This window comes from Podarcis liolepis (genome assembly GCF_965112155.1).
Source record: "Podarcis liolepis genome assembly, chromosome: 8".
Classification (NCBI taxonomy): Eukaryota; Metazoa; Chordata; class Lepidosauria; order Squamata; family Lacertidae; genus Podarcis; species Podarcis liolepis.
This window is the reverse complement of record NC_139560.1, coordinates 7418317-7560403: the sequence shown is the minus strand read 5'-3', so window position 1 is coordinate 7560403 and position 142087 is coordinate 7418317. Positions and strand designations below refer to the sequence as shown.

Here is a 142087-nt window from a genome sequence, read left to right as displayed (position 1 = left end):
GCCACAGGATGTTGGCAAACTGCTTAAGAACAGATGAAGAGTAATGGGTGGAGCCCTAAACATCTGGCGGAGAGCTTGGTGATACATCCATTTTATCCTCCTTGGGGCTGTAGTCAATTCTGTCAATCTTCTGACTACCTCCTCATTCCATCACAAGATATTGTGCTTCTTGCTGCCTCCAACTCACCATTTTCTTAGACTGCTGATCAACAGTTGCTCACAGGTATGTGAATGTCTCAAGTTGACACAGTTCATTTGCAAAATTGGATGAGGAACCAAAGGCAAAAGTGAACATGCATTGCTGGCAGAAAAGTCCAGGCTGAATCCCTGGAGAAGAGAATACTGGGCTGGAGAAACCAATAATCTGCCCCACAACTCCTCTACAGCAGGGATACAACATTACTTTTTAAAAAAAAGAATCTGAGTGTCAGGCTCATCAGCAAATCTCTCTCTCTCTCTCTCATAGCTCTCATTTTGCTGCTTGAATTCAATTTAACTTGTGTTTTATTTTTCTGTTACAATTCTTCTTTTTTTCCATAAACAGCTTACTACTGGTGACACTTGTCCTTCTTAAGTTAGTAAATGCTATGTGAGAGACAAAAAAAGGGGGGTCAAGGAGGGTCAATAGGAGAGGAGTGAAAAATGTCTCTATTTTCATCTGAGGAATTTTAGAGGGCATGTTTGTTTGTTTGTTTGTTTGTTTGTCATAAATTTCCACGATAGCATTACTCTTTTATTATTGATTCAGTCTCTCGGTTTAATATGATTGAGTTTTATAACGCAAACTGACTTCACATTTCTTTATTTTCTCCAGGTAGGAAGAGCAATGCAAGGCGTAGCTCAAAAGCAGAGATCCAGCAAGATGAGCAATGATGGCCTGGGATCCTGGTCCACTTTGAATGCTTCATTGGAAGATATTGCAGCAGAAAATGGAACTGACCTCCTAACCCCCCAGGATGGTTTTGATTATGAATTATCACCATATCACATAGCAAAAATTCTTATCTACATCTTCATTTTACTTATTAGCATTTTTTAAAAATATTTTTATTGCAGTTTTTCCAGATACAGATACTAAGTCAGATATACAAAGAAATAACAGAAAAGAAAAAAGAAAGAGAAAAAAAGAATCATCCTTCCAAAACATTTTTTCATAACCAACCAGACTTCCCCACGTCTCCCTCACCATGCGTTCTTTACAATAAAAATATCAGCAAATTATAACCTTGTTTCGTGCATTCTTTTGTTCTTTCAGAATAATTATATTTTAAGTTTAAAATACTTATTATCAATTTACTCTAAAAACAAATATAGTATTATTTTAAACATTAGTCCTTTCATTAATATAACTTAATTTCCCATACCATCAAATCTTATTGCTGGAGCTAAATTTTCCAAATCATGCGAATTCTTAACATTCATATAACTTATAAAATTTTTGTAAGTAATCCTTAATTTTTTTCCAATCCTCCTCCGTTGTTTCTTCTCCCAAATCTCGGATTCTGCCAGTCATTTCGGCCAGTTCCATATAGTCCATCAATTGCGTCTGCCACTCTTCCAGTGTGGGTAAATCTTGTGTCTTCCAGTATTTTGCGATGAGAATTCTTGCTGCTGTAGTTGCGTACATAAAAAAAGTTCTATCCTTCTTTGACACCTTCTGGCCGACAATGCCCAGGAGGAAGGCCTCTGGTTTCTTAGGGAAGGTGTACTTGAACACCTTTTTTAACTCGTTATAGATCATTTCCCAGAAGGCCTTCACTTTTGGACAGGTCCACCAGAGGTGAAAGAATGTCCCTTCAGCCTCCTTACATTTCCAACATTTATTATCAGACAGATGATATATCTTAGCAAGCTTGACTGGGGTCATGTACCACCTGTATATAATTTTCATAATATTTTCTTTCAAGGCATTACATGCCGTAAATTTCATACCAGTGGTTCATAACCTTTCCCAGTCTTCAAACATAATGTTGTACCCAATGTCCTGAGCCCATTTTATCATGGCTGATTTGACTGTCTCATCCTGAGTGTTCCATTTAAGCAGCAGGTTATACATTCTCGAAAGTACCTTAATCTTTGGTTCTAACAGTTCTGTCTCTAGTTTCGATTTTTCCGCCTGGAATCCTGTTTTTTTATCCAACTTAAAAACCTCTTGAATTTGAGCATAATGAAACCAATCTTGCACCTTATTCTTTAGTTTTTCATAGCTCTGCAACCTCCAATTGTCTCCAATTTTCTCTATTATTTCCCCATATTTCAGCCAATACTTATTAGCATTTTTGGAATCATTGGGAATGGAACTGTCATCTGGTTTCTTGGCTTTTGCATGAAGAGGAATCCTTTCACCACCTTCATCCTGCATCTGGCTGCGGCTGACCTTGGGGCTCTCATATGCTTATTTACTTTTCCCATTATACATCTTCTGGAGTCATTCTTATCTTTACCTCCCTATATGCATTTGATTGAATTGCTGGTTTCCATTCTTTTTTTCTTCAGGTACAACACTGGTCAATATCTGTTGACAGTCATTAGCATGGACAGGTGTGTTTCTGTCGTCTTCCCACTTTGGCATAGATGCCACTGACCACCACACTTTTCCACCCTTGTGTGTGCCACAATATGGATCCTGCTCACTGTAATCAGCATGATTCTTTATCTTTTTAGAGATACAATGAGTCTCCTTCTCTATCTGCTTCTAATAAATGCTATACTTTGCCTCCCACTCATGACTGTTTCCACTCTGGTCCTGTTTATAAAAGTTTACTTCAGATCACAACTGAGGAAGAAGGGAAAAGCTTTAACAGCCATCCTTCTTGCCCTCCTCTTCTTCCTCTTCTTAGCGTTCCCATTTACTTGCATTTATTTATTCATTCTTTTCACTCCATTTATAGCCTTTAGTGTGGGATCTGTTACAATATCTGTTGGGTTCTTATGCAGCTGCCTGAATAGCAGTATTAACCCACTGATTTATTTCCTGATTGGGAGAAACAAGAGGGCTCAATCTAGGGAGAACATGAAGGTCATACTCCAGAGACTTTTCAAAGAGGAGGAAAACTGCAGAGAGGAACAAGAAGTTCCAGTTCAAACCCGGATGTGAAGAGTTCAAAAAAGTTCAGAAAGCTTCAATTTCTATCTCTTGGTGTATTTCTTGGTACTTGTTTTCCTCTGTACTCACTATTTTATTATTTTGGATTTATTTACTTTGTTAATTTTTGTCCTTGTTTCAGGAGTATCGTTAAAAGCCCCTTGGATTGCCCATTGGGCAGGATTAATGTTTTATATGTTTTATAAAATGAAATAAAAAGAAATGCCGCTTCAGCAGACTTTGAGTTGAGAAGGATGACTTCTAAATGGTATAGAAAACAGACTCATTGCCAAAGGGAATGAAGTAAAGAAATCTTCACATGTAGAGCTCGAATGTTTGAAGAAGACAGAAGAAAATATTTCCCCCAGATTTTTTAAAAGGTGTATGATAGAACATTCCATCAGTACAATCCCTATTTTCTGTGCTATTTGTCTAGAAAAAGAGCTGCAGAAACTAACCATAAATGCCTGCCTTGTTCTGTTATAATTTCAATGGCACGCAATTGAGAGGTGCTGGAACTGAGTTCCAATTAGTTACGGCTAAAAAAGAGCACTGCTTACTATCTGGATGTAGTGATATAGAAATTATAATTGCGTATTGAGGCCCCAAGACCTACCCCTAAAATAAATACACATGGACACTTATATTAGTTTAACTTTTGGGGCAAATTTTGGCCACAACTTTATTGAAATACAATCACGTGAGCCGTATTGGCTTAGGCATTAACTCCCCACTATAACTGACTCCACCTCTCAGGGTGATCGTCAAATGGGATAAACCAAATGAGGGAGCAAGCTTGATGAGAACCAACCTAAGCTCACCCTGGGGTTCCTGTAGTCCTGGCATGACCCTAGCCCCTCAAGTGGACTTTGGACGAGATCCGGGACCCCCAGATTCCTTTAACAGAATACCCAATTCCTGGAGGGGCAGGTGATGGCCACACCTCCCCTCCCCACAATCCAACTGAGCCAATGCCTAACCACCACCTTTCAAGTCGTGGTGATTTGCTAAGGGTTAAGCAAAAATCAAATGGCTAAAGCCAATCTGCCAAATGGAAAAAAATAATCCTATCCAGCCCCTGTTCCAATACAGGCGACCCAAACCAAAGCAAGGCCAAGCGACTCTACCTAAACTTGGGAGGGTGGGCGGGTGTTCAGTGGTGCAAATGCAAGTGCCTCACTTGCATCACACTGCTGTTTTTAAAGCACCTGGGATCACACAACCTACTGGCTATTGGCTAAAGCCAGCTGGCATGATCCCAGGGGAATGGCCAGGACTTCCCACCCCCACCCCCATTTTAACCCTGTCAGGTGAGCTCTTGGGACCCGAGCACAACCAGGACTCTGTTATGAGGATCCAATCTATTTGCATATTGAAATACACGAAGTTCTGCCATCTACACTATTATGGGGCAATGTGACAATTAGCAGAAGTGATTCATGACATCAATGTTTCTCAAACTTTCCAATAAAGTTTTTGGGGAAAAAACACCAGAACATACAGGGGAGATGGTTCCATATCATGTCACAATGCACTTTCCGCTCAATGCTAGCCATCAAGCCTACATCCAAACCTACACTAGACTCCTTTGCATGGTGAAGAAGCAAAATCACCATGGATAAAGACTCACCTTGACACATCATGCTATTTAGAAGGATTGGGATGAGGCATGACAATAAAGCAGTCAGGTGAAACCATGCAGTCCACTCTGCATTGCAGAGCAAAGAGTCACCCCTGGACATGGGAGAAGATGACTGGGCTCCTCTTAAGCTGATTAGCTTTTCACTGGCACAACCTAAGTGACCCACCACAGTGTGCAAAGGCTCTAATGCAATTGAGAGGAAGCAAGCTGCTCACATAAAAAGCTAACCAAAAATCAGCCTGAGCAAGTAACACTCCTCATAAGAATGGCACAAAGCACCTGATGGGTAACAGGGAGAAATTACTGTCTTCAATCGTAGCTCCTGCAGTCTCTGTCTCTGTCTATCTGTCTGTCTCTCTATCTCTCTCTTAGTGTGTGTGTGCTTGTGTGTGTGTGTGCGATTAATGAAATTAAATCTGATGCTTCAAAAGAGAGGAATCAAATTGCTGTTGGACTGCTGAAGAAGGATAGAGCCCAATAATTTGGAACTGAATTTGGTCTGAGGTCCAGTTCTTCAATCATCCCAATAATATTTTGGAATGCTTTTGCATATCATTATTGCATATGTAGTTACTTTCCCCATAATATCAGTTTTGGTTTTGACGCTTTTCTAAGTGTCTCCTCTCACAGGAAACACCCAACTATTTTCTGCAGAAGTTCAAGCAAGATAGCACTGGTGTCAGATAAAAAGGCCCTGACATTTCACGGTCATGAACATGTGCCCAGTATATCATTCTCATACAGAGTTTTCTATATCACGTATTTCAGTCTCATATGCAGTAATATAGGTTGATACTTTCCATGTTTGGGCTCCTGTATCAGCAGGAAGGACAAAGAGAAGTTGGACTTACTTACCACTTGCAAATTCTCTCTTCTCAAGAGTTCCTGTTAGGGACACTGAACTTTAAAAGGCAAGAATCTCCTCCTGAGTTTGTCAAATGCTATCCTGAGACCCAATGTGGAATACAATCATCTTATCACATGATGCTAGCAAATGGGTTGCACAGATCTGAAGACATGTGGGAAGGATCCTACACATCTTGCTAAGAACCAGATGAGGCATCTCAACAATTTCTGCAAATTTTCCGATTACCTGATTATTCCAGCACCACTTGCTGCTCCCACTCACCTTGCATGAGGGATGCTGATCCAAAGCTTTTGAAAGGTATGTGAATAGCTAAATTTGATGTCATTCATTAGCAAAGGTAAGAGGGGATCTGTAGCTGAATGGCAATGCTGTGAACCTTTGGCTGATAGGTGGGACAAGCTAACTCCATGGAGTGTTCTGTTAGTAGGATACCAGTTGGATGGCAGGTGAAGATGGCAGGAATTTTTGGTTCCCACATCCAGTCAGAGCAGAAAGTACTAGGCAGGATGGACTAAAGGTTTGTCTAATTCATTACACATTGTAAAAATCTTGCTGTCTGGCTTATCTATTGTGGGTCTTTTTCCGATTTTCATATTTCTTATCAATCTCAATTTGACTTGAGTTTTATTTTATTCACTTTTGTTAAAAATCACATTTTAATAATAATAATAAAAACAGATGCCTTCCCAATTCATTCTGGCTTTTGTTTTCCTAAACACAAGAGCTGTTCAACTCCTTCTCCCACTCCTCCTCTTCTCCACCACCCAGCCATTCCACCCTCAATGTCTGCAACACGAGAGGTTAGTGGTCTGAGGTCCAGAACTTCAATGATCCCCATAATATTTTGGAATGCTTTTGTCTATCATCATTACATATATAGTTACTTTCCCCATAATATCAGTTTTGGTTTTGATGCTTTTCTAAGTGTCTCCTCTCACATGAAACACCCAACTATCTTCTGCAGAAGTTCAAGCAAGATAGCTCTGGTGGCAGATAACCAGGTCCTGGCATTGCATTTTTCAGGTTGAGGTTTTTCGGGTTATGGACATGCCAAAATCCGGAAGTACTGGAATGGGTTACTATTCAGTTTTGATGGTTGCGTGTGCGCAGAAGCACTAAATTGTGCTTTGCGCATGCACAGAAGAACCGAATCACAACCCATGCATGTGAAGACGCACCACTGCAGGTTGCAAATACTGCGGGTTGCGAACGTGCATCCCGCACGGATCAAGTTCGCAATCCAAGTGTCCACTATACACCATTCTCATACAGAGTCTTCTATATCACATATTTAAGTCTCATGTGCAGTAATATCAAGTTGATACTTCCCATGTTTGGCTTCCTGTATCCAAAACTATATCACCACTAAGAACCAGGTGGAAGGGGACATGATGTAGGTCTCTCTCTCTCTCTCTCTCTCTCTCTCTCTCTCTCTCTCTCTCACACACACACACACACACACACAGAGAGAGAGAGAGAGAGGGAGGGAGAGAGAGAGAGAGAGAGAGAGAGAGAGAGAGAGAGAGAGAGAGAAATACCACCTCTTGTTCTGGCTAGATTGCAGCCTTATTCAGATTGAGCATTTATTTTTTTCCTCTGCCAGGACTTCGACGGCCCGTAAACTGGACCGTGACAGGTATTTGTTCTACTCTGAACTCAGTAACTTATTACTATAAGTCTACTTGTTAATATCCACAGATTGTATATCTCTGGGGAGACATAGAGGTAAACCCTCTTTCCATTATTTTCAATGGCAGAATTATATATTAATATTATTTTTTGAATTCATATACTGTCCTATAGCTGGAGGTCTCAGATGAGTGATGCTCGCAGTTCTTTGTGGTTCTTTTACTTTGTTCTTGGCTATTATTTATTATTAATAATGATAATAATAATATCTGCTATACCAGCTTATGCAGTGACAGTGGTGCGGCTCCCTGACCGAAAGTCAAGTATTTTTCTAATTAAAAATTCCCATTGGCCATACTCCATAAGCTCGGAGAGTGGAGAAAATAAATGTCAACAATGAGGGATTTGTGCTGGGAAACATCCTGGAAATCCGGTGAATAGAATTGGGCATTGATGTCAGAAGGTCTGAATGGTTATTTGTCGTAAGCCCACCTAACTCTCCTCCACTTCCCACTGATCCTGAAGCCATACTACATCAAATATGATATATAACATAAAACACATCAAAATAAAAAAAAAATCCTTCCAGTAGCACCTTAAAGACCAACTAAGTTAGTTCTTGGTATGAGCTTTCGTGTGCATGCACACTTCTTCAGATACACAGTTGATGGACTTCCATTTCATGCGGCTCAATGTGGTGCCTTCCATGGTTCCAGTTACAGATAGGTAGCCGTGTTGGTCTGCCATAGTCAAAATAAAAAAATTCCTTCCAGTAGCACCTTAAAGACCAACTAAGTTAGTTCTTGGTATGAGCTTTCGTGTGCATGCACACTTCTTCAGATACAGATACAAAGCTCATACCAAGAACTAACTTAGTTGGTCTTTAAGGTGCTACTGGAAGGAATTTTTTTATTTTGACTATGGCAGACCAACACGGCTACCTATCTGTAAATAAAACACATCATAAGTCATGAAGGGAAACTGAAGAGTTGGCATTTATGAAGAGCTTGTTTTATGAATTATTTTCTTATTATGATGTGTCTTGCGTTTGATACACCCTTGTATGCATATCATTTATTGTGTACTCACAATGCTGTTAACTGGCTTGAACATGGGAAGATAAAGGTAAAACATGGCATCATCAGTAAGGATATTTTTGTATCCTGGTTGCCTGGTTCCTTCTGCCTAGAAGTTGCTTACCCACTTTCCTTAAGAACTCCTTTGTATGACATGAAGCTTTAGAAGTTAAGATTCTCCTCCTCCATAAGCCATATTGATAACCAATGGTGGGGAAAAATCTTACCACGTGATATTGAGAAGCTGCTGAAGAACAGATAAAAATTAGTGGCTGGAGCTCTGAACATCTAGCTGGAAGCTTGACGAAACATCTGCTGTTTCTTTGGAGTTACATTCATTTCTGAAAATGCTCTGTCCCCCTACTTTTATCAGCACAGAATATTCTACTTCCTTCTGCCTTCCACACCATCTCCTAAGGGGGGGGGGGTCAATAACTGGGCTCCTCTTAAACTGATTCATTTTGGTCTTGAACAAACTAATTGCCCCAGCACAATGTGCTAATGCGCTTATCCAACCCACTGGCAGCAAGCAGCTCACCCATTCTAAAAGTGACATCAACAGCTAACAGAATGTCAGCCTAAACAGGGAACACTCACTATCAGAATGGCACGAAACAACCAGTGGCTTTTGGGGGGAAATTACTTTCCTCAAATCTAGCTCATGCAGTCTCTGTGTGTGTGTTCGTTGGGGTGTGTGTGTGTGTGAGAGAGAGAGAGAGAGAGAGAGAGAAGAAGAAGAAGAAGAAGAAGAAGAAGAAGAAGAAGAAGAAGAAGAAGAAGAAGAGGAGGAGGAGGAGTTTGGATTTGATATCCCGCCTTTCACTCCCCTTCAGGAGTCTCAAAGCGGCTAACATTCTCCTTTCCCTTCCTCCCCCACAACAAACACTCTGTGAGGTGAGTGGGGCTGAGAGACTTCACAGAAGTGTGACTGGCCCAAGGTCACCCAGCAGCTGCATGTGGAGGAGCGGAGACACGAACCCGGTTCCCCAGATTACGTGACTACCGCTCTTAACCACTACACCACACTGGCTCCACAAGTCAAACCTACAGCACTCAGTTACGATGCTTTCAAAAGATTTTCACTTCTAACTATATCTCTCCTGTTCTTTTTTGTTTTTTAACTAATTTTTATTCTTTTTCATTGAAAATCTTCCAATTAATGACAAATCAAAGCAAATCATTCCATATTACAATAATAGCAGTACCACCAATTATATATTCTCCACAACCCAACCAATGTCTATGACACAAGACATTAGTTTCTGATCTTAAGGCTGAGTCAGAGAGCAGAGGAAGAGAATTTGAGTTCTAAAATAATATGCTTATTGATGTTGTGAATGTAGTTTTTTTTACTCAGAGGAAAGATCCACAACACATCGGCAAACTCCATTTCCCTCCAAAGCCTTGGAAACTGATAAGTTGTGACAAACATTCCAAAGAACTATATTCCTAAAGTGTTTGTTTATCAGTCATGAATTCCCACTATAGCATGTCTCTTTTATTATTGTTTGAGTGCCTCAGTTTAATATGGTTGGGCTTATAAGCCAAAACTGACTTCACATTTGTTTATTTTCTCCAGGTAGGAAGAGCAATACAAGGAGTAGCTCAAAAGTAGAGATCCAGCAAGATGAGCAATGATGGCCTGGGATCCAGGTCCCCTTGGAATGCTTCATGGGAAGATATTGGAGCAGAAAATGGAACTGACCGCCTAAACTCCCAGGGTGGTTTTGATCACAAATCATCACTATATCTTACAGCAGTAAATATTCTATATTTCTTAATTCTAGTTATTAGCATTTTTGGACTTATGGGGAATGGGACTGTCATCTGGTTTCTTGGTTTTTGCATGAAGAGGAATCCTTTCACCACTTTCATACTAAATCTGGCTGTTGCTGACCTTGGGACCCTCATTTGCTTATCTTCTTATTTGATTGTGTATCTTGTGGTGTCATTTTCATCCTTATCTGTGAATATTATCTTGTGTGTACAGTTGTTTGAGTTTTTCTTCTTGTTCATGTACAACACTGGTCAATACCTGTTGACGGCCATTAGCATGGACAGGTGTGTTTCTGTCATTTTCCCCCTTTGGCATAGATGCCACCGACCACCACACTTTTCCACCCTTGTGTGTGCCACAGTATGGATCATTTCTTTCCTGCTTACTGCAATCAACTTGATTGTTTCTATTTTTAACATTATACAGTATACCATTTTCTACCATCTAATGAATGCTATACTTTGCCTCCCACTCATGACTGTTTCCACTCTGGTCCTATTTATAAAAGTTTACTTTAGATCACAACTGAGGAAGAAGGGAAAAGCTTTAACAGCCATCCTACTTGCCCTCATAATCTTCCTCTTCTTAGCTTTCCCATTTACTTGCATTTCATTAATCTATTTTTTCAATCCACCTTTGGACTATGATGTTTCATCCTTTAAAGTATCTGTTGTGTTATTATGCAGCTGCCTGAATTGCAGTATTAACCCACTGATTTATTTCCTGATTGGGAGAAACAAGAGGGCTCAGTCTAGGGAGAGCATGAAGGTTGTACTCCAGACACTTTTCGAAGAGGAGGAAAACTGCAGAGAGGAACAAGAAGTTCCAGCTCAAAGCCGGATGTGAAGACTTCAAACTAGCTAGGAAAGCTTCATTTTCTATCTCTTGGTGTATTTCTTGGTAATTGTTTTCCTCTGTACTCACTATTTTTTTATTATTTTGGATTCATTTACTCTTAATTTTTGTCCTCGTTTCAGTAGTATCGTTACAAGCCCCTTGGATTCCCTAATTTGCAGGATAAGTGTTTTACATGTTTGAGAAAATGAAATAAAAAGAAATGCCACTTCAACAGACTTTGACAAGTGGGATTACTTGCTAAATGGTATAGAAAAGAGATTTGTTGCCAAAGTGAATGAAGTAAAGAAATCTTCACACGTAGGGCCCAAATGTTTGAAGAAAACAGAAGAAAATATTTTCCCCAGATTTTTTGAAAAAAGTGCATTATGGGACATTCCACCAGTATAACCCTTATTTTCTGTGCTATTTTTCTAGAAAAAGAGGTGCAGAAACTCACCATAAAGGTCTCCTTTGTTCTATTACAATTTCAATGGCACCCATCTGAGAGGTGCCGGAATTGAGTTCCGGAAAGTTCTGGCTGAAAAATATCCCTGCTTATTATACGAAGGTAGTGATATAGACATTGTAACTATGTGCATATAGAAATCCACAAAATTCTGCCATCTACAACTTTATAGGGCAATGTGACAATTAGCAGAAGTGATTCATGACATCAATGCTTCACTATCTTTCCCAAAAAGTTCTTTGGGGAAAATCCAGAGCATACTGGGGGGGGGGGATCCATAACATGCCTCAATGCACTTTCCACTCAATGCTAGCCGTCAAGCCTATATCCAAAGCTACACTAGACTCTTTTGCATGGTGTAGAACTGAAATCGCCAAGGATAGAGACTCACCTTGACACATCATTCTGGTCAATACTTATTAAGAAGGATTGGCATGGGGCATGAGAATAAAGCAGTCAGGTGAAACCATGCAGTCCACTGTGCATTGCAGAGCAAAGAGTCACCTCTGAGCAGGGGGGGAAGATTATTGGGCTCCTCTTAAGCTGATTAGCTTTTCACTGGCACAACCTAAGTGACCCACCACAGTGTGCAAGCTGCTCACATAAAAGGTTAACCAAAAATCAGCATGAGCAAGTAACACTCATCATCAGAATGGCACAAAGCCCTGATGGGTGATAGAGAAAGATTACTGTCTTCAAACCCAGCTCCTGCAGTCTCTGTATCTGTCTGTCTGTCTGTCTGTCTGTCTGTCTTTCTCTCTCTCTAAGTGTGTGTGTGCGTGCGTGCACGATTAATAAAGTAAATCTGATGTTTCAAAAGAGAGGAATTAACTTGCTGTTGGACTGATGCAGAAGGATTGAACCCAAGGATTCAGAACTGGATTTGGTCTGAGGCCCACAACTTTAATTACCCCCATTATGTTTTGGAATTCTTTTGCATATCATTATTGCATATATACCGTATTTTTCGCTCCATAGGACACACTTTTTCCCTCCTAAAAAGCAAGGGAAAATGTGTGTGTGTCTTATGGAGTGAATTCAGGGGGGAGGCAGGTGGGAAAAGCCCCCAAGAGCCGCACACAAGTTCCGTGTGGCTCTTGCGGGCTTTTCCCCAGGAGGGAGAGGGGACTGACTGACCTCATCAGTCCCTTCTCCCACCTTGTAGAAAAGCCCCCAGGAGCCATGCGCCCTTTAAAGAGCGTGCGGCTCCTGCGGGCTGTTCTATGAGGTGGGAGAAGGGACTGACGCAGCCAGTTAGTCCCTTCTCTCTCCTCAGGGAAAAGCCCCCAAGAGCGGTGTGCTCTTTAAAGAGTGTGCGGCTTCTGCGGGAGGTGGGGGGAAAGGCAGTAAAAGCCGTGCCACCTCTTTAATGAGCGATCGGCTTCTGCCAGTAGAAAAGCCAATAGAAGCCGCGCAGCCCCTTTAAAGAGTGCGCGGATTCTGCGGGAGGTGGGGAATACTCCCAGAGCTTCTTGGGGCTGGTGGGGGAAGTCTGGGCTTTCCACGCCAGCCCCGATAAGCTCCTGAGCAGCTCTGGGGTAGCCCGCGAAGCCTCCACAGGGGAGCAGCGAGCCTTCATCCCGCTGCCCTCTGGAGATGCTCTTGGGGGCTTTCCCCCGAGGAGGGAGGAGGAGAGCCAATCACTGAAGGGCTGCCCTTCTCCCTCCTCGGGGAAAAGCCCCCAAGAGCCACAGACACACTCCACGGGGCTTGTGAAAGGGAGCGCTGAGCAGAGCCTGGGGTGCATCCTGGCTCTGCTCAGCACTCCCTTTAAATATTTTTTTTTTCTTGAAGCCCCCCCCTCCTAAAAACTAGGTGTGCCATATAGTCCTGCGCGCCCTATGGAGCAAAAAATACGGTAGTTATTTCCCCCCATAATATAAGTTTTGGGTTTGATGCTTTTGTAACTGTCTCATCTCACAGGAAACACCCAACTATCTTCTGCATAAGTTCAAGCAAGATAGCTCTGGTGGCAGATAACAATGTCCTGGCATTTAACGGTCATGAACATGTGCCCAGTAGACCATTCTCATACAGAGTCTTCTATATCACATATCTAAGTCTCATGTCCAGTAATATCAACCTGATACTTCCCATGTTTGGGCTTCTGTATCCAAAACTATACCACCATTGCATAAGAGACATGCTTTGTGTGGCGCTGAGAGGGGCATAAAAACCCCAGAACAACCCGAAAAAAAATTCAGTGGAATGGGATATGGAATGACTGAATGGAAAAAACTAAGAACCAGGTGGAAGGGGGCATGCAGTAAGTCTCTCTCTCTCTCTCTCTCTCTCTCTCTCTCTCTCTCTCTCTCTCACACACACACACACACACACACACACACACACACACAAACACACACACACACAATCCCTTGACCTGGCTAGATTGCAGCCTTATTCAGACTGAGAATTATTTTTTTCCTTGTCGCCAAGATGGAATGAAGAGTGCTTGATATCAATAAATAGAGGCTGTAAAGAACTGGTGCATCTGGGATCGGAGAGAAGTGTGCCCACACCCCACCCAAAAAAGCAGATTGGCCTCCCAGACATGTCAAGGTTTTCCCAAGGGGGTTGGAAAATTAACGCGATTGAGGCCTGCCAGCAGAACATCACGGGGGAGGAGAGTACTGTTGTGTTCAGAAGCTGTTGTGGTATTCCTTGAATCATCTGTTTGGCCACTGTGAGACCAGGACAATTGACTGCAAGGGCCACTGACCTGATCTAGAAGGACTCTTTTTTGTTCTTCAGATATATTTCTCCACCCCAGCCTACGTTCTTCCCCTGCAGAACCAATCGCAAACTGATTACTCTCTGAATACACTGGTTAGTCTTTCTGTTAATGGATCAGGTGACACTCTAATCAATAAAGATGTTTCTCCAGATAGGGGCAAAGAGAAGTTGGACTTGCTTACCACTTGCAAACTCTCTCTTCTCAAGAGTGCTTGCTTGGGACACTGAACTTTAGAAGGCAAGAATCTCCTCCTGAGTTTGCCAAATGCTATCCTGAGACCCAAGGCACAAAGCAACCAGCTTATCACACGATGCTGGCAAATGGATTAAACAGAACTGAAGACACAGGCAGAATCCTACACATCTTGCTAAGAACAAGATGAGGCGTCTTAACAATTTCTGCAAATCTTCCGATTACCTGCTTATTCCAGCACCACTTGCTGCTCCCACTCACCATGCCGGAGGGATGCTGATGCAAAGTTTTTGAGAGCAATGCGAATAGCTACTTTTGGTATCATTCATTAGCAAAGGTAAGAGGGGATCTGTAGCTGAATGACAATGCTGTGCACCTTTGGCTGATAGGTGGGACAAGCTAACTCCATGGAGTGTTCTGTTAGAAGGATACCGGGTAGATGGCTGCTGAAGATGGCAGAAATTTTTGGTTTCCACATTCAGTCAGAGGAGAAAGTGCTATTGTGGGGTTTTTTTTCTAATTTTCATATTTCTTAACAATCCCTAATCAACTTGAATTTTATTTACCCACTTTTGTTCAAAATCACATTTTAATAACAATAAAATTACATATGCCTTCCCAATTCGTTCCAGAATCACAAGAGCTCTTCAACTCCTTCTCACACTTGTCTTCTCCAACACCCAACCAACCAAAGTTCACGACACAAGAGGTTAGTTTCTGATCTTAAGGCTGAGTCAGAGAGCAGAAGAGGAGAATTTGAGTTCTAAAACGATGTGCTTACTGATGTTGTGAATACAGTTTTTTTACTTAGAAGAATGATCCACAACACATCGGCAAACTCCATTTCCCCCCTAAGCCTTTGGAACTGATAAGTTGTGACAAATATTCCTGTGAACCATATTCCTAATGTGTTTGTTTATCCGTCATTAATTCCCACTATAGTATGTCTCTTTTATTATTGTTTGTCTCAGTTTAGTAGGTTGAACTTTATAGCTAAAACGGGCTCCACCTTTATTTATTTTCTCCTGGTAGTAAGAGCTATACAAGAAAAATCTCAGAAGTAGAGATCCAGCAAGATGAGCAATGATGGCCTGGGATCCTGGTCCACTTTGAATGCTTCGTTGGAAGATATTGCAGCAGAAGATGAAACTGACCTAACTCCCCAGGATGGTTTTGATAATGAATTATCACCATATAGTATAGCAGACATTCTTATCCCCATTTTACTTATCTCCATTTTACTTATTAGCATTTTTGGAATCATTGGGAATGGAACTGTCATCTGGTTTCTTGGCTTTTGCATGAAGAGGAATCCTTTCACCACCTTCATCCTGCATCTGGCTGCGGCTGACCTTGGGGCTCTCATATGCTTATTTGCTTTTTCCATTATATATCTTCTGGAGTCATTCTTAACTCCCTACATGCATTGGATTGTAACAGTGGTTTCCATTCTTTTTTTCTTCATGTACAACACTGGTCAATATCTGCTGACAGCTATTAGCATGGACAGGTGTGTTTCTGTCGTCTTCCCACTTTGGCATCGATGCCACCGACCACCACAATTTTCCACCCTTGTGTGTGCCACAATATGGATCATTTCTTTCCTGCTCATTGCAATCAACTTGATTGCTGCTATTTTTAACATTCTACTGTATACCATTTTATTCCAGTTTCTAATGAATGCTATACTTTGCCTCCCACTCATGACTGTTTCCACTCTGGTCCTGTTTAGAAAAGTTTACTTCAGATCACAAGAGAGGAAGAAGGGAAAAGCTTTAACAGCCATCCTGCTTGCCCTCCTCTTCTTCCTCTTCTTAGCTTTCCCATTTTCCGGCATTTCATTAATCAGTTTTTCCCCTGTAGTTATAGACTATAAAATGCAATTTGTTGCAATATATGTTGGGTTATTATGCAGCTGCCTGAATAGCAGTATTAACCCACTGATTTATTTCCTGATTGGGAGAAACAAGAGGACTCAATCTAGGGAGAGCATGAAGGTCATACTCCAGAGACTTTTCAAAGAGGAGGAAAACTGCAGCGAGGAACAAGAAGTTCCAGTTCAAACCCGGATGTGAAGAAATACTTCAAGATAGCCCAGAAAGCTTCATTTTCTATCTCTTGATGTATTTCTTGATATTTGTTTTCCTCTGTACTCACTATTTTATTATTTTGGATTCATTTACTCTGTTAATTTTTGTCCTTGTTTTAGCAGTATTTTTAAAATCCCCTTGGATTACCCATTTGGCAGGATTAATGCTTTGTATGTTTTAGAAAATGAAATAAAAAAGAAATGCCACTTCAACAGACTTTGAGTTGAGAAGGATGACTTGCTAAATGGTATAGAAAACAAACTCATTGCCAAAGGGAATGAAGTAAAGAAATCTTCACATGTAGAGATTGAATGTTTGAAGAAAACAGAAGAAAGTATTTTCCCCAGATTTCTTAAAAAGTGCATGATAGTTAATTCCACCAGTACAATCCCTATTTTCTGTGCTATTTTTCTAGAAAAAGAACTGCAAAAATTCACCATGAAGGCCTCCCTTGTTCTCTTATAACAGCCATGGCACCCATCTGAGGGGTGTGGGACTTGAGCTCTGGGGAATTGTGGCTGAAAAAAAGCCATGTTTATATTGATGTAGTGATATAGAAATTATAACAATGTGCATGTAGAAATCTACACCTTTATAGGGCAATGTGACAATAAGCAGAAGTGATTCATGACATCAATGCTTCTCCAACTTTCCAATATTTTTTTGAAAAAAACACCAGAGCATACAGGGGGGAGATGGCTCCATATCATGCCAGAATGCACTTTCCACTCAATGCTAGCCATCAAGCCTATATATCCAAACATGAACTAGACTCCTTTGCATGGTGAAGAACTGAAATCACCATGTATAAAGACTCACCTTGACACATCATTCTCGTTCACACTTATTCAGAAGGATTAGGATGGGGCATGAGAATAAAGCAGTCAGATGAAACCATGCAGTCCACTCTGCACTGCAGAGCAAAGAGTCCCCTTTGAGCAGGGGAGAAGATGACTGGGCTCCTCTTAAGCTGATTAGCTTTTCACTGGCACAAGCTAAGTGACCCACCACAGTGTGCAAAGGCTCTAATGCAATTAAGAGGAAGAAAGATGCTCACATAAAAAGCTAACCAAAAATCAGCTTGAGCAAGTAACACTCGCGCTCGCGATTAATGAAAGTACCGTAAATCTAATTATTCAAAAGAGAGGAATTAACTTGCTGTTGGACTGATGCAGAAGGATAGAACCCAAGGATTGAGAATTGGATGTGGTCTGAGGTCCAGAACTTTAATTACCCCCATAATGTTTTGGAATTCTTTTGCATATCATTATTGTATATATAGTTATTTTTCCCCATAATATAAGTTTTGGGTTAGATGCTTTTGTAGCTTGTCTCCTCTCACAGGAAACACCCTACTATCTTCTGCAGAAGTTCAAGCAAGATAGCTCTGGTGGCAGATAACAAGGGCCTGGCATTTAACGGTCATGAACATGTGCCCAGTAGACCATTCTCATACAGAGTCATTTATATCACATATCTAAGTCTCATGTGCAGCAATATCAAGCTGATACTTCCCATGTTTGGGCTCCTTTACCCAAAACTATACCACCATTGCATAAGAGGCATGTTTTGTGTAGCGCTGAGAGGGGCATAAAACCCCCAGAACAACCCGAAGAAAATTCATTGAAATGGGATATGGAATGACTGATTGGAAAAAACTAAGAACCAGGTAGAAGGGGGCATGATGTATGTTGGTCTCTCTCTCTCTTTCACACACACACACACACACACAGAGAGAGAGAGAGAGAGAGAGAGAGAGAGAGAGGCCATTTCTGGGTCTGGCTAGATTTGTCGTAAGCCCACCCACCTCTCCTCCACTTCCCACTGATCCTGCTGCTATAGTACAAAAAAGAGATATCAAACACAAGGCACATCGTAAGAAGAAAACACATCATGAAAGCAAGCTAAAGAGTTGGTCTTTGTGGAGGGCTTGTCTTTATGAATTATTTTTTTCTGATGTGTCTTATGTTTGATACAACCTTGAACGCAGTTAAGAAGCTCCTCCTACACCAGCCATCTTGATAACCAATGGGTTATCATCATCTCATGATATTGACAAGAACAGATAAAATAACTGATATAAATTATTGGGTGGAGCCCTGAACATCTAGCAGTAAGCTTGATAAAACATCTGTTGTTTCTTTGGAGCTACATTCATTTCTGAAAATGCTCTGACCCCCTACTTATTCCAGCACAGGATATTCTACTTCCTTCTGCATTCCACACACCATCTCTGAAGATTGCTGATCAAGAGTTTCTCACAGGTATGCAAATGTTTCAAGTTGATGCAATTTATTTGTAAAACCAAGAGGGGGATGTGCATGCAGGAGGAATACCCTTGAAGAGATACCAGTTCCTTTGTGACATAAATGCCATTCCTATTATTCTTTACTATATGCATTCTGTGATTAGAGAGCACGGATGAGAGCAGATTAGGGCGCAATAAACTGTAGATTAAAATATCATTGTTGTTTTTCCATATGTGAACCATGACTGACTGGATGGTTTGTGTATTTGATATGTGGATTATGTGTATTTGATATGTGTATTTGATATTGTGTATTAGAAATGTGGATTTCAGATGTGTTACTCTATAGAACAAAATTGGATAAATCGTAACAAAAGCTACATATGCTTATTCTTAGTGCTCTGGCACAACTCGGTGACATCTGTTATCAGATTTATGCTCCAAATTTAACAGCTAAGTGCTGATCGTATCAGAATGAAAAATGGTGCTTAGTTTTGCATCTACGCTGCAGCAAGAAGAAAAAAGAGGAACTAGTGGCAGAACGAACAGCACAGTTAGATGCACTTTGCCCATGCTTGAAATCCTAAGTAACACAGAATGTATACAGTGGTACCTCGGGTTACATACACTTCAGGTTACATACACTTCAGGTTACAGACTCCGTTAACCAAAAAATAGTGCTTCAGGTTAAGAACTTTGCTTTAGGATAAGAACAGAAATCGTGCTCTGGCAGCACAGCATCAGCATGAGGCCCCATTAGCTAAAGTGGTGCTTCAGGTTAAGAACAGTTTCAGGTTAAGTACGGTCCCCTCTCCATTTGTGTCTTTTCCCCAGCCATTTAAATAACATATTTATCGTGAAAATGGATAATGGCCATATCTGCCCAATTCAAACTACACAAATTTTCAAATGTTTCCATTCATGTCTATGACTGACCCTCTAACATCCCATGGGATATATAAAAACAGGTTCTCAGGGCTCCTCCACACCTCATTTGGCCTTCCATTTCCCACCAGGAAAACCTTCTCCTTACTTCTGAATGGAAACAAATGACCATTGGGTTTTAACACAGATTGCTGTTCATTTCAATTCAGAGGGAACGAGCATGGTTTTCAGGGGAAAGCTGAACAGCAAAGACAAGGTCACTTGGACCGGTGCCTGGAAAGTACCTGAAAACTGCGTGAAACTGTGCCTTTTTGGAATGGGACTGGTGGAAGGTGGACAAGCCCTCAATCTGAACAAGGAAAATGATCCAACCAGAAAGTGCCATGTTATTTACTCTACATAGATGTTTACATACATATGTGTGCCTGACATCTTATTCAGCCATTCCATTCTGTTCTCCTCTCCCTCCTGGTTCTCCATTTCCCCCCTCTTAGATATTCAGAAGCCCCCCCCCCCCGGTCTGATTTCCAGGTTCCATAGTTACACCTCTGGGGCTCCATACACACCATTTATTCAAAGCATATCATTTCCCCCAAAGAAACCCAGACACTGTAGTTTTACCCCTCACCCAGTTGTTCCTTGCAACTTATTTACTCACTTTTCTCAAGAATGCTTCTCTATGACATCAAGACTTTGGAGGCAAGAACTTCCTCTTAACTTTCTTGACAACTAGTGAACAAAATTCTTCTTGCCACAGGATGTTGGCAAACTGCTTAAGAACAGATGAAGAGTAATGGGTGGAGCCCTAAACATCTTGGGGAGAGCTTGGTGATACATCCATTTTATCCTCCTTGGGGTTGTAGTCAATTCTGCCAATCTTCTGACTACCTCTTCATTCCAGCACATTATTTTTTGCTTCTTGCTGCCTCCAACTCACCATTTTCTTCGGCTGCTGATCAACAATTGCTCACAGGTATGTGAATGTCTCAATCTGACATGGTTCATTTGCAAAAGTGGGAGAGGAACCAAAGGCAGAAGTGTACATGCATTTCAGGCAGAAAAGCCCAGGTTGAATTCCCGGAGAAGGGAATACTGGGCTGGACAAACCAATAATCTGCCTCACAAGTGCTCTACAGTAGGGATAGAACAGTTTACTGGTGGTGGCAATTGTCCTTCTTATGGTAGGAAATGCTATGTGAGAGACAAAGAATGGGGATTGAGGAGGGTCAATAGGAGAGGAATTAAAAATGACCCTATTTTCATCTGAGGAATATTCAGGGATATGTCAATGTATTTGGGATTGAACTGAAGTGTCCCCATGTCCCGTAAAAAAAACAAAAACAAAAAAACAGGTTGCTCTTCAAAGTTGCCCCGAGTGGGTTGTGAAATTAAAGAGCTGATGGGGCAGCAGAAAACCACAGGACTGGAGATGACTGTTGTGTTCTGAAGCTGTTTTAAGGTTCCCTTAAGCATCTGTTTGGCCATTGTGAGACCAGGAGAGTGGATTTCAGTTGAGTTTTATTTCATCTGGTTTTCTTAAATATCACATTTTAATAATAGTACAAACTTACACTTGCCTTTCCAAAGCGTCGTTTTGTTTCCACTGTGGCTGGGGAACGCAGTCAGATGTGTGGGGTACTAATAATCATAATGGTTTTTGTTTTGCTGGTCACCAGAGCTGCTCAACTCCTTCTCCTGTTCCTCTTCTCCACTCCAGATTTGAAGCACTGAGCCCATCCAACCATCCCACTCCCAGGGTTTAGGACACGGTATGTTAGTTTGAGATGTCAAGTCTGACTCATAGAGCAGAAGAGGGGAATTTTAGTTCAAAAATGAAATGCTTAAAGACTTTCTGAGAGATCAGACACAAAGAGTAAGGATTGGACCTGTTACATCTACCTTCCTGAAGCTCAGCACTGGCACTCCACAGGGACGCGTGCTAAGTCCAAACCTGTATTCGTTGTATACATATGATTGCATTTCATCTGGCCCATCTACTGCAATTATTAAGTTTGCTTATGACACCACCATTAAAATGGGTTTTATTACAGACGGAAATGAATCTGCGTACAGGGGGGAGGTTCAAATGGTATCCACATGGTGCTCAGAGAACAATCTGCAGCTAGACATTGGCAAGACAAAGGAGATGTGTTGGACTTTTGGAGGAAGAGGGGGGAGCTAGTCCCGTTGCATATCACGGGGGGCTGTGTGGAGAGAGTCTCTTCCTTTAAATACCTGGGAGTCCATCTTAGTGAAGACCAAACTTGGAAGGTCATACAGCACAGGTGGTTAGAAAGGCCCAACAGAGACTTCATTTCCTTAGGGTCTTGTGAAAGAACAAGTTTGGACAGCAACTGATGATTTCCTTCTATCAGTCTCATACTGTATCATGGTTTGGTACGCTGGTTTGACAGCCATGGACAGAGAGTGCCTACGGAGGGTGGTTAAGACAACACACGATATCGTGGGCTGTCCCCTGAGTCCGCTAGATGTCATTGTGGGAGACCGTTGTCTCAGAAGGGTGGGGAACATTCTAAGGGATGACTCACACCCTGGCCAGCACACGATAAGCAGCACCATCAGGCTAAGGAACATTTTCTACCCGTGGGCTGTGAGGCTGCTGAATGGAACTCAGTCACATTGCAGCTGACGTTGGGGGTTGGTGGTCGTACGACAGCACACAGAGTGTAACAAGGACTGAGAGATTGTGGAGGGGGGGCTCATTTAATCTCATTGTAAACAAGTGTACAGTGACAATAAAGTATTTCTATTTCTAATATGAGTGTCTCACTTTAATATGGTTGAGCTTTGTAGCCAAAACAGACTCCATATTTGTTTCTTTTCTCCTGGTAGGAAGAGCCATGGGAGGAGTAGCTCAGAAGTAGAGATCCAGCAAGATGAACAATGATGGCCTGGGATCCTTGTCCCCTTGGAATGCTTCATGGGAAGACATTGGAGCAGAAAATGGAACTGACCTCCTAACCCCCCAGGACGGTTTTGATCATGAATTATCACTAAATCCTATAGCAGTAATTATTCTATATTTCTTAATTATAGTTATTAGCATTTTTGGACTTATGGGGAATGGAACTGTCATTTGGTTTCTTGGTTTTTGCATGAAGAGGAATCCTTTCACCACTTTCATACTACATCTGGCTGTTGCTGACCTTGGGGCTCTCATGAGCTTACCTCCTCTTTCGATTATGAGAATTTTGACTTTATTTCCATTCTTACCTTTGTATAGTAACTTGTTCGTAGTATTCAACTATTTGTTGTTGTTCAAGTACAACACTGGTCAATATCTGTTGACAGCCATTAGCATTGAAAGGTGTGTTTCTGCTGTCTTCCCACTTTGGCATCGGTGCCACCGACCACCACACTTTTCCACCCTTGTGTGTGCCACAATATGGATCACTTCTTTCCTGCTCACTGTAATCAGCATGATTCTTTATCTTTTTACAGGTACAATGAAACCCCTTTTCTATCTGCTTCTAATAAATGCTGTACTTTGCCTCCCACTCATGACTGTTTCCACTCTGGTCCTGTTTATAAAAGTTTACTTCAGATCACAACTGAGGAAGAAGGGAAAAGCTTTAACAGCCATCCTGCTTGCCCTCCTCTTCTTCCTCTTCTTAGCTTTCCCATTTACTTGCATTTCATTAATAAGTTTTTCCCCTCCACTTAGAGACTATAATGTTGTATTTTTTGCAATACCAGTTGGGTTATTATGCAGCTGCCTGAATAGCAGTATTAACCCACTGGTTTATTTCCTGATTGGGAGAAACAAGAGGGCTCGATCCAGGGAGAGCATGAAGGTCATACTCCAGAGACTTTTCAAAGAGGAGGAAAACTGCAGAGAGGAACGAGAAGTTCCAGTCCAAACCCGGATGTGAAGACTTCAAAAAAGTTCAGAAAGCTTCATTTTCTATCTCTTGGTGTATTTCTTGATATTTGTTTTCCTCTGTACTCACTATTTTATGATTTTGGATTTATTTACTCTGTTAATTTTTGTCCTTGTTTCAGGAGTATCGTTAAAAGCCCCATGGATTGCTCATTTGGCAGGATTAATATTTTGTATGTTTTAGAAAATGAAATAAAAAGAAATGCCACTTCAACAGACTTTCAGTTGAGAAGGATGACTTGCTAAATGGTATAGAAAACACATTCATTGCCAAAGGGAATAGAGTAAAGAAATCTTCACATGTTGAGCTCAAATGTTTGAAGAAAAGAGAAGAAAATATTTTCCCCAGATTTTTAAAAAAGGGCATTATGGAACATTCAACCAGTACAATCCTTATTGGCTCTGCTATTTTTCTAGAAAAAGAGCTGCAGAAACTCGCCATAAAGGTCTCCCTTGTTCTCTTATGGCACCCACCTGAGAGATGCCAGAAATGAGTTCCGGTGAGTTCTGGCTGAAAAAAATCCCTGCTTATTATATGGATGTAGTGATGTAGAAATTATCACTATGTGTGTCAGGGAACTGACATCGGAAGAAAGGGAGGTGGAAGGGCTCACAGAGGCTGGGAGGGAGTCAGCAGCGAAAGCAGGGACCAGCAGGGGGAGAGAGGGTACTCTGGAGGAGGATCTCATGAATGCTGAGAGAGACGCAGCAGCCAAAGCAGGAACTAGCAGGGAAGAGGGAGGGATGAGGGACACGTCCAGCGAGAACAGCGGGGAGGTGTCAGAAGCTCCCATAGGGAGACCCATGCTTCGCCGGAAGCTGCCACGTCGTGAGTCCAGGAGACGCGTTTCCGTGAAGGAGCTTCTATGCTGGAAGCGCTTCCGCAGACAGCCACTGTCGGACTCTACGAGTGACTAGAGCAGACATGTTTGAGGAGCTCTGTCACACACAGAGGTTTGTGGAGCCGCACAAACTCTGAGGGAGCACGATTTTACGCACAAGCAGCTAATCATCCCATAACAATGTGCATATAGAAATAAAAAGAATTCTGCCATCTAAACCTTTATAGGGCAATGTGACAATTAGCAGATGTGGTTCATGACATCAATGTTTCTGTGGATTTAATATGTGGATTTAGGAACAGACCAAGATGTGTAATTCCAAGTTGGACTTTCTGATCCCCTTGGTCAGCACTGTCCGCTGTAAACGGGGGGGGGGGGAGCATTCTCAATGATCCTCTAGGATCTCAGGGAGAGGGTGTCCAGGATTTCTCCTCCCTTGGTCCCTTGAACTAGAGTCACCACAGCTTAAATTTTGGCACCTCTGCATGTAACATATGTATTATAATCCCCAAACTATAGTCCCTCTCCGGAACCACTTCTTATTATAGCTGCACAGACTGTGATTTTCATATTTTTAAAAAAGTGATGAAAAAGAGAATTTAAATTGGACCAATAAGAACAATGACCGCTCCCCACATCAAATGGGGGGTGCCTTTTGCGTGGTTGCACACAGCCCCCCCCCCCGGATCCCATTGTGGACCCTGGTAGTTTGGGCTGGCTTCCTCCTCCCCAGGCTGGATATCTGGAGGTCTCCCACTACCTCAGCCAATTGCCCAATCCCGCCTGGGGAGGCGTTACAAGGGGTTCAGCCAGGTAAGGGGAGGGACCACCCTGCCCACACAACAGAAGGTGAATCCTACCTGCAAAGTGTCAGTTGATTCCAGAGCTTCTCCCACCCTGCCCTCCCTCCATTAAATCTTCTTTTGCAGGTTAACCTCTTCTGCACAGGTATGCAGGCGCTCCTATGTCTTGGTCGCTGTTGAAGAGCCGGAAAGGAATTTTCCAGCATTGGCAGGTTTTGCCTTTCCAGTAGCAAAACGTCAAAACTGGCAGTTTCAGGCCTTGGGTGGGATCCTTTAATCTATCTTCCTAAATGGGGGGGGATGAAGTGGTGACCCACACCCCCCTTGCGGCGGTGAGCCCAGAGTTCCCTGTTAAAGGGGTCTTGAGGGGAGACGCCAAGAGGTTGTCATTGCTGTCCCCTCCAATGGCAGCAAAACAGGTGGTGGGCTCTCTGCTTGAACATATGTTCTTCAGAGCCAGCACAATCCCCACACAATCTGGATAACCCTGATGTCTTCCAGATCCCCGGCTGCAGACTGGGAAGGATAAACGCCCAATGCCTGAGCCAAGGTCTCCCTACACCTGAAATTTAATAAAGTTGTGGCCAATTGCAATCCCATAGCACGTTGTCTTGAGTCATTATTCTGCTCAGGGGTCGCCTGGGGTTGGGGGGACTCTGCCTGTCCACGCAAAAGTTACATACACTTTTTAACACTGCTGCTGTTGTTTTCCCAATATATTGCCTCATTTTTGTTATCCTTTGAGTTACTCCACCATAAGTGCCAAGCTGGAAAATCATAGGTACGAAACTAAGGACCAAGAAATCAAAGGAAGTCTTTAGATTCACAACTGAGATTCTTCTTGGTGTCCTGGCACAACTCGGTGACATCTGTTATCAGATTTCTGTTTCACACTTAACAGCTAAGTTCTGATTGTATCAGAATAGGAAATAGTGGTTAGTTTTGCAACTAGGTTGCAGCTAGAAGACAAAAGAGGAACTAGTGGCCGAATGAACAGCACACTTAGATGATCTTTGCCCATGCTTGAAATCCAAAGAAACACAAAATGTATACTTGGAACATAGAGGCAAATGTCCAGGGTTTTGGCAGGAACAATAGGTGAGTATTTCAAGTAATCAGTTCCCTGTTTCTTCTCTGTCACTTTGCAAAATCCCATTGAGCTCAATGAGCATTGGATTAATTGGAGGGTCCCCTCTCCATTTGTGTCTTTCCCCCCAACTATTTATTTGATATATCTGTTGTGAAAAATCAATAATGGCCATATCTGCCCAATTCAAACTACGCAAATTTTCAAATGTCTCCATTAATGTCTATGGCTGACCATCTAACACAGTGGTGGCCAAACTTGGTCCTCCAGCTGTTTGGGGACTACAACTCCCATCATCCCTAGCTAACAGGACCAGTGGTCAGGAATGATGGGGATTTTAGTCCCAAAACAGCTAGAGGACCAAGTTTGGCCACCACTGCTATAACATCTCACGGGGCATATAAAAACAGGTTCTCACGGCTCCTCCACACCTCATTTGGCCTTCCATTTCCTGCCCAGGAAAACCCTCTCTGTACTGCTGAATCAAAACAATTGACCATTGGGTTTTCTGCAGATTGCTGTTCATTCCAATTCAGAGGCAAAGAGTGTGTTTTTCATGGGAAAGCTGCACTGCAAAGGCAAGGTCACTTGGACCAGTGCCTGGAAGGTCCCCGGAGAAGGCTTGAAACTGTGTCTTTTTGGAATGGGACTGGTGGATGGGTGTATGAACCCTCAATTTGAACTAGGAAAATGATCTAGCCAGAACAAGCCATGTTATTTACTGTACATAGATCTTTACATACATATGTGTGTGTGTGTGTGTGTGCCATCTCATCCAACCATTCCATTATGTTCTCCTCTCCTACCTGGTTAACCATTGTCCACCTCTTAGTCATTCAAAAGCCCCCCCCCCCATGATTTTCAGGTTCCATAGTTACACCTGTGGGGCTCCATACACACCATGAATTCAAAGCATATCATTTCCCCCAAAGAAACCCAGACACTGTAGTTTTACCCCTCACCCAGTTGTTCCTTGCAACTTATTTACTCACTTTTCTCAAGAATGCTTCTCTATGACATCAAGACTTTGGAGGCAACAACCTCCTGTGTAATCAGCTCTCTTGACAACCAATGAACATAATTCTTCTTGCCACAGGATGTTGGCAAATTGCTTAAGAACAGATGAAGAGTAATGGGTGGGGCCCTAAACATCTTGGGGAGAGCTTGGTGATACATCTATTTTCTCCTCCTTGGGTCTGTAGTCAATTCTGCCAATCTTCTGACTACCTCTTCATTCCAGCACATGATTTTGTGCTTCTTGCTGCCTCCAGCTCACCTTGTCTTTAGACAGCTAATCAACAGTTGCTCACAGGTATGTGAATGTCACAAGTTGACATAGTTCATTTGCAAAAGTGGGAGAGGAACCAAAGGCAGAAGTGTACATGCATTTAAGGCAGAAAAGCCCAAGTTGAATCCCTGAAGAAGGAATACTGGGCTGGAGAAACCAATAATCTGCCCCACAAGTGCTCTACAGTAGGAATACAACAGTTTACTGGTGGTGGCAATTGTCCTTCTTATGATAGGAAATGCTATGTGAGAGTCAAAGTATCGGGGTTGAGGGGGATCAATAGGAGAGGAGTTTAAAATGACCCTATTTTCATCTGAGGAATGTTTGGGGATATGTCAATGTATCTGGGATTGAACAGAAGTGTCCCCAATGCCCTGTAAAACAACAACAACAGGTTGCTCTTCAGAGTTGCCTGAAGTGGGTTGTGAAATTAAAGAGCTGATGGGCCAGCAGAAAACCAGAGGAGTGGAGATGACTGTTGTGTTCTGAAGCTGTTTGTAGGCTTCCCTTAAGGATCTGTTTGGCCATTGGGAGACCAGGACAGTGGATTTCAGTTGAGTTTTATTTTATTTGGTTTTGTTAAATATCACATTATAATAATAATAATAATAATAATAATAATAATAATAATAATAATAATAATAATAACAACAACAACTTACATATGCGTTCCCAAAGCATTGTTTCGTTATGTTTTTATTTATGTTGAAAGCCATCAACTGTTGCTGGGCAACCCAGTCAAATGGGCTGGATACTAATAATAATAATGGCTTTTGTTTTCCTTATCTCCAGAGCCATTCAACTCCTTCTCCTGTTCCTCTTCTCCACTCCAGATCTTAAGCACTGAGCCTATCCAACCACCCCACTCCCAGTGTTTAGGACAGAATACGTAAGTTTCAGATGTTAAGACTGACTCTGAGAGCAGAAGAGGGGAAATTTAGTTTAGCTTACTGATGCTGTGCCTGCAGATTTTTTTACTGGAAGGAAAAATCTATAACCCCTTCCCGTACTGCATTTCCCCCTAAACCTTTGAAACTGATACATTTTGACAAGATTTCCAATGAACAATATTCCTAAAGTGTTTGTTTGTTTGTTTGTTTATCGGTCATGAATTCCCACTACAGTATGTCTCTTTTATTATTGTATGAATGTCTCACTTTAATATGGTTGAACTGTAAAGCAAAAAAATGAATCCACATTTGTTTATTTACTCTTGGTAGGAAGAGCCATACAAGAAATAGCTCAAAAGCAGAAATTAAGCAAGATGAGCTATGGTAGCCTGGGAACCTGGTCCACTTTGAATGGAACCGGCAATGGAACTGGGCTCCCCAACTCCCAACATGGTTCTGGTGATATATTTCCATCGATTTTTTTAACAGAAATTATCATCGTCGTCTTCGTTTCACTTATTAGCATTTTTGGAATCATTGGGAATGGAACTGTCATCTGGTTTCTTGGCTTTTGCATGAAGAGGAATCCTTTCACCACCTTCATCCTGCATCTGGCTGCTGCTGACCTTGGGACACTCATATGCTTATTTACTCTTTCCATTATACATCTTCTGATGTTATTTTCATTTTCATTCTCATATTATTATTTGTTTCTATTTTGGGGTTCCATTCTTTTTTTCTTCATGTACAACACTGGTCAATATCTGTTGACAGCCATTAGCATGGACAGGTGTGTTTCTGTTGTTTTCCCACTTTGGCATCGATGCCACCGACCACCACACTTTTCCACCCTTGTGTGTGCCACAATATGGATCATTGCTTTCCTGATCACTGTAATCTTCACAATTCTTTATGTTTTTATAGTTCCAATGAGTTCCCTTTTCTACCTACTTCTAATGAATGCTATACTTTGCCTCCCACTCATGACTGTTTCCACTCTGGTCCTGTTTATAAAAGTTTACTTTAGATCACAACAGAGGAAGAAGGGGAAAGCTTTAACAGCCATCCTACTTGCCCTCTTCATAGCTTTCCTATTAACTTGCATTTTATTATATATTCTCTGCAATGGTGGAAACAATACTGAACTATTTTTTGGCCTCTTATGCAGCTGCCTAAACAGCAGTGTTAACCCACTGATTTATTTCCTGGTTGGACGAAAGAAAAACAGTCCATCAAGGGAGAGCTTGAAGGTCATATACCAGAGGGTTTTCAAGGAGGAAGATTGCAGAAAGAAGCGAGATGTTCCGGTCCAAACCCAGATCTGATGACTTTAATAAAGAATCGAGCCATAAAAAAGATTATGAGCTGAAAGTGACAGATGTACCTTTCCCTGTTTATCTGTTTGCTTTGTAACACAAAGCCTTTAATTTATTTATTTTTTAAAAACTGATTATGTTTTTCCCCAGAAGGCTTCATTTTCTATCTCTTATTAGATTTCTTGGTACTTGTTCTACTCTGAACTCAGTATCATATTATTATGAATATATATGTTAATATTCACAGATTGTATATCTCTGGGGGGGACATAGAGGTAAACCCTCATTTCCATTTTTTTCCAATGGCAGGTTATTATTCATTGAATTTATATATTATTATTATTTTTTGAATTTATATACCACCCCATACCTTGAGGTCTCAAATGAGTAAAGCCTGCAGTTCTTTGTGGTTCTTTTAATTTCTTCTTAACTGTTTCATTATTTATTATTATTATTATTGGGGTGTTTTTTTTAAAAAAAAAGTCTATACCAGCTTATGCAGTGATGGTTGTGCACTCTCTGAACAAAAGCTAAGCATTTTCCTAATTAGAAATTGCCAGTGGGCCATACGCCATAAGATATGACAGTGGAGAAAATTAATGTCAAAATGAGGTATTTGTGCTGGGGGGAAACCCATGAATAGAATTAGAGATCGATGTCAGAAGGTCTGATTGGTGAGAGAAGGGAATGATTCTGACACCTGAGTGTTGGATAGATTGGACAGCCAAGCAAATTCAGAGTTGAGCGGTTCATCCTTCCCCTTGTGAGAGAGGGACAGAGAGTGTGTGAAGTGAGGAAGCAGAGCTGAGTAGAAAGGTATTTTTCTTAATCCTACCCACCTCTCCTCCACTGCCCACTGATCCTGAAGCCATAGTACAACAAATATATATCGAACATAAGGCACCAAAGTCCATTATCTTCATGTTATTTTAGATGATGTTCAATTGTGCAGCAAAACATTGTCATCTGACCGATTAATGAAAGAAAATCTAATGTTTCAAAAGAGAGGAATGAACTTGTTGTTGGACTTCTGCAGAAGGATTGAGCCCAAGGATTGAGAATTGAATGTCATCTGAGGTCCAGATCTTTAATCATCCCCATAATGTTTATGCATATAGTTATTACATATATAGTTATTTCCCCCATTATATAAGTTTGGGGTCTGATCCTTTTGCAACTGTCTTCACCAACAGGAAACACCCAACTATCTTCTGCAGATGTCCAAGCAAGATAGCTCTGGTGGTAAAAAAACAAAGTCCTGGCATTTAACTGTCAAGAACATGTGCCCTGTATACCATTCTCATACAGAGTCTTCTATACCACATATTTCAATCTCATATGCAGTACTATCAAGTTGATACTCCCCATATTTGGGCTCATGTAGCATAAAAGGCATAAACCCACAGAACAACTCAAAGAAAATTCAGTGGCATGGGATATTGAATGAGTGAGTGGGGAAAAACTGAAAACCTGATGAAAGTGTTGGTTTACAAGCCCCCTCCAGAGAGGTTGGCCCCTCTCACTGCTCTTGGAGCTTGCTTACCAGTAACCTCCTCTGGCTGACATCGCAGACCAGGGAGATTTTGATAGGTGACATTTTCCCAGCGTGGGTAAATGCACACCCCCTCCTCCTGCTTCCCTAGCAGGGAAAAAGAGACAGTCAGAAATGTCTATTTACATTCTTTTATTTCTGACTACAGCACTAAAGAAAAACATGACCGATCAATTCAGTTCTTCTAGCAAGTCTGACAAACTTCCTGTACATACGCAAACGGAAGGTTTCAAATTACACTCTTCACAGAGCTCTGAGAAGCCTGTGAACTTCCAGAGAAATTCCTTCCCACAGTTAGCCGCATCATGTGATGTCAACAAGCTGGCTGTCTGCAGCTGCGATGTTCTCATATACTGACAGAAAGGGGGCATGCGGTGGGTCTCTCTCTCTCTCTCTCTCTCTCTCTCTCACACACACACACACACACACACACACGTACACAGCATCTCTTGGTCTGGCTCTTCCTTTGTATGGTGAAGAACCAAAATCACCATGGATAAAGACTCACCTTGACACATCATGCCAGTCAACACTTATTAAGAAGGATTGGGATGGGGCATGAGAATAAAGCAGTCAGGTGAAACAATGCAGTCCACTGTGCATTGCAGAGCAAAGAGTCACCTCTGAGCAGGGGAGAAGATGACTGGGCTCCTCTTAAGCTGATTAACTTTTCACTGGCATGATCTAAGTGACCCACCACAATGTGCAAAGGCTCTAATGCAATTGAGAGGCAGCAAGCTGCTCACATAAAAGGCTAACCAAAAATTCCAGATCTTAAAATTTATTATGAAGCAGCATGCCTTACTTAGATTCGGGATTGGATCAAATTGGAAAAAGAAAAGGCAACAGAGTTGGAAGGACATGATAATAGATTTGGTTGGCACGCATATTTGTGGTATGGGAAAGCAAAAGTACATAAAGGATTCCACAATCATATAATACAAACAAACCAAAGAAAATTCAGCGGCATGAGATATGGAATTAGTGAGTGGAAAAAACAGAGAAGCAGGTGGAAGGGGGCAAGCAGTAGGTCTCTCTCTCTCTCTCTCTCTCTCTCTCTCTCTCTCTCTCTCTCATACTTATACTCAAACCCAGACACACACACACACACAGAGAGAGAGAGAGAGAGAGAGAAATACCATCTCTTGGTCTGGCTAGATTGCAGCCTTATTCAGATTGAGAATTTATTTTTTCCTTGTCGCCAGTATGGAATGAAGAGTACTCCATATAAAAATAAAATAAAAAAATAGAGGCTTTAAAGAATTGGTGCATCTGGAATTGGGCAGAAGTGTGCCCATGTCCCACCCAAAAAAAGGCAGATTGGGAGAGGGCTAGAACGTGTTGTTTGGATACCAAACACAACAATAGAAACACAACACGTAGGCTAATAGTTATTAGAGAATATGTAATAGAATAAAGATATCACCCAAACTGTAGGAATAAGCCAATCAAAGTTCATATGTACAATATAACAGAGTGGTAGTGAGGACCGTCAAGCCATGTGCTCAAAATAGAATGTTAAGTAGATTCTCACAATACTCTTTTCAAAAGTTTCAACAGAAGACGTCTCAAAAGTTTCAAAAGTAAAGTCTCTCAATAGTCTTTCAAAAGTTTCAATGGATGACGTCTCAAAAGATAAGTGTATGAATTTAAAAAGGTCCACCCTGGTGCGGAAAGCATTGTATCGAGGCTTTGGAATGAAACCGAATCCCAATTGTAAAGTTTGTTTTTCTTCTGTGGATAAAATGCGCGAGGAATTATTAATAATTAGAATTTCCTCCTGGACCGAGGCCATCTACCCATTCAAAAATCCTCTCTGTCGCGTATGGTGCCCTGTCAGTGTGGGAGAGGGTGTAAAGAGATGGGTTGATCTCCAACATCCGACTGAGAAGGAAAACTGGATTCACTGGTGGATCTAGTGATGCTTGCAGTGTTGGGCTGGGGATGACTGAGTGGTGATTTTTTGTAAACTCGATCAGTCTTATAATCTTGTAAATAGTGAGAAAATTGTTAAATCGAGCAGAATTGGGAAAACTGAGAGAGAAGGAGAGAGAGAATATGAAGAGAAAGGGAGAGAAAAGCAGGGGGGAGAGAGAGCATAAAGTATCTATGGATGGGGGTGGAAGACCAGTAGCCAAGCTACTCCTAAAGGTCCGTGGGACAGATTGCAGCTTTGCTAAAACTACAAGCTAGCTGCATCTCCACTGTCACTTCAAGAGTAGCTTAAATCAGGATTTCTCCTGGCAAAAGGAAGAAGCTATGGTGGCTTAATTGTTTCTGTGGTGGTCCATCAGATTTGGGGCAGTTTGAGAGTATGTTATTGTGTGACATGATCATGGGTACATATGTCCAATCCCAGCCACATGAATTCTTAAACTTCTCCAGGCTATCATAAATAATGTCCTCTCCTGGGGCCGCCACCAGCAGAGCTACTAAAAAGGCCTGCTCTGTTGATCTTAATACCTTGAGGGTGGAACCTTATAGAGAAGAATGTTTTGGGGCCTAAGCTATTAGAGGCTTTAAATATTGTATCTATTATACGAATATCTCTGAGTTTCTTGTGTATCCGTGATGCTGCTTAAGCATGAAAAATAAAGAGAAGTTCTGACTGTCATCAAAATAGATATTTCTCCTGATTGCATCACAGAGAAGCTTTCTGGTTCAGCAGCGTACTTGTGCAATTTTCTTAAGAATCCCTTTCCAAGATATTAAGCCTCAGGAGGCAAGACGCTCATCCTAAGCTATCTAAGAAAGAGTCTCATTCTAAGAATCTCATCATTAGCTTTCTTAATAACCAATGAAACAAACTCCTCTTACCACATGACTTTTCAAACTGATTCAGGGGAAATGAAAATGAGTTGGGGGGGATAGTCCTAAACTTGTTGCCCTCAACTTGAGAACACATCTGTTTTTCCCTTGGGGTTGCATTCATTTCTGCAAATCTTCTGCCCTACCTAGTTATTCCAGCACAGGGTATTGTATTTCTTCTTGTTGTCCACTCATTATGTCCAAAGATTGCTGATCAACAGTTTCCTACAGGCATGTGAATGTCTTAAGTTGATTTAATTCATTTGCAAAAGCAGGAGGGGCCCCATAGACTGACAGAGGAGTACATGCTTCTCAGGCAGGAAGACACAGGTTGAATTCCAGGGGTCTTCTGTTGGAAAGATTTATTGGTTTCTTTCATTCATAAACTATACATTAAAAGAGGGCAATGTCAGGTCTCAGCCAGACTGGTCTGTCTATACATTTTATGTATGGACTTGGAAACAGATGAAGATAAATAGCACCAAGTCAGACTTCCTTTTACCAGGAACGAGTCCACACTTTAAAGCTCCATGTCATAGCTTTAAAGTGTGGAAATTGAGCTTTAAAGCATGACCCTACATTGAAATCACAGAGGGAAGGAAAGATTCATACCTTCCATAGTCCCTTTCCATAGTCACCTCTTGTTATATCTAGATGGACAGTGATTTTCTAAAAGAGAAGAATAAATGAACATCTGAGAACTTGATGAAGCCATTCATTCTATGCTATCCTTTCTGAAATGACTAGGATTTTTACCACAGTATTCCAAGTGTAGAATCACCATAGATTTTTATAACTGCATCATTTTATTGAAAGTTTCATTTTGAATTGCTGCTGCACAGTGGGCCAGCATTTTCATCAAGCTACTCACCACATCCACAATATCTCTTTCTTGGTCATTCATCACTAGTTCAAATCCCATTGAGTGAATATAGTTATATAGAAACCTTGCATATCTAGGGTTGTTAGAGAGTCTGGCATAAAACTTTACCAAAAACTTTGATGGTGGTTTCTTGTCCTTCTCTGTGTTGTTGTTGTTTTAAAATATATATATACTGATATGAGCTTTGCCATTAACTATTTCCCCTTCCTATGCAAGCAGAGTTTTAAGAACGCCTGAACAGAGTCCACCTCATGATAGGACAAAAAGCTTATATATGGCTTGGTAGTCAAGTCTTCTAATCACTAGAAAATGTACTGAATAAATCTTCTAGATTTCAAAAGGGATTGCCTGTAAACTTTCAAGCAATTTCTAGCACCCAAAAGGACTCTTCTATTTTTATAAAATTAAAAACAAAACCTGTAAAAAGGATTAATTTTGCATGCCATATCACATTGTTCTGCTGTCCCGTGGTATTTTGCAATCTAGGCATGCACCAGTGTAATACAGTTCAGCTTTATAGACAGAACTGACTCAATCTTTGTTTCTTTTTTCCTAGGAGAAGCCATTCAAGAGATAGCATTCAAGCATAGATTGAGCATGATGAGAAACAATAGCATGGAATCCCTGTCCCTTTTGGATACTGCAGAGAATGGAAACCGAACAAACAATGGCACCGAGCTCCCCCAAAATAATAATCCCTATATTGAATTAAAGGCTCAAGAAACGGCATTGATTATTATTGCCGTCTTTATTTTTGTTATTAGCATTTTTGGACTTACTGGGAATGGAACTGTCATCTGGTTTCTTGGCTTTCGCATGAAAAGGAATCCTTTCACCACCTTCATATTGCACCTGGCTGTTGCTGACCTCGGGGTTCTCATTGCTTTGCTAATATTGCTACCTCTGTCTGTATTTTTACCCTCATTGTCAAATATCACCTCGTTAATATTTTTTGGCATCGGTACTTTCTTTTTTTTCTACATGTGCATCACTGGTCAATTTCTGTTGACAGCCATCAGCGTTGACAGATGTGTTTCTGTCCTCTTTCCAATTTGGCATTGATGTCACCGGCCACAGCACTTGTCTACCATTGTTTGTGCTCTCATATGGATCCTTACTTTCCTATCCATTGGATTATGCATTTATGCTTCTTTGGAGTACCTTTCTGAGAAACTATTTTTCTTCCTCTTCCTGGTTCCTCCTGTGCTTTGCTTTCCACTCATGATTATCTCCACAGTGATCCTGCTTATAAAAGTTTGCTTCAGATCACAACGGAGGAAGAAGGGAAGGGTCTTAAGAGCCATCCTTCTTGCTCTCCTCTTCTTCCTCTTTTTCACTTTTACATTAACTTTCATGATTTTACTTCTGTTTCTCGGGTTTGATATCTCATCACCTTCACTAATTGTTGGACACTTATGCAGCTGTCTAAACAGCAGTGTTAACCCACTGATTTATTTCCTGGTTGGAAGAAAGAAACAGAGTTGCTCAAGGGAGAGCATGAAGGTTGCATTGTGGAGGCTTTTTAAGGAGGAGGAACATGGAAGAGAGGAGCTAGAACTCCGAGTCAGCCCCCAGATATAATGCTTCAAAAGAATCAGAATGCTTTACTTTTCTGCTCAGGAAGTCAAAGAAACCATAACAAATTGTGATTATTTAATGGATATTACAATCTGTGAATTATTGGGCTACGTACACACAAATCGTGTCCTCCCTAAAAGAGGGCACATGTTGTGGTGAGACCTGGAGACTGACCTCCTGGTTGTAGGTGGGTCTATTGGATAGCTACAACACGCAATTGGTAGGTCCCTAGTTGCTGGGTTTAATCTGGCCAATGGGGTGCAGTCCAAATGGATTGAGAGACTCATGCACGTGTCCCAGAGCTTCCTCTTTCGGCTCATGCATCGGAACACCCGCACACCTCTCCCTAATTTTAGGGCATTTTGTGATTGACCTTGCTATGCTGTCGTGTATCATCTGTCGTTGGGACAGGGGCACGGCAGGAATTTTCCCCCACTTGGCTGATTGGCTGTAGCCATTTGGGTTTCACCTGCAATGTAGCAATTCATCACAACTTGTAAGGTTGTGGATAGGCACTGGTTCATTTGATAGGGATGGGAGAATGGTCTCGCCATCCCTATGTGAAAGGTATTCTGTTAAAGGAATCCAGGGACTCAACTTGGTTTAGTCAACCCCCGAAAGGGTGTTGTGCCCGTGCCTGAGTCCAGGGGAGCATCTGGGGAGTGAACAGAGTCTGCTCCCAGGCTTTTCACCTGCCTCAGGTGTTCACCCTTGACTGACCTATGATAGTGCTCTGGGTCAGCGCTACCTGCAAGGGTGTAGGGAGCTAATTGAACCAGAGCCTATGCAACCACTCACTTTTCTGTAAGCAATAAAGTTGTGGCCTAAATTCTGCCAAAAACCAAAACTAAAATTTGAGTCAAATGTGTCTTTATTTAGGCACATTTATGTAGACAAAAACTGCAACATTAGCCTCAGAAAACCTCATTTCTTACAATTGTGCCAAATTGGGTGAAGTCATGCTAAAGTCTTGCTTTGTTCCACCATATCAGGTGGAATGCTCTTTCTAGGAAGTCTTGCCTGGCACCTTTATTTCATATGTTTAGGCACCAGGCAGAAATGTTCCTCTATACCCAAGCCTTCAGCTGATTCACCTTAAATGTGTTTGATGGAGGGGGTTATTCATTTGTTTTTGTTTTATTAAATATTTTGTGTTATCATTTTTATGTTCTGAACTGCCCTGTAATCTTCAGAAGAAGGGCAATATGTAAATTTAATACATAAATAAACAAAACTATTACGAATGGTGTCTCCAGACATACTCGAAGACTGCAGCCTCCAGGAACCTTCATACTAATTTGGGCAACATCTCTAGAAACATCCAAATCAGCACAGTTGTGAACCATCACAACACATTAGGCGGCAGTTCTTTCTGAGTCACAGATTGGCACAATTTTGTTGGGGGTTGTTGCTGTTAATATTTTGTATCTGTATTTTGTCTCTTATGATTTATGTGGAAATTGTTTAATTTAACTGTGTACTTTTTGATATTTTCTTTATTGTTTATTACTACCTTTGTTATGTTTGAAGTTACGTAACGTTGTAAGGTCTTCACTTTGGAAAGGCAGCATAAAAATAAAATGATTGATTGATGGGGGGGCACTGCTGTTGTGCCCTGCTTGTATGTTTTGGTGCTTGTTTTACACTGTTCTCACTGTTTTTAAATAATGAATAATATTCCTCAAATAAAATATAAAAAGATAATGGAGCATGTGGAACACCAAATAGGTATTGGAAGGGAATTTGAGCAGTCTTATACATACAATTAAATTATTATAATTAAGTATTAATTTGAAAACATATCAATTCAAAGCAGTTTACTTACCATAAATACCAACTGCACAACAATTGTGGTTGCTGCTGCTGTTGCGTGGCATAACAATCTCTGAGCGATGTGGAATTCCAGCAGTTATGGGAACTTACTCAGGTTCCATGTATCCTTTCGGAATGAGGCAGAGCAGAGACTGTGGTGTCTTTATGATAAATTGTTTACTTTTACACATATATAGTATGTGCCTATGATCGAGGGAATCACAGCATTAGCCCTCCAAAAGGGTCTTTTTTCTCCCACAGCCACAACCTTGGATTCAAACTGAAATCAAATATTGCTTTCAAACATTACTCTGACTCTCTCTCTCCAGCTTGCTGCTTTACTTCTAGGTAACATCATTGCCCACAAAATTTGCCCACTGCCTTTATTAACTTCTAACACTTGCTAGATCCAGGGATTAGAGGGATCTGGAGCATAGCCTAACATCCCAAACTCTTAAAAATACATACATACATACATACATACAGTACATACATACATACATAATGCCATTTAAATGCTGGCTTTCCATAGTTGAAATCATGCTCAATGCAGCCTACCACCTGAAGAAAAATATATAATTACAGATATAACAAAAGTAGTCAGAAACAATCAATAATGAAAAATACACAGCCAAATTGTCCACATGAGTCATCGTAACATCACCATTCATTTCTCTTGAATGGCTCTGTGATGTCTGCTTTCCTGTTTCACACTTTTTCTGTTTCACCCTTAACAATGAAGTGCTGACTGTAAAAGAATAGGAAGCGGTGCAACAGGGCTGTGGTGAGAATGGGGAAAGAGGAACTGTTGTTGTTTAGTCGTTTAGTCTGTGTGTGTGTGTGTGTGTGCGCGCGCACGCACTCCTGCTCTTGAAATGAACCCTGCAAAAGTTTTCCACCACAGTATATATTCAGATTGATTTTTGCAGCAGGAGAACTTGGGTCAGTTGAAGTTGATAGAGGTGGAAGGGAAGAGATAATTGGCAGGAATATAAAAAGAAGCTACAGCCACAGCAGGCGCTGCAACTGTGCAACTGCTTGACCTCACCTCCAAAGGTATCCTCCTCCATTGACTCACGAGACAGATGGATGCCAAAGCACAACAAAGAAGCAAGAAGTGAGAGTGGGGGTGGAGAACCTTACAATGAAATATTCCAGTGACTGGAATTTGTGGAGAGTGGATATCCCGAATATGTGAGGGATGGGCGAAGTGTCTGGTTCTGAGAGCTGTGCTTTGGATAAACTGGATCACAATTCCTGAAGATTGTCTTTGCACGGGATCAAGACTTAAAAGGCAAGATGCTCCTCTTAAATTAGCTATTGATAAAAAGGGGAATAGCATCTTCCTGCAACACAATGTTGGGAAACTGCTTAAGAATGGATGGAACCCTACTGTTTTCTGATAGAGCCACCAAATGTTTTCTGAACTCAAATCCACTAACAACTGAGGGACATCAAGAAGCTGTCTGTTTATGTGTGCAATTGCTGTGTTTTGCGTGTGTTTGCATGACTGATTGTGCATGGATATTAAGGATCTGTTATTGTATGAGAGTCTGTGCCTGCCCAAGAAATTCTTCCCTCTTGCATAAATGTATAGAGCGAGGAGTTCCACTTTGGGGGTTCATCAAAAGAGAATGTTGAAGAAGATTTTACGATCGCCAACTCTAAATCTTAAAGGTGGTCCAGCAAAACTTCCTTCCTTCCTCTGAAATGAAGGCATGGAATCAATTTTGTAGCTCCGGAAAAACAGCATAGCTCCTGATAGCCCTGCTTTTTTGTGTCATGTTCCTCCAAGGGTTCCTCTTCTGCCTCATTTCCCCTCCTACCACTATGTGGCGCTGCTCCTCTGTTCTTGCTATCTCTGTGTGGTTTAAATTTTAAAATTGCCTGCCACTGGAAGTTTTTCCCTCTTTCTGTCTTTCCCTCTTGCCCCCTAAACTGCTTTGGGTTTCTTACTCAGGATTTCAAGGTACAGTGGTACCTCGGGTTAAGCACTTAATTCGTTCCAGAGGTCTGTTCTTAACCTGAAACTGTTCTTAACCTAGAATAGAATCATAGAATCATAGAGTTGGAATAGACCACAAGGGCCAGTGAGTCCAACCCCCCTGCCAAGCAGGAAACACCATCAGAGCACTCCTGGCATATGGCTGTCAAGCCTCTGCTTAAAGACCTCCAAAGCAGGAGACTCCACCACACTCCTTGGCAGCAAATTCCAATTGGCAGCAAATTCCTGACAGCTCTTACTGTCAGGAAGTTCTTCCTAATGTTTAGGTGGAATCTTCTTTCTTGTAGTTTGGATCCATTGCTCCGTGTCCGCTTCTCTGGAGCAGCAGAAAACAACCTTTCTCCCTCCTCTATATGACATCCTTTTATATATTTGAACATGGCTATCATATCACCCCTTAACCTCCTCTTCTCCAGCTCCCTTAGCCGTTCCTCATAAGGCATCGTTTCCAGGCCTTTGACCACTTTGGTTGCCCTCCTCTGGACACGTTCCAGTTTGTCAGTGTCCTCCTTGAACTGTGGTGCCCAGAACTGGACACAGTACTCCAGGTGAGGTCTGACCAGAGCAGAATACAGTGGCACTATTACTTCCCTTGATCTAGATGCTATGCTCCTATTGATGCAGCCCAGAATTGCATTGGCTTTTTTAGCTGCCACGTCACACTGTTGGCTCATGTCAAGTTTGTGGTCAACCAAGACTCCTAGATCCTTTCTCACATGTACTGCTCTCAAGCCAGGTGTCACCCATCTTGTATTTGTGCCTCTCATTTTTTTTGCCCAAGTGCAATACTTTACATTTCTCCCTGTTAAAGTTCATCTTGTTGGTTTTGGCCCAGTTCTCTAATCTGTCAAGGTCGTTTTGAAGTGTGATCCTGTCCTCTGGGGTGTTAGCCACCCCTCCCAGTTTGGTGTCATCTGCAAATTTGATCAGGATGCCCTTGAGTCCATCATCCAAGTCGTTGATAAAGATGTTGAATAAGACCGGGCCCAAGACAGAACCCTGTGGCACCCCACTAGTCACTCTTCTCCAGGATGAAGAGGAACCATTGATGAGCACCCTTTGGGTTCAGTCAGTCAGCCAGTTACAAATCCACTGACTGGTAGCATAGTCAAGACTGCATTTTACCAGCTTCTTTACAAGAATATCATGGGGCACCTTGTCAAATGCCTTGCTGAAATCAAGGTAGGCTACATCTACTGCATTCCCTTCATCTACCAGGCTTGTAATTCTGTCAAAAAACGAGACCTGGAGCACCACTTTAGCTAATGGGGCCTCCTGCAGCCGTAGCGCCGCCAGAACACAATTTCTGTTCTCATCCTGAAGCAAAGTTCTTAACCCAAGGTAGTACTTCTGGATTAGCAGAGTCTGTAACCTGAAGCGTATGTAACCCGAGGTACCACTGTAGAGCAAATTAATTAAACTCTTGAATGTCACACTTTCTGGTTGCTCAACAAATCTTTGTTCCACCGATGAGTTTGTTCCACCAACTCCAGCTACTGGAATGGATCAGAAGGGTGGGAAATCTATACACAAATGTAATATGGTTGAGTTTTATTTAATGGGAACTGACTCCACTTTGTCTCTCTTCTCCTAGGAGGAGGATTCATACAAGAAGCAGCTCAAAAGCAGAGATTGAACATGAGGAGAAATTATAGCCCCCATTCCTTGTCCCTTTTGGATGCTGTAGGGGAAGATAATGAGACAATGCAAGTGGGCTCCCAAACTATGAACATATTAATTATGGGATATCATATACCTTATTATCCCTGCCTTTATTTCAGTTAAAATAAAAAAAAATCCTTCCAGTAGCACCTTAAAGACCAACTAAGTTAGTTCTTGGTATGAGCTTTCGTGTGCATGCACACTTCTTCAGATACACTGAAACAGAAGTTGCCAGATCCTTCTATATAGTGTGAAGGTGGGGAGGGGTATTACTCAGAAGGGTGGTGGGAATAGGAGATTGGCAGATAGCTGAGATGAGCCTGTTGACGACTCTTAGCGACTGCAATAGGTCTTACAGGAAAAGGCAAGGGGTGAGAAGGTGAAAAATGGCTTAGTCATGTATAATGAGATAAGAATCCAATGTCTTTGTTCAGACCAGGTCTCTCCATGGTTTTAAGTTTGGTAATGAGTTGCAATTCAGCAGCTTCTCTTTCCAGTCTATTTCTATTTCCAGTCTATTTATTTCAGTTATTAGCATTTTTGAACTTACGAGGGATCTAACTGTCATCTGGCTTCTCGGCTTTGGCATGAAAAGGAATTGTTTCACCATCTTCATCCTGAATTTGGCTGTGGCTGAGCTTGGCATCCTTATATGCTTTTATATCTCTTCTGATTTGTTGCAAGGGTTCCTTTCCTCTTACTTTTTCCTCATGTACATCACTCGTCAATTTCTGCTGACAGCCATCAGCACTGAAAGGTGTGTTGCTGTCCTCTTCCCAATTTGGCATTGATTCCATCAGCCTCCCTGACAATATGAATGCCCACAAGGTGTAAGAAGCAACGAAGGGGATCTGGTCCTCATCAACAGAGAGGAACTGAGTGATGAAGTAGAAGGACTGGGAAGCTTAGAAGTAAATGAACATAACCTGTTTGCTTTAATGATACAAAAGCATGGGAAAGCTGAGTGTAGTCAGCTTGCACTCAGAAAGGAAGGTGGAAAGTATCATTACGGATAAGCTGAGGTGTAAGAAGGGAATGTATATGAAATGGAAGAGAAAGAAAATCGGAAAGGAAGAGTATACTGTACAGGTGTAGCCAACAGCTGCAGGGAGAAGGTCAAGTAGGTCAAAGCTCAGAATGAGCTCAGGCTTTCAAGAGATATTTAAAATAATGTAAAGTGTTTCTTTGGCTAATGCTAAACGGCACATATTTTCATACCAAAACAAAAATCACAAACCCTGCAAGCTTTTCCATTTTGGGGCAGCTGAGGTTCCATCAGCTGCCATCATCTATGAGATCTGACACCTTTCAATCAATCATCCCATAGACTGAGCTTCTATGTCTGTGAGATTCTGTATACACCATACACTGAAATTACATTATCCACCCCCGCAAGAATCTCAAGAATTATGGGGTGTTTTCTATGAGTTGCAGATCTCAGCATCCTAACAATCTACAGTCCCCACAATTATGAGGCTTTCTAAATTTGACATAAGTTTTTGTGTGACCCTGTTAACTAGTTTGAGCATGGCAAAATAAGGGCAAGGCGTAACTCTCAGTAATAAATAAAGATATTTCTCCCAGTTACATGACAGAGCTATTATTATTACTATTTGTTATTTATTAAATTTGTATACTGCCCTTCATCCAAAGACCTCAGGGGGGTTCACAAAATAAAAATACATAATAGAGCCAAAGCAAAACAAACCAATCACAAACCAATTCCCTGGTTCTTCCTTCTCTGCGACTTTCTGACCCACATTTCTCAGTAATGTCTTTCTAGGACCTTCGAGTCATAAATTTCCTCCTAAACTAGCATCTTGATAACCAACGAGCAAAATTCTTCCTGCCATATGATGTTTGCAAACTGAGCAGAGATTAAGAGGAAGGGGTGGAGCTCTAAACAGTTTCCAGGGAACTTTGATGACATGTCAGTTCTTTTCTTTTCTTTGTAGTTGCATTTATTTCTGCACATCTTCCAGCACAGAATATTATACCTCTTGCTGCTGCCTCCCAAGTATCTGTCTAAAGATTGCTGATCAGCAGTTTCTCCCAGGTATGTGAATTTCTCAAGTTGATGTAGCTCGTTCACAAAAGCAGGAGGGCAACCATATCTGAGTGGCGGGGGGGGGGGGGTTGTGTTTTTCAGCCAGCTTGAATCCCCAGAGTTTTCTGTTAGAAGTATAACAGGTCAAAGTCTGGGGTGATCATTTTAGGCTGTGTTTATGGAAGACAATCTTACTCGGCTGCAAGTGATCACCAAAGAAGATTCTTTTAGACCTGGTCTACCAGGGCAAAGAGCTGGAGCATATGGGATCCTAGGCTGAGAGGGCACCACTGCTACTTTTAACCTTTACTAAACGAGAAATGCCTCCTGATTCTTTAGTATATGCTGATATAATTTTATTCTTGTAATACATGTGTACAGCTGTGTGCATGTATCTTTCAATAACGGTAAAACTTGCTTAGATGGAAACCACATATCACGTGCAAGTGAATAAGCTCCAAGGACTGGTGACAGGGAAGTTTTATTCTGTATCAAAATCTGATGCCTAATTAAAGTCTCCTAAAATTATATACTTATTTCATAAAATATATGTACTGCTTGATCGTAAAACAAAACAAAACAAAACCTCAAATTATTTTGTAATAAATGAAATTAAAAAGTTCTTTAAGTTTCCTAAAATGAAATTCCATTGAAACCCATTGAAATTAACGGATCTAAATTAATAATGGCCATTGATTTTAGTAGGCTTAGTCTGGGTGAACATTAGCTGAATACAACCCAAACACTTGAATGGCCCTAAATATGCCTAGATTGAAGACTTTGGAAGGACTTCTTGTTGCCCTAACGAGGAGAAAAAAGGGGTGTGATGATACATCAAGAAAAAGAGAATGGGGTGCAAAGAGAGAGGGAGAAAGAGAGAGACGACTACTTAGGATTGGCTGTGGAAGTTTCATAAGAAGCATTATGAATATTTTGATGCATGAGATTTTAGGCACCATAAATGGAAGCCATTCTCCTTGCTCTCTTTCTCTATGGAAGCACTATTCTGAAGAGTATAGAATCATAGAATCATAGAGTTGGAAGAGACCACAAGGGCCATCGAGTCCAACCCCCTGCCAAGCAGGAAACACCATCAGAGCACTCCTGACATATGGTTGTCAAGCCTCTGCTTAAAGACCTCCAAAGTAGGAGACGCCACCACACTCCTTGGCAGCAAATTCCACTGTCGAACAGCTCTTACTGTCAGGAAGTGGAATCTTCTTTCTTGTAGTTTGGATCCATTGCTCCGTGTCCGCTTCTCTGGAGCAGCAGAAAACAACCTTTCTCCCTCCTCTATGTGACATCCTTTTATATATTTGAACATGGCTATCATATCACCCCTTAACCTCCTCTTCTCCAGGCTAAACATGCCCAGCTCCCTTAGCCGTTCCTCATAAGGCATCGTTTCCAGGCCTTTGACCACTTTGGTTGCCCTCCTCTGGACACGTTCCAGTTTGTCAGTGTCCTTCTTGAATTGTGGTGCCCAGAACTGGACACAGTACTCCAGGTGAGGTCTGACCAGAGCAGAATACAGTGGCACTATTACTTCCCTTGATCTAGATGCTATGCTTCTATTGATGCAGCCCAGAGTAATCTCTTTGATTTCATTTAGACCCACAAGATTGTTTCAGAACTTCAGCTGTTATGATGGTTCTAGAGACTTATCTGCTTATCCAGATTTAAACAATAGTTTTGTCACTGGATATCAAAATAATAGCAAAAAATGAGCTAATTTTCCCCCAAAGTTAACAAAATATATAATCACCACATAAAAATGTAATAAATAAAGTTGAGAGGACAAATTTTCTCCCTGCTAAATGTGACAGAGTAGATTTCTCCCTAGGTAAAGGTAAAGGGACTCCAGTCGTGGCCGACTCTGGGGTTGCGGCACTCATCTCGCTTTATTGACCGAGGGAGCAGGCGTACAGCTTCAGGGTCATGTGGCCAGCATGACTAAGCCGCTTCTGGTGAACCAGAGCAGCTCACGGAAATGCCGTTTACCTTCCCGCTGGAGCAGTACCTATTTATCTACTTGCACTTTGATGTGCACTATTTATCTACTTGCACTTTGGCAGGAGCAGGGACCGAGCAACAGGAGCTCACTCCATCACGGGGATTCGAACCGCCGACCTTCCGTGTCCCTAGATTTGTCCCTAGACAGCAACAGCTTGGCTAGAGAGTTAACTACTCTGAGGCCATGAGCCAAGGGAGCTCACCCACATATCCAAGGATTAAGCTATAGATTACACTGTTTCAGATTTATAGGAGCCTGGAATGCTTGGAAGCTTTCGTAATTCTAGTCCTTTGCAGACCCTTCAAGTAGACTTTAATAAGACTGTTGTCATTTTAATCCCAATCCTTTGTGTCTTGTGTGGGTGCAATCACAATCTGAGAGGGTGCTCTTGGGCTTAGCTTCTCCGTCTGGCTATTCCAGAGGCATCTAGCTGGCCACTGTGAGAACACGAAGCTGCACTAGATGGTCCACTTGTGTCATCCATCTGGGCTTTTCTGGTGTCCCTCTCTGCATCCAGTGTGGTGTCCAACTCCTTCTCCAAACTTCAGAATTGGGTCCAGGATGAGGCAGTTCATCTTCAGGTTGAACCAGCATGGTCTGCCCTGATTCAGGAACCCCTGGATCAATGTCATAGGGCGGATGGTTGTGCACAGCTCTAGTGAACATCTGCCAATCTCTTCTACTTTTTAATAAAGTCATAACTTTGATTTACAACACTTGAAATCATTCTCATAGTTCATAGTAGTTATTTTATTTAGGTATCCCACCATGGAAGGAAACTCTATACATCATTTTAACATCACAAGGGAACTGGATGTGACGGACATCTGGTAAGTATATACAATAATAATAAAAATAAAAAGGCAGAGAATGTGGCCTCTGTCAGGTTACTAAAAAGAGGATGTGACCTTCAGAATTCCACCCTCCAGATTCATTTTATAGTTTTTTGTTTATTTAGCACATTTATCTCACACCTTTTTCTCTAAAGAGAACGGGCAACACAAGAGCAGGGCCTTCTCTGCAGTGGCTCCCCATCTGTGCAATGCTCCCCCCAGGGAAGTTTGCCTGGCACCTTCATTATACACCTTTAGGCACCAGGCAAAAACGTTCCTTTTTAACCAGGCCTTTGGTTGATCCAATTTACATCCTATGCCCTTTTAAAATGTGGTTTTTTTTGGGGGGGGGGCTATTGGGTTGTTGTTTTTATTTTTATTATGTATTTTGTGGTTTTATATCTTGATTTTATTCTGTGAACCGCCCTGAGACCCCTGGATATAGGGTGGTATATAAATTAAATATATTATTATTATTATTATTATTATTATTATTATTATTATTATGAGCTCATGGTGCCATGCATGGTTCTCCCAGTCCTCCTTTAATCTTAGGCTGGATTAACGCTCAAACTCTTTGCATATGGAACTCTCGGAATTGTAGCACTCTCAGTGCCTTTAACAAACTGCAACTCCCAGGATTGTTTGGGTGGCCATCAATGTTTATCATAATAATGTAAAGGCATGGTGTGGCCACCACTGACTTGGGAGTTTTTGAAAGAAATGTTGGGAATCAGGTAAGAGACTCACTCAGTAGAAGTTGCTCCCAGTCCCATTCGCACCCAAATCAACGTGACTTTGACAAATGAGGAGTCAGGGTTGTAGGTAGTGTGGCTTGTGTATCCGTTGTGTAGATCATTTGATTGACTGCAGAATAATGATTACTCTTGTTCTCTTTCTTTTTGCAGGTATTGGCATGAAAGGATTACCGAAGTTAAAATTTATGTAAATGGTATTGTCAAGCAACCAAATAGTCGAGCAATAACAGAAGCTTACAGTGGTTCTGGAGACATACCTGATTATCTTAACTCAAATGAGACTATCATATTTAGAAATTTAAATAATAGCACAACTGCTGCCTCCAGCATTGTTTTTGCTGAGTTTGTAGCATCGAATGATCTGGTTTTCTCCAAATTAGCAAAGTATTTAATCAACAGCTTCATTGTCATTATTTGCATTTTGGGGCTTTTTGGTAATGGGTATGTCATCTGGCTTCTTGGCTTCAAAATTAAGAGGAATCTTTTCACCACCTATGTTCTGAACCTTTCCATTGCTGACTTTGCTGTCCTTTTATCTCTAATGAGTACTGCTGCATTTGCTTCTGCCCTTCGTGTGACGAGTGAATCTCACATTCTCAACAGCGTTTTTCTATTATTTTTTGAACTCTTTTGCTTCACATATTCTACCAGTCAGTATCTACTGGCAGCTATCAGCGTCGACAGGTGTGTAGTTGTCCTCTTCCCACTTTGGCATCGATTTGACCGGGGACCAAACTCATCTGCCATCATATGCACTATAATACGGATCTTCTCCTTCCTGCTTTCTGCAATCCATTTCGCTCTCCGCATGACTGGCAGATTTGGGGCATCCCTTTTACACTACCAGCTGCTTGTAAATGCTCTGCTTTGTACGCCTCTGATGTTCATCTCTTCTCTGATCTTGTTCATCAAAGTGTGCTGCAAAGCACAACAACGCAAGCAAGGAAAACTCATCACGGCTATCTTGCTTGCCCTCCTTTTCTTTCTCATCTTTGCTTTCCCACTGAATGCAGTTTATGTAATCTATTGCTATTATTTCCCCCACCTTCACAGTCTCATGCTAATCGGCTTTGGGTGTTCTTCTGTAAACAGCAGCATCAACCCAATCATTTATTTTTTAGTTGGAAGGAGAGGACGGAAGAGTCCTTCCAGGGTATCCATGAGAGCTGCAATCTCAAGGGTGTTTAAGGATGTGGGAGACTGTACAGAAGACAAGAAATCCAGAACAGAGAGTAAAGTTATGATTTGACCGCCTATGAGTGGCGTCTTAGCAGGGTTCCTACTGTGTGAAATCTTAGATTTCCTGATGGATTTTTATAGGCAGGCCTCACTTCTATCCCTGGGGATGGTAAAAAAAAAAAAAAAAGCTTCTCAGTGTGAACCAGCATAGCCATCTTCCTTGTACTCCTCTGTACCTTTGCTTCTCCAGTGCATGAAGTTTATATAATCAATTAATATTATTCCCACTTTCCCAATCTAATGCTCATTGGTTTCAAGGGTTCCTCTATTGATGGTATCAACCATCATGGAGGGGATGCCAGCTCATGGGTACTTACAGGCATCTCTAGTGGGACTGTGGGAAATCAGCCACCAGCACATACGTGGCAATGCATGTAATATTCAATAAAAGAGAGTTCCCGGGGCTCGCCCCGGCAGACGCCTCTCTCACATGACACCTGCTACTCGTCTGTCGTTATTCCAACCCAACAGGATTGTGGGAAAGTACAAAAGTTCTGGCTCTCTGTGATTAAAGAGATTAATTGCACTCTCCTCAATTGAGGTTCCCAGAAACAGCTTTTCAGAGGCATACTCAACGAATGTGAAAACCTTCCCAAAAAGACTTCTAAAAAGAATTTACTAGTTTTGTCAAAATTAATTTGACTCCTCCCAAAATTAGGTCTAAGAGAGTTATTAACCTATTTTTCAATTCCACATCTGGAAAAACCAAGTTGAAGGAAAAGAGATTATGACTTAACATCAGAAATAACTTTCTGACACTAAGAGCTGTACAACAGTGGAACAGACTCCCTCAGGAGATTATGGACTCCCCTTCATTGGAGGCTTTTAAGCAGAGGTTGGAAGGTCATCTGTCATGCATGCTTTAGTTGAGATTCCTGCTCGACTAGATGACCTTTGGGGTACCTTCCAACTTTACAGTTCTATGAGTCTATGAACCCAGGGATATATAGAAGGTCTCCATTTCTAGGTCCAATAGCAATGTCTGTGTGGCTCGGTACACATCATACACTGAAACCACATTGAAAGCACCTTATGCCCCTCCAAGTATTCTGGGAACTTAATTTACCACTCACAGAGCTACATTTTCTAGTGCCCTTAATAAACTAAAATCCCCAGAATTATCGGGGGTGGGGGAGGATAATGTGCTTTCAATCTACTTTGTGTGTTTGCCCAATTTACTGCAGGTGAGTGATAGAGATCTGGTGTGTTTCTTGTTTTTGTGGATGTGGATGCCTGCTACTGGAATGCAGCTTCCAAAAGCTTTCCACCACAATAGATATTGAGATAGTGTGTGCCACATTTAGCAGGTATCAAGGGAGAATGAGCAGAGTTGTTTTTTGAAGCAGGAGAACTGAGGTTTTTAGAGATGGAAGGGAAAAGGTAATTTCCAGGAACATACCGAGAAACAAGGAATGAGTGAGTGAGGATGGGGGACCTGACAGTTAAGCATGAGACACTTCTGCTGGTTGGTGGCAAAGCATGGAAATCCTGTGAATAGAATTGAGGGGGTCGGGGATCCATATATGTGAATGATGGGATAAGTGAATGACAGCTGGAGTACCAAGGAATAACAGAATGAATAGATTGGTGCACCAAGGAAATTCATAAAGTAGAAGATCACCATATACCCTGTAGGCCATGAGCAGAGAGACTGTAAACAGAATTAGTTGCAGATAGGTAGCCGTGTTGGTCTGCCATAGTCAAAATAAAAAAATTCCTTCCAGTAGCACCTTAAAGACCTACTAAGTTAGTTCTTGGTATGAACTTTCGTGTGCATGCATCTGATCTATGTATCTGAAGAAGTGTGCATGCACACGAAAGCTCATACCAAGAACTAACTTAGTTGGTCTTTAATGTGCTACTGGAAGGAATTTTTTTATTTTGATTATGTAAACGGAATTGTAACTGAAAAAGAATGGAATGTTTTTTGCCTTACTGTGCAAGGAAAAGGAATATGACTGACTAAATATCAAGGTCAAAGGACAGAGAAGAATCCAAAACAAAGACAGAGCCCATCCTCCTTTCCTCTAGTACCCACTGATGTTGCTGCCTTAGGACATCACCTTGAACACTCAGGAAAGAAGGGACCTCCATCCAACTTACTGACTTGCATTGAGATCTTTTTCCTTTATGTTGCTTCTTACAATTTATGTAATATTGTATGTATATCTTTAGGTTTCTTGTGTATCTCTGACCCCATTGACCAGCCTGAGCATGGCAACATGAAAGCAAAGAATAACTGTAATCAATAAATAGATTTCTCCTAGTTACATTGCAGAGTACTTGTCTGGTTCCTCCTCTGAGACTTGATGACTCATGGTTCTCAGTAATGCCTTTGTCAAGAATCTCAGCCTAAATTAGCTATCTTGAGTACCAATGAAGAAAATCCTTCCTCTCACATAATGTTGGGAAACTGTTTAACACGGATGAAGAGGAATGGATGCAGCCCTAAACTTCTTGCAGGTGTCTTCTTGCTGTCTTCTCCACATACTGTATGTCTAAAGATGGCTGATCAGCAGTTTCTCACAGGGATGTGAATGTCTCGAGCTGATGTAGTTCATTTGCAAAAGAAAGCAGGGACCACAGCTGAGTGGCAGAGGGGTACATGGGTAGTTCTGCTGGAAGGATTCTGGCTCACCAGCTTGGGAAACTTCTTCGTGACATCTTGGGAGCCACTACAAGCCAGTGGGCCACCCTCATTTGTGACCCCTGGATCAATGTCATAGAGCAGATAGATTGGGCTGTGCACAGCTCTAGTGAACGTCTTTTTCAATCTTTTCCACTTTGACAACTAAGTAACAGCATTTAAAATTATTTTGGTAATATATAGCAGTTATTTTATTTTAGATATCCCAACATGGAAGGAAATCCATTGCATCCTCATAATGTGATGTGGTGGGCATCTGCTAAGTACAGTAATAATACGGCAGAGCACGAAGCTGCTATCTGGTTACTAAACAGAGAGTATGTCCCCCAGTCCTGGATTTATTTACTTATCATTTATTTGTTTCTTTTCCAAAGAGCTCAAGGTGGTGTACATGGTTTCCCCTCTCCTCATTTGAACCTCACAACAACCCTGTTTGACAAAGGCTGGCCCAAGGTTACCCTGTGAGCTTCAGATCAAGTGTGGATTTGTCAGTCAAGAATGTCCAGAATGAGGAATTAACTCTTTATTGTCAAAAGTACACTTACAATTTATCAACATGCCCCTCAGTCCTACATCTCTTAGCTAAGATGTGGAAGGCCTTGACTCTACACCAGCCTAACCTATCTCTCACTCCTTCTGCACCTGTTTTTCACTCTCCAAACCTGCAGCTTCACCTGCTTCTGACTCTCGTCTCCTGGCTGTTACAGGGACCCCCAGATCAATGATCCCTTCTTCCGTGTCAGTCGCTAGCCTCCGTTCTCTCAGCACCCATTCACCAGTATCCTCTGTGTAACCTCTGAGGAAGCCAGGAAAGCACCTTCTTGGTCAAAGTGACTTATTTACCTGAAACAAAAAATGGGTGCTGAGGAGCAACTATTGGCCCAGTTGATGACAAGCCAAAAACACTTTCTGAAGAAACTGAAGCACTTCCCTATTACAGCAATTCTTGGTATCCCCTTACTGCATTCTAAGAAGAGGACAGCAGTTGCCTTGAATAATACACTGATATGAAATCTGCTGATATAAGATAAGGGAAGTAACAGAAGAAGCAAAACCAACGTTTTCTTTTTTGCAATGTGGCAAGAGCAGAAATACACATCAACAGCTTCCATAATGTGCCAGCCTAAGGAATGCATTTCTTTATTTCTCAGTTTTATTTCATTACTACATTCTTATATTTCAGAGTTTGTATGTCTTTATCATACAGAGTGTGTGTGTTCCTGGCACTGGACAATCGGAACAGATTAGGGCTTCTGCTAGTTTGCCGCCCACCTCGCTGCCCAGCAGTCTCCCTGCTTGAGCTGACAGAGCTGGTTTCAGAGGTGGCATTGAGGATTTCCAGACTGCTGGTTCTGGGAGACTTCAACATCCATGCCAAAGCAGCTGCCTCTGAACTTCATGGCCTCCATGACAATCATGGGGCTGTCCCAAGATGTCAGTGGTGCAACGCAGATGGCAGGCCACACTCTGGACCTTGTTTTCTTGACTGGGAAGGAAGAGGGTGACTTGTTTGCAAAGCATTTTGGAGATAAAATTGCTTGCCTCTAGCAAGACTTTGCTGTTACAGCAAATGAATTTCATGGGGTGTCCAGAGCATAGTCTACTCCTATTGTGTTAAATGAGTTTCAGTTGGTAAGGCTCGAGTATGTGGACATGGTGTTCGGATTGGTCAGCGTGACCACTTGTACTCTAGACCCCTACCCCTCTTGGCTGATAAAAACCAGCAGGGACGGAACAGCTGGCTGGTCCTCTTTATGAGAGGGGGTGGTCCCTGCCTGTTTGAAGGAGGCAGTGGTAAAACCACTCCTTAAGAAACCTTCCCTGGATTTGGAAAACCTAACTGACTACCAGCCAGTTGCTAATCTCCCTTTTCTGAGCAACGTTCTGGAATGAGTGGTCACAGACCAGATCCAGGCACATTTAGAAGAAACTGATTTTCTGGATCCATTTCAATCAAGGTTTAGGCCCCGTTTTGGCACAGAAACTACTTTGGTTGCCCTGTTTGATGACCCCTGTTGAGAGAGAGGAGACAAAGGGAAACATGTCCCTGTTGATTCTTATGGACCTCTCAGTGGCTTTTGATACCATTGACCATGTTATCTTTCTTAAGCGACTGTCCGAACTAGGAGTGGGTGGTACCTCTTGGCTGTGGTCCCAGTCCTACTTGGATGGTCGTTCCCAGAGGGTGTTGCTTGGGAAATGCTTTTCAGACCCATACAATGTGGGGTTCCACAGGGCTCAAGCCTATCCCCCACATTATTTAACATCTACATGAAACCACTGTGGGGATATCTGGAGGTTTGGAGTTCACCTATTCCAAACTTGTTAATTCCAACAGACCTCTGATTGGAATTGTGCTGTAAGTAAATCAAACCTATGGCTGCTGAGTGGCAAACACCAGCAGAATTTCAAGTGGCAGGAAATTAGAAAGCTGGGCTGCCACCATCACAAAAGATAAGCGTCATTATCCAATTTAAAGATCCTGACAGATATTTCAGATTGTAGTATCTGCTATTTGTGGGTGAGGGGATAAACCATATTGTTGATTCTGTGCTCTGATATGTATACCCAAAATGCATGCAGATACAAAAAAAAAATGCCCTTCACAGCAAAATGAAGAGATTTGGTCACCGCAACTACGTGAGCAGAAATGAGCATAGTAATTGGTGAGATATTTCCTGTGGTTGAAAGCTGATAATGAAGCATGTGCAACAAATGTCATATCAAGGAAAGTTGTTGAAAAACACAAACTCTTGCAGAAACTAAATATAGTAATAGCCACCCAGAGTGGCTGGGGAAACCCAGCCAGATGGGCGGGATATAAATAATAAATTAATTTTATATTATTATTATTATTATTATTATTATTATTATTATTATTATTATTATTTTCAGTAAAGGAGGGGTCAGAAAACTTGTGAGGAAAATGTTTCACCTGTGGAAATACCTTTGCCTAAGGAAAAACCAACATCAGGACACAATCCTCTCAAATGGTCACCATTGCAATTCTAAGAGAATGAGGGAGGTGTTCATGGTGTGTTCCAGCACCTCTTTTTCTAGAAAAATAGCACTGAGTATGGGGGACCCCCTGCTCACCCTCCTGTTCATGGAGACGCAGCTCCATTCTGTCTTGCCAGAGTGGTGTATGCTTTGGATATCTCCCACTTGGACTACTGCAATGCGCTCTACGTGGGGCTACCTTTGAAGGTGACTCAGAAACTACAACCCATCCAGAATGAAGCAAATATGTTAGCCACTGGGAGTGACCGCCAGAACCATATAACACCAGTCCTAAAGGATCAACATCAGCTCCAAGTACAGTGGTACCTCGGGTTAAGAACTTAATTCGTTCTGGAGGTCTGTTCTTAACCTGAAACTGTTCTTAACCTGAACCATCAATTTAGCTAATGGGGCCTCCTGCTGCCACTGCACCGCAGGAGCACGATTTCTGTTCTCACCCTGAAGCAAAGTTCTTACCCGAGGTAATATTTCTGGGTTAGCGAAGTCTGTAACCTGAAGCGTATGTAACCTGAAGCGTATGTAACCCAAGGTACCACTGTATATTTCCGAGAACAATTCAAATTTTTGGTGCTGACCTTTAAAGCCCGAAATGGCCTCTGACCTATATACCTGAAGGAGCGTCTCCATCCCCATAGCTCAGCCCAGACACTGAAATCCAGCTTTGGGGGCCTTCTGGCCGTTCCCTCACTGCGAGAAGTGAAGTTACAGGGAACCAGGCAGAGGGCTTTCTCGTTATTGGTGCCCGCCCTGTGGAATGCCCTCCCATCAGATGTCAAGGAGATAGAGAACTACATAACTTTTAGAAGACATCAGAATACAGCTGTATGTGGAAGTTTTTAATGTTTGCTGTTTGATTGTGTTTTAAATATTTTGTTGGGAGCCAACAAATTAGTAGTAGTAATGGTAGTAGTAGTAAACTGACCAATATCTAACCTTGGTTTAGGAGGGGTCCCTGTTGTGCAATTTCTAGTGTAGCTTAGTGTCAGTATAACCATACTACTCAGAAGTTGTTGTTGTTGTTTAGTCGTTTCGTCATGTCCGACTCTTTGTGACCCCATGGACCAGAGCACGCCAGGCACTCCTGTCTTCCACTGCCTCCCGCAGTTTGGTCAGACTCATGTTTGTAGCTTTGTGGACACTGTCCAACCATCTCGTCCTCTGTCGTCCCCTTCTTCTTGTGCCCTCCATCTTTCCCAACATCAGGGTCTTTTCCAGGGACTCTTCTCTTCTCATGAGGTGGCCAAAGTATTGGAGCCTCAGCTTCACGATCTGTCCTTCCAGTGAGCACTCAGGCCTGATTTCCTTAAGAATAGATATGTTTGATCTTCTTGCAGTCCATGGAACTCTCAAGAGTCTCCTCCAGCACCATAATTCAAAAGCATCAATTCTTTGGCGATCAGCCTTCTTTATGGTCCAGCTCTCACTTCCATACATCACTACTGGGACAACCATGGCTTTGACTATACGGACCTTTGTTGGTAAGGTGATGTCTCTGCTTTTTAAGATGCTGTCTAGGTTTGTCATTGCCTTTCTCCCAAGGAGCAGGCATCTTTTAATTTCGTGACTGCTGTCACCATCTGCAGTGATCATGGAGCCCAAGAAAGTAAAATCTCTCACTGCCTCCATTTCTTCTCTTTCTATTTGCCAGGAGGTGGACCAGTGGCCATGATCTTCGGTTTTTTGAGCTTCAGACCATATTTTGCGCTCTCCTCTTTCACCCTCATTAAAAGGTTCTTTAATTCCTCCTCACTTTTTGCCATCAAGGTTGTGTCATCTGCATATCTGAGGTTGTTGATATTTCTTCCAGCGATCTTAATTCCGGCTTGGGATTCATTCAGCCCAGCCTTTCGCATGATGAATTCTGCATATAAGTTAAATAAGCAGGGAGACAATATACAGCCTTGCTACTCAGAAGTAAGACCTACTAAATTTCATGGTCCCAGATAGGACTGGGGCCTGAATTTGTTAGTCTGAAAGGTGCCACACAGAATGTTTAACTAGGTCCCCATTAAAGTTTCAGCCCTCTGCAAAAATATCATCTCTCACCCCAACTTATTTATTCGTACATTTTGTTTCCAGAAAGTGTGGCAGAATATCAAATGGAGTAGTGCATAAGAGACCAGGGTTACAATTACCACTCATCAATGGAAGGTGGTATATAAATTCAATCAATAATAATAATAATAATAATAATAATAATAATAATAATAATAATAAACAATTGATCTGCTTCAAATGGCCATTCATACTATTTACTAAGCACCATCTTGTACATCCCTCAAATTCATTTGTGAATAAAAATATAGGCTTACTCAATTTGAATTATCTAATCAAATTAGCCACTAAAACAATCTACCTACCAATTCCATGGGTTTGAATTCTGTGTCTGCTCTTTTCTTCCTTTTCTAACGCCTACTTCCTATGAAGTTTGTTATCCAGGTCTATTTCAAAATCTTCTAGTGCTTCAGTTTCCTCTTTTGATTTCTGCTTCCTTTTGTTGCTGACTAGCTCATCAGTGGCTGTTCCAGCTATAACTCTAGCTTGTGTTTCTTCGGGGACCAGTACATTTTATATCCTATGATGGGTGATTGTGAGGTAAGCACTCTTAAACAAAAGCTCCCTTTTAATTGCTTCCCCATTTGCTTTTACATGATGCTGGTTTAGGTCCCTGTTTGCTGATACTGTGGCAATTTCTCTCTGCATGCTTTCATGAGTTAGGCTTGAGATTGAATTTAAGGTGTATAGCAGCTGGTAAAAGAGAAAACAGATAGGCTGGCTGTTCATTTCAGCTATTTCCACATCTTCCAAACGTTGGAAAAACAAACAAACAAACAACCTTGTCATAACCATTAACCAAATGAGGTTAAGAGGGTAAGCATGCAAAGCTAATGTGTAATAGAAATATATATTTCTAGATACATAGAATCAAAGATTACAGATAGGTAGCCGTGTTGGTCTGCCATAGTCAAAATAAAAAATAGGTGCTACTGGAAGGAATTTTTTATATAGAATCAAAGAGTTTTAGAGTTGGAAAGGACCCTGAGGGTTATCTGTTCTCCGCTCTCTCTCCTCTCAGTCTTATCTGCGGCAGGCAGGTGCCCAGAACTGGACAGAGTACTCCAGGTCTGATCTGACCAAGGTAAGATATTACGGTTCTATTACTTCCCTTGTTTGGGATAGTTCTGTAGTCTAGAATAGCTTTTTTTGCTGCTACATCGCACGGTTGACTCATGAATCTTTTGGTCTACTACAGGCTTCCTCAACATCAACCCTCCAGATGTTTTGAGACTACAGTTCCCATAATCCCTGACCACTGGTCCTGTTAGCTAGGGATCATGGGAGTTGTATGCCAAAGACATCTGGAGGGCTGAGGTTGAGGAAACCTGGTCTACTAAGACCCCTAGATCCTTTTCACATGTACTACTGGCAAGTCAGGTGTTCTCCATCTTATATTTATGCAGTTGGTTGTTTCTGCCTGACATTCGTACCTATTCCAATTCATTTGTTGGATCTCCAATCTGTGAAGATCATCTTAAATGCATCATACATACACCATGCTGTTATACAATGTTCAGCAATGTTATTTGTTGAAAAATGATATTTGATTTGTGAAATTGCAAAGTATTTTTTTTAATTAAACTACATTGTTTTTTCATTATCCTCCCTCCCCTTGACCTCTTTGCTCATTTGGTCAGTTTGTTATTAACATCTATTCTCTTAAACCCAAAGTACCCTTGTAACTGGGTTTTATTTGTCATTTTATTTAGACATCAGAAAATTGTCCTAGCCTTGGCATGGGGTAAGTGCATTTTTAAAATGATTTCATGTTCAGTATAAGCAGTGTATACATTCATTTCACTGTAAACCTGAGAACGTAGGCGTGACAAAGCACAAGTGATTAATACGGAACAATATCTTATAGAGTTTTCAAAACAATAGCCAGAGATTTCTATTTTGGATTCTCTCAATTTCTCATGTTTCCAGTTCTTCACATTTCTGCAGAATTTTGAATTTTAAAAAAAGATGATTTCCTCGTGTATTTTTCAAATATTTTAATGTAACTTAGAAGAAAGTTACATTTGTTAAAATAAAGATATTTTGTGTGCAGTTTTGAATAATGAGTACACTTTTGCAAGCAATTTCACATAATACATGCATTTTTGTAGGAATTTCTTGGCTGGAGAACTGCATCACAAAATGCAGATAAGTGTGAATTTCAAAGAAAAAATGTGCTGCTGTTTTGCATTTTGGTTCAGGAAGTTCAAATTAGATAGTTTCTAATTAAAATGCAAAGAAATTCAAATCTATCCGCCATCTTCAGTTCTGCGATTAGCAAAACCTTCATAGCAACAATCTCAGCTTGATCCAACAATCCTGTGTTCAAGAAAAAGGTTTAGCCCTTTGTCACAAAAAGTGGAGGCGAATAAATACCACTGATAGACTCACTCCCCTTCCCTTTATTTAAAATTTCCTGGATTAAAGAAAATTTTGGGGGCTGTTGGAGGAGAAGACCACAGGGAAGTACTTCCCCTTTTCTGAGAATCATTTCCTAACTCATAATCATAGAATCATAGAATTTTAGAGTTGGAAGGGCCCCAAGGGTCATCTAGTCCAACCGCCCGGCAATGCAGGAATCTTAGCTAAAGCATCCATGACAGATGGCCATCCAACCTCTGCCTAAAAGCCTCCAATGAAGGGGAGTCCATAATCTCCTGAGGGAGTCTGTTCCACTGTCGAACAGCTCTGTCAGATTTTTTTTTTAATGTTTAGTCAGAATCTCCTTCAACTTGAAGCCATTGGTTTGAGTCCTACTCTCTTCCATGTCACAGCCCTTAAGATATTTGAAGATGGCTATCATATCACCTCTCAGTCTCCTCTTTTCCAGGCTAAACATACCTTCAACTTCTCTTCATAAGGCTTGGTTTCCCAATCCTTGATCATCTTAGTTGCCCTGCTCTGCATATGTTCCAGCCTGTCAAAATCCTTCTTAAATTGGGGTGCCCAGAATTGGACACAGTATTCCAGGTGTGGTCTGACCAAGGCAGAATAGAGTGGTACTATTACTTCCTTCAATCTGGCCACTATACTGCCGTTGATGCAGCCTAGGATAGCATTAGCTATTTCCTAACTTGCTAATGAATCTCAACATTTCACCTACTTTGTATCAATATTTACTCAATAGTTGTAAAAATGGAAAATCTACCAAACAGTTAACTTTGAAGGTTCCAGGAAAATGTGTACCGCCATAGCTACACAGGTATTGATCTAGACAAGAAGAAATCGGTATTATCTCTTTGCTGCTTAGATTGATCACTGATTGGGTCATGCTGACTTTAGAGTTAATGAAGGTGAACCTAGACATCATATCAGGTACTGAGATCTTTCTATCTCTTCCAGGGAAAACTATTTTGAGGAAACAGGTGATTCAGATGTAACCCAAAGCATTGCCAACAGGATAATTATCATCATTTGTATGTTTGGCTTCCTGGGGAATGGAATGGTCATCTGGCTTCTGGGCTTCCACATTAAGAGGAATCCTTGAAAAAATACCAACCAGCTTATTTTGAAGACTCACGAAAACTGTGTAGTTCCTTAGGTGGACAAGTGTTGAACTAGACAAGAAGAAAATCAAATTATCTCTTTGCAATTGGATAGTCCTAACTTTTGATGATAGTTAAGGCTATAGTTAGTGTATATCCAAAAAAGATTTCCTGTTATCTCTTCCAGGATAGAGTATGGAGAGCCAAAACAGTCTTCTGGAGATTCAGATGATGGCTCAACTGTTTCATTGAAGTTAACCCAAAACATTGCCAACAGTGCCTTTATCATCATCTGCATCTTTGGCTTCCTGGGGAATGGAATGGTCATCCGGCTTCTGGGCTTCCACATTAAGAGGAATCCTTTCACCACCTACATCCTGAACCTCTCCATCGCTGACTTTGGTGTCCTTGCAGCTCTCCTGACTATTATTTTGCCTGTTGTAACTTTCTATGAGAAATCTCATGTTGCTGTTTTGTTTAGAAAAATATTGTATGAACTATTTTTCTTCACGTATTCTGTGGGCCAGTTTCTACTGACCGCCATCAGCATCGACAGGTCTGTGGCTGTCCTCTTCCCACTTTGGCATCGATGCCACCGACCGGCATGTTTATCCACCATTATTTGTGCCCTGATATGGACCCTCTCCTTCCTGCTCTCAGGCATTCACCTTACTCTCCTACTGACTCAGAGCTTTCCAAACTCTAACCTAGTGTACCAGCTTATTGTAAATGCCCTCATTTGCACTCCTCTGATGGTCACCTCCACTCTGATACTGGCCCTCAAAGTCTGCTGCAAATCAGAGCAGAAGCAACGCGGGAAGCTGCTCACCACCATTTTACTTACACTTCTTTTCTTCCTCATCTTTGCTTTCCCACTAAATGCCATTTACACTGCCATCTATTTTAATGAGAAGAATATGATTCTAATGGAGGTTGGTTTTGTGTGTGCCTCTCTGAATAGTAGTGTCAACCCACTGATCTATTTCCTAGTTGGGAGGAGACAGAAAAAGGGCCAGTCCAGGGTCTCCATGAAAGCTGCACTCCAGAGGATTTTCAAGGATGAGGAAGAATCAGCATCCAAAACTGAAAACTCGGTTATGATAGCAACTTAAGGCCTTAAGGCACGACTGGCCAATCCTTTATTATCATAAGCACAATAATGTACAGAGGGTAGTCTTTGGTGTGAAAGACTTCTTTTAATGCCTTTCTATCTCATGTACAACATAGGAAATTTAAACTAGGAGTTTTGTATTGTAACATTTGCTTTGGATAGAGCAAGACTGTGGCAATGGGCCTTGGACAGAAGGTCTGCTTGAGCGTAGCCTTCTTCACCCCTATATTTTTTGATGGGTCGGGCTAAAGCTACTCTCCCCACCAACTCCCTACGCCATAATTTTGATTGGCGTTTCAGCCTCTCAGAAAGTACACAAGTAGACTGAACAAAGCACGCAACTTCAAGCTGGACAGCAGTGGGACATGACCACAGTCCCTTGCTCACGCTGACTGCAGTGGCTGTGAACCGCCTTGATCTCAAAAGGTATAGGGTGGTATACTAATTTAATGCAGAATGAAATAATTATAATAATTGCATGTATCTTATATTGTTCTTTTTCGTTTCTCTGTTGTTCTTTTTCATTTCTCCATTGCTCGCTTGCATTTCATTTATGTATTCCTTTCATTCTTATACCACAGAGTTTTATCTTAATCATTTCTCAGCTGCAATTTAAATAAATTTTTCGATTTTATTGTACTTTGCATCTGACTCCAGTCCTTACTGAACAGCACACAACAATTCACTATTGAAGGTCACAGTCCATCACATTTTTGCTGCATGGGTATACGCATGTGTAGGCAACTTGTTAGTAGCTTCCATCCATTTAGCAGAGTTTCTGGGAAGCAGTAGTCAGCAATTGAAGCTACACTTTGAGAAGAAACACAGACACCATAACACTCAGTCAAGTGAATTATTTATTGACGGGTCATAAACACTTCACGGTTATATGCTATAATCGGTTCAATGCTATAATCGGTTAAATGCTATAATCATTATAGCAATAGCTGTAATGGCATACTTAAGTTTCAGTCCTTCTTTCTTTTAAGCAATGATGGAGGCAAACACAATCTATCGGCAGTCATGAAGCAGGAGTTTGGTCAGTCGTCTAGTTCTCCTTTTATTGGCACTTCCAGCTGAAGCTGTGTATGCTCAGAGTGCCTCTCCCACTTATATACGACGGTTCTGGAATCTTCTCCCTGTTTGTGGATGAATGACTCCCTTACACTCACTGGAGCAAGCTGTTTTCAGGCTACCCCCACATATCGCTAACAGCCTATATGGCAAGATTTGTCAGATCTTACAGTGCAGTGGACCTCTGGCTGAACCAGGAGCAGAGCCACGTTGAGCTATGTTGCTGTAGCCTAAAGTCCATCTATTCCAAATTTGCTAATTCCAACAGGCCTTGGAGGAGGGAGAAAGTTTGTTTTCTGCTGCTCCAGAGAAGCGGACACGGAGCAATGGATCCAAACTACAAGAAAGAAGAACTTCCTGACAGCAAGAGCTGTTTGACAGTGGAATTTGCTGCCAAGGAGTGTGGTGGAGTCTCCTTCTTTGGAGGTCTTTAAGCAGAGGCTTGACAGCCATATGTCAGGAGTGCTCTGATGGTGTTTCCTGCTTGGCAGGGGGTTGGACTCGATGGCCCTTGTGGTCTCTTCCAACTCTATGATTCTATGATTAGAATGATGCTGTAAGTATATCAACCCCAGGGCTGCTGAGTGTTAGCCACTATCTCCGAAAGTCTATGGAAAAAAACTGTTTTTAGCTTATATCTAAGCGACATCAGTGCAGGGAGTAGCAGAATTTCAAGTGGCTGGGTCACTATCATAACACAAAAAACCACAAGTGCCATTATCCAGATAAAGGACCCAGCCAGAGATTTCAGATTGTAATACAGTGGTAACTTAGTTTACAAACACCTTGGGTTACAGACACTTCGGGTTAAAGACTCCACTAACCTGGAAGTAGTACCTTGGGTTAAGAACTTTACCTCAGGATGAGAACAGAAATCACGCGGCGGCAGCACAGTGGCAGCAGTAGGCCCCATTAGCTAAAGTGGTACCTCAGGTTAGGAATGGGTTCAGGTTAAGAACGTTTCAGGTTAAGAATGGCTCTCCAGAACGAATTAAGTTCATAAGCAGAGGTACCACTGTATCTACTATTTGTGAGGGGGATAAACCATATTGTTGATTCTGCACTCCGATACACACCGCAAAACACATGCAGTTACAAGACAAGTGCTCTGGACAACACAATGCTAGTTTTTGAAGAGATTTGGTCATGGCAACTATGCACAGAAATCAGCAGATTAACTGGTGAGATACTTCCTGTGGGTGAAAGCTGATTATGAAACATATGTAACAAACTTCATATCAAAGAAACGTCTTGAAAAACACAAGCTTTTGCAGAAACTGAATCTTCAGTAAAAAAAGGAGAGGGGGGCTTCCTCAAGGGAAAATCTCTCAGCAAAATGAGGAAGAACCTTTGCAAAAGAAAAATCAACAACATCACACCATCTTTAAGACTTGATGTATAAAACTCAAAATATCGCTTAGATGTTTTGTATGAAAGGACTACCCCAACATTTTCTTCGAATGTTCATTTCAGATGAAATTCGATGGAATTCCTACACCTGGACTTGCCACTGTGAACACTCCTCTACATGCCTCTGAACATATATCATACATAGCAAGTGGCTAATCAATCAAACCAGTTAGCCAGAGTCATATTGGGGGCCAAGGGGATTAGAGATGATCGACCACCTCCTATCCCATGGGTTATTTATCCATGAGGAAGGAAAGGGTTATAGCCAGATGGGGAGGTGGTATGGCCCCAGGCACACAATTTTGAAGGAGGCAGTGCTAAAACCACTCCTTAAGAAACCTTCCCTGGATTTGGAAAACCTAACTAACTACCAGCCAGTAGCTAATCTCCCTTTTCTGAGCAATGTTCTGGAATGAATGGTCACAGACCAGATCCAGGCACTTTTGGAAGAAACTGATTTTCTGGATCCATTTCAATCGGGGTTTAGGCCCGGTTTTGGCACAGAAACTACTTTGGTTGCCCTGTTTGATGACCTCTGTTGAGACAGAGACAAGGGAAACATGTCCCTGTTAGTTCTTCTCAACCTCTCAGTGGCTTTTGATACCATTGACCATGTTATCTTTCTGAAGTGACTGTCCAAATTAGGAGTGGGTGGTACCTCTTTGCGGTGGTTCCAGTCCTACTTGGATGGTCATTCCCAGAGGGTGTTGCTTGGGAAATGCTTTTCAGACCCATACAATGTGGCGTTCCAAGAGGCTCAAGCCTATCCAGCACATTGTTTAACATCTACATGAAACCACTGTGGGGATATCTGGAGGTTTGGAGTCCACCTATTCCAAACTTGTTAATTCCAACAGACCTCTGATTGGAATAGTGCTGTAAGTATATCAAACCGATGGCTGCGGAGTGGCAAACACCAGCGGAATTTCAAGTGAGAGGAAATTAGAAAGCTGGGCCGCCACCATCACAAAAAATAAGCATCATTATCCAATTTAAAGATCTAGTCAGATATTTCAGATTGTAGTATCTGCTATTTGTGGGTGAGGGGATAATGACTGCTCCCCACAAAAAACGGGGGGCGACCTTTGCATGGACGCGCGCAGCCCCTGGATCTGGAGCGGCTCCATCAGCATAGGCTTGGCTTCGCCTTCCCTCAGGTGGGATACCTGGAGGTCTCCGCCTACCCCAGTCAGCTGTCCAATCCCACCTGGCGGAAGCGTTGCCAAGGAGATCAGGCCAGGTAGGGGAGGGATTACCTGCCCACACAATAGAGGGAGGATCTTACCTGGGAATCCTCACTTGGCTCCAGAGCTTCTCCCACCCTACCCAACCTCAGTTAATGCCTTATTTTGCAGGTTAACTTTTCTTCACAGGTTTTGCAGGTTAACTTTTCTTACAGGTATGCGGGAAGTATCAGGCCTTGGGGGGAATCCTTTTGTCAATCTTCCTCTTTGCAGCGGCAATACCAGGGTTCCCCGTTAAAGGGGTTTCTGAAGGGAGGCTTTGACCGTACACCGAAAGGTCGTCATTGCTCTCCCCTGCGGTGGCGGAGTAACAGGGGAGGCTATCTCTGCTTGAACATATGTTCTCCAGAGCCAGCCCATCCCCCACACAAACACTGGATAACCCTGATGCTCCCTAGGCCCCCGGCTGGGGACTGGGGAGGGAGAACACCCAATGCCTGAGCCAAGGTCTACCCACATTTGAAATTTAATAAAGTTGTGGCCAATTTAATCCCATAGCACGTTGTCTTGAGTCGTTATTCCACATGATGGGGGGCACCGCTCGGGATCTGGGGACTCCGCCTGTCCACGCAAACCATATTGTTGATTCTGTGCTCTGATATGTATACCCAAAATGCATGCAGATACAAAAAAATGCCCTTCACAGCAAAATGAAGAGATTTGATCACAGCAACTATGTGAGCAGAAATGAGCATAGTAGTTGGTGAGATATTTCCTGTGGTTGAAAGCTGATAATGAAGCAGGTGCAACAAATGTCATATCAAGGAAAGTTGTTGAAAAACACAAACTCTTGCAGAAACTAAATCTAGTAATAGCCACCCAGAGTGGCTGAGAAAACCCCGCCAGATAGGCGGGGTATAAATAATAAATTATTATTAAACATTATTATTATTATTATTATTATTATTATTATTATTATTATTATTTTCAGTAAAGGAGGGGTCAGGAAACTTGTCAGGAAAATGTTTCACCTGTGGAAATACCTTTGCCTAAGGAAAAACCAACATCAGGACATGATCCTCTCAAATGGTCTCCATTGCCATTCTAAGAGAATGGGGGAGGTGTTCATGGTGTGTTCCAGCACCTCTTTTTCTAGAAAAATAGCACTGGGTATGGGGGACCCCCTGCTCACCCTCCTGTTCATGGAGACACAGGTCAATTCTGTCTTGCCAGAGTGGTGTATGCTTTGGATATCTCCCACTTGGACTACTGCAATGCACTCTACAGGGGGGGGGTACCTTTGAAGGTGACTCAGAAACTACAACCCATCCAGAATGAAGCAAATAGATTAGCCACTGGGAGTGACCGCCAGAACCATATAACACCAGTCCTAAAGGATCGACATCAGCTCCAAGTACAGTGGTACCTCGGGTTAAGAACTTAATTCGTTCTGGAGGTCTGTTCTTAACCTGACCTGTATACCTGAAGGAGCGTCTCCATCCCCATAGCTCAGCCCAGACACTGAAATCCAGCTCTGAGGGCCTTCTGGCGGTTCCCTCACTGCGAGAAGCCAAGTTACAGGGAACCAGGCAGAGGGCCTTCTCAATAGTGGGGCCCACCCTGTGGAATGCCCCCTTCCATCAGATGTCAAGGAGATAGAGAACTACACAACTTTTAGAAGACATCAGAATACAGCTGTGTATATGGAAGTTTTTGATGTTTGATGTTTGATTGTGTTTTAAATATTTTGTTGGGAGCCAACAAATTAGTAGTAGTAGTAGTAGTAAACTGACCAATATCTACCCTTGGTTTAGGAGGGGTTCCTGTTGTGCAATTTCTAGTGCAGCTTAATGTCAGTATAACCATACTACTCAGAAGTAAGACCTACTAAATTTCATGGGCATGTCTCCCAGATAGGACTGGGGCCTGAATTTGTTAGTCTGAAAGGTGCCACACAGAATGTTTAACTAGGTCCCCATTAAAGTTTCAGCCCTCTGCAAAAATATCATCTCTCACCCCAACTTATTTACTTGTACATTTTGTTTCCAGAAAGTGTGGCAGAATATCAAACGGAGTAGCGCATGAGAGACCAGGGTTACAATTACCACTCGTCAATGGAAGGTGGTATATAAATTCAATCAATAATAATAATAATAATAATAATAATAATAATAATTAAAAAAACAATTGATCTGCTTCAAATGGCCATTCATACTGTTTACTATGCACCATCTTGTACATCCCTCAAATTCATTTGTGAATAAAAATATAGGCTTACTCAATTTGAATTATCTAATCAAATTAGCCACTAAAAAAATCTACCTACCAATTCCATTGGTTTGAGTTCTGTGTCTGCTCTTTTCTTCCTTTTCTAACGCCTACTTCCTATGAAGTTTGTTATCCAGGTCTATTTCAAAATCTTCTGGTGCTTCAGTTTCCTCTTTTGATTTCTGATTACTTTTGTTGCTGACTAGCTCATCAGCAGCTGTTCCGGCTATAACTCTAGCTTGTGTTTCTTTGGGGACCAGTACATTTTATCGACTATCCCATGATGGATGATTATGAGGTAAGCACTCTTAAACAAAAGCTCCCTTTTAATTGCTTCCCCATTTGCTTTTACATGATGCTGGTTTAGGTCCCTGTTTGCTGATACTGTGGCAATTTCCTTCTGCATGCTTTCATGAGTTAGGCTTGAGATTGAATTTAAGGTGTATAGCAGCTTGTAAAAGAGAAAACAGATAGGCTGGCTGTTCATTTCAGCTATTTCCACTACCAAACACTGTAAAAACAAACAACCTTGTCATAACCATTAACGAAATGAGGTTAAGGGGGTAAGCATGCAGAGCTAATGTGTAATAGAAATATGTATTTCTAGATACATAGAATCAAAGAGTTTAGAGTTGGATAGGACCCTGAGGTTAATCTGTTCTCCTCTCTCTCTCCTCTCAGTCTTCAGGTGCCCAGAACTGGACACAGAACTCCATGTTTGATCAGACGAAGGTAAAATATTGCGGTTCTTGTTTGGGACACTATAGTTCTGTAGTCTAGAATAGCTTTTTTTGCTGCTACATCACACGGTTGACTCGTAAAGCTTTTGGTCTTCTACAGGCTTCCTCAACATCAACCCTCCAGATGTTTTGAGACTACAGTTCCCATCATCCCTGACCACTGGTCCTGTTAGCTAGGGATCATGGGAGTTGTATGCCAAAAACATCTGGAGGGCTGAGGTTGAGGAAACCTGGTCTACTAAGACCCCTAGATCCTTTTCACATGTACTACTGGCAAGTCAGGTGTTCTCCATCTTATATTTATGCAGTTGATGGTTTCTGCCTGACATTCGTACCTATTCCAATTCATTTGTTCGTTCTCCAATCTGTGAAGATCTTAAATGCATCATACATGCACCATACTGTTATACAATGTTCAGCAATGTTATTTGTTGAAAAATGATATTTGATTTGTGAAATTGCAAAGTATTTTTTTTTTATTAAACTACATTGTCTTTGCATTATCCTCCCTCCTCTTGACCTCTTTGCTCATTTGGTCAGTTGTTATTCTATTCTCTTAAACCTAAAGTACTCTCTGTAACTGGGTTGTAATTGTGATTTTATTTAGATACCAGAAATTTTTTCCAGCATTCAATATAAAGGAGGTGTAGATTTACTGGCGTAAGTGCATTTTAAAAATAATTTCATGTTCAGTATAAGCACTGTATCCATTCACTTCACTTAAAGTGTAGTAAATGGATACAGTTACAGATAGGTAGCCGTGTTGGTCTGCCATAGTCAAAATAAAAAAATTCCTTCCAGTAGCACCTTAAAGACCAACTAAGTTAGTACTTAGTATGAGCTTTCGTGTGCATGCACACGAAAGCTCATACCAAGAACTAACTTAGTTGGTCTTTAAGGTGCTACTGGAAGGAATTTTTTTATTTTGAATGGATACAGTGAATGTAGGTGTGACAAAGCATCTTATGTAGGTGTGTCACACCTACATAAGAGAATGTAGATGTGACAAAGCATAAGTGATTAATGCAGAACAATATCTTATAGAGTTTTCATAACAATAGCCAGAGATTTCCATTTTGGATTCTCTCAATTTCTCATGTTTCCAGTTCTGCAGAATTTTGATTTAAAAAAATAAAATGATTTCCTCATGTATTTTAAAAATATTTTAATGTAACTTAGAAGAAAGTTACATTTGTTAAAATAAAGATATTTTGTGTGCAGGTTTAAATAATGAGTACACTTTTGCAAGCAATTTCCCATAATACATGCATTTTTGTAGGGATTTCTTGGCTGGAGAACTGCATCACAAAATGCAGATAAGTGTGAATTTCAAAGAAAAAATGTGCTGTTGTTTTGCATATTGGTTCAGGAAGTTCAAATTAGATAGTTTCTAATTAAAATGCAAAGAAATTCAAATCTACCCCCCCCCCATCTCCAGTTCTGTGATTAGCAAAACCTTCATAGCAACAATCTCAGCTTGATCCAACAATCCTGTGTTCTAGAAAAAGGTTTAGCCCTTTGTCACAAAAAGTGGAGGCGAATAAATACCACTGATAGACTCGCTCGCCTTCCCTTTATTTAAAATTTTCTGGGTTAAATAAAATTTTAGGGGCCGTTGTTACTAAAAAATGGAGGGGAAGACCACAGGGAAGTACTTCCCCTTTTCTGAGAATCATTTCCTAACTCATAATCATAGAATCATAGAATTTTAGAGTTAAGGGCCCCAAGGGTCATCTAGTCCAACCCCCGGCAATGCAGGAATCTCTGGTAAAGCATCCATGACAGATGGCCATCCAACCTCTGCCTAAAAGCCTCCAATGAAGGGGAGTCCATAATCTCCTGAGGGAGTCTGTTCCACTGTCTAACAGCTCTGTCCGAAAGGTGTTTTTTTAATGTTTAGTCAGAATCTCCTTCAATTTGAAGCCATTGGTTTGAGTCCTACTCTCTTCCATGTCACAGCCCTTAAGATATTTGAAGATGGCTATCATATCTCCTCTCAGTCTCCTCTTTTCCAGGCTAAACATAGCTTCAACTACTCCTCATAAGGCTTGGTTTCCCGACCCTTGATCATCTTGGTTGCCCTCCTCTGCATATGTTCCAGCCTGTCAAAATCCTTCTTAAATTGGGGTGCCCAGAATTGGACACAGTATTCCAGGTGTGGTCTGACCAAAGCAGAATAGAGTGGTGCTATTACTTCCTTCAATCTGGCCACTATACTGCCATTGATGCAGCCTAGGATAGCATTAGCTATTTCCTAACTTGCTAATGAATCTCAACATTTCACCTACTTTGTGTCAATATTTACTCAATAGTTGTAAAAATGGAAAAGCTACCAAACAGTTAACAGGAAAATGTGTACTGCCAGAGCTACACAGGTATTGATCTAGACAAGAAGAAATCTTTGCTGCTTAGATTGATCACTGATTGGGTTATGCTGATCTAGAGTTAATGAAGGTGAACCTAGACATCATATCAGGTACTGAGATCTTTTTATCTCTTCCAGGGAAAACTATTTTGAGGAAAAAGGTGATTCAGATGTAACCCAAAGCATTGCCAACAGCATAATTATCATCATTTGTATGTTTGGCTTCCTGGGGAATGGAATGGTCATCTGGCTTCTGGGCTTCCACATTAAGAGGAATCCTTGAAAAGATGCCAACCAGCTTATTTTGAAGACTCACAAAAATAGTGTAGTGCCTTAGGTGGACAAGTGTTGAACTAGACAAGAAGAAGATCAAATTATCTCTTTGCAATTGGATAATCCTAACTTTTGATGATAGTTAATGCTATAGTTAGTGTATATCCAAAAAAGATTTCCTGTTATCTCTTCTAGGGGAGAGTATGTAGAGCCAAATCAGTCTTCTGGAGATTCAGATGATGGCTCAACTGTTTCATTGAAGTTAACCCAAAGCATTGCCAACAGTGCCTTTATCATCATCTGCATCTTTGGCTTCCTGGGAAATGGAATGGTCATCCGGCTTCTGTGCTTCCACATTAAGAGGAATCCTTTCACCACCTACATCCTGAACCTCTCCATCGCTGACTTTGGTGTCCTTGCAGCTCTCCTGACTATTATTTTGCCTGTTGTAACTTTCTATGAGAAATCTCATGTTGCTGTTTTGTTTAGAAAAATATTGTATGAACTATTTTTCTTCACGTATTCTGTGGGCCAGTTTCTACTGACCGCCATCAGCATCGACAGGTCTGTGGCTGTCCTCTTCCCACTTTGGCATCGATGCCACCGACCGGCACGTTCATCCACCATTATTTGTGCCTTGATATGGACCCTCTCTTTCCTGCTCTCAGGCATTCACCTTACTCTCCTACTGACTCAGAGCTTTCCAAACTCTAACCTAGTGTACCAGCTTATTATAAATGCCTTCATTTGCACTCCTCTGATGGTCACCTCCACTCTGGTACTGGCCCTCAAAGTCTGCTGCAAATCAGAGCAAAAGAAACGCGGGAAGCTGCTCACCACCATTTTGCTTGCACTTCTTTTCTTCCTCATCTTTGCTTTCCCACTAAATGCCATTTACACTGCCATCTATTTTAATGAGAAGAATATGATTCTAATGGAAGTTGGTTTTGTGTGTGCCTCTCTGAATAGTAGTGTCAACCCACTGATCTATTTCCTAGTTGGGAGGAGACAGAAAAAGGGCCAGTCCAGGGTCTCCATGAAAGCTGCACTCCAGAGGATTTTCAAGGATGAGGAAGAATCAGCATCCAAAACTGAAAACTCGGTTATGATAGCAACTTAATACCTTAAGGCACGACTGGCCAATTCTTTATTATCATAAGCACAATAATGTACAGAGGGTAGTCTTTGGTGTGAACGACTTCTTTTAATGCCTTTCTATCTCATGTCCAACATAGGAAATTTAAACTAGGAGTTTTGTATTGTAACATTTGCTTTGGATAGAGCAAGACTGTGGCAATGGGCCTTGGACAGAAGGTCTGCTTGAGCATAGCCTTCTTCACCCCTATATTTTTTGATGGGTCGGGCTAAAGCTACTCTCCCCACCACCTCCCTACGCCATAATGTTGATTGGCGTTTCAGCCTTTCAGAAAGTACACAAGTAGACTGGACAAAGCACGCAACTCCAAGCTAGACAGCAGTGGGACATGACCACAGACCCTTGCTCACGCTAACTGCAGTGGCTGTGAACCGCCTTGATATCTAAAGGTATAGGGTGGTATACTAATTTAATGCAGAATGAAATAATTATAATAATTGCATGTATCTTATATTGTTCTTTTTCGTTTCTCTGTTGTTCTTTTTCATTTCTCCATTGCTCACTTGCATTTCATTTATGTATTCTTTTCGTTCTTATACCACAGAGTTTTATCTTAATCATTTCTCAGCTGCAATTTAAATAAATCTTTCAATTTAATTGTACTTTGCATCTGACTCCAGTCCTTACTGAACAGCACACAACAACTCACTATTGAAGGTCCATCACATTTTTGCTGTGTGGGTATACTCATGTGTAGGCAACTTCTTAGCAGCTTCCAACCATTTAGCAGAGTTTCTGGGAAGCAGAACAATTGAAGCTACACTTTGAGAAGAAACACAGACACCATACCACTCAGTCAAGTGAATTATTTCTTGACTGGACATAAACACTTCACAGTAGCACTATTTACAATCATTATAGCAATAGCTGTAATGGCATACTTAAGTTTCGGGCCTTCTTTCTTTTAAGCAATGATGGAGGCAGACACAGTCTATCGGCAGCCATGAAGCAGCAGTTTGGTCAGTTGTCTAGTTCTCCTTTTATTGGCACTTCCAGCTGAAGCTGTGTATGCTCAGAGTGCCTCTCCCACTCATATACAACTGTTCTGGAATCTTCTCCCTGTTTGTGGATGAATGACTCCCTTACACTCACTGGAGCATGCTGTTTTCAGGCCACCCCGCATATCGCTAACAGCCTATATGGCAAGATTTGTCATATCTTACAGTGCAGTGGACCTCTGGCTGAACCAGGAGCAGAGCCACGTTGAGCTATGTTGCTGTAGCCTAAAGTCCATCTATTCCAAATTTGCTACTTCTAACAGGCCTGGGATTAGAATGATGCTGTAAGTATTTCAAACCCAGGGCTTCTGAGTGTTAACCACTATCTCCAAAAGTCTATGGAAAAATCTGTTTTTAGCTTATATCTAAGTGACATCAGTGCAGGGAGCAGCAGAATTTCAAGTGGCTGGGCCACTATCATATCACAAAAAACCACAAGCGCCATTATCCAGATTAAAGACCCAGCCAGAGATTTCAGATTGTAATACAGTGGTAACTTACCGTATTTTTCACCCTATAGGACGCACCGGCCCATAGGACGCACCAAGTTTTTTTGGGAGGAAATCAAGGGGGGGAATTATTTACCCCCCAGGTTTGCGCAGCCATCCCCAAGCTAGAAGAGGGAGACGGAGCGCTCTGTCTCCCTCTTCTGCCTTCAGGGACAGCCTCTCTAGCCTCCATGGGGCAGCGGCTTTCCCCGCTGTCCCCCGAGTTTGTGGGGCTGGCAGGGGGAGAAGCAAGCTTGCTTCTCCCCCCCCCTGCCAGCCTCCAGATCAGGTCAGGGAATAGCGGGGTGGCGGCGCTCCGCCTCCCCGCTATCCCCCAAGCTTGTGGGGCTGGCGGGGGGGAGAAGCAGGCTTGCTTCTCCCGCCCCCCCCCCGCGCCTCCCCGCTGTCCCCCGAGCTTTTGGGCTGCAGGCTGCTGTCCGCAAGCCTTGCGAGCCCGCGGGACCTCCCGCCGGGCTTGCAAGACTTGTGGATAGCTTCCTGAAGTCTGGATAACGAGAGGGGTCGGTGCGCACTGACCCCTCTCGCTCTCCAGGCTTCAGCGAAAGCCTGCATTCACCCCATAGGACGCGCACACATTTCCCCTTCATTTTTGGAGGGGAAAAAGTGTGTCCTATAGGGCAAAAAATATGGTAGTTTACAAACACCTCGGGTTACAAACACTTGGGGTTTCAGACTCCACTAACCTGGAAGTAGTACCTCGGGTTAAGAACTTTACCTCAGGATGAGAACAGAAATCACGCGGTAGCAGCACAGTGACAGCAGTAGGCCCCATTAGCTAAAGTGGTACCTCAGGTTAAGAACGGGTTCAGCTTGAGAACGGTTTCAGGTTAAGAACGGACCTCTAGAACTAATTAAGTTCGTAACCAGAGGTACCACTGTATCCACTATTTGTGAGGGGGATAAACCATATTGTTGATTTTGCACTCTGATACACACCCCAAAATACATGCAGTTACAAGAAAAATGCTCTGGACAACACAATGCTAGTTTTTGAAGAGATTTGGTCATGGCAACTATGCACAGAAATCAGCGGATTAACTGGTGAGATACTTCCTGTGGTTGAAAGCTGATAATGAAGCATATGTATCAAACTTCATATCAAGGAAACGTCTTGAAAAACACAAGCTCTTGCAGAAACTGAATCTCCAGTAAAAAGGAGAGGGGGGCTTCCCCAAGGGAAAATCTCTCAGCAAAATGAGGAAGAATCTTTGCAAAAGAAAAATCAACAACATCACACCATCTTTAAGACTTGTTGTATAAAACTCAAAATATTGCTTAGATGTTTTGCATGAAAGGACTACCCCAACATTTTCTTCGAATGTTCATTTCAGATGAAATTTGATGGAATTTCTACACCTGGACTTGCCACTATGAACACTCCTCTACATGCCTCTGAACATATATCATATGTAACAAGTGGCTAATCAATCAAACCAGTTAGCCAGAGTCATATTGGGGGCCAAGGCGATTAGAGATGATCGACCACCTCCTATCCCATGGGTTACTTATCCATGAGGAAGGAAAGGTTATAGCCAGATGGGGAGGTGGTATGGCCCCAGGCACACAATTTTGAAGGAGGGAGTGCTAAAACCACTCCTTAAGAAACCTTCCCTGAATTTGGAAAACCTAACTGACTACCAGCCAGTTGCTAATCTCCCTTTTCTGAGCAATGTTCTGGAATGAGTGGTCACAGACCAGATCCAGGCACTTTTGGAAGAAACTGATTTTCTGGATCCATTTCAATCGGGGTTTAGGCCCGGTTTTGGCACAGAAACTACTTTGGTTGCCCTGTTTGATGACCTCTGTTGAGACAGAGACAAGGGAAACATGTCCCTGTTGATTCTTCTCAACCTCTCAGTGGCTTTTGATACCATTGACCATTTTATCTTTCTGAAGTGACTGTCCGAATTAGGAGTGGGTGGTACCTCTTTGCGGTGGTTCCAATCCTACTTGGATGGTCATTCCCAGAGGGTGTTGCTTGGGAAATGCTTTTCAGACCCGTACAATGTGGGGTTCCACAGGGCTCTAGCCTATCCAGCACATTATTTAACATCTACATGAAACCACTGTGGGGATATCTGGAGGTTTGGAGTCCACCTATTCCAAACTTGTTAATTCCAACAGACCTCTGATTGGAATTGTGCTGTAAGTATATCAAACCTATGGCTGCTGAGTGGCAAACACCAGCAGAATTTCAAGTGGGAGGAAATTCTGCCACCATCACAAAAATAAGCATCATTATCCAATTTAAAGATCTAGACAGATATTTCAGATTGTAGTATCTGCTATTTGTGGGTGAGGGGATAATGACTGCTCCCCGCATAAAACGGGGGCAACCTTTGCATGGACGCGCGCAGCCCCTGGATCTGGAGCGGCTCCATCAGCATAGGCTTGGCTTCGTCTTCCCTCAGGTGGGATACCGCCTACCCCAGTCAGCTGTCCAATCCCACCTGGGGGAAGCGTTGCCAAGGAGATCAGGCCAGGTAGGGGAGGGATTACCTGCCCACACAATAGAGGGAGGATCTTACCTGGGAATCCTCACTTGGCTCCAGAATTTCTCCCACCCTACCCACCCTCAGTTAATTCCTTATTTAGCAGGTTAACTTTAGTTCACAGGTTTTGCAGGTTAACTTTTCTTACAGGTATGCGGGCAGTATCAGGCCTTGTGCGGAATCCTTTTGTCCATCTTCCTCTTTGCAGCGGCGATACCAGGGTTCCCCGTTAAAGGGGTTTCTGAAGGGAGGCTTTGACCATACACCGAAAGGTCGTCATTGCTCTCCCCTGCGGTGGCGGCGTAACGGGCGCGGCTATCTCTGCTTGAACAGATGTTCTCCAGAGCCGGCCCATCCCCCACACAAACACTGGATAACCCTGATGCTCCCTAGGTCCCCGGCTGGGGACTGGGGAGGGAGAACGCCCAATGCCTGAGCCAAGGTCTACCCACATTTGAAAGTTAATAAAGTTGTGGCCAATTTAATCCCATAGCACGTTGTCTTGAGTCGTTATTCCACATGATGGGGGGGACCCCTCGGGATCTGGGGACTCCGCCTGTCCACGCTAACCATATTGTTGATTCTGTGCTCTGCTACGCACACCCAAAATGCATGCAGATACAAAAAAATGCCCTTCACAGCAAAATGAAGAGATTTGATCACAGCAACTATGTGAGCAGAAATGAGCATAGTAGTTGGTGAGATATTTCCTGTGGTTGAAAGCTGATAATGAAGCAGGTGCAACAAATGTCATATCAAGGAAAGTTGTTGAAAAACACAAACTCTTGCAGAAACTAAATATAGCAATAGCCACCCAGAGTGGCTGAGAAAACCCAGCCAGATAGGCGGGGTATAAATAATAAATTATTATTAAATTATTATTATTATTATTATTATTATTATTATTATTATTATTATTATTTTCAGTAAAGGAGGGGTCAGGAAACTCGTCAGGAAAATGTTTCACCTGTGGAAATACCTTTGCCTAAGGAAAAACCAACATCAGGACATGATCCTCTCAAATGGTCGCCATTGCCATTCTAAGAGAATGGGGGAGGTGTTCATGGTGTGTTCCAGCACCTCTTTTTCTAGAAAAATAGCACTGGGTATGGGGGACCCCCTGCTCACCCTCCTGTTCATGGAGACACAGGTCAATTCTGTCTTGCCAGAGTGGTGTATGCTTTGGATATCTCCCACTTGGACTACTGCAATGCGCTCTACAGGGGGGGGGGTACCTTTGAAGGTGACTCAGAAACTACAACCCATCCAGAATGAAGCAAATAGATTAGCCACTGGGAGTGACCGCCAGAACCATATAACACCAGTCCTAAAGGATCGACATCAGCTCCAAGTACAGTGGTACCTCGGGTTAAGAACTTAATTCGTTCTGGAGGTCTGTTCTTAACCTGACCTGTATACCTGAAGGAGCGTCTCCATCCCCATAGCTCAGCCCAGACACTGAAATCCAGCTCTGAGGGCCTTCTGGCGGTTCCCTCACTGCGAGAAGCCAAGTTACAGGGAACCAGGCAGAGGGCCTTCTCAATAGTGGGGCCCACCCTGTGGAATGCCCCCTTCCATCAGATGTCAAGGAGATAGAGAACTACACAACTTTTAGAAGACATCAGAATACAGCTGTGTATATGGAAGTTTTTGATGTTTGATGTTTGATTGTGTTTTAAATATTTTGTTGGGAGCCAACAAATTAGTAGTAGTAGTAGTAGTAAACTGACCAATATCTACCCTTGGTTTAGGAGGGGTTCCTGTTGTGCAATTTCTAGTGCAGCTTAATGTCAGTATAACCATACTACTCAGAAGTAAGACCTACTAAATTTCATGGGCATGTCTCCCAGATAGGACTGGGGCCTGAATTTGTTAGTCTGAAAGGTGCCACACAGAATGTTTAACTAGGTCCCCATTAAAGTTTCAGCCCTCTGCAAAAATATCATCTCTCACCCCAACTTATTTACTTGTACATTTTGTTTCCAGAAAGTGTGGCAGAATATCAAACGGAGTAGCGCATGAGAGACCAGGGTTACAATTACCACTCATCAATGGAAGGTGGTATATAAATTCAATCAATAATAATAATAATAATAATAATAATAATAATTAAAAAAACAATTGATCTGCTTCAAATGGCCATTCATACTGTTTACTATGCACCATCTTGTACATCCCTCAAATTCATTTGTGAATAAAAATATAGGCTTACTCAATTTGAATTATCTAATCAAATTAGCCACTAAAAAAATCTACCTACCAATTCCATTGGTTTGAGTTCTGTGTCTGCTCTTTTCTTCCTTCTCTAACGCCTACTTCCTATGAAGTTTGTTATCCAGATCTATTTCAAAATCTTCTGGTGCTTCAGTTTCCTCTTTTGATTTCTGATTACTTTTGTTGCTGACTAGCTCATCAGCGGCTGTTCCGGCTACAACTGTAGCTTGTGTTTCTTGGGGGCCAGTACATTTTATCGACTATCCCATGATGGATGATTACGAGGTAAGCACTCTTAAACAAAAGCTCCCTTTTAATTGCTTCCCCATTTGCTTTTACCTGATGCTGATTTAGGTCCCTGTTTGCTGATACTGTGGCAATTTCTCTCTGCATGCTTTCATGAGTTAGGCTTGAGACTGAATTTAAGATGTATAGCAGCTTGTAAAAGAGGAAACAGATAGGCTGGCTGTTCATTTCAGCTATTTCCACTACCACACACTGTAAAAACAAACAACTTTGTCATAACCATTAACCAAATGAGGTTAAGGGGATAAGCATGCAAAGCTAATGTGTAATAGAAATATGTATTTCTAGATACATAGAATCAAAGAGTTTTAGAGTTGGAAAGGACCCTGAGGGTAATCTGTTCTCCTCTCTCTCTCCTCTCAGTCTTCAGGTGCCCAGAACTGGACACAGGACTCCATGTTTGATCAGACCAAGGTAAAATATTGCGGTTCTATTGCTTCCCTTGTTTGGGACACTATAGTTCTGTAGTCTAGAATAGCTTTTTTTGCTGCTACATCACACGGTTGACTCGTAAAGCTTTTGGTCTACTGCAGGCTTCCTCAACATCAACCCTCCAGATGTTTTGAGACTACAGTTCCCATAATCCCTGACCACTGGTCCTGTTAGCTAGGGATCATGAGAGTTGTATGCCAAAAACATTTGGAGGGCTGAGGTTGAGGAAACCTGGTCTACTAAGACCTCTAGATCCTTTTGCATGTACTACTGGCAAATATAAGTTCTCCAACTTATATTTATGCAGTTGGTGGTTTCTGCCTGACATTCGTACCTATTCCAATTCATTTGTTGGTTCTCCAATCTGTGAAGATCATCTTAAATGCATCATACATACACTATGCTGTTATACAATGTTCAGCAATGTTATTTGTTGAAAAATGATATTTGATTTGTAAAATTGCAAAGTATTTTTTTAAATTAAACTACATTGTTTTTGCATTATACCCCCTCCCCTTCACCTCTTTGCTCATTTGGTCAGTTGTTATTAACATCTATTCTCTTAAACCTAAAGTACTCTCTGTAACTGGGTTGTAATTGTGATTTTATTTAGATATCAGAAAATGTTTCTAGCATTCAGTATAAAGAAGGTGTATTTTACGTGGGGTAAGTGCATTTTTAAAATAATTTCATGTTCAGGATAAGCTCTGTATCCATTCACTTCACTTAAAGTGAAGTGAATGGATACAGTGAATGTAGGTGTGACAAAGCATCTTATTCTCTTCATAAGGATTGGTTTCCCAATCCTTGATCATCTTGGTTGCCCTCCTTTGCACATGTTCCAGCCTGTCAAAATCCTTCTTAAATTGGGGTGCCCAAAATTGGACACAGTATTCCAGGTGTAGTCCAACCAAGACAGAATAGAGTCGTAGTATTATTTCCCTCAATCTGTCCAGTATACTTCCGTTGATGCAGCCTAGAATAGTGTTAGCTATTTCCTAATTTGCTATTCAACCTCAACATTTTACCTACTTTGTGTCAATATTTACTCAATAGTTGTAAAAATGGAAAAGCTACCAGACAGTTTGAAGGTTCCAGGAAAATGTGTACTGCCATAGCTACACAGGTATTGATCTAGACAAGAAGAAAGTGGTATTATCTCTTTGCTGCTTAGATTGATCACTGATTGGGTCATGCTGACTTTAGAGTTAATGAAGGTGAACCTAGACATCATATCAGGTACTGAGATCCTTTTATCTCTTTCAGGGAATTATATTTTGAGGAAATACATGATAGAAATGTAATCCAAAGCATTGCCAACAGCATAATTATCATCATCTGCATGTTGGGCTTCCTGGGGAATGGAATGGTCATCCGGCTTCTGGGCTTCCACATTAAGAGGAATCCTTTCACCACCTACATCCTGAACCTCTCCATCGCTGACTTTGGTGTCCTTGCAGCTCTCCTGACTATTATTTTGCCTGTTGTAACTTTCTATGAGAAATCTCATGTTGCTATTTTGATTAGAAAAGTATTATTTGAACTATTTTTCTTCATGTATTCTGTGGGCCAGTTTCTACTGACCGCCATCAGCATCGACAGGTCTGTGGCTGTCCTCTTCCCACTTTGGCATCGATGCCACCGACCAGCACGTTTATCCACCATTATTTGTGCCCTGATATGGACCCTCTCTTTCCTGCTCTCAGGCATTCACCTTACTCTCCTACTGACTCAGAGCTTTCCAAACTCTAACCTAGTGTACCAGCTTATTGTAAATGCCCTCATTTGCACTCCTCTGATGATCACCTCCACTCTGGTACTGGCCCTCAAAGTCTGCTGCAAATCAGAGCAGAAGCAACGCGGGAAGCTGCTCACCACCATTTTGCTTGCACTTCTTTTCTTCCTCATCTTTGCTTTCCCACTAAATGCCATTTACACTGCCATCTATTTTAATGAGAACAATGTGATTCTAATGGAGGTTGGTTTTGTGTGTGCCTCTCTGAATAGTAGTGTCAACCCGCTGATCTATTTCCTAGTTGGGAGGAGGCAGAAGAAGGGCCAGTCCAGGGTCTCCATGAAAGCTGCACTCCAGAGGATTTTCAAGGATGAGGAAGAATCTGCCTCCAAAACTGAAAACTCGGTTATGATAGCAACTTAATGCCTTAAGGGACGACTGGCCAATCCTTTCTTATCATAAGCACAATAATGTACAGAGGGTAGTCTTTGGTGTGAAATCATTTCTCCGCTGCAATTTAAATAAATCTTTCATTTTTATTGTACTTTGCATCTGACTCCAGTCCTTACTGAACAGCACACAACAACTCACTATTGAAGGTCACAGTCCATCACATTTTTGCTGCATGGGTATACTCATGTGTAGGCAACTTGTTAGTAGCTTCCATCCATTTAGCAGAGTTTCTGGGAAGCAGTAGTCAGCAATTGAAGCTACACTTTGAGAAGAAACACAGACACCATAACACTCAGTCAAGTGAATTATTTATTGACTGGTCATAAACACTTCACGGTTATATGCTATAATCGGTTAAATGCTATAATCGGTTAAATGCTATAATCATTATAGCAATAGCTGTAATGGCATACTTAAGTTTCAGTCCTTCTTTCTTTTAAGCAATGATGGAGGCAAACACAATCTATCGGCAGTCATGAAGCAGCAGTTTGGTCAGTCGTCTAGTTCTCCTTTTATTGGCACTTCCAGCTGAAGCTGTGTATGCTCAGAGTGTCTCTCCCACTTATATACGACGGTTCTGGAATCTTCTCCCTGTTTGTGGATGAATAACTCCCTTACACTCACTGAAGCAAGCTGTTTTCAGGCCACCCCCACATATCGCAAACAGCCTATATGGCAAGATTTGTCAAATCTTACAGTGCAGTGGACCTCTGGCTGAACCAGGAGTAGAGCCACGTTGAGCTATGTTGCTGTAGCCTAAAGTCCATCTATTCCAAATTTGCTGATTCCAACAGGCCTTGGAGGAGGGAGAAAGGTTGTTTTCTGCTGCTCCAGAGAAGCGGACATGGAGCAATGGATCCAAACTACAAGAAAGAAGAACTTCCTGACAGCAAGAGCTGTTCGACAGTGGAATTTGCTGCCAAGGAGTGTGGTGGAGTCTCCTTCTTTGGAGGTCTTTAAGCAGAGGCTTGACAACCATATGTCAGGAGTGCTCTGATGGTGTTTCCTACTTGGCAGGGGGTTGGACTCGATGGCCCTTGTGGTCTCTTCCAACTCTATGATTCTATGATTCTATGATTAGAATGATGCTGTAAGTATATCAACCCCAGGGCTGCTGAGTGTTAGCCACTATCTCCAAAAGTCTATGGAAAAATCTGTTTTTAGCTTATATCTAAGCGACATCAGTGCAGGGAGCAGCAGAATTTCAAGTGGCTGGGTCACTATCATAACACAAAAAACCACAAGTGCCATTATCCAGATAAAGGACCCAGCCAGAGATTTCAGATTGTAATACAGTGGTAACTTAGTTTACAAACACCTAGGGTTACAAACACTTCGGGTTACAGACTCCACTAACCTGGAAGTAGTACCTCGGGTTAAGAAATTTACCTCAGGATGAGAACAGAAATCACGTGGCGGCAGCAGAGTGGCAGCAGTAGGCCCCATTAGCTAAAGTGGTACCTCAGGTTAGGAATGGGTTCAGGTTAAGAACGTTTCAGGTTAAGAATGGATCTCCAGAACGAATTAAGTTCATAAGCAGAGGTACCACTGTATCTACTATTTGTGAGGGGGATAAACCATATTGTTGATTCTGCACTCCGATACACACCGCAAAACACATGCAGTTACAAGACAAGTGCTCTGGACAACACAATGCTAGTTTTTGAAGAGATTTGGTCATGGCAACTATGCACAGAAATCAGCAGATTAATTGGTGAGATACTTCCTGTGGGTGAAAGCTGATTATGAAACATATGTAACAAACTTCATATCAAGGAAACGTCTTGAAAAACACAAACTTTTGCAGAAACTGAATCTTCAGTAAAAAAGGAGAGGGGGGGGCTTCCTCAAGGGAAAATCTCTCAGCAAAATGAGGAAGAACCTTTGCAAAAGAAAAATCAACAACATCACACCATCTTTAAGACTTGGTGTATAAAACTCAAAATATCGCTTAGATGTTTTGTATGAAAGGACTACCCCAACATTTTCTTCGAATGTTCATTTCAGATGAAATTTGATGGAATTCCTACACCTGGACTTGCCACTATGAACACTTCCCTACATGCCTCTGAACATATATCATATGTAACAAGTGGCTAATCAATCAAACTAGTTAGCCATAGTCATTTTGGGGGCCAGGGGGATTAGAGATGATAGACCACCTCCTATCCCATGGTTACTTACTCTACTTTGTTATCCATGAGGAAAGAAAGGGTTATAGACAGATGGGGAGGTGTCATGGCCCCAGGCACACAATTTTGAGAGTGTGTGAACCAGGTGCCCCAACACAGGTGCCATCTTCCATGGGGATTCCTGTTCTGCCCAGGCATGTTCTGGCAGGCCCTGTCCCCAGCTTCCTGTCCTCCCCTGCCTGCCGCCGGGGGTCTCCTCACTTGGTGCATTGATGCGGCGAGTGAGGCGAGAAAGGGGCGACCCACAGCAGCACAACCTGGCATCAAGCACAGTAAATATTAAAAGCTAAATTCTTCTTTCTCTAACACCTACTTCCTGTGTTAATGCTGGAACATTAGCAGGATATGTTGCAAAATTAGCTGGTGATTCAGTTTCCTCTTTCGTTTTCCACTTAATTATTTTGCTAACTAGCTTATTATGTGTTGGAGGCTGTTCTAGCTACAACTGTAGCTTGTGTTTCTTGGGGGACCAGTACATTTTATGGGCTATTCCATGATGGATGATTACAAGGTAAGCACTCTTAAACAAAAGCTCCCTTTTAGTTGCTTACATGATGCTGATTTAGGTCCCTGTTTGCTGATACTGTGGCAATTTCTCTCTGCATGTTTTCATGAGTTAGGGTGGGGCTTGACACTTATAGCAGCTTGTAGAAGAGAAACAGGGAGGTTGGCTGTCCAGTTCAGCCATTTACACTCCCAAACATTCTAAAACGCTAAAACCAAACAAGGTTAAGCAGGGAAGTATTTGAGGATAATGTGTAAAGAAATATATATATTCCAGATATATAGAATCATAGAATTGTAGAGTTGGAAGGGGCCCCAGAGGTCTTCTGGTCCAACCACCTGCAGTCTAGATTTTCATCCAACCTCTGCTTAAAAACCTCCAAGGTTAACAATAATAATTCATTATTTGTACCCCGCCCAGCTGGCTGGGTTTCCCCAGCCACTCTGGGAGGCTTCCAGCAAAGATTAAAAATACATTAAAATGTCACACATTAAAAACTTCCCTGAACAGGGCTGCCTTCAGATGTCTTCTAAATGTCAGGTAGTTGTTTATCTCTTTGACATCTGATGGGAGGGCGTTCCACAGGGAGGGCGCCACTACCTGGTTCCCTGTTACCTCGCTTCTCACAGTGAGGTAACCACCAGAAGGCCCTCGGTGCTGGACCTCAGTGTCCGGACAGAACAATGTGGGTGGAGACACTCCTTCAGGTATAGCAGCTCTTCTTGTCAGAAAGTTCTTCCTGATAGTTAGTTGGAATCTCCTTTCTTGAAACTTGAATCCATTGGGTCATGGCCTGACTCTGGAGCAGGAGAAATCAAGTTGGATCCATCATTCATGTAACAGCCCTTTAATATAACAAGGGCGCTGTACTAGATAACCCTTGGGGTCTCATCCAACTCTACAGTTCTATGATTCCCTTTCTCCTCTCTCTCTTCTCTCAGTCTCCTCTGCCCCTGGCTAAACATGCCCAACTCCCTCACCTGTTCCTCATAAGGCTTGGTTTCCAGACCCCTGATTATCTTGGTCTCTCTCTCTCTCTCTCTCTCTCTCTCTCTCTCTCTCTCACACACACACACACACACACACACACACACCCTGCACATATTCCAGCTTTTCAACATAATTCTTAAATTGTGGCACCCAGAACTGGACACAGTATTCCAGGTGTGGTTTGACCAAGGCAGAATAGAATGGAACTATTACTTCCCTTGATTAGGAACTATACAGTTTCTAGGCTGTTGATGCAGCCTAGAAAGCAGTTGCTTTTTCCTGCTACACCACATGGCTGACGTGTGAAGCTTTTGGTCTACTAAGACCCCTAGATCCTTTTCAAATGTAATAGTGGAAAGACAGGTTTCCCTCATCTTATATATGTGCAACTGGTTTCTCCTACCTAAGTGTAGAACCTGAAACTGGTCCCTATTGAAATTCATTTTGTTTGGGTCCAGTTCTACAATCTGTTAAGGTCATATTGAATGCACCATAAGAGTATCTCATGCACTGTGCTATTATATAATGTTCACCAATGTTACCTCCTTTGATTCAGTACGTATATTTGGTTTGTGAAATTGCAACGCATTTTATTAAAATTAAACTACCTTATATTTGCATTCTTTCTTTTCCTTGACCTCTTTGCTCAGTTGCTATAAACAACTAATCTGTTAAACCAAAAGTAGCCTCTGTAACTGGATTCTAATTGTAATTTTATTTTCTCTTACATAAATCCTCTTTTTCAAAAAAAAATATGAGAAGAATATATCTATACGACTGTGGTAAGTGCACATAAAAAAGTAATATCATGTTCAGTATTAGCACTGTATACATTAACTTCAACACACCTAAGAATGAAGATGTGGTACAGCATATGTGATTAATACAGGACCATAACTTCATCTTATAGTCTGCATATGGGATAGGTAAACATTTCCATTTTGGGTTCTCTCAGTTTCTCACATTTTGAATTCTCTACATTTCTGCAACAATTTGGATTAAAAAGAAATAACTTCATGTAATATTAAAAAAAATATGTTAGTGTGACTTTCTTTTTTAAAAAATGTAATGTTTGTGCTGTTTTGAAGAATGAACACACTTGAACAAGCATATTGCCATAATACATGCATTTTTTGTAAACACTTTGGTTGGAGAACTGCATCCAAAAATGTGGGTAAATTTGAATTTCAAAGAAAATGTTGTTTTGCATATTGGCTCAGGAAGTTTAAATTAGATAATGTCTAAGTAAAATGCAAGGAGATTCAAATCCCCCCCCCCCAACGACTAGTTCTGCAATTATGAAAAGCATCATTGCAACATTAAATCAGATTAACTTGATCATTCAGTTGGATTAACATAATCCAACAATTTTGGATTGAAGAAAAAATGGTGCTTTCTCTTTATTTGGAAATGTCTTTGAATTTGTAGTTTTCCAGGAAAACCTCTAGGAAAAATGTCTCCCCTGTTATGAGAATCATTTCCTAACTGATAATGTTTGGGTATGATATTGCCATGCTTTGAAACTCAAAGTTCCCTTATTCTGTGATAAGATATCAACTTATTTGTTTCAAAAATTGAAAAGCTATTGGCAGGATTTAAATAAACATTTACAACTTTATTTACAGAGAACAAGGAATACAATTAGTGATAACAGAACATTATGTATAAACAGCAGAATGTAACATTTGGTGTAATAAACCAGAAGTGGAACTTGGGGGAAGTCAACAGGGAGGGGGAAACTAGAAAATGGATGTTAAATGATGTCATTGAATATTTCTTACTAGAAAAGAAAACCAATAACAATTATTTTTTAAAAAAATTGAAAAGCTACCAACCAGCTTATTTTGAAGACTCACGAAAAGTGTGTAGTGCCTTAGCTACACAGGTGTTGAACTAGACAAGAAGAAAATCAAATTATCTCTTTGCAATTGGATAATCCTAACTTTTGAAGATAGTTGATGCTATAGTTAGTGTATATCCAAAAAAGATTTCCTGTTATCTCTTCCAGGATAGAGTATGAAGAGCCAAATCAGTCTTCTGAAGATTCAGATGATGGCTCCACTGTTTCATTGAAGTTAACCCAAAGCATTGCCAACAGTGCCTTTATCATCATCTGCATCTTTGGCTTCCTGGGAAATGGAATGGTCATCCGGCTTCTGGGCTTCCACATTAAGAGGAATCCTTTCACCACCTACATCCTGAACCTCTCCATCGCTGACTTTGGTGTCCTTGCAGCTCTCCTGACTATTATTTTGCCTGTTGTAACTTTCTATGAGAAATCTCATGTTGCTGTTTTGTTTAGAAAAGTATTATATGAACTATTTTTCTTCACGTATTCTGCGGGCCAGTTTCTACTGACCGCCATCAGCATCGACAGGTCTGTGGCTGTCCTCTTCCCACTTTGGCATCGATGCCACCGACCGGCACGTTTATCCACCATTATTTGTGCCTTGATATGGACCCTCTCTTTACTGCTCTCAGGTGTTCACCTTACTCTCCTACTGACTCAGAGCTTTCCAAACTCTAACCTAGTGTACCAGCTTATTGTAAATGCCCTCATTTGCACTCCTCTGATGGTCACCTCCACTCTGATACTGGCCCTCAAAGTCTGTTGCAAATCAGAGCAGAAGCAACGCGGGAAGCTGCTCACCACCATTTTGCTTACACTTCTTTTCTTCCTCATCTTTGCTTTCCCACTAAATGCCATTTACACTGCCATCTATTTTAATGACAACAATGTGATTCTAATGGAAGTTGGTTTTGTGTGTGCCTCCCTGAATAGTAGTGTCAACCCGCTGATCTATTTCCTAGTTGGGAGGAGGCAGAAAAAGGGCCAGTCCAGGGTCTCCATGAAAGCTGCACTCCAGAGGATTTTCAAGGATGAGGAGGACTGTGTGGAACAGTCAGAGTCCAGAACTGAAAACTCAGTTTTGGAAGAGTCGAAGTCTGGAACAGAAAACTCAATTACGATGGCTCCCTTGAAGGCTTAAGACAAGAAATGTCAACTTCTGTATTACAGTGGTACCTCTGGTTATGAACTTAATTTGATCTGGAGGTCCATTCTTAAGCTGAAACCATTCTTATCCTGAAGCGCTCTTTCGCTAATGGGGCCTCCCGCTGCATGCACGCCTCCAGCGAGCGCTTTCCGTTCGCATCCTGGGGCAAAGTTCACAACCAGGAGCAGCTACTTCTGGGTTTGCAGAGTTCGTAACCTGAAGCGTTCATAACCAGAAGCGTTTGTAACCAGAGGTACCACTGTATCATGATCAACATGATGTATTGACAATAATCTGTTGTCTGAATGTCTTCTTGTAATGTCTTTCTTTCTATTGTCGAAAGCAGGAGTTTCACTTTAGGAGTTCTGCATTTTAATGTTTGCTTTGGAAAGAGCACTACTGTGAAGATGGAGCTTGGATGGAAAATATGTGTGAGCATAGATTTCTTCAACCCTATATTGTCCAATGGGTCGGGCTTCTCTCTCCATGAACAACTGCCATAATGTTTTTTGCAGTTGCAGCCAACCCAGAAGCAACTTTAGTCCTCATTGCTTAAAACTGTGGATCTAGTAGACTTATTTTAAGTCGCATGATTCAAATTGATTAATTTTTTGTTGTATCTATTTCAACAATACCAAAGTTTGAGAGTCTGTAGCACGAATGTTATAAAGATATGATAATCTGTTGTGGAACAACCCCATTGCAGAAGATAACAATAGTTACTCGGACCTTATTGCCAGTTGCAAAGGGGGTCCTGTAGCAATTCGAGCTTCAGGGCCCCCAAAATGTAGATCCACCACTGATAGCCACCACCATAACTAAAGCCCCTTGCTCATGCTGACTGTGGTGGCAGCCATGGGGCACATCAGGAACTTATTTCTTCTGGTCTCTTCCAGGGAAGAGTTTTTTTATATGGACATTGAGTTGCCGGCTTCCTTGAAGTTAACCACAAGCATTGTCAACAACATCACTATCATTATCTGCATGTTTGGCTTCCTGGGGAATGGAAGAGTCATCCACCTTCTGGGCTTCCACATTGAGAAGAATCCTTTCACCACCTGCATTCTGAACCTCTCCATAGATGACTTTGGTGTCTTTACATCTCTCCTCAGTATTATTTTGCCTGTTGTAATTCTCTATGGGGAATTCTATTCTGTTTATGTGAATAAAATATTATTATTTGAACTATTTTTCTTCACATATTCTGTTGGCCAGCTTCTACTGACAGCCATCAGCAATGATACGTCTGTGGCTGTTCTCTTCCCACTTTGGCAATGCTACAGTCCAACACATTTATTCACCATTATCTGTTTCCTTTTTTCTGGAATTCACTTTACCCTTTCTAAATGCTCCTATTGCTCTATCCCAGCATCTGCCAATCTAGCAGTTCAAAAGCAAATAAATAAATAAAAAGGTACCACTGCAGCAAAAAGGTAAATGACATTTCTGTGGGCTCTGGCCCTCGTCACAGTGTTCTGTTGCAGCAGAAAATGTTTAGTCATGCTGGGCACATGTCCCAGAAAGCTGTCTGTGGACAAACAGTGACTCCCTTATCCTGCAAAGCGAGATGAATGCCGCACCCCATAGCCACTTTTGACTGGACTTAACTGTCCAGGGATCCTTTACCTTTACCTCTACATATTGTCCATAGAATGAGATTTAGACTAGGAGTTCCGAGTTGAATTATTTCCTTTGGAAAGAGGAACCCTTTCCAAAGGAAACAGATTTATGCATGAGCACAAACTTCTCCACCCCTATAAAATCTAAAGGGTTGTGCTAAATCTTCTTTCTCAGTGCCTCCCCCACTATAATGTTGACTGGAGTTCCGGCCCATAGACAGCTGTGGGACATCATGGCATGACATAGCCACCACCATAACTACAGCCCCTTGCTCATGCTGCCTGAGGTGGCAACCATATGGCAGGCACAAGCTTGCTCTAGGCTAAACCACTTGCAGCTACATAGTGATCAGGCCCGATCCCAACTAGTGTTGACTATAGTGTGAGTTCAGAATCCACCAGGTCCCTTTGTATCTCAGCTCATTTCTGTCTCCAGGAAGCCTGGGAAGCCCTCTGGATAATAGTTCTACCCACTATTATATTGCCAGGCACAAAAGGAAGCTCTTTGCCAATGGGGGGGACTATAGGGTCACTCCTTGGGCAGGGCCAGTGGACCAGAGGCTTGGAATGCACCCCAAGAACCTCAATCTGAATTAAATCACTCAGTAGGAAGAATACAGAAGGCCATCAAAATGCAAGCAGAAATTCCCCAATGGCAGACCTCTTCAACACATATCAGGTCCTAAGGAAGTTTATGGATGAGGCTCTACTCTACTACTACTACTACTACTACTACTACTACTACTACTACTCTACAATGCCTCTGCATGGAGTCTGCTTCAAACAGCTTTTGTGCAGTGGTAGATTGAGTGGTACAACCTCACACAAAGATGCCACTAAAGTTCATGTCTTCTACTAAAGAATCAGATGGCAAAAAAAAAAAATATTTGGAGATCCGGGGTGTCTCAATGCATATTAGACCAAAAAATGGAGTGGAAAGGAAGCAAACATTGGTGAAAGACACTGTGGATTATGAAAGACCTTTGATGTTTTATTGTATTTTTAATATTCTGTTGGGAGCCACCCAGAGTGGCTGGGGAAACCCAGCAAGATGGGTGGGGTATAAATAAATTATTATTATTATTATTATTATTATTATTATTATTATTATTATTAAAGCCTGAATGTCTTTCTTGGACACACAAATATCACTTTTCCTGCTTTAAGCATCTCCCTCTTTCACTTTTTGAAAAATCATCCTGATCAGTTTGGGTTGATGGGTTTTGGGTTTTCCCTCAGATGTTTTGATATTTCCCAAAATCCATTTTATTTTTATTTTCTGTTTATTCCTGTGTAAGACTCCAACTTCACTACAATTTTAGACACATTCATCTTTTTTTTTCCTTTTTTTAACCTGAATTCATTTTCCATTTGGAGCCCTCTGAGCCTCATGCATTCCGTACACTTTTCCAAACTCTCTCCCTGAGTCCACAGGATCCTGTTCAGCAGATCCCTCCTTGATCCTTAGGCTGAGCTGCTATGTACTTTGGAATTAAGTAAGCTTTGAACTAATTAGATTGGAAGATGCAGTTTAGAACAGGGATTTGTGTTATTGATAGCTGCTTGGTCTCTACTTAAAAAACAACCACCACCTATCAATTATTTCTTTTAGTTATAGCACAATCCCACCCCCACCTCCCATTCTGGGGGATTTGCAACTACTGCTGCTGAACAGGGTTTGTATAATAATATTTTATTAGAGTTTTTCAAAAATTTAACATCAACAAAAATAAACAGAAATCAGAAAAAGCAAACAACAAACATCCAAACAAATAAACAATAAGAACAACAACAACGACAACAACAACAAAGAACAAAAAGAAAAAAGAAAAAAAATACAAAGATAAAAAAGCATAAAAAGAACACTTTTTTATATTAATAACTTTCAAAACCTTATTCTCTTTACTTCCACCCGCCTTCCCTTCTTGTATTCTACTTTAAAAGTTTGATCAGCAAGATCGTTCATTATTCGTTTTAAACCTTTATCCCTCCCTTTTCAATCTTATTTATCTTAGCCGCTAGAACCCCTTCATTTCATTTTCAGAGCCTTCAACATTCATAAATTTTACAATATTTTTGTAGATAAACTTTAAACTTCTTCCAATCCTCTTCCATCTGCTCCTCTCCTTGATCTCGGATTCTGCCGGTCATCTCTGCCAGTTCCATATAGTCTATCACTTGTGTCTGCCACTCTTCCAAGGTGGGTAGATCTTGCGTCTTCCAATGCTTTGCAATAAGTATTCTTGCTGCTGCTGTAGCATACATGAAAAAAGTTCTATCCTTCTTTGGCACCAATTGGCCGACTATGCCCAGGAGAAAGGCATCTGGTTTCTTCAAAAAAGTATACTTAAATACCTTTTTCAGTTCATTATAGATCATTTCCCAGAACGCCTTAATCCTTGGGCACGTCCACCAAAGGTGAAAGAATGTTCCTTCAGTTTCTTTACATTTCCAACATTTATTATCAGGCAAATGATAGATTTTTGCAAGCTTGACTGGTGTCATGTACCACCTGTAAATCATTTTCATGATATTTTCTCTTAAGGCATTACACGCCGTAAATTTCATACCGGTGGTCCACAACCGTTCCCAGTCAGCAAACATAATATTATGACCAATGTCTTGTGCCCATTTTATCATAGCGGATTTAACCGTTTCCTCCTCCGTATTCCATTTCAACAACAAATCGTACATTCTCGACAGTATCTTAGCATTGGGTTCTAACAATTCTGTTTCTAACTTTGATTTTTCCACCTGGAAACCATTTTTTTTGTCCAAGTTATAGGCCTCTCTTATTTGAAAATAATGTAACCAGTCCTGCACCTTATCTTTAAGTTTCTCATAACTCTGCAATTTCAACCTGTCACCTTCTTGTTCCAAGATCTCCGAGTATCTTGGCCATTTAGATTCCATATTTAACTTTTTCAAGGCTTTGGCCTCCATTGGCGACAGCCACCTGGGGGTCTTACTTTCCAGCAAGTCTTTGTATCTCATCCAGACATTAAATAGTGCTTTTCTAACAATATGGTTTCTGAAACCTTTATGAACTTTAACCTTGTCATACCACAGATATGCATGCCACCCAAAAGCATTGTCGAATCCCTCTAAATCCAATATGTCGGTGTTCTCAAGAAGTAGCCATTCCTTCATCCAGCAAAAAGCTGCTGCTTCATAGTATAACTTAAAGTCTGGCAGGGCAAACCCCCCTCTGCTCTTAGTATCAGTAAGAATTTTGAATTTTATTCTGGGCTTTTTGCCCTGCCAGACAAATCTGGAAATTTCTTTTTGCCACCTCTTGAAACAATCCATCTTGTCTATAATTTGTAACGTCTGAAACAGAAATAACATTCTTGGCAATACATTCATTTTAATAACCGCAATTCTCCCTAACAAGGAAAGCTTCAAATTAGTCCAAATTTCAAGATCTTTTTTCACTTCTGACCAACACTTCTCATAGTTGTCTTTAAATAAGTTAACATTTTTTGAGGTCATGTTCACCCCAAGGTACTTCACTTTTTTAACCAGTAATAAACCTGTTTCCCTCTGAAACTCTTCCTTCTCAATTGGTGTCATGTTCTTCTCCAACACCTTTGTTTTTAATTTGTTCAATTTAAAACCTGCCACCTGACCAAATTCTTCTATTATTTTCAACGCTCTATTAGTACTAGGGATTGGCTCCTTTAGTGTTAGTACTAGGTCATCTGCATACGCTTTAAGTTTATATTGTTTAGCTCCGACCCGTATACCCTGGATCTGCTGGTCCCTTCTAATCATATTCAGCAAGACCTCCAAGACAGAAATAAAAAGCAGCGGGGAAATTGGGCAGCCTTGTCGTGTCCCTTTCTCTATCCTGACTTCTTCTGTAACTGCATTGTTCACTATTAATTTTGCCTTTTGTTCTGAGTAGATCGCACCTATACCATTTCCAAACCTTTCTCCCACCCCCATCCCTTGTAGGTTTTTCCTCATAAAGCTCCAAGAGATATTGTCAAAGGCTTTCTCCGCATCAATAAATATCAAAACAGCTTTTGTGTTTATATCCGCTTGCAATTTTTCCAAAATATCGATCAAGTTTCTTGTATTATTTGACATATATCTACTTGGAAGAAAGCCTGCTTGGTCTTTATGTATCATCCCATTTAAGACTTTTTTCAATCTTTTAGCCAAAATATCAGCAAAAATTTTGTAATCCACATTAAGTAGGGATATGGGGCGGTAGTTCTTCAGTTGCGTCTTTTCAGTCTCATTTTTCGGTATTAGTGTGATAAATGCCTCTTTCCACGATTCCGGCGCTCTCTTCCCCTCCATAATTTCATTACAAACCTCCGTTAATGGTTGAATTAAAAAATCTTTCAAGATTTTGTAATACTTGGAGGATAGTCCATCTGGGCCTGGAGACTTGCCTAGCTGTAAATTTTTTATGGCGCCTTCAACCTCTTGTTCAGAAATTCTCTCATTCAAAATTAATTTATTCTCTTGAGATATTTTTTGTAATCCATTTATTTCTAAAAATTTCTCAATCTTTGCCTCATTCTGTGGCCCTTGTGCATACAATTGTTTGAAGTATCTCTGGAAACAGTCTTTAATTTCCTTTGGGTTTTGTATATTCCTCCCATTTACTTCAAGGTTAGTCACAGTATTTAGTTTTTGTCTTTTCTTCAGCTGCCAAGCTAACAATTTTCCACACTTATTAGCCGACTCAAATGTTTTTTGTCTCATCTGTTTAATTTTCCATTCTATGTCCTGATTGACCAATTTTGAATATTGTGCTTGGTATGATTTAATTTCTCGCAAAATCTCCTGTGACTTTGGTTTAGATCTTAGTCTCTTCTCTCCTTCTTTAATTTTTTCTAGAATCTTTCCTTTTCTCTCCTCTTGAAGTCTTCTCTTTATGGCATTTTGTTGAATCAGAAAACCTCTCATTACAGCTTTACTTGCGTCCCAGATTCCTCTCTTTTCCACCGTAGTCTGCAAATTTATTTCAAAATAGTCTTTTATAGTTTTTTTGGGCCTTTTTAATAATTTCTGGATCTCTAAACAAGGCATCATTCATTCTCCATCTGAAGGAACCAATCGGTGTTAATTTCATTTCCATTCTCACTGGGTTGTGGTCGGAGCAAGTTTTTGGACAGATTTCCACCTTTCGAATCTTAGGTGCCATCCCTCTTGTAATCCAGATCTGGTCAATTCGAGTCCAGGTCATGTGGGTTTCAGAGAAAAAAGTCCCCTCTCTGCCTATGGGGTTTTTAGTTCTCCAAATGTCAATCAAGTCCATGTTGTCTGTCATTTCAAAGAAAGTCTTTGGTAGTCTTCCATCTTTAGTAATTAACTGTCTTTCAGATTTATCCATATGTGTCGACACCACACCATTCATGTCTCCCATCAAAATAATGTTTTGGTCCATGTAATCCAACAGCGTCTCATGCAGCTTCTTGTAAAATTCTGATTTCCCTTCATTTGGTGCGTAGACTCCAATTATTAATATTTTCTCTCCTTGATATTGTATTTCAATTGCTACAAATCGCCCATGTTCATCTTTAAGGAGAAATTTTAGTGATAATTTCTCTTTTGCATATATCACAACTCCTCTCTTTTTGACTTTATCTGATGAGATGAATTCTTGACCTAATTGTTTATTTATCAATAGTTTTCTATGGAGTCTTGTTATATGTATTTCTTGTAAACAGATCAGATCTAATTGTTCATTTTTTAAGATATGAAAGATTCTTTTCCTTTTACTAGGGGAATTCAAACCTCTAATGTTCCAGGTTAAGATCTGCAGAGACATGTTGTAATCACAATCGGGTTCCTCCAACCGCTCCTAAAAGTTGCTCTTGTTCTGGCGGTTGTTTCTCTTTCTCAAGTTGGTCCAACCCCAAGGGGTGCCTTCCCAAGTCAGGTGATCTCAGGCCTGGTAGTTCTGGTACTTTTGTTCTGGCCTCTTTTCGCAGGTCCTCACCGAAGTCTCTCAAGAAGCTCACTTTATCTTCCTTGGATCTTATCTTTATTTTCTTTTGTTTAAATGAAAACGAAAGGCCTTGTGGAAATTCCCACCTGAACGGGATGTTGCTCTTCCTTAACAGGCCTACCAGGTCTGCGTAGTTAGCTCTGAGGTCCAATAGATATTTTGGGATATCCTTAAAGATCTCAATTCTGACACCTTCTATCACGAGTGCTTTCTGATAATGGGGATTCAAAATTTTATCTCTTTCTTCCCTTGATCTTAACGAAATTAGGCAGTCTCTTGCTCTATTTTTCCTTTTTACTCTTCCCAATCGGAAAGCACTCACTATCTTAAATTCTTCCTTCTGCGGATCCAAGTCCCAGTATTCTTCCAATTCCGATGTAAGAAATTCAATTAGTTCCCCTTCTTCTGATTCTGGGACCGCTCTTATTCTCAAATTAGTCTGTTTCTCTTTAAGTTCAATCAAGGCGAATTGTTCCTTATAGTCATCCAATCTTCTATTTATTGGCGGTATCTTCTCCTCCACCGCCAAAACTCTCTCTTTTGCTTCCTCTGCTGTTTTCTTTGTCTCCTTAGATTCCTGCAGCAACTTGTCAATAGCCTGGGTATTAATGTTCACTTTCTGTCCCACATCATTCACCTTCTGTCCAAGATCTTTAATAGTTGAGGTGTTTAAATCAATCTTGGCTGTCAAGTCTTGTATTGCCGACAGGATCTTATCCAGTGTAGCTGGATCCGTTCCTGCTCCTTCTGTAACTTGAATGACAGGAAGTCCCACAACAGATGCTCTTCTGTATGATTGTTGTTGCTGTGCCTGTAATTGCTGTTGTTGTCTAGTTTTGGCCCTAGTCGCCTTCTCTTGAGCCTTCTCAGACGCTTTATCTTGTTGTTTATCCTGATCCATTACTCAGCCACTGGGATTCAAGGTCGTTCACACAGTTCGCAGCGCTCCCAGGCTTGTCTTTAAACAACCAGAAAAATGACAGCTGCAGTGGAAAATCCCCAGCAATGTCACAAAGTTCCTCTAGGGGAGCAGAGTAGCAAAATGTTTCAAGATGAAGATCATGCAACAATAAACTTCCCAAATGCTGTACAAATAGTATCAATTATGAACTTAAAAGTATCCTTTTTAAAAAGTTGCCAGTCTCTTACAGTCTCTTACAGAGAATCCACAGTATAAATCATAGTGTCCATAGAAACGGTGCATTCAAAATGACCTTAAGTTATTTAAGCAGTCCGAAATCAGGTATTTAAATGATGATTTCCCCCCCCCCTTTCCCAACTTATAGGGGGGGGGTCGGTTTGCCAGGCAATGAAGTTTAGCTCTTTGCAAACAGTCAGTTTTTACAGTTCAAAGCTTCTTTGTCCCTTGCTTTCAAGTATTTACAGGATCGGCAAAGCAGGCTTCCTGTTTACACTTTGCCGATTTCAGTCCAAATTTCTTAACAGCGTCCAAGATCAAAGTCAAAGTCAAATTTAAAACTCCTTTGTATCAGTTCTTATTCTTTGGTCTTTTCCAAGTTCCCCAATTCTTACTCACGGATAGATGTTTCGGTTCAAATTTTCACAGGAAAAAGGTCAGCGCTCTCCGGTAACTGCTGTGCAGCTTCGCTCCGTAGAAGTAGCGATCGACTCACAACACAGCGCAGATCCCCGCTTCTTTGACAGTTCGGGGGTGCGCAAAACGTGTCCGCTGAGTCCCACGGCCCCAAGCTTCTCCCGCTTGCGGGTTTTTTAAGGGTCCTCCGCTTTCGCTGCCGCGGTGGACCCGATTTCTACAGAGCTCTCCCTCCCGTTCAGAGGGAATCCGCCATTACCGTTGGCGCCGCTGAACAGGGTTTGGATCTATTGAAATTTGACATTATTATTATTATTATTATTATTATTATTATTATTATTATTATTAATACCCCGCCCATCTGGCTGGGCTTCCCCAGCCACTCTGGGCGGCTTCCAAAAGAATATTAAAATACTAAAATACATCAAACATAAAAGCTTCCTGAAACAGGGCTGCCTTCAGATGTCTTCTAAAAGCCTGGTAGTTGTTGTTCTCTTTGACATCTGGTGGGAGGGTGTTCCACAGGGAAGGTGCCACTACCGAGAAGGCCCTCTGCCTGGTTCCCTGTAACTTGGCTTCTTGCAGTGAGGGAACTGCCAGAAGGCCCTCGGTGCTGGACCTCAGTGTCCGGGTAGAACGATGGGGGTGGAGACGCTCCACAAGCTTAAATTACACCGATTTCCTTCAGGCCATCTTGTGCATAGGTTTGCTTCATTAGTCAATAAGCAGCACTACTCCTGCTCCTCCTCCTCCTCCATAGAAGTATACAGGCAAACTGCATAAACCCTGATCAGATTAGAAACCATAGGAAGGATACTGAGAAAGCAAATGGCACATGAGTGACAAGGATACTACTACTACTGCTACAACTACTACTACTAATAATAATAATAATTTATTATTTCTACCCCGCCACTCTGGGCGGCTCCCAACAGAATATTAAAAACACAATAAAACATCAAACATGAAAAACTTCCCTAAACAGGGTTGCCTTCAGATGTCTTCTAAAAGTCAGATAGTTGTTTATTTCCTTGACATCTGATGGGAGGGTGTTCCACAGGGCGGGCACCACCACTGAGAAGGCCCTCTGCCTGGTTCCCTGTAACCTCACTTCTCGCAGGGAGGGAACCAGCAGAAGGCCCTCAGAGCTGGACCTCAGTGTACGGGCAGAACGATGTACGTGGAGATGTTCCTTCAGGTATGCTGGGCAGAGGATGATGAGTGGAGAAGATGTCAGGCCTAGGGAGCTGGTATGAGTTTTCATTTCATTTCACTTTTAATTTGTATACCACTTTTCTATATTCCTATACACGGGAAAGTTTACAAGCTGAAGAAACAACAAAATAGACAGCAAATCTATCACACACCTAATAATAATCTGATCCAATATAGAACATCATAATAAAAACATAACTTTAAAATAAACAACCTACACCAAATATAGCAATATTCAATAATCCATTTGAATATAATAGTAAACTTCAAAATTAAATATCAGCAAATAATAATTAAACAGTTTACACTACTACCAAGAAGGCCCTCTGCCTAGTTCCCTGTAGCTTCACTTCTTGCAGTGAGGGAACAGCCTGGAATTGTTGTCATTTATTAATTTATATGCCACCCAATGCCCAGATTAGTTTTGCATTTAAAAAGCAAAATAAGAAGCCCATAGAACGCATTATCCAACTAAATGGAATAAAGTAAAAATAGATGTATATGCCCCTTAATTCCCGTATTAGCTTCTAAGCAAATTGTAAGTGTAAAATCCAATGAGGCAAACATTTTTGAAAATCAACATCCGTAATTAAAATATGCATTGAGTTCCGCAGAAAAACTGGATCTGTGGAAGCTTTTCCAGAAGCGAATATTGCATTTGGTTATCGCTTATGTCTTCCCCACAGCATAGCTTACAAGGGGGGATTTAAGAAGTCATCATCATTGAATCTGTCATGGCTGGAGGATTCTGATCGTCCGTGCAATCAGCTTTGTCACTAAATACTCTTTCCAGCACTACCTTCAAGGGTTCTCTGGGTCGATGTTTCTTTCCCCTTCCAATTAGGAAGTAAAGGAATGGATTAACACTGCTGTTGATAATAGCACATGTCATACATATTAGTGGTTCCCATAACATGCTTTGAATGTCAATCAGTTGAAAAGCTAGAAGGGTCATCAGCGCACTGAATGGTACACCAAAAATAAAGAAGAAAAGAAGAGCAAGGAAGAGGGCTGTGTAGAACTTTCCTCGTGGGCGTCGATGTAAACTGGAGCAGACCTTGGTGAAAAGGACCACAGTACAGATGACTACAACAATTGGGCAAAATACAGAGTTGATCATGGAAATTACTTGAAAAGTTATGGTAGATTGTATTTGAAAGAAATCAGTTCCGAAGAATAGACTGGACATTGTCCATATTAATGCACAAACAATTGCAGACACGTGTTCTGGACGGTGGCATCTGTACCAGATTGGGAGGACAACCAAGAGACACTTCTCAACACTGATGGCTGTCAGGAGATATCCGCTCGTGGTATATGTGTAAAAAAGCAGCTCTTGTGATATGGAGTCTAGGGAATTAGGATCACTTTTAGTCAAAGAGAAAGAGAAAACTACCGCAGAAACAAGGACACAAGCATCAGCAACAGCCAAGTTCAAGATGTAGGTGGTGATGGGGTTCTTCTTAAGAATAAAGCAGAGATAATAGATGACGATTGCATTCCCCACCAGACCACATATAAATATTATAAGGATGATGAGAATACCAAAGAGCAGTAGGCAGTCTATGAAGGAAGAAAACTCAGATTCAAAATCATCTGGGAATGTTGAAGGGCTGAATTTTCCAGAGATCCCATCAGTGGTGTGTGTTAAAATAAGTGATACTGCTGTGCTCAGCTCTGTCATGATGAAATCTCTTCCTTTGGATTCTACCTGATTTTTCCTTTACCTACACAACTGCTGCAAGCAGAAAGGATGAAGATCAGAAGAAATCACCACTAAAGAGCAGTTAAAACACATACCTAATGCATAGCAATATATCTTTTTCCTTAACTGAAGTTTCTCCACGCATACTCTCCAGGGCTTATCCCAAGGCAGTCACTCATAACCCCATTTATGTCTGCTGACTCAAACCATAATTAAGAACTATTTGGGAGGAATAACAAAATAACATTACACATGAACATAACATATTTAGAACAAAATATATTCAAAGCCCTGAATTGTACATTGTGGCTTATGAATCTGAGGAAAATAAGAAGATCAATTTTTTTGTGAAAATGAAAACCACATTTGGGTGATTTTCCATGATGTTTTTAACATTTCAAACTGTTTCAAGTTCATTGCATACACTGCCTTGAGCAGTCACATAAAAAGGTAAACATTTGTTTTTTAAAAAATATTAAAAATAACACTCCCGAATACTTTCTGAATAATATCTATAGATGGCTTCCTAAGCATGTCTACTCAGAAGTAAGTTTCCATTAACAAGTTCTACTTAACTTGGTGGGAACTTACTTTGCATAGTAAGTGCACTTAGGACACTAAAGCATAATATCCCAGTCTACTTATGGAAGTCTCATTGAACTAAACAAGACTTAATTTGCAAGTAAGTGGCAATTTGCAAAGCTTATAACTTTTTTTAAAAAAAGTAGCACTGGAAAGAGATTAAGTTTTTGACAATACTCACCTGCTGAAGCTTCAAGAAGAATTAAAAGGGTTGGGTGAAGCAAAGATGAGGCACAACTTTCCAAATGCATATGAATTTGACTTCTGGTTACACAATCTTCGCTTACCCCTCCTCTAAGATGCTATCTAGGCCAACTGTTGAGACTGTTTATCAGACTGCAACCCAAGGGAAGCATGTAGGACAGAAGAGAACTTGTGGACACGTTTCGAGATAGTACGATTTGAAGCAAGCCTTCCCCAATCTGGTGCCCTCCAGATGTTTTGGACTACAACTCCCATCTGGCTGTGCCGGATGGGACTGTTGGGAGTTGTAGTACAAAACATGGTGGTCACCAAGTTGGAAAAACAAAGTAATAGAAAAGATTATAAAGTAAGGATCTTAATTATGGGTTGGGGGGTTGTTCTTTTAATGGAAATTATCTAACTTCATCTGCCATTATATTTGATTTGATGGTCAAACTACTCAGGAAACAATGCCTTTGGAGACCTGGAAACTACAACTAATCCAGAATGTGGCAGAATGGGGACCTGATGATATACGAAGCATGCTATGGATTGGGACTCTGTGGCAGCTTTTTCTTCAAAAGAAAAGTATTATCAAAAACTAAATGATACAGTAATTTGTATCTGTGCATACTAAAAGTATCTATGTCAAAAAACAGTATTCAATATATATAGCACCTTTTAAATTAATCCATAAAGCTGGATTGATTAAGCCAAGCCAATACAATGTTTTCTTTACATAAGCATTGTGTTTCAAGATTGTGAATGGGGAGTAGTGATGTACAAGTCTGGTATGCAGGCCTGGCCTGTCTCCAAAGGATGTTACCAAAATACCTTTTATTCCCATTTCAACAAGTTCAGTTGGAGTAGGGAAAATCAGGTATACTGTAGGGCCTGTTCTAATGTCACTGGAACCAGCAGAAGTGGGGATATTTCTCACAGTTCTCTCATGCAATGCAATCCTAATCACATTTCATGGGGAGACTCCTTTACGAGTGTGCTTAGAATTGCAGGTTATAGTTAACTCCACTGGAGAGTTTTGTTCTCTAACCTGGAGAGTCTGTTCATGTGAGAAATTGCTGTGTTCACCTTTTTATTGGGAAAAGACACACACTGAAGTTCAAATCACAGTAATGTCCCAGAATATGCCAACTTCTTCTCATTTCTGGCAAGGACCTCATAATTGTCTCTGGCCAGGCATATAGTTTACATATGCAAAATGACTTCACATTAGCTTAATAGGTATTAGTTGGAAGAGAGGAGGCACTGTACAAGCTATCAGCTCCCTAAACATTCATCTGTTGGCTTTTTTTGCCAAACATGTGCTGCTCCCCAAGCATGTAGGTTTGTGGCACTGCAGTTTTGTGCTGGCAGACATTCAGTCAGACCCCAACTCTTCAGTCAGTTCAGTCGTTTACTGACAGCTCCAAAACATTAAGGCAATTTCACTATATATAGACTTCCCCTGGATCCCTAGTAGAAGGTACAGGCTTCAAATGCAAAGCAAGTACAACTCACAGCATACATACAGCACAGAATTCAGTATTAATTTGCGAAGCAAGCAGGCAATGTACAGCCCCCTCTTAACAGACCTAAGAATGACCACATCCTTGGTCAGTTACCTGGTCACAGTGACCTACTTGGCTAGTTGCCAGGTCAGCGTTCTTCAGACACTAATCACAAGACCTGCCGGTGAAAGATAAGGGAAGCATGTGCACCAGATGGGCAGGGTATAAATAAATTATTATTATTATTATTATTATTATTATTATTATTATTATTATTATTACAGCAATTAAAGGAATCTCAACACCATCCTCTGATCAGCTTTCTGACCATAAGGCATGCTCACTGAATCAAAACACAAAAAGACCATATCAAATACTTGCCATCAACTGTTATAGTATTATCTTGAATAGAGTAGCTCCACATGTGTTCACTGATTAGTTTATCACATGCCTACCACAAACGGACAGAGCCATCAGATGTCATTGTCTAATCATTGCCTCTCCCTTAGTCAGTTCATTAGGTAGAATTTGTGACTGTATTTGCCTGGGCTTCACCACCATTTTTGCAACATCCATCTGGTTCCCTTCACTAGCACCTGCTTCATCCTTGAACATCCTTCCAAGCACATCCTTCAAGAGCTCCCTGGATTGTCTCTCCCAACCGAGTAATATATCCTTGGGTCAATGATGCTGTTGAATGGCAAATATAATGAAGAAGAGGAGAGCGGTCAATAAATCTGTGTGCACCTTTGGTGGCTGACATCTGTGTGAGCTACAGCAGATCTTGATGAAGGGGGTCAGCATGGAGCCAAACATAAAGGGAGGGGGGGAACCCAGAAAGTTCACAATGCTAATGATCATTGGACCCTGATGAAGTAGAAGCGTCATTCCAGAAAGCAGGTCAGACAAAACCCAGAACAAGGATGATACAACAGCAGAAGAATAGGCTGGTAGATGGCATGAGTAACAGATGAAAGGTACGCCCACAGCCAATCATGAAACACTAAAAGTATTCCTATTCACGTTCCCAATGGGCAACCAGCTAATCCAATACTACCATATGAGGAGGGTGGGCAGACTGCTGCATTTAATTAGCCATTAACCTAAATAAGGCTATGCCTGCCCTACTCCCATTGGTCCATTCTGACCACATGAGACACTCTCTCTCTCTCTCTCTCTCTCTCTCTCTCTCTCTCTCTCACACACACACACACACACACAAACACAATATCGTAGATGCCAGGTAGCACCATGCTTTTCACCTTTGCAAGGGGTGCCCCTAGCAAGGGGGGAAACACTCCCATCAAAGCAACAGAGGAGAAAAATCATGCACTTCTCTGAATTTTGCAGTGCAGGTATAGTTCAAAACACATTACATAATGTACACAAAAATATATTCTATGAGAAAGCATGCATTTATAAGCATCTTTAGTTGAAATGAATAGGAAAACATAAGGCAATGTTTATTTTAGGCAGGAAATCTGTACACAACGTGTATTTTAGGGAAACTGAGTACAAAATTGCAGACAATTTAAATGTGAAATGTTTGTTTCTCTTGTTTTTAAGGGGACAGAAACAGATTTAGGACTGAGCTATCTTATGAAACTAACACAGAACAGAAACAGGCTGACTTTGTTCATCCTTATTTGGAAATCATTGCTCTCCAGAAGCTTCCTGGTGCTTTATTATGTGCCGGGAACACATATGTCAGATTCTTTCAATTCCACGTTTCCCGTTTCCCTCAATGACAAAGCAAAGCAAAGGGTGAATGGTGATTCTGAAAGCAGTAAGGAGAAATCAAAGCAACATAAGAAGAATAATGGATGTATAACCTAAACAGTCTATGAAGTACAATATTCTAAATGGAATAGCAAAGGAAATGAAGGAAGTGAGAGTGAGCAGAAACGGTCACATAAAATATTATTGGCTGATCTTGTGAGCTGCAGCACATCTTGGTGAACCTAATCAATGTAGAGACAAGAAGAGCGATGATAAGGGCATTCTTGGTACAGATTATCCTGATAATTGTGGAGAAAACATTCATATGACAAAAGATGGCAAAATAGCTTTGCTCTTCCAGGCAACAAGCCAGAAGTGGGTCAGAGCAGCCATGAAGGCAAAGCAGAAATGTATTCTGACTGGGCAAAACAATCCTAGATTGGAAAGCAAGCCACACTGGGCTGTCCAGTATAAGCAAACCAAAGGAGGTAAATTACTGGCCTCTTTAGTGACAATGATCTTGTTGGTCATTTTTGAGAGTGCTCGGTGCCAAAAAAGGGAGTGACAGAAGCACAAATGGGAAGAAGTTGAAGTCAACTACAGGCAAGTTCAGCAAGTTAGGCGATCAAGGGAGTACTTTTCTTGGTGCAGATACACAAAGCATATGTTCAGAAACCAAATGGCAATTCCAGTCTTCACCAATGGAAACAGAAGTGGATTTAGGAAAGCACAGCCAGTTTGCCAGCACTGGGCACCAAGCCAAGAGGGCACTGGAAGAAGAAGAAGAAGAAGAAGAAGAAGAAGAAGAAGAAGAAGAAGAAGAAGAAGAAGAAGAAGAAGAGTTGTTGTTTGGAATTGATATCCCGCTTTATCACCACCCGAAGGAGTCTCAAAGCTGTTAACAATCTCCTTTCCCTTCCACCCCCACAACAAACACTCTGTGAGGTGACTGAGGCTGAGAGACTTCAAAGCAGTGTGACTAGCCCAAGGTCACCTAGCAGCTGCATGTGGAGGAGCAGAGACGCGAACCCGGTTCACCAGATTACGAGTCTACCACTCTTAACCACTACACCACACTGGGGCAAGGATGACTTGGAACAGAAGATGAGAGGCAGAGGGAGTGAAAAGTTTTGAGAATTGCACAGGGGGCCACTGAAATTTTAGACCCCAAAGTCCACCACTGCTCCAAACATGCACATAAAAATGCCGGTGCTGTGGAGGATTGGTAAATAACCACAAGTATTGTCATAGTACAATGTTCTCCATTGTTTCCTCCTCCCTTGCACATAAGGGGAAAGTGGCTTCACTACATCAAGGTCTTCATGAAATTGCTGGTATTTCACTACAATTTGTAATTCATTACAATGATACCTGAAGGCCTTTTCAGGACTGGTCCTGAGACATTTTGTTGCTAGAGGATATCCCCAGACACATATGAGTTGGCATCTAAGAACATTGCATCCTTGCTTTAGGATCAACTCCATGCCTTTGTTTAAGGAACTTTTCCCAACCTGGTGCCCTCCAGATGTTTGGAACTACATCTCCCACTCCCATCCAGCACAACATGGTGGGAGTTGTAGTCCAAAAAATCTGGATGACATCAGACTGGAAGAGGCTTGTTTAAAGTCATGCCATCTCAGAACTTGTGTTCAATTTATCTTCCTCTCTCGACCCTGATAATTTTAGCCTGATAAACCATTACAGCAGTTGGCTGAGATACCATCATAGAGGAAGGGGCAGAGAAGACTGTGCAACCAGAGTTATTTATTATATGCACTGTGCCTCTTATATGAAGCTCTTCTTTATTTTGCCCAAAATGTTTTCCTGCATTGAAGGGGGTTGGAGTGAATGATCCTTAGGGTCCGTTCAGATTCGACAATTCTATATTTATATTCTTCTTGAAGCTGTAGCAGGTGAGTAGTGCTAATCTCTTTCCTGGGCTACCTATAACAAGTGAGTTAGAAGCTTTCCACATTGGAATTGTGTAGGCACTTGCTTTTAGTGATTATCCCTTCTGATCCTGATCCCTTCTGCTTGCAGACATAGTGCAGAGAACAGGGAAGAAGGAAGAACCCACAAGAAAAGATTTCATTATGGCTGAGCAGAGCACAGCAGCATCACTTGGTTTAACCATTGATGGGTTTTCTGGAGACTACAGCCCTTCAGCATTCCCAGAGGAAGATGATGAATCTGAACTTGCTTCCTTCATACATTACCTGCTGCTCTTTGCCTGTCTTTTCATTATTACCCTTGCAATATTCATATGTGGCCTGGTGGGGAATGCAATTGTCATCTGGTTTCTCTGCTTCATCGTGAAGAAGAATCCCATCACCACCTACATCTTGAACTTGGCTGTAGCTGATTCTTGTGTCCTTGTAACTTTAGCACTTACAATTTCAGCTAGCTTTTGGGATGTAGGAGGAGTTTCCTTTGAGCTTGGTATTGAACTGTTTATTTCCACACATGCCATTAGCTTATATCTACTGACAGCCATCAGTGCCGAGAAATGTCTCTCTGTTGTCTTCCCAATCTGGTATCGATGCCACCGTCTAGAACACCTGTCTGAAATTGTTTGTGCATTAATATGGGCAATGTCCATTCTGGTCTTTGGAATCTATCACTTTTTAATTTCAACTGAATCTGCAGACTTTGACATACTGATTTGTGTCGTTCATATGATCAACTCTGTATTTTGCACACTTGTAGTGGGGATCTGTACTGTGATCCTTTTCATCAAGGTCTGCTGCAGTTTACATCGATGCCAACGAGGAAAGTTCTACACAGCGCTCTTGCTTGCTCTTCTTTTCTTCCTCATTTTTGGTGTTCCACTCAGTGTCATAATAGCTGTTCAATATCTTCTTGGTGATATTAATATAATAATGGCATTATTTGGAGTAGTATCTGCTGTTATCAACAGCAGTGTTAATCCATTCATTTACTTCTTAATTGGAAGGAAAAAGATGCGTCGATCCAGGGAACCCTTGAAGGTGGTGCTGGAAAGAGTTTTTAGTGACAAAGCTGATTGCAGAGAAGATCAAAGTCTTCCAGCTGCAACAGATTCAATGATGATGACTCCTTAAGTCTCTCCTTGTAAGCTAAGCTGTGGGGATGGCATTAGAGATGACCAACAATATAGGTTTATTCTAAAAAAAAAAGGTCTGTAGATTCGTGTTTTTCTGCTTCTTTTCTGCAACTTATAATCATGGGTGTTTATCTCTTAATGTTTGCTTCTTTAGTTTTTATACTTGTAATTTGCTTAGTAGCCAACATGAACATCAGATGGCATAAAAATTAATAAAGAAAAATTAATCATTCACCAAGTGGGATTTGTTCAAATAACAAGGGCTCCAAGTCTTCAAAGACATAAGCAGGATTCATTTCAACTCCATCCCTTTGGAAGCTCTGCACACCCTTGGTGTGAAAGTGAATTTAACACACCTGGTCATTAGGTGTGAAGCTTGAGCTGCTGTAAAAGCCATCTGGTCTCCTGGCAGAACCTCCTGTATCTCCAAGCCAAACTGGTTTCACCACAAGTAATATTGTTACAGGTTTGTGGGGGAACAAGGTATCCCCAGATCCCTGTGTGTCAGATTCCCTCCTATATATTCCTGGATATGTTCTGGGAAGAGGAAAGAGAACAAAGGTGAGGAATACATGAGTGCAGGCTGCAACCTAGAGACTGGCGAGCATAGCTGACTGCTCTGGACTCCAGCTGACTGAAGCTATGAGAGAAGCAGCAAGAGACACTCTTGGGGAGGGAGGTTCTGCAGTCCCTCCAACTAAGCTCAGGTGTAAATATGAGTAAAGAAACCACATTCCTTAAAGACTCTGCAGACTCCACTGCAGAAGAAGTTCCACTGTATCCTTTGGCTGTTATCCATTATCTTTGTGCTATGAAAACTTAAACTACCGTATTTTTCGCTCTATAACACGCACCTGACCATAACACGCACATCGTTTTTAGAGGAGGAAAACAAGGGAAAAAATATTCTGAATGAAACAGTGGACGTATCATTTTTGTGCTTCATGCTGTGGCCACAGACATGTGATCTGATGGTGAATTTGGGGTGACCCAATGCAAAAATCCTGAGAATCCCTGTGGATCCATGCTTTGTAACCACGTTTTTGCACCATTGCAGCCCCAGGCAACAGTGGGTGCGTGATTTTGGGGGGGGGCAGGCTGTAGCCATGGACATGCTATGTGCTCTGATGGTGAATTTGGGGTGACCCAATGCAAAAATCCTGAGAATCCCTGTGGATCCATGCTTTGTAACCACGTTTTTGCACCATTGCAGCCCCAGGCAACAGTGGGTGCGTGATTTTTTTTGGGGGGGACAGGCTGTAGCCATGGACATGCTATGTGCTCTGATGGTGAATTTTGGCTGACCCAATGCAAAGATCCTGAGGATCCATGTGGATCCATGCTTTGTAACCACGTTTTTGCACCATTGCAGCCCCAGGCAACAATGGGTGTGTGATTTTGGGGGGGCAGGCTGTAGCCATGGACATGCTGTGTGCTCTGATGGTGAATTTGGGGTGACCCAATGCAAAGATCCTGAGGATCCATGTGGATCCATGCTTTGTAACCACATTTTAAGTGGGGAGGGAAGGAAAAACACAGAAGGCTAAGAATGCAGGAGAGGGCTATAACGTGAGGAAAGGAAGGCAAAAGTTTCCCCCCACCCACCCACACAAGCCAGCCACTGTTTAAGGATTTCATCCTTTTAAATGGAAGAAAGCATATTTGAATGCTGTGTGTCTCCAAAAACAAAAAGCAGGAAGTCAAATCAGAATTTTAAGCCGAACCTGTAATCTCTCTTCCCTTCACAAACATTGTTCCCTCCGGAGCAGGGACAGGATAGAGCGACGCTCTGCTTTCCTCTCTTCTTGCCTGGAGGGGAGGGGCTTTCCCTGCTCTTTGTTCCGTTTGAGCAAACACAGCAACGAAACAGAGCAGGGTGGGCAGTAAGACCCTGAGGCAGAATGCAGGAAAGCAACAGCTTTCTCTCTCACGGAGCTCCCTTCTCCCTGAAGCGCGGTTTGATTTTTGCCTTATTTTTCGGCTCCAGGGACCACACATTCGCTGCATAACACGCACAGACATTTCCCCTTCCTTTTTAGGAGTAAAAATCTGCATGTTATAGAGCGAAAAATACGGTAGTTGATGTGTCCACATTGAACAACTTGTGCTCACACAACTACAGGGTCATCTGTTCTAATCTTTTCCAAATTTGCTGGCAACCTTAAATTCAAGGGTAGTCAAGAAAAAAAGAACATCGTTACAATGATACCTGATTGTCTTTTCAGGACTGGTCCTGAAACATTTTCCTGCTAGAGGCTATCCCCAGACACATCTGAGTTGGCATCTGAGAACATTGCACCCTTGCTTTAGGATCAACTCCATTCCTTGGTTTAAGGCAACTTTCCCCAACCTGGTGCCCTCCAGATGTTTGGAACTACATCTCCCACTCCCATCCAGCACAACATGGTGGGAGTTGTAGTCCAAAAAATCTGGATGACATCAGACTGGAGGAGGCTTGTTTAAAGTCATGCCATTTCAGAACTTGTGTACAATTTATCTTCCTCTCTCGACCCTGATAATTTTAGCCTGATAAACCGTTACAACAGTTGGCTGAGATACCATCATAGAGGAAGGGGCAGAGAAGACTGTGTAACGAAAGTTATTTCTTATATGCATTGAGAGTCTTGTGCCTCTTCTATGAAGCTCTTCTTTATTTTGCCCAAAATGGTTTCCTGCATTGCAGGGGGTTGGAGTGAATGATCGTTAGGGTCCCTTCAGATTCAACAATTCTATGTTTCTATTCTTCTTCTTGAAGCTGTAGCAGGTGAGTAGTGCTAATCTCTTTCCTGGGCTACCTATAACAAGTGAGTTAGAAGCTTTCCATACTGGAATTGTGTAGGCACTTGCTTTTAGTGGTTATCCATTCTGATCCTCATCCCTTCTGCTTGCAGACATAGTGCAGAGAACAGGGAAGAAGGAAGAATCCAAAAGAAAAGATTTCATTATGGCTGAGCAGAGCACACTAGCATCACTTGGTTTAACCATTGATGGGTTTTCTGGAGACTACAGCCCTTCAGCATTCCCAGAGGAAGATGATGAATCTGAACTTGCTTCCTTCACACATTACCTGTTTCTCTTTGCCTGTCTTTTCATTATTACCCTTGCAATATTCATATGTGGCCTGGTGGGGAATGCAATTGTCATCTGGTTTCTCTGCTTCATCGTGGAGAAGAATCCCATCACCACCTACATCTTGAACTTGGCTGTAGCTGATTCTTGTGTCCTTGTAACTTTAGCACTTGCAATTTCAGCAAGATTTTCGCATGTAGAAGGAATTTCCTCTGGGCTGGGTTTTGAACTGTTTATTTCCACACATGCCATTAGCTTATATCTACTGACAGCCATCAGTGCCGAGAAATATCTCTCTGTTGTCTTCCCAATCTGGTATCGATGCCACCGTCTAGAACACCTGTCTGAAATTGTTTGTGCATTAATATGGGCAATGTCCATTCTGGTCTTTGGAATCTATCACTTTGTCATTTCAACTGAATCTGCAGACTTTGACATAGTGATTTGTGTCGTTCATATGATCAGCTCTGTATTTTGCACACTTGTTGTGGTGATCTGTACTGTGATCCTTTTCATCAAGGTCTGCTGCAGTTTACATCGACGCCAACGAGGAAAGTTCTACACAGCGCTCTTGCTTGCTCTTCTTTTCTTCCTCATTTTTGGTGTTCCACTCAGTGTCATAATAACTGTTCAATGTTTACTTGCTGATATTAATATAATAATGGCATTATTTGGAGTAGTATCTGCTTTTATCAACAGCAGTGTTAATCCATTCATTTACTTCTTAATTGGAAGGAAAAAGATGCATCGATCAAGAGAACCCTTGAAGGTGGTGCTGGAAAGAGTTTTTAGTGACATAGCTGATTGCAAAGAAGATCGGAGTCTTCCAGCCGCAACAGATTCAATTATGATGACTCCTTGTCTCTCCTTGTAAGCTAAGCTGTGGGGATGGCATTAGAGATGACCAACAATATAGGTTTATTCTAAAAAAAAGGTCTGTAGATTCGTGTTTTTCTGCTTCTTTTCTTCATCTTTTAATCATGGGTGTTTATCTTTTAATGTTTGCTTCTTTAGTTTTTATACTTGTAATTTGCTCAGTAGCCAACATGAACATCAGATGGCATAAAAATTAATAAAGAAAAATTAATCATTCACCAAGTGGGATTTGTTCAAATACCAAGGCCTCCAAGACTTCAAAGGCATAAGCAGGATTCTTTTCAACTCCATCCCTTTGGAAGCTCTGCACACCCTTGTTGTGAAAGTGTGAATTTAACACACCTGGTCATTAGGTGTGAAGCTTGAGCTGCTGTAGAAGCCATCTGGTCCCCTGGCAAAACTTCTTGTATCTCCAATCCAACCTGGTTCCACCACAAGTAATATTGTTACAAGGTATCCCCAGATCCCTGTGTGTCAGATTCCCTCCTATATATTCCTGGATATGTTCTGGGAAGAGGAAAGAGAACAAAGGTGAGAACTTCATGAGTGCAGGCTGCAACCTAGAGAATGGCTAGCATAGCTGACTGCTCTGGACTCCAGCTGAGTGAAGCTATGAGAGAAGCAGCAAGAGACACTCTTGGGGAGGGAGGTTCTTCACTCCCTCCAACTAAGCTCAAGTGTAAATATGAGTAAAATAACCACATTCCTTAAAGACTCTGCAGACTCCACTGCAGAAGAAGTTCCACTGTATCCTTTGGCTGTAATCCATTATCTTTGTGCTATGAAAACTTAAACTAGTTGATGTGTCCACATTGAACAATTTGTGCTCACACAACTACAGGGTCATCTGTTCTAATCTTTTCCAAATTTGCTGGCAACCTTAAATACAAGGGTAGTCAAGAAAAAAAGAACATCGTTACAATGATACCTGAAGGCCTTTTCAGCATTGGTCCTGAGACATTTTGCTGCTAGAGGCTATCCCCAGAAACATCTGAGTTGGCATCTGAGAACATTGCACCCTTGCTTTAGAATCAACTCAATTCCTTTGTTTAAGCAACTTTCCCCACCCTGGTGCCCTCCAGATGTTTGGAACTACATCTCCCACTCCCATCCAGCACAACATGGTGGGAGTTGTAGTCCAAAAAATCTGGATGACATCAGACTTTAGGAGGCTTGATTGAAGTCATGCCATCTCAGAACGTGTGTACAATTTATCTTCCTCTCTTGACCCTGATAACTTTAGCCTGATAAACCGTTACAACAGTTGGCTGAGATACCATCATAGAGGAAGGGGCAGAGAAGACTGTGTAACGAAAGTTATTTCTTATATGCATTGGGAGTCTTGTGCCTCTTCTATGAAGCTCTTCTTTATTTTGCCCAAAATGTTTTCCTGCATTGCAGGGGGTTGGAGTGAATGATCCTTAGGGTCCCTTTAGACTCGACAATTCTATATTTCTATTCTTCTTCTTGAAGCTGTAGCAGGTGAGTAGTGCTAATCTCTTTCCTGGGCTACCTATAACAAGTGAGTTAGAAGCTTTCCATACTGGAATTGTGTAGGCACTTGCTTTTAGTGGTTATCCCTTCTGATCCTCATCCCTTCTGCTTGCAGACATAGTGCAGAGAACAGGGAAGAAGGAAGAACCCATAAGAAAAGATTTCATTATGGCTGAGCAGAGCACAGCAGCATCACTTGGTTTAACCATTGATGGGTTTTCTGGAGACTACAGCCCTTCAGCATTCCCAGAGGAAGATGATGAATCTGAACTTGCTTCCTTCACACATTACCTGTTTCTCTTTGCCTGTCTTTTCATTATTACCCTTGCAATATTCATATGTGGCCTGGTGGGGAATGCAATTGTCATCTGGTTTCTCTGCTTCATCGTGAAGAAGAATCCCATCACCACCTACATCTTGAACTTGGCTGTAGCTGATTCTTGTGTCCTTGTAACTTTAGCACTGGCAATTTCAGCTAGCTTTTGGGATGTAGGAGGAGTTTCCTTTGAGCTTGGTATTGAACTGTTTATTTCCACACATGCCATTAGCTTATATCTACTGACAGCCATCAGTGCCGAGAAATGTCTCTCTGTTGTCTTCCCAATCTGGTATCGATGCCACCGTCTAGAACACCTGTCTGAAATTGTTTGTGCATTAATATGGGCAATGTCCATTCTGGTCTTTGGAATCTATCATTTTTTAATTTCAACTGAATCTGCAGACTTTGACATACTGATTTGTGTCGTTCATATGATCAACTCTGTATTTTGCACACTTGTAGTGGGGATCTGTACTGTGATCCTTTTCATCAAGGTCTGCTGCAGTTTACATCGATGCCAACGAGGAAAGTTCTACACAGCGCTCTTGCTTGCTCTTCTTTTCTTCCTCATTTTTGGTGTTCCACTCAGTGTCATAATAACTGTTCAATATCTTCTTGGTGATATTAATATAATAATGGCATTATTTGGAGTAGTATCTGCTGTTATCAACAGCAGTGTTAATCCATTCATTTACTTCTTAATTGGAAGGAAAAAGATGCGTCGATCCAGGGAACCCTTGAAGGTGGTGCTGGAAAGAGTTTTTAGTGACAAAGCTGATTGCAGAGAAGATCAAAGTCTTCCAGCTGCAACAGATTCAATGATGATGACTCCTTAAGTCTCTCCTTGTAAGCTAAGCTGTGGGGATGGCATTAGAGATGACCAACAATATAGGTTTCTTCTTTAAAAAAGGTCTGTAGATTCGTGTTTTTCTGCTTCTTTTCTGCAACTTATAATCATGAGTGTTTATCTCTTAATGTTTGCTTCTTTAGTTTTTATACTTGTAATTTGCTCAGTAGCCAACATGAACATCAGATGGCATAGAAATTAATAAAGAAAAATTAATCATTCACAAAGTGGGATTTGTTCAAATACCAAGGGCTCCAAGGCTTCAAAGACATAAGCAGGATTCTTTTCAACTCCATCCCTCTGCACACTCTTGGGGTGAAAGTGAATTTAACACACCTGGTCATTACGTGTGAAGCTTGAACTGCTGTAAAAGCCATCTGGTATCCTGGCAGAACCTCCTGTATCTCCAATCCAACCTGGTTTCACCACAAATAATATTGTTACAGGTTTGTGGGGGAACAAGGTATCCCCAGATCCCTGTGTGTCAGATTCCCTCCTATATATTCCTGGATATGTTCTGGGAAGAGGAAAGAGAACAAAGGTGAGAACTTCATGAGCGCAGGCTGCAACCTAGAGACTGGCGAGCATAGCTGACTGCTCTGGACTGCAGCTGACTGAAGCTATGAAAGAAGCAGCAAGAGACACTCTTGGGGAGAGAGGTTCTGCACTCCCTCCAACTAAGCACAGGTGTAAATATGAGTAAAGAAACCACATTCCTTAAAGACTCTGCAGACTCCACTGCAGAAGAAGTTCCACTGTATCCTTTGGCTGTAATCCATTATCTTTGTGCTATGAACAACTCGTTGTCCACATTGAACAACTCGTGCTCACACAACTACAGGGCCATCTGTTCTAATCTTTTCCAAATTTGCTGGCAACCTTAAATACAAGGGTAGTCAAGAAAAAAAGAACATCGTTACAATGATACCTGATTGTCTTTTCAGGGCTGGTCCTGAAACATTTTGCTGCTAGAGGCTATCCCCAGACACATCTGAGTTGCCATCTAAGAACATTGCACCCTTGCTTTAGGATCAACTCCATTCCTTTGTTTAAGGAACTTTCCCCACCCTGGTGCCCTCCAGATGTTTGGAACTACATCTCCCACTCCCATCCAGCACAACATGGTGGGAGTTGTAGTCCAAAAAATCTGGATGACATCAGACTTTAGGAGGCTTCTTTGAAGTCATGCCATCTCAGAACTTGTGTACAATTTATCTTCCTCTCTTGACCCTGATAACTTTAGCCTGATAAACCGTTACAACAGTTGGCTGAGATACCATCATAGAGGAAGCAGCAGAGAAGACTGTGTAACGAAAGTTATTTCTTATATGCATTGGGAGTCTTGTGCCTCTTCTATGAAGCTCTTCTTTATTTTGCCCAAAATGTTTTCCTGCATTGCAGGGGGTTGGAGTGAATGATCCTTAGGGTCCCTTTAGACTCGACAATTCTATATTTCTATTCTTCTTCTTGAAGCTGTAGCAGGTGAGTAGTGCTAATTTCTTTCCTGGGCTACCTATAACAAGTGAGTTAGAAGATTTCCATACTGGAATTGTGTAGGCACTTGCTTTTAGTGGTTATCCCTTCTGATCCTGATCCCTTCTGCTTGCAGACATAGTGCAGAGAACAGGGAAGAAGGAAGAATCCAAAAGAAAAGATTTCATTATGGCTGAGCAGAGCACAGCAGCATCACTTGGTTTAACCATTGATGGGTTTTCTGGAGACTACAGCCCTTCAGCATTCCCAGAGGAAGATGATGAATCTGAACTTGCTTCCTTCACACATTACCTGTTTCTCTTTGCCTGTCTTTTCATTATTACCCTTGCAATATTCATATGTGGCCTGGTGGGGAATGCAATTGTCATCTGGTTTCTCTGCTTCATCGTGAAGAAGAATCCCATCACCACCTACATCTTGAACTTGGCTGTAGCTGATTCTTGTGTCCTTGTAACTTTAGCACTGGCAATTTCAGCTAGCTTTTGGGATATAGGAGGAATTTCCTTTGAGCTTGGTATTGAACTGTTTATTTCCACACATGCCATTAGCTTATATCTACTGACAGCCATCAGTGCCGAGAAATGTCTCTCTGTTGTCTTCCCAATCTGGTATCGATGCCACCGTCTAGAACACCTGTCTGAAATTGTTTGTGCATTAATATGGGCAATGTCCATTCTGGTGTTTGGAATCTATCACTTTTTCATTTTAACTGAATCTGCAGACTTTGACATAGTGATTTGTGTTGTTCATATGATCAGCTCTGTATTTTGCACACTTGTTGTGGTCATCTGTACTGTGATCCTTTTCATCAAGGTCTGCTGCAGTTTACATCGACGCCAACGAGGAAAGTTCTACACAGCGCTCTTGCTTGCTCTTCTTTTCTTCCTCATTTTTGGTGTTCCACTCAATGTCATAATTGCTGTTCAATATCTTCCTGGTATTAATATAATAATGGCATTATTTGGAGTAGTATCTGCTCTTATCAACAGCAGTGTTAATCCTTTCATTTACTTCTTAATTGGAAGGAAAAAGACTCATCGATCCAGAGAACCCTTGAAGGTGGTGCTGGAAAGAGTTTTTAGTGACAAAGCTGATTGCAGAGAAGATCAGAGTCTTCCAGCCGCAACAGATTCAATGATGATGACTCCTTAAGTCTCTCCTTGTAAGCTAAGCTGTGGGGATGGCATTAGAGATGACCAAGAACATAGGTTTATTATAAAAAATAAGTCTGTGGATTCGTGTTTTTCTGCTTCTTTTCTGCATATTTTAATCATGGGTGTTTATCTTTTAATGTTTGCTCCTTTAGTTTTTATACTTGTAATTTGCTTAGTAGGTAACGTTAACGTCAGGTGGCATACAAATTAATAAAGAAAAATTAATCATTCACCAAGTGGGATTTGTTCAAATACCAAGGGCTCCAAGACTTCAAAGTCATAAGCAGGATTCATTTCAACTCCATCCCTTTGGAAGCTCTGCACACCCTTGGGGTGAAATTGTGAATTTAACACACCTGGTCATTAGGTGTGAAGCTTGAGCTGCTGTAAAAGCCATCTGGTCCCCTGGCAAAACTTCCTGTATCTCCAATTCAACCTGGTTCCACCACAAGTAATATTGTTACAAGGTATCCCCAGATCCCTGTGTGTCAGATTCCCTCCTATATATTCCTGGATATGTTCTGGGAAGAGGAAAGAGAACAAAGGTGAGAACTTCATGAGCGCAGGCTGCAACCTAGAGACTGGCGAGCATAGCTGACTGCTCTGGACTCCAGCTGACTGAAGCTATGAGAGAAGCAGCAAGAGACACTCTTGGGGGAGGGAGGTTCTGCAGTCCCTCCAACTAAGCTCAGGTGTAAATATGAAAAAAGAAACCACAGTTCTTAAAGATTCTGCAGACTCCACTGCAGGAGAAGAAGAAGTTCCACTGTATCCTTTGGTTGTAATCAATAATAATAATAATAATAATAATAATAATAATAATAATAATTTATTATTTATACCCCGCCCATCTGGCTGGGCTTCCCCAGCCACTCTGGGCGGCTTCCAAAAGAATATTAAAATACTATAATACATGAAACATTAAAAGCTTCCCTAAACAGGGCTGCCTTCAGATGTCTTCTAGAAGCCTGGTAGTTGTTGTTCTCTTTGACATCTGGTGGGAGGGTGTTCCACAGGGAAGGCGCCACTACCGAGAAGGCCCTCTGCCTGGTTCCCTGTAACTTGGCTTCTCGCAGTGAGGGAACTGCCAGAAGGCCCTCGTTGCTGGACCTCAGTGTCCGGGTAGAACGATGGGGGTGGAGACGCTCCTTCAGATATACTGGACCAAGGCCGTTTAGGGCTTTAAAGGTCAGCACCAACACTTTGAATTGTGCTCGGAAACGTACTGGGAGCCAATGTAGGTCTTTCAAGATCGGTGTTATGTGGTCTCTGCAGCCGCTCCCAGTCACCAGTCTAGCTGCCGCGTTCTGGATTAGTTGTAGTTTCCGGGTCACCTTCAAAGGTAGCCCTACGTAGAGCGCATTGCAGTAATCCAAGCGGGAGATAACCAGAGCATGCACCACTCTGGCGAGACAGTCTGCGGGCAGATAGAGTCTCAGCCTGCGTACCAGATGGAGCTGGTAAACAGCTGCCCTGGATACAGATTTGACCTGTGCCTCCATGGACAGCTGTGAGTCCAAAATGATTCCCAGGCTGCGCACCTGGTCCTTCAGGGGCACAGTTACCCCATTCAGGACCAGGGAATCCTCCACACCTGCCCGCCTCCTGTCCCCCAAAAACAGTACTTCTGTCTTGTCAGGATTCAACCTCAATCTGTTAGCCACCATCCAACCTCCAACCGCCTCCAGGCACTCACACAGGACCTTCACTGCCTTCACTGGTTCTGATTTGAAAGAGAGGTAGAGCTGGGTATCATCTGCATACTGATGAACACCCAGCCCAAATCCCCTGATGATCTCTCCCAGCGGCTTCATGTAGATGTTGAAAAGATGGGGGAGAGGACAGAACCCTAAGGCACGCCACAAGTGAGGGCCCAGGGGTCTGAACACTCATCCCCCACCACCACTTTCTGAACACGGCCCAGGAGGAAGGAGCGAAACCACTGTATAACAGTGCCCCCAGCTCCCAGCCCCTTAAGACGGTCCAGAAGGATGTTATGGTCGATGGTATCAAACGCCGCTGAGAGATCCAGCAAAACTAGGAAACAGCTCTCACCATTGTCCCTAGCCCGCCGGAGATCATCAACCAGTGCGACCAAGGCAGTTTCAGTCCAATGATGAGGCCTGAATCCCGACTGGAAGGGATCCAAATGGTCCGCTTCTTCCAGGCATGCCTGGAGTTGTTCAGCAACCACCCACTCAATCACCTTGCCCAAGAATGGCAGATTTGAGACTGGGCGATAGTTGGCTATCGTGGCCGCATCTAAAGATGGTTTTTTAAGAAGCGGTCTAATAACCGCCTCTTTCAGCGAGTCTGGGAAGGCTCCCTCACGGAGGGAAGCATTCACCACCCCACGAAGCCCATCGCCCAGTCCTTCCCGGCTAGCTTTTATAAGCCAGGATGGGCAAGGATCCAGGAGACAGGTGGTTGGTTTCACTCGTCCAAGCAGCCTGTCCACATCCTCGGGGGTAACAGATTATCTTTGTGCTATGAAAACTTTCACTACCTGATGTGTCCATATTGAACAACTTGTGCTCACACAACTACAGGGCCATCTGTTCTTATCTTTTCCAAATTTGCTGGGAACCTTAAATACAAGGGTAGTCAAGAAAAAAAGAACATTGTTACAATGATACCTGATTGTCTTTTCAGGACTGGTCCTGAAACATTTTGCTGCTAGAGGCTATCCCCAGACACATCTGAGTTGGCATCTGAGAACATTGCACCCTTGCTTTAGGATCAACTCCATTCCTTTGTTTAAGCAACTTTCCCCACCCTGGTGCCCTCCAGTTTTTTTGAACTACAACTCCCACTCCCATCCAGCACAACATGGTGGGAGTTGTAGTGCAAAAAATCTGGATGACATCAGACTTTAGGAGGCTTCTTTAAAGTCATGCCATTTCAGAACTTGTGTACAATTTATCTTCCTCTCTCGACCCTGATAATTTTAGCCTGATAAACCGTTACAACAGTTGGCTGAGATACCATCATAGAGGAAGGGGCAGAGAAGACTGTGTAACGAAAGTTATTTCTTATATGCATTGGGAGTCTTGTGCCTCTTCTATGAAGCTCTTCTATATTTTGCCCAAAATGTTTTCCTGCATTGCAGGGGGTTGGAGTGAATGATCCTTAGGGTCCCTTCAAACTCAACAATCCTATGTTTCCTTTCTTCTTCTTGAAGCTGTAGCAGGTGAGTAGTGCTAATTTATTTCCTGGGCTACCTATAACAAGTGAGTTAGAAGCTTTCCATACTGGAATTGTGTAGGCACTTGCTTTTAGTGGTTATCCCTTCTGATCCTCATCCCTTCTGCTTGCAGACATAGTGCAGAGAACAAGGAAGAAGGAAGAACCCAAAAGAAAAGATTTCATTATGGCTGAGCAGAGCACAGCAGCATCACTTGGTTTAACCATTGATGGGTTTTCTGGAGACTACAGCCCTTCAGCATTCCCAGAGGAAGATGATGAATCTGACCTTGCTTCCTTCATACATTACCTGTTTCTCTTTGCCTGTCTTTTCATTATTACCCTTGCAATATTCATATGTGGCCTGGTGGGGAATGCAATTGTCATCTGGTTTCTCTGCTTCATCGTGAAGAAGAATCCCATCACCACGTACATCTTGAACTTGGCTGTAGCTGATTCTTGTGTCCTTGTAACTTTAGCACTGGCAATTTCAGCTAGCTTTTGGGATATAGGAGGAATTTCCTTTGGGCTTTGTATTGAACTGTTTATTTCCACACATGCCATTAGCTTATATCTACTGACAGCCATCAGTGCCGAGAAATGTCTCTCTGTTGTCTTCCCAATCTGGTATCGATGCCACCGTCTAGAACACCTGTCTGAAATTGTTTGTGCATTAATATGGGCAATGTCCATTCTGGTCTTTGGAATCTATCACTTTTTCATTTTAACTGAATCTGCAGACTTTGACATAGTGATTTGTGTTGTCCATATGATCAGCTCTGTATTTTGCACACTTGTTGTGGTCATCTGTACTGTGATCCTTTTCATCAAGGTCTGCTGCAGTTTACATCGACGCCAACGAGGAAAGTTCTACACAGCGCTCTTGCTTGCTCTTTTTTTCTTCCTCATTTTTGGTGTTCCACTCAGTGTCATAATAACTGTTCAATGTTTACTTGCTGATATTAATATAATAACGGCATTATTTGGAGTAGTATCTGCTGTTATCAACAGCAGTGTTAATCCATTCATTTACTTCTTAATTGGAAGGAAAAAGATGCGTCGATCCAGGGAACCCTTGAAGGTGGTGCTGGAAAGAGTTTTTAGTGACAAAGCTGATTGCATAGAAGATCAAAGTCTTCCAGCCGCAACAGATTCAATGATGATGACTCCTTAAGTCTCTCCTTGTAAGCTAAGCTGTGGGGATGGCATTAGAGATGACCAACAATATAGGTTTATTCTAAAAAAAAGGTCTGTAGATTCGTGTTTTTCTGCTTCTTTTCTGCATCTTTTAATCATGGGTGTTTATCTCTTAATGTTTGCTTCTTTAGTTTTTATACTTGTAGTTTGCTTAGTAGCTAACGTGAACATCAGGTGGCATACAATTTAATAAAGAAAAATTAATCATTCACCAAGTGGGATTTGTTGAAATACCAAGGGCTCCAAGACTTCAAAGGCATAAGCAGGATTCTTTTCAACTCCATCCCTTTGGAAGCTCTGCACACCCTTGTTGTGAAAGTGTGAATTTAACACACCTGGTCATTAGGTGTGAAGCTTGAGCTGCTGTAAAAGCCACCTGGTCCCCTGGCAAAACTTCCTGTATCTCCAATCCAACCTGGTTCCACCACAAGTAATATTGTTACAAGGTATCCCCAGATCCCTGTGTGTCAGATTCCCCCCTGTATATTCCTGGATATGTTCTGGGAAGAGGAAAGAGAACAAAGGTGAGAACTTCATGAGCGCAGGCTGCAACCTAGAGACTGGCGAGCATAGCTGACTGCTCTGGACTCAAGCTGACTGAAGCAGCAAGAGACACTCTTGGGGAGGAGGTCCTGAACTCCCTCTCTCAAAACTCAGGTGTAAATATGTGTAAATAAGCCATACTTCTTAATGACACTGCGGACTCCACAGGATTGGCAACAACAGGAGCAGACCTGTTCTATGCTTACAATAACATTTTATTACCTTGTCAATTGTGCTGTTTTAAATGTGCATTTTTTTAATTTGGCTTCTTCTAGTAATGTTTTCTTTTGAAATGTAATAGTTTCCTGGTAACTATATAATAGTTTCCTGGTAACTATTTTGCTTTGAATGTATATTTAACTTTCTTCAGTCTTGTTTTATCCTGGATTTGATGCTCTAATGTGTTTTAAACCACACTGAGGTTTTTTAAAAATATATATACAGAGGCATAGTGATGAAATGAATAATAGCAATAATGGAAATTGCTGAATTGTAGGCTCAGCTTGGCGGTCCTTGTGGGCAACATAAAGTAAGCACCTTGGTAGCCACTTGGAGAAATGTCTTGGTTTCTTCTCTGCTGTCATGTATCCTGTCTTTTATATTCCTTCCTCTTGTTCTCCTAAAGTAGACCACTGTTTATCTTACTAAATATATAGAGTGATGTGTTGAGCGGGCAGTGGGAAAAGGGCAGAATGGAGGCTATGAACTTTCCTTTCTTCAGAGAGCTAGATTGACTAGGGAAAACATGAGTCACCACCTTGCTTTGGGTCACTGGCCAACGTGATGCAACTCAAGGTTACATATTATGGTGCACACAATATGCTGGAATATCTCATTTCTTCTCAAGTTAACTAATATATTGCATCAAATGTTACAGTTTAAGAGTGAAGTTGTTCCATCAATGTTTACTTGTTTGTTTGTTTTTAATTATTGTTTCTTTTTATGTTTTTAGTTATTCTTGTTTTTATCTGTATGCTATCTTGAGTCCCTGTCAGGGCAAAGGCAGGATTTAAATAAAATTATTACTGTGGTGGTAGTGATTGTGGTTGTGGTTGTTGTTAAACCTCTACCTAAACAATCTTTTAAAATATATATTTTTTAAAAAATTGTCCAGTAGCACCTTAGAGACCAACTAAGTTTGTTCTTGGTATAAGCTTTCGTGTGCATGCATAGACACAAAAGCTTATACAGTGGTGCCTCACAAGACAAAAAGAATCCGTTCTGTGATTCTCTTCGTCTAGCGGTTTTTTCGTCTTGCGAAGCAAGCCCATTGACGGATTAGCGGATTAGCGCTATTAGCGCTATTAGCGGCTTTTAGTGGCTTATCAGCTTATTGGATCAGCTGATAAGCGGCTTAGCGGCTTAGAAAAAGGGGGGGGAGGAAAAAAACCCCGCAGGAACTCGCAAGACATTTTCGTCTTGCGAAGCAAGCCCATAGGAGATTCGTTTTGCGAAGCACCTCCAAAACAGAAAACTCTTTCGTCTAGCGAGTTTTCCGTCTTGCGAAGCATTCGTCTTGCGGGGCACCACTGTACCAAGAACAAACGTAGTTGGTCTGTAAGGTGCTACTGGACATTATATATAGAGAGAGAGAGAGAGAGAGAGAGAGAGCGCGTGCGTCAGACCAACATGGCTACCTGCACCGTCAAAGGCACACACACTGAACATGAGAACTAAGCATCACTCCTTCCTGTACAAATGGGTACATTTTCAAAGAGAAAGAAACAGTTGGAACAGAGAAAGCAATCAATATTGACTAGCTTTAGTCTTTCATTTCATTACCTATTTATTGACATTGTCAAAAGGCTTAAAAGCTGCTAACCATGAATGGGATGGGGCAGCTCTGGGATCATAAAAAGCAACATGATATTCAGTAGTACACCAAAGAATACAAAAGTCAAACCTTTTACATCTAATAATAAGCTGATGCTATGACAGGCAAATGAGTGGCAAGGGGGGTCATGGTTGTTGGCTCGCTTGGACAGGAGCAGAAGAAACTGTGGATCTGGATATGATACATCATCAGGTCAGTCCTCCTCCTAGCCTTTGGCCTTTCAAATTTCACTGGCACCCTCTGCAAGGCAAAAAATTGGCGCCCTGCAACTCTTGCCTTCCATTCAGTACATGCACTATGTCAGAGTGGTGATGCCTTCCATTGACCCCAGTGCAGTGGAAGAAGAAGAAGAAGAAGAAGAAGAAGAAGAAGAAGAAGAAGAAGAAGAAGAATTATTTATACCTCGCCCATCTGGCTGGGTTTCCGCAGCCACTCTGGGCGGCTTCCAACAGAATATTAAAATACAATAATCTATTAAGCATTACAAGCTTCCCTAAAAAGGGCTGCCTTCAGGTGTCTTCTAAAAGTCTGGTAGTTGTTTTTCTCTTTGACATCTGGTGGGAGGGCGTTCCACAGGGCGGGTGCCACTACTGAGAAGGCCCTCTATCTGGTTCCCTGTAACTTGGCTTCTCGCAGTGTGGGAACTGCCAGAAGGCCCTCAGAGCTGGACCTCAGTGTCCGGGCAGAACAATGGAGGTGGATACGCTTCTTCAGGTATACCGAACCAAGGCCACACTGCTCTAAATCCACCTCCTCCAACCTCCTTGGCCCCCTGCTTCCCACTTTAGAAGGCAACATGCAAGTTCATAGCAAGGGACAGCAGCTGCGTATGCTATTGTTATTCTTCTGAATAACCTTATTCATTCATTGTCTTATTCAAGGCCCCAAGGTGACTTTGGAGAATTGCAAATAAAGTGGGAGGGATTCAGCTAGCAAACCCCACCATCAGAAGCCCTGAGCAAATATTCCACCACCACCCCTATGTGCTCACCAAAATTGGCCTGCAGGGGCTAGGATAAACCTTGCAATATAAAGTGTGGCAGAAGAGGGTATCATTCTGACTAACAAGCAAAAATGCTTAACTAGACAGAATGGATGCCTTAGTACAGGGGTCGGCAAGGCTTACTGGGCATGGGCCGGATCACTCCCGTGGAGATCCTCCGTGGGCCGGGCCGGAGCAGCACAATGCCGAAAATCACGTCTGCTCATGTCCGTGGTGCCGGAAGTTGCTTCTGTGCATGCCCAAATGCCGGAAATCGTGCCTATGAAGAAGCGATTTCTGGCGCCGTGGACATGCGCAGACACGATTTCTGGCGTCTGGGCATGCAAAGAAGTGATTTCGGGAGCTGCGGGAAAGAGTCCCCATGCTGCACTGCGCCGGTTTAGTGCAGCACTTGCTGAGCGGGCGGCTCAGTTCGGGGGCAGCTCAGGGGCCAGCTAAGTGGCCTCCGTGGGCCGCTTCCAGCCCATAGGCCTTAGGTTGCTGACCCCTGCCTTAGTACATCACTGAATTCCTCCTAATCAAACGTTTCAAAGAACCCATGGCAGTGCCTAAAAGGACTACGTATGAAACACTGTCAGGGACTGGTCTGAGGAGGAATGGTGGAGACCCGCCCCCTCCTCCTGCACTTCCAAGAGAAGAAGGAGAGAGTATAGATTTAGAACAGTGGTTTGCAGAAGGTCACAGTTCAGAGGCTGCAGAGGGCAGCAGCTGGGAAATATTGGGAGAGGAGCAGGAGGAAGAAGAAGCACCAGGGTAGAGACAGCTGACAGACTCAGTGTCTTTGGAAAGCATGCCAGACCCCTCCCCTTATCCCAGGTCCTGGCGAGCATTGAGAGTAGTAGAAGAGAAGGATTAAAGCCAGAAAGCACAGATCAGCCGGGGCAGGGATGACGTATGATAGGAGAGACGGAGGGGGTGGGACTTTACACGGAGCAATGCCATTATCTAAAAGAGGTGGCATTGATATGTCTTCTATTGTGAATCTTGAATTAAAGACTTGGTAGTAACCCTTCTTTTTTTATCTGCTTATTGGCTGCCACCCTGGGAGGGATCAAATTCCCTGACTCCTGACTTCCCTCTGAGGAAAGGTTACAGCATCTGGGGCAAAAGAAAGTATTTCTTCACACAGGCAAATCAATTCACACAGTGGATAGTTAAACTATTATTATTATATATTAAATTTGTACGCTTCCCTATACCCCCAGGTCTCAGGGCGGTTTACAAGATACAATCACAATATAAAAGCACAAAATATAGAATATAAACAAAAGCAACCCAATAACAGACGCTGGCACCCCCAAACACATTTTAAAAGGGTATTAGATGTGAATCATCCAAAGGCCTGGTTAAACAGGAAAGTATTTGCCTGGTGCCTAAATGTGTATAAGGATGGTGCCAGGCAAACCTCCCTGGGGAGTGCATTCCACAAATAGGGAACCACTGCGGAAAAGGCCTGTTCTCGCGTTGCCACCCTTGAGACCTCTTTGTGGAGGAGGCACGTGAAGGAGGGCCTCAGATGAGGATCTCAGGCTCCAGGTAGGTTCACATGGAGAGAGGTCATCCCTGAGGTATTGCGGTCCTGAGCAGTTTATTATGGGACTATGCTCCCACAAGAGGCAGTGATAGTCATCAACATGGCTGACTTTACTCCACACAGGGAGGTACCCTGAGGTTCCTGACGGCAATGGACTATGCTGCAGCAACTTTATCAATACTAAGCTAGAGAGAAGTAGCAGTTAAATCAGTATGGCAAGAGAAAAGCATTCCTTTGAGTTAATGAAGCTGTGGCTTTTTGTTGTGCCTATTGATTGCATCTTGCATCTTCATTCCTGGGTAAGGAGATTGAGCTTCATGGTATAGTCCACTATGAGCAATTCTTCTTACATAGTCCAGGATCAAAGCATTTCCATTCAAGAACAATGCTGGCTTCGTCAGTTGATGGCTTGCGTTGAACAAGTTACTGCACTAAGTTTCTCTGCATCAGTCAACACGTTCTCTTGCAGAGGATAGTATTCATCCTGGAAGACCCTCCTGAAAATGACCTTCAGGGGTTCTGTAGAGGAACATTTGCCCTGTTTCCCCACCAAGTAATAAAGCACTGGTTTAATGCTGCCATTGATAGAGTAGAGGAGCTGTGAAAGTGCAATAAGAGTTTGTGAATGCTTAGGGGAGGATAGCAGAAATGTGACACTCCATGGGCCATGGCAGAGAAGGAAAAACAGGAGGGAGAGAAGAATGGCGGTAGTCAGGCTTCCTGGCAGTTGGCGCTGAGAGTTGCAACACATTTTGGCCAGCAGGAGCAAAGTGAAAACAGCTAAAATTGGAGGCAAAACCCATATGACCACAATGAACATGTTCTTGACAACTGGGTATAATACTGTATTATAGACCAGGTAAAATGAAATTTCCATTCCACAGAACATGACACACAGGATCCAGACTAGCACGGATAGCCCAGACGAAAGGGATTGTGGCCGCCGATGTTGGTAGCAGCTCGGAAAAGAGACAGAGAGGCATCTTTCTATACTGATGATTGTATGGAAACAGAGACTGGCAGTATAGCAAAATTGGCATAAGTGCAACAGGGGTATTGCAGAAATGCGAACAGGGAGCGGTAATCCACAGAGGTCATCAGCGAGCAAAAAGATAAGGGACAGAGACAAAAACATGAGCAGGCCAAAGTCGGCTGCAGTCAAATTCAGGATGTAGGTGGTGAAAGGATTTCTCTTAATATGGGAATCAAGGAGCCACAAAACATATCCATTCCCCAGCAACCCAAATATGCAGATAAGGATGGCAATGGGTTTAGTATAATAACCCAATTCAGAAAATGCATATCTGTAGATTTCTTCTTTGAAACATTTTGCACGAAGTTGCTCTCCGTACATTTCATATGTGTTTTCAGTGTCCATGGTGAAAATGTTGCTGCCCCACTCACTGCTGCTCATAATACTCCACACCGTTTTCTGTTCTGTTGGAGAGAGGAGACAGAGCGGAATTAGTCACTCTGGTTGAGCTGAACTACAGAAGTATTTGAACATTTCATATTGACACTTTTGCTATTTCATAAGGCAAGGCAACCGAAAGCTAGCATGAACGGGTGACATTAGAAGCTCCAGATATGGCTTTGCATGAGAATTCCAAAAAAACCTAAACAATCAGCAAAGTTTTGAAATCAGTGATTAAAATCAGCGAAGTTTTGAAATCAGTGGTTAAAATCAGCAAAGTTTTGAAATCAGTGGTTAAAATCAGTGAAGTTTTGAAAGTTTCAGTCTGCCATCTTGATTCATAATGACATCCAGTTGTATTAAAACATAGACAAACCCTGTCCCTTGATCTCAGGAACCATCATGCAAAATAAGAATGCAATATCTCAATAGGTGCCCAAACACAGAGTTAACAAACAATCATCCAAAATAGTAGATTTTCCAGCTGAATTCCAGCATTACCATTACTATTATTGTAACTGGTTAAAAGGACTTTATAAGAGATTTTAAATAGAAACAGGAGAAATATCAATTTGGTTTACTAGAAGGATGTTAGAAGAGTCGTTTTGTGCTGTCTGAGTAACTAAACATTAAAGGCTGGACTCTAGAGGGAAATTTGGGCAAAGTTACAGCCTACAGAGGGGACAAAACTATTATGGAGTACATATGTTAAATACTTTGAATAACTGTTGTAACAGATAATTGTCAGATAGGGAGGCAGGAGTTCTTCATTTTAATCATTTTTTCCTAGCTTTTCTATTCTTTTAGTTATTTTTAATTTGTTCTTTTTCTTCCTCTTTTTTATTTAATTGTGTTTTGTAAGGATCATGGGTATTTTTTGTTGTTGTTGTTGTTGTTATTCTTTTTTTATATACTCCTTTTTATTATCTTTTTATAAATCCATTTGGGTTTTAATGCTCAAAATGTTATAAACCTTCCATAAAATTGTTTTAAAGATTACTGTTATTAATTCTACTGTTATTATGCATTCGGCGACTGATACTTAAGAGCAACACTTACGTTACTAAAATATGGGGGCTGGGAGGTTAAGGCAGAAGAATGACAAGAATGAATGGAAGCAGAAGCTGAATCAGCCCACAGAGGAAGTGGTGGGAGAGAAACTGCTTTTACATCACACTCAGACATCTAACAATTCTTGGAGCCTCATTGTGGTTAGCTAGAAACCACTAAAAACTTTTACAGTTTTGAATACTACTTAAAAAATGAAAAGGAGTGAGTGTGGGGGAGAGAAATATCTTGACCTGGCCATGAAAAATATTGAGAACAGTACTAAAAAAACTTCTCCATGCTCTCAACAGTGGCAGCCTCCTTTGGATCAGACTCTGTCCAGTGAAAGGGATTTGATTTATTCCTGTCCCTTCAAAGAGACACCTTCCTGCATTAGAGGTTGAAAGCAGAGGCTGGATGGCCACCTATCAGCAATGATGTCCTGGTGGGACCCCAGCCGCAACAGAGGGCTGGATGAGTTTCCAGGCTCCTTCTCATATCACAATTCCGTGTTCACAGAGGGCAACTCAGGATGCAAGCCAGAGTGACTTGACCCCCACCTAAATGCAAGGCATAGTGTGGATTTATGCTGGGGGGCAGGCTTCATGTGAGGGGGGCGCAGTTAAGTGCCCCCCCCCGGCTACACCCATGGTTACCGGTGCCCTCTGGAGTGCCTGGGTAAGGAGAGATTGAGAAAGCAGAGAAGAGGTCCCCAGGAACATCACAGATCCCCTCCATAACCTGGAACTTTTAAAGGAGGACAAAGTGAGGAGATAGGAACACAAAACTCTTTAAAAAACAAACAAACAGGACAATCAAAATTTACAGATATAAAAGTTACAGACATAACTTACAGATCCTTTCTTTCTCCAGTCCCTCCTGGGGGACCTAAAGCTTCCAGCAAAACGCGCGATCTGGCTGGCTGGTAACAGTCCTTCCTTCCTCCTTCAGCGGGGGAATGTTTTCTCCCTGCTTGCTTTCCTGTTATTCACACGCCCTTCTAATGCTCGCTCTCTTGCTCTTCTTCGTGGCTTCTTCTCGACTGGCGTCTCTCCAGCAGCTCTTTCCCTCCTCCTCCACCCCTTCTAGCCAGATCCGCCCTCTTCCCACGCACCCCACCCCCTCCCAGACTTCACAGACTCCTGAGAATCTCCGGGTGTTCATTCAGCCTAGGAAATCCCCAGTCCAGAGCAAGTACTGCTGTTTCTGAAGAAGAGAGGGCGGGAACTGCTTTCCCCTGGCTCTCGCTGCTGACTGATCTGAGGGCACATGTACAGAGTGTGCATGGCGAGCCTGGGAGGGAACTACACAGACTGCATTTTTTTAAAAAAGAGGTTTGAATGCTGCTCTCAGTTAAAGAGGAAAGTACAATTTGCAGAAGGAGCTGGTTATCTGTGGTGCTGATGTGCCAGAGACAGGCCCCAGAGACTTTGCAAAGTGATCCAGCAGTCTTTCTGGTGAAGATTTCGATCTCCTGTGCACAGGAAACTTTGCATGGGGGAAGATTTAACTCTTTGTGAACCCAGAGCTTACAAACGAAAAGAGGATTTTCTGTTTCTTCCAGCTGGTGGAGGATACAGTGGTACCTCGGGTTACATACGCTTCAGGTTACATACGCTTCAGGTTACAGACTCTGCTAACCCAGAAATAGTGCTTCAGGTTAAGAACTTTGCTTCAGGATGAGAACAGAAATCGTGCTCCTGCGGCGACGCAGCAGCAGCAGGAGGCCCCATTAGCTAAAGTGGTGCTTCAGGTTAAGAACAGTTTCAGGTTAAGAACGGACCTCCAGAACGAATTAAGTACTTAACCTGAGGTACCACTGTATAGAATCATAGAATACAGTGGTGCCCCGCAAGCCGAATGCCTCGCAAGACAAAAAACTCGCTAGACGAAAGGGTTTTTTGGTTTTGCATTGCTTCGCTAGACGAATTTCCCTATGGGCTTGCTTCGCAAGATGAAAACGTCTTGCGCTTTTTTTAAAAAGCCACTTGAAGAGGCGCAGTTGTGACGGACTGTGCTTCGCAAGACGAAAAACATCGCAAGACGAAATGACTCACGGAACGAATTCTTTTCGTCTTGCGAGGCACCACTGTAGTAGATTTGGAAAGAACCCAATGTCATCTAGTCCAACCCCCTGCAATGCAGGGGTCTCAACTGACAGTTACCATCTAACCTCTGCTTCAAAAGCTCTAATGAAGGAGAGTCCACCACTTCCCAAGGGCGTCTGTTCCATTGTCAAACAACTGTCAGAAAGTTCTTCCTGATGTTTAGTTAGAATCTCCTTTCTTCTAACTTGTTTTTTCCCCCTAGTCATGGAGTTGCCTTGTTGCAGGAATTTATGTACAGGTGGGGGGTTGCCCCTCCAGCAGATATCATGCACATGCAGCCCACTACCAAAATCAGCACAATCACTTTTGTGACTTTTGTGATTTGTCCCCACAAAACACTTCATCACAGTTTCTTCTTATCTATTCAAAGGGCCTCTGCTGCACAATACCAAATGTAACAATTCACTGATAAATGTATCTGTGTACTGGCTCACTGGGAAAACTTCAGAAATTCATATAGACATGTGAGCTCAGCTACTCAGCAGCCCCTCTGCCTGAGTGATAAGTCCTGGCATCCTGATACCTGAGTGCCAGACAGGTAGCCATTCCAGAAATAACAAACCCAGATGAAGACAAAAGGGTGTGATTAACTTGGCTGGGAAACAGGGAAATGTAAATATCTCTTTTGTTACACTTGATGGGTGTTTGGTGGAGGGCAAGGAGAACCATGGGCCAGGGTCCAGGATGCTCAGATTACTGCCACCAGACCTCCCCTTTCATGATGTAACCATGATGTATTAGTGATGCAGTTTTTTTGGGGGGGGATGTAGCAGCTAACAAAAGTTTGGGTGCTCTTTTGTTTGGGGTTTCCATCATGTTCCACCTTGTGGCAGGTGGGAGTCCTGTTGTGGCAGTCTTCAATAAATACCAAGCCTACTGGCTGCTGTTTTGCTCTGGTATTCCTGGCTGGTGTCCTTGTTTTTTGCCCAAGGGAGCTCTCAGATTTCTCCATTAACAGTCTGAACATGTGGACCTACTTTCTGTACTTTATGAGGAGTCCAGATGCATCTTGGTTGGTTGGATGCCTACCTAACCCAACATCCTGTTCCTTCCCATGGCCAATCAGATGCCTGTGAGAAGCCCACAAACATGGCATGAGCACAATAGTCCATCCATGCTGTTATTCCCCTGTTGGCGATCCTTTTTGGTAGACACGTTTCACACACACATATTCTAGGAGTCTCATGAATCATGACCTTTAGATAGTGGTAGCAGCATGTCTTGGCAAGCTTATCCAGGAAATGTTCTCTACTTCAGGCTCAGTTGTTTAGACCACAGTGCCACTCACGTCCCACTCCAACAGGATAGAAAGTGGCAAAATGTCTCCCTTCTGCAAATTGTTTGGTTTTGGCTCTTGACTCAGTCATGATTTGAAAGGAGATCTACTCATTTATGCCTTTCCTCTGCAGCCTACAAAAGATGGTTTTTTGACTGGCTGTTGAATAAGCCCTTGGCCACATCCTCCCTTTTCATGTAATCTGTGCAGGAGACCAGCCACATAGAAGCCAGGTTGTGATGCTGTGAAAGCTGCAGGTTTCCATTGCTAATTTGATGGCCTCTCAATTGTGAATTCAACAGCTAGGGCACTATAAACAGTCCAATAGTGGGTCCAATAGTGCTGTGCTAAATAGATGGATGAACTTCTTTGATTTAATACTGCAAACCAAAAATAAATTCTTCAAGCTCACCATTATGTTGGAAAAGCTGTGGAGAATGAGGTTACTATTTTCATGTTTGGTGGGAGTGCACCCTGGTCCGCGCCTTTTAGGGAAAATACTTTTATCTGACCTCCAAAATCACTAAACTATCTATCAGGCGCTTGCCTTACTATCATTAGATTTGACCACAAATTCTACCCTTAAATCAAAAGAATTAATTTTCTTCCTGTTTACAGCAGCTAGACTAGTTATTGTCCAATGGTGGAAGGAAAACTCTAATATACCAATAGAGGCTTGAATTAATAATATCTGGAACATTGCTCTTTCAGAATGCCTCTCATGCCATCATCAAATAGTCAGAGGCAAAAAAAAGTCTTTGACACAATTTAGTCTCCTTTTTATTGAAGAAGAACAGGATAATTTTACGCCATCATCATCACAGAGGTGTCTGTGGAGGGGATATATTGATTGAAAATGTCAAGTAAACCCAGATCCACAGTTGGGTTCCTACTGAGAGTATTTGGCGAGTCAACATGACAGTGATGATGAATTGAGGATCGGAGTCATTGTTCTGTGGCAGTCAAGAAAACTGAAGTGTAACTTTTGGATAATTGTGTTTTTTTTATTAAAATTAATTTTTAAAATACTGCAAACCAGTTCTCTCTCTCTCTCTCTCTCTCTCTCTCTCTCTCTCTCTCTCTGTGTGTGTGTGTGTGTGTGTTGAATCTGGCCATTCCTCTTCACCCAGTTTTCTTGGACAGACATTAAAAAACCTAAAATGCAAACCTGAAGTATTTGTTTGCCAGGTGAATGCCATCCCACAGTTACAAAAAAATGATAGGAAATGGCATTCTTATAGTATATAAAAAAAGGGCACACCTAAAGAGCTGAATTTTCATGTTGCCTAAATGGCTACGCTTTCCCTCATAAATAACCTGCAAGGTATTACCCAAAAGAGTGCAATTTTTTCACAGGAAGCAATTTCTTTCACACTGGGAACATTGTCAAAGCATCTAGGATAATGGAACATTACCTAATAGGCTGGTAGGAAGTTTCAACACAATATTATTACCATGTGCCACCCTGACTGAAATGAGAGAAAACATTTCACCGATATTCTCTACCCAGAATGAGAAGTTTCTTTTGAACTCTAGAAAGAGATTGTGAATAAGATTCTGACATTTTGAAGGGTGATATCTCACACCTGCTTGATCCCAGCAGGAAACCCAGCCAGTTGGGTGGGGTATAAATAAATAAGTTTTCTGTTTTACAATTTAAAATACTCATTTTACATCTTTTTTTGCAATTGTTTTTATTGATTTTCATATTATATATTTATACAGTACATTCTTACAATATTAGTAACCTAAAACTCTCAGGATTACCACTTCCCTCTACCCCTCTTCCAGTTTTCTTGTTTCCACACTATAATATTCACACATTGATTTATATCAGCATACTGTTCATATCTATACATGGTACTTTCTATAATCTCATATAGAATGCTCCATACGTTGTAAGGTTTATCTCCGACCTGCCAGTGCTCTTTATATGTAAACAGTGTTTCTCAAGGTAAGTTATAAATTTCTTACAGTCTTTTTGGAACGTCTGGTCATCCTGCTCATGGATTCGTCCCATCAGCCTGGATAATTCTGTGTACTCTTACCATCTTTGTTTGCCATTCCTCGATAGTCAGCAGACCTTGATGTTTCCATCCGTGAGCTATCAAAACTCTGGCCACCATTGTCGCATACAGAAATAGTTTTTCGTCTTCTTTTGTTATCTCATCCCCAACAATTCCTAAAAGAAATGCCTCCGGCCTTTTAGGGATCTAAAATGTTCATATATCAATGACTTCCCTTCTTCTCTTTCATTGATCCATTTTACATATTGTAAAACACTGAGTATTTTACAAAAAACTATACCATTCAGTATTCCATTATTGCACCCATCAAAACTTTTTTACACTGTTGAATCTATCTTAATGCTGCCAGTGTTGTCAGCTGTACACAATTATTTCCCATATATTCAGTAAACATTTTCCAATCTTCTTTAAACATATATTCTTCTTGTTCTCTTCTTCTATATGTTAAGTCTGTGAGTTGTGCATATTCTTAAGTTGCCATTCTTCTTTGGTTGGAACCTCGCAGCTGGGGAGCATGTCACACTTGTGTGCCCGTAGCTCCTACCATCACATCATAATTTCTCTTACTCTGTCCATCGTCTGGCCTGCCACTGAAGCATGGGCTGGATCCGGCCCAATCGCCTTCTAAATCCAGCCCACGGACAGTCTGGGAATCAGCATGTTTTTACATGAGTAGATGTGTCCTTTTATTTAAAATGCATCTCCGGGCTATTTGTGGGGCATAGGAATTCATTCATTCCCCCCCCCATATATATATGTAGTCGCCCCCCCCCCCCAAGGTCTGAGGGACAGTGGACCAGCCCCCTGCTGAAAAAGTTTGCTGACCTCTGCACTGAAGGGTATTAACCTCACAAAATCCTCACAAACTTCCGGACCCTGTTCTTTTTCTCACACTGAGCAGATCAGTCAGCTTAGGCAGAGTGAGCACTTTAAGCAAAATTCAGGACCATGGACAGCACCCATCAGGTCGCACTGCTTTAAGGCCTCTTCCCATGTTGTAGGTATGGAGGAGGAATATTTCCCCCCAGTTTAGAGCTGAAACTATCTCAAGACTTGCTAACATTAGGTGGGCACGCTCGCTATGCTCTCATGGATGCCCGTGAAAAACTTTTTTTTATGTCAGCAAGCCTATCCAGACATGTAAATTACCGTATTTTTCGCTCTATAACATGCACCAGACCATAACACGCACATAGTTTTTAGAGGAGGAAAACAAGGGAAAAAATATTCTAAACAAAATAGTGGATATATGATTTTTGTGGTTCATGCTGTGGCCACAGACATGTGATCTGACAGTGAGTTTGGAGTAGCCCAATGCAAAAATCCTGAGGATCCATGTGGATCCATGTTTTGTAACCACGAAGGAGGAAAGGAAGGGGAACCATGGATCCTCTGCTCACGACTGCAGCAGATCCCCCCCGCCACCCGTAGGCATTCACTCCATAACACGCACAGACATTTCCCCTTATTTTCTAGGAGGAAAAAAGTGAGTGTTATGGTGCAAAAAATACAGTACTATTTGTTTTTTTATTATTATTTTGCTGATTTTATCTGTTTCTTTAGTTTACAAGAAACAGTTAAAAGCAAAAGGTTACAGTTAAGGAAAAGTGGTTAAAAGGTTTAAACAACAATTAAAACCATCAGCAAATTTTTTAAAAAAAGAGATTAAAACTGAGATTAAGAAGGCAGCAGCCAAGAAAAAGATGAAGAGGCTTCCCCAATGATGAATCAAAAGCTTTGAGGAAAGGGATTGAAAATAAAACTACTCACAGCATATTGCTGCTAGACAATTTTATAGTGCAACCATATTTGGAATACTTTGTACATTTCTGGTTGTTTCACCTCAAAAAGGAGAGCTGGGGAAATTTCAGGGAAGGTTGAAGAAAAATGAAGAAAAAGGTCAGTAAGAGGGAAGAGGATAGAGCTGCATAATTTTGTATTACATGGATAAAGTCAATTGGAAGTTGTTGTTGTTGTTGTTTCTTGTAATAGTAGAATTCAGGGTCATCCGATGAAATTGAATTTTGGAAAATTTAGGATAGAGAAAATAAAATACTGCCTCTGAATGTCTCTGAATACCAGTTGCTGGAACTGCATATGAACAGAGCAATGTGGCACTCAGTTCCTGCCTGAATGCTTCCCAGAAGCAGACAGCTTCTAAATGGACCTTTGGTCTGAATCAGGAGCCAGACGCTTCTTATGCACTAGTAATAATGAATATAGAGGAGAAATGCTGTGGAAACTGGGAAAGAAACACAACAGAGCCAGGAACCAGATGGTGTGTTTCTTTCACTGATTTTATTCATGACGCTCATGAGCCATCTGCTGGCAAGCTGGACTAATAGCACTTTGAAAAGGGAATTTCAATTTTTCCCCCCTCTTGGCTGTTCTCTGGCAACATTTGCTAATAGCTAGAAACACACACCATTCAGGCAAAGCTACCTCTTCTTCTTGCAAGCGCATATCGTGAAGTTAAGCTCAACTTACCAATTTCGCAGGAATGCTATGTGTATGGAAGTGGAGGGAGAGAATGCCTATTCAGGAAAATCTAATTTTATAGCACCCTTACATCCAGCACGCAAGGTCAATGTATGTAATCACATTTCTGATATTCCATTCTAACCATTTGCAGAGCGGAAGCCATATTTGTGTGTTGTAGCTGAATCAACAAAAGTTCTTGTGGCCTCTTTAACGCAACCAGATTTATTATGGCATGTAAGGTTTCACAGACTGTACAAGTGGGACAAGGTGCAGTCCCAAAAAGTTTATGCCATCCTAAATGTATCAAGCTTTAAAGTGTCACTCATAGAATGCATTTGGATGTGGCTATTATTGGACGCGGGTGGCGCTGTGGGTTAAACCACAGGGCCTAGGGCTTGCTGATCAGAAGGTCGGCGGTTCAAATCCCCATGACAGGGTGAGCTCCCATTGCTCGGTCCCTACTCCTGCCCACCTAGAAGTTCAAAAGCATGTCAAAGTGCAAGTAGATAAATAGGTACCACTCCAGCAGGAAGGTAAACGGTGTTTCCGTGTGCTGCTCTGGTTTGCCAGAAGTGGCTTAGTCATGCTGGCCACATGACCCGGAAGCTGTACGTTGGCTCCCTTGGCCAATAAAGTGAGATGAGCGCTGCAACCCCAGAGTCATCTGCAACTGGACCTAATGATCAGGGGTCCCTTTATCTTTACCTTATTATTGTGTTAGTCCTCCTGGTTAGAAGGCTAGTGCTTCTAACTTTCCTTTTGCATCACATTACCTGCTGCATTAAAGAATTTCCCCTTTTTTGATATATCCAAGCAGCAACAGCAGATGTCATTGGACATGTCACCACCCTTTATGAGCATGTGTACTTCTGTTTCCCCATGACAGGCCCAAGAAAATAGTGGGGGGAACTGTATGCTAGAATACCAGCCCATATTTCATCACAATGGTGTGGTTTGTGAAAATGGAGAAAAAATGTACAGCACAAAATTCCTGCAATTTTCCGGGTTAATAGGCTTGCAAATTTATTATATTTTTTCTGGAAGCAATTGTCACAGAATTGTGTACTAAACTTCCACTAGATTCTGCTAGATTTCCAAAAGTGGCTTTTATGTCATATGAAAGATCTTATAAAACACAGAAATTGTTAGGTAAGGAAACATTGGGGAAATGAAGAGATGTGCTGTCTGAATGCAATCTTAGTTATTTCTAGGCTTTATAACCAACTCTGTTTAAACTTGTGAATAAGACAGATTCTTATTCATTAGCCTATACAACCTCATCATATAAATAAAAGCTATTAAAGAGTAACTTTGGTGGTCGTCATTATCTGTCTGAATCCTAAATAATTTACTGCCTTTGACAGCCAAAATCTTGGGCAGAACAGGTTGCCAATCATTCAAGGACAGTAGACACATTTGGAGTTTTGAGCAAGTGACATGGATGCCACCCTCTTCTGAGAGCCAGTGTGGTGTAGTGGTTAAGAGCGGTAGTCTCATAATCTGGGGAACCGGGTTCGCATCTCCGCTCCTCCATATGCAGCAGCTGGGTGACCTTGGGCCAGTCACACTTCTCTGAAGTCTCTCAGCCCCACTCATCTCACAGAGTGTTTGTTGTGGGGGAGGAAGAGAAAGGAGAATGTTAGCTGCTTTGAGACTCTTTCAGGTAGTGATAAAGCGGGATATCAAATCCAAACTCTTCTTCTTCTTCTTCTGTCACCATTCTCCTCTCCCCACAGAGAGACATAAAAAAGACAAATTGCACATACAAACACACAACACTTTCCCAAGGCAACTGGGTAAAAGCTGGATCCAGCAGAATTAATCTGAGAAGCACAAAGAGCTGAAAGAGGAAGTGGGAAAGAGTTTCATTCTTCCAGCTTCCTTCTTCAGCTCCACATACTTGAAAAAGATGTCCATACTAACTAGGGGAAAGCAGCTGACAATAAAATGATGCTGGTGGTGGTCCCATGTACATACCCAATGGAATTACCCAAAGCATTTACACACAGGAGTATTGGGTAGGAAAGCTTTCCTTGGACAGCACCATTTTGACACAGTTGTGTGGGGCTTGCAAGTTTGAATGCTTCCCTTGCTTCTTCCCTTTATATAAAAAGATTGAATGTCAAGTAGACGTATTCAGCCTTGTCCTCTTCCTGACATCATGTTTTTTCTGTACAGAGGAGATTTTCAGCCCATTCTTTCCCTGAAGAGAATATTCAGACATATACTCTGACCACCTGCAACCTTGGTTCCAGTGCAGTTTAATTATCTGAGTTGCTTAAAGTACAAAATGACACCAGCTAAGACCCTGTCCTTGAATCCTCTCTTCTAAAGAGTAGTTTGCCTTGAAAAAAGCATTATTCTATCTATCAGCCAGCAAAATGAGTAATGGATATCAGCTGGTCCCTTTTCTAACCTGCAAAGCATTGCTTACGGTTGCTTCGTGCTATTTTTAGCTGCCCTTTCACTGAAGTTGCAGAGGAATTCGGTCTGGATTTACTGTTCCAAGTTGACAACTGTGATTCTTTTCGCTTGCACAGGTAAGCATGCCTTTAACCAATGTATCTGAGCTAGGGACATACAAATATGTTTCCCTTTACTTCCATTTAATTTGGGCATATATTTGTCCATGATTCTGTTTTTCTTGTTTCCTATGTTAATCTCTTTCTGTGTGTTTATTCACATGCACACATTTTCCCACAGGCATCATTAAACTGTTCTTCTCATGGGAATTATCATTCAGAACTTTGCCATTTCCATATCATGATACATGCATATGGGATAGATTCTGTTCTGGATTCTTCTCAACCCATTCAATCAATATTCCTATGCCTTCCCCAGAAACAGAGGAGCCCTAACACTGGTGACTAGTTGTGTTGCAAGACAGCAGAGAACTGGTGGTGGGTGGAGGGTATGAGATGTTTCACCCATTCCATGTTCCAAATCCATACACACACCAGCATCCTGCCCATGGCTCACAAGAGCACACACACACACATCTGAAACTCAGTGAAGGGATAAGTCGCTACTTCTAAAACTGCTTTTCATTTTTTAAAAATGCAATGCATAAGTACATTAGAAACTGGCTTATACCAACTCAGACCATTTGCTCATCTAACTCAAGATTGACTTGCAGTGGTTCTACAGGGTTTCATTTCCCTCTCAGCCCTATCTGGAGGTGCCAGGGTTTGAACCTAGGACCTTCTGCATGCAAAGAATTTGCTCTACAGCCTTGTCTTCAAATACAGTCTGATTTCCCCCTTTTAACCTTTCTTCTTCTTTTTACATTTCAGATTCACAACAAAAAAAATCCAGGAGGTCCCCTTGCCCAAAAGTGTCACTTCATCATTTCACTTTAGGTGTTCAGTTCTCCCATTAATATTCCTACCACAGAGGTAAATTTCCTGTTTAGATCCCTTATCTAGTCATTCCCCCTGACCACACCCAAATCCTACCCACATGATTCCTCTGTAGGTATCCTGTTGTTATAGTTTGGGTCTTGTGATACTCCTATAGGTGAGCTGAGTGGTCACTCAACTCAAATAGTATTCCTCCAGGTCAACTTCTAGCATGGCTGCATCACACAACTATTTAAATAAGAAGAAAGTTTTGAAGGACACCAAGACACATAGAGGAGTCCATAGAACAGCGGACAACTGACATTTATTGCACAACATAGTTCTCCTATAAAACTGTAAAGCTGTTAACCATTTAGTAGAATGGCTATGGAGAAGTGTAATGTTGATTATCTTCAGGAAGTTGTAATGTTAACACTGTTCATTTTCAGGGATTAGAGCTGAAAGGATTGGGATTGAGCTAAAGCGGAACTAAGATCCAGCTTTACTCTTCGTCCACCAAAATAATATCTCCCAGCGCCATCCTTCGTGAGGCTGCTCGCATTGCAAGGAGGTCCTCATCAATCTCATCCGGCTCTTCCCCTCTCCCCCTGTGCTTTTTGGCTACATTGTCCAGTAACTTGTTTGCATGGCTAAGAGTCTTCTGAGCTCGTTGGCCAGCTGTTTGGACCTTCCCTTCCTCCAGGCCTGTCCCTGTGGCCTTCAAAGGTTTGGCCTTGCCTAAAAGCTCCTGTTGCTCTTTCATCTGCTTTAATTTGAAACGGGGCCTACCATTCACCTGAGAAGGGTTGTCTGGAATCTTGGCATCCTGTTGAAAATCAGGCGTTTGGAGAATGTCACACATGTTCTTGGGAATTAAAGGCTTACGGCATCGCACAGGGGAGCATTCAGCAGCAGGCTTTTTAGAAGGCTTGGCATTTCCCTCAGCTGGCAAGATGATCTGAACCTTACACAAAGGGTTGTCAAAACTTGATGAATGGCTGCCCTCTTGATTCTCAAAAGTGGGCTTCTCATTCGGCTTGACCATGTGAAGGCTTTCCACCTCAACCTGGGCCAAATTCTTCACCCTTTTGACATGGGGCTCACTGCCAATGGAGCCAATGCTAGCCAGTTTGGAAGCAGCCAACTGGGAATCTCTCTGAAGGCTCATGATTTTCTTGAGCTGAGCTTCTTTAACTTCCAATGAGATCTCTAGCGGAGCCAACCTCACTGGCCTTTTCATGGCAAGATTATCCATGCTTTGAGCATCTGCTGAATAAAGTGGTTTGGGGAAAGTAACACTATGTTTGGTGACTTTTCTAGCAAGGGTGTTTGTCTCTTCTTTGATTTCTGTAGTGTCTGCAAGGTTGGGAGCAGAATGGTGGAAGCTGGCAGACCTGAGAACCTTCTCTTTCTTCTTTCCAGGCAATATTACGGTTGTTTTCTTATCAGGTTTCAGGTTCATCACAGTAACTTCACTAACTGTGCAGTTGAACATCTTTTCATCAGCTGCCGGAGCACCCTGAAAGAACAATGGATATGTAGATGTTTAGTGTGGTGCATGAATTCAAAAGGTTTTTTTTTTTATACAAATGGACTTTCCCCTCCAGAAAACTAGCCACTTTCATCTTAGAGAGCTCTGTTCATTTATTTACAGAACAAACAACAGAAATATCAGCTTCTGACTCGGTTTGGAATGAAGAAATTCACAAATCACAGACTTGCCTAGGAATCCTTGAATTCACTACCACAAGATTTGGTGGTGACTCTGTGCTGAGATCAGTGGTTCTCAGTGTATGTGACACACCACACTGGTGTGGCAGGAAAGGCTGGCAAGTGTGGTGAGAAGATTCAAGGACAATCAAAGAAACATTTAAATATTTTAGTGTAGCATAGTATAGTATCATTTTTTTTTGCAGAATATGGATAGATAAATGTTCAAAATGAGAGCAAAAGCATCAAGTGACAGTAGTTGTGATCTTTTTGCTTTCCAATGTATTTTTTGTTTATAATTTTTATTAAGGATTTTCTGAACATTTCCCAAGATAATAATGCCCACTCACATTATAAAGAGCTTATAACCCACCTACTCTCAGCAGTCCGAAGCATCATAGCCAGACACTGGAGAGACATGTCAGGACTGAACATGGACCACTGGTACCAAATCGTATGGAAAACAGCCTTATTAGAAAAGCTAACCAACAGACTAAAAATGACATGGGGACAAAAAGAAGAGGACGCCTTCACCCTGGTATGACTTGCCTTTATTACATACACAGCCCAGCAAGACAACAAGAAGAACCCACCGACAGTATACGAATCAATCTGGCTAGCTTTCCAATGTATTTCCTATCAATAAAACATTCAGTGCAAGAGCAAATTTTTATTCTGAAAGTGTGTCCCAGAGGGGGGAAATTAAGAACCACTGGTTTAGATGGGATGGATTTAGAAGGGGATTAGAGAAACCTATCTCCCAATGGTTATTAGTCATATTGGCTCTATACGAGCGCTGTGCACCAGAACCAGCCAAATCCCAGACCCTGAACCAAAATGGATTGATTTGAGTTGAGCCAAGATTCCACCAGAGTGCATTGGATGCAGCCCAATTTTGCCCCATATCAGATCAGGTCCATTCAAAGTGATCTAGAGCTATCAACGAGGAGAGAGAGGAAGGAGATGTGCAGACAGTCTACATGTGTCTCCTCCTAACCACCACCACATGTTTTATCAAGGTTTTCTTAAACATACAATCAGGAAAGGATGAAATACCTGTCTGCTTCTCTTTCCTTCCCAACCACATGAGTGTACAGGCCCCTCAATTGGCTTTCGGCTTGACACTGCCTTCAGCATGAGTGAGCAAAGTGGCTTCTCACCCTAGTTACCTGCCAGTTAAATCCTCCTGAAGCCTTATGCTAATTCACTTAACCTCTCTTGAGCTATAAGCACAGCATTTTGCTCTTCCTGCACATGTTAGTTTTAGAGTCTCTCTGAATACTCAGCTACTCTGATACTTTTGATTCAACTACTTTGTAGGTTCCTCTGTTTGGCCGTAATTCTCCCATGCACATTGGAAATGGTGGCAAGTCCAATGTACCCAGTACTTACAGGAGAATTCTTGTACAGGGATCACTTTGTATTTGCAGACTCTTAAGAAAACAGCCTCTGTGCATATATGTGAAATACTCTTCATTTCTGAATGTATGCACAGTACTGCAAACATGGCACAGATGATAGATTTGGCAGCTGATTTGTATCAGA

At 41.8% G+C, this 142087-nt stretch overlaps 15 protein-coding genes and 2 pseudogenes across 25 annotated transcripts in view; 14 read left to right on the top strand and 3 right to left on the bottom strand.

Annotated features, from left to right (window-relative positions):
* Positions 1-3240, top strand: part of LOC310713128 (proto-oncogene Mas-like) — a 4798-nt pseudogene extending 1558 nt beyond the window's left edge. The window contains exons 2-4 of the transcript XR_014530101.1: positions 8-223; positions 819-1015; positions 2261-3240. The product of XR_014530101.1 is annotated as a proto-oncogene Mas-like (transcript). The remainder of the gene's footprint in view (positions 1-7; positions 224-818; positions 1016-2260) is intronic.
* Positions 3241-5414: 2174 nt separating this feature from the next.
* LOC310713142 (mas-related G-protein coupled receptor member H-like) lies at positions 5415-11288 on the top strand. 2 transcript variants are annotated; one of them, XM_083516958.1, is made up of 3 exons: positions 5415-5892; positions 7199-7231; positions 9880-11288. In XM_083516958.1, exon 3 carries the CDS (start codon positions 9928-9930, stop codon positions 10921-10923), a length of 996 nt encoding a protein of 331 aa, XP_083373084.1. In that variant the 5' UTR covers positions 5415-5892; positions 7199-7231; positions 9880-9927; the 3' UTR covers positions 10924-11288. The 2 variants fall into 2 exon arrangements, with proteins under 2 accessions (XP_083373084.1, XP_083373083.1); XM_083516957.1 differs by lacking the exon at positions 7199-7231 and having other exon boundaries at positions 5417-5892; positions 9880-11285.
* A 4054-nt stretch (positions 11289-15342) lies between these two features.
* On the top strand, positions 15343-23648 carry LOC310713135 (proto-oncogene Mas-like). The gene is made up of 2 exons (XM_083516947.1): positions 15343-15539; positions 22587-23648. Exons 1-2 carry the CDS (start codon positions 15383-15385, stop codon positions 23420-23422), a joined length of 993 nt encoding a protein of 330 aa, XP_083373073.1. The 5' UTR covers positions 15343-15382; the 3' UTR covers positions 23423-23648.
* LOC310713152 (proto-oncogene Mas-like) lies at positions 18541-38181 on the top strand (annotated as a pseudogene). The gene is made up of 5 exons (XR_014530100.1): positions 18541-18660; positions 23848-23930; positions 27259-27474; positions 28243-28339; positions 35456-38181. The product of XR_014530100.1 is annotated as a proto-oncogene Mas-like (transcript).
* On the top strand, positions 28715-29665 carry LOC310713800 (proto-oncogene Mas-like; the record flags this gene model as incomplete). Its single annotated transcript, XM_083518370.1, has 1 exon — positions 28715-29665. The coding sequence occupies one exon, from the start codon at positions 28715-28717 to the stop codon at positions 29663-29665; it is 951 nt and encodes a 316-aa protein (XP_083374496.1).
* Positions 38182-43931: 5750 nt separating the features above from the next.
* Positions 43932-49161, top strand: LOC310713111 (mas-related G-protein coupled receptor member H-like). Its single transcript, XM_083516901.1, has 3 exons — positions 43932-44012; positions 46776-46847; positions 47759-49161. Exons 2-3 carry the CDS (start codon positions 46786-46788, stop codon positions 48855-48857), a joined length of 1161 nt encoding a protein of 386 aa, XP_083373027.1. The 5' UTR covers positions 43932-44012; positions 46776-46785; the 3' UTR covers positions 48858-49161.
* Positions 49162-52977: 3816 nt separating this feature from the next.
* Positions 52978-88643, top strand: LOC310713116 (mas-related G-protein coupled receptor member H-like). 8 transcript variants are annotated; one of them, XM_083516916.1, is made up of 5 exons: positions 52978-52995; positions 67309-67400; positions 78519-78569; positions 79201-79253; positions 86471-88643. In XM_083516916.1, exons 2-5 carry the CDS (start codon positions 67383-67385, stop codon positions 87450-87452), a joined length of 1104 nt encoding a protein of 367 aa, XP_083373042.1. In that variant the 5' UTR covers positions 52978-52995; positions 67309-67382; the 3' UTR covers positions 87453-88643. The 8 variants fall into 8 exon arrangements, with proteins under 8 accessions (XP_083373042.1, XP_083373047.1, XP_083373041.1 ...); XM_083516915.1 differs by lacking the exon at positions 52978-52995 and having other exon boundaries at positions 67204-67400; XM_083516914.1 differs by lacking the exons at positions 52978-52995; positions 67309-67400 and adding an exon at positions 78001-78134.
* LOC310713799 (mas-related G-protein coupled receptor member H-like) lies at positions 59840-61481 on the top strand (the record flags this gene model as incomplete). Its single annotated transcript, XM_083518369.1, has 2 exons — positions 59840-59946; positions 60243-61481. 2 exons carry the CDS (start codon positions 59840-59842, stop codon positions 61165-61167), a joined length of 1032 nt encoding a protein of 343 aa, XP_083374495.1. The 3' UTR covers positions 61168-61481.
* On the top strand, positions 67652-72238 carry LOC310713798 (mas-related G-protein coupled receptor member H-like; the record flags this gene model as incomplete). The annotated part of the gene is made up of 3 exons (XM_083518368.1): positions 67652-67665; positions 70155-70217; positions 70676-72238. The coding sequence occupies 3 exons, from the start codon at positions 67652-67654 to the stop codon at positions 71598-71600; spliced, it is 1002 nt and encodes a 333-aa protein (XP_083374494.1). The 3' UTR covers positions 71601-72238.
* Positions 88644-97975: 9332 nt separating the features above from the next.
* Positions 97976-99499, bottom strand: LOC310712969 (mas-related G-protein coupled receptor member H-like; the record flags this gene model as incomplete). The annotated part of the gene is made up of 1 exon (XM_083516405.1): positions 97976-99499. One exon carries the CDS (start codon positions 99497-99499, stop codon positions 98522-98524), a length of 978 nt encoding a protein of 325 aa, XP_083372531.1. The 3' UTR covers positions 97976-98521.
* Positions 99500-105430: 5931 nt separating this feature from the next.
* On the top strand, positions 105431-106785 carry LOC310713665 (mas-related G-protein coupled receptor member H-like). The gene has a single exon (XM_083518098.1). The coding sequence runs from the start codon at positions 105606-105608 to the stop codon at positions 106590-106592; it is 987 nt and encodes a 328-aa protein (XP_083374224.1). The 5' UTR covers positions 105431-105605; the 3' UTR covers positions 106593-106785.
* Positions 106786-109538: 2753 nt separating this feature from the next.
* LOC310713797 (mas-related G-protein coupled receptor member H-like) lies at positions 109539-110537 on the top strand (the record flags this gene model as incomplete). The annotated part of the gene is made up of 1 exon (XM_083518367.1): positions 109539-110537. One exon carries the CDS (start codon positions 109539-109541, stop codon positions 110535-110537), a length of 999 nt encoding a protein of 332 aa, XP_083374493.1.
* A 1262-nt stretch (positions 110538-111799) lies between these two features.
* LOC310713150 (mas-related G-protein coupled receptor member H-like) lies at positions 111800-113384 on the top strand. The gene is made up of 2 exons (XM_083516974.1): positions 111800-112021; positions 112149-113384. Exon 2 carries the CDS (start codon positions 112202-112204, stop codon positions 113186-113188), a length of 987 nt encoding a protein of 328 aa, XP_083373100.1. The 5' UTR covers positions 111800-112021; positions 112149-112201; the 3' UTR covers positions 113189-113384.
* A 1114-nt stretch (positions 113385-114498) lies between these two features.
* On the top strand, positions 114499-115962 carry LOC310713661 (mas-related G-protein coupled receptor member H-like). The gene is made up of 2 exons (XM_083518097.1): positions 114499-114681; positions 114809-115962. The coding sequence occupies exon 2, from the start codon at positions 114862-114864 to the stop codon at positions 115843-115845; it is 984 nt and encodes a 327-aa protein (XP_083374223.1). The 5' UTR covers positions 114499-114681; positions 114809-114861; the 3' UTR covers positions 115846-115962.
* Positions 115963-119073: 3111 nt separating this feature from the next.
* Positions 119074-121799, top strand: LOC310713149 (mas-related G-protein coupled receptor member H-like). The gene has a single exon (XM_083516973.1). It carries the CDS (start codon positions 119218-119220, stop codon positions 120202-120204), a length of 987 nt encoding a protein of 328 aa, XP_083373099.1. The 5' UTR covers positions 119074-119217; the 3' UTR covers positions 120205-121799.
* Positions 121800-124757: 2958 nt separating this feature from the next.
* On the bottom strand, positions 124758-128700 carry LOC310713734 (mas-related G-protein coupled receptor member D-like). Its single transcript, XM_083518214.1, has 2 exons — positions 128457-128700; positions 124758-126578 (listed from the first exon to the last, which is right to left on the bottom strand). The coding sequence occupies exon 2, from the start codon at positions 126553-126555 to the stop codon at positions 125539-125541; it is 1017 nt and encodes a 338-aa protein (XP_083374340.1). The 5' UTR covers positions 126556-126578; positions 128457-128700; the 3' UTR covers positions 124758-125538.
* A 10514-nt stretch (positions 128701-139214) lies between these two features.
* Positions 139215-142087, bottom strand: part of LOC310713119 (uncharacterized protein) — a 12196-nt gene continuing 9323 nt past the window's right edge. Inside the window, exon 2 of the mRNA XM_083516927.1 lies at positions 139215-140351. Coding sequence (XP_083373053.1) covers positions 139335-140351 — 1017 coding nt within the window. The 3' untranslated portion in view covers positions 139215-139334. The remainder of the gene's footprint in view (positions 140352-142087) is intronic.

What these genes read in the sequence shown, in the direction of transcription:
- LOC310713135 (XM_083516947.1), top strand. Translation starts at nt 15,383, where the DNA reads ATGAGCAATGATGGCCTGGGATCCTGGTCCACTTTGAATGCTTCGTTG. An exon ending in TATCCCCATTTTACTTATCT is followed by an intron (nt 15,540 to 22,586) that starts CCATTTTACTTA and finishes TCTTAATTATAG; the next exon opens with TTATTAGCATTTTTGGACTT.
- LOC310713734 (XM_083518214.1), bottom strand. Translation starts at nt 126,555, where the DNA reads ATGAGCAGCAGTGAGTGGGGCAGCAACATTTTCACCATGGACACTGAA.
- LOC310713661 (XM_083518097.1), top strand. Translation starts at nt 114,862, where the DNA reads ATGGCTGAGCAGAGCACAGCAGCATCACTTGGTTTAACCATTGATGGG.
- LOC310713665 (XM_083518098.1), top strand. Translation starts at nt 105,606, where the DNA reads ATGGCTGAGCAGAGCACAGCAGCATCACTTGGTTTAACCATTGATGGG.
- LOC310713142 (XM_083516958.1), top strand. Translation starts at nt 9,928, where the DNA reads ATGAGCAATGATGGCCTGGGATCCAGGTCCCCTTGGAATGCTTCATGG.
- LOC310713150 (XM_083516974.1), top strand. Translation starts at nt 112,202, where the DNA reads ATGGCTGAGCAGAGCACAGCAGCATCACTTGGTTTAACCATTGATGGG.
- LOC310713149 (XM_083516973.1), top strand. Translation starts at nt 119,218, where the DNA reads ATGGCTGAGCAGAGCACAGCAGCATCACTTGGTTTAACCATTGATGGG.
- LOC310713111 (XM_083516901.1), top strand. Translation starts at nt 46,786, where the DNA reads ATGGAAGGAAACTCTATACATCATTTTAACATCACAAGGGAACTGGAT. An exon ending in CTGGATGTGACGGACATCTG is followed by an intron (nt 46,848 to 47,758) that starts GTAAGTATATAC and finishes TTCTTTTTGCAG; the next exon opens with GTATTGGCATGAAAGGATTA.
- LOC310713116 (XM_083516916.1), top strand. An exon ending in CCATGTTTGATCAGACCAAG is followed by an intron (nt 78,570 to 79,200) that starts GTAAAATATTGC and finishes GATTTTATTTAG; the next exon opens with ATATCAGAAAATGTTTCTAG. An exon ending in GAAGGTGTATTTTACGTGGG is followed by an intron (nt 79,254 to 86,470) that starts GTAAGTGCATTT and finishes TATCTCTTCCAG; the next exon opens with GATAGAGTATGAAGAGCCAA.